This window comes from Thalassophryne amazonica, chromosome 3 (genome assembly GCF_902500255.1).
Source record: "Thalassophryne amazonica chromosome 3, fThaAma1.1, whole genome shotgun sequence".
Lineage (NCBI taxonomy): Eukaryota > Metazoa > Chordata > Actinopteri > Batrachoidiformes > Batrachoididae > Thalassophryne > Thalassophryne amazonica.
The window spans coordinates 143,015,409-143,132,797 of record NC_047105.1 but is presented as its reverse complement, the minus strand read 5'-3'; the positions used below and the strand labels follow the sequence as shown (position 1 = coordinate 143,132,797).

The window sequence follows — 117,389 nt, the reverse complement described above, 5'->3', positions numbered from 1 at the left end:
CCCTGTAACATCTGTAACAACTGAGCATGACACATGGTGCAAACTATTCCTTTTTGAAACCCTATTAACTCAACCAATAATTTGCACCACGTTTTACCAAAACTGGGGCAACTTTAACTTTTGACCCCTGTACAAACTGAAACTGACCTTTGTCACCATTCTTGCTGTTTTTACCCCATAACTCCAGAACATTCAGTTGTAGATAGTCCAAACTATACCTTTTTACAATCTTTGTGACCAGACACATAATGTGGTATAGCTTTCAATATGATTGGAGCATTTTTAGATTATGACCCCTATGCAATTCTTCATTGACCCCTACCTGGCTGCCATATTGGATTTTCAAGTGGCCAGCACTTTTTTCTCAAACACTGATTTATGAAGAACATTCATGTCAAATCTGATGCTTGCATCACCAAGTGAACAATTCTGGCAAATCAAATCAAATCAATTTTATTTATATAGCGCCAAATCACAACAAACAGTTGCCCCAAGGCGCTTTATATTGTAAGGCAAAGCCAAACCCCAACGGTCAAAACAACCCCCTGTGAGCAAGCACTTGGCGACAGTGGGAAGGAAAAACTCCCTTTTAACAGGAAGAAACCTCCAGCAGAACCAGGCTCAGGGAGGGGCAGTCTTCTGCTGGGACTGGTTGGGGCTGAGGGAGAGAACCAGGAAAAAGACATGCTGTGGAGGGGAGCAGAGATCAATCACTAATGATTAAATACAGAGTGGTGCATACAGAGCAAAAAGAGAAAGAAACACTCAGTGCATCATGGGAACCCCCCAGCAGTCTAAGTCTATAGCAGCATAACTAAGGGATGGTTCAGGGTCACCCGATCCAGCCCTAACTATAAGCTTTAGCAAAAAGGAATGTTTTAAGCCTAATCTTAAAAGTAGAGAGGGTGTCTGTCTCCCCGATCCGAATTGGGAGCTGGTTCCAGAGGAGGGCAAGAAATCATACTTATCTGCTTCACTATCCAACCATCTCCTTGTCTTATTTGTAAATCTAGGTTTAGCTTAGCTGTTGGGGATCACAAATACAACTCATTTGAGCATCTGATTCTCCACTCTGCCCACAATGCTACGTACGAGGTCTGTCCATAAAGTATCGTACCTTTTTTTATTTATTTTTTTAAACTATATGGATTTGATTCATGTGTTTTCACGTCAGACAAGCTTAAACCCTCGTGCGCATGCGTGAGTTTTTCCACGCCTGTCGGTGATGTCATTCGCCTGTGAGCACACCTTGTGGAAGGAGTGGTCCCGCCCCGTCGTTGGATTTTCATTGTCTGGAAATGGCGGAATGATTTGGGGTTTTTTTCCATCAGAATTTTTTCAGAAGCTGTTAGAGACTGGCACTTGGAAACCATTCGAAAAATTTATCTGGCTTTCGGTGAAAATTTTACGGGCTTCACAGAGAATAAGGACTATTACTACAGCTTTAAGGACGGCCCACAATGGTGCTCGGCGCGCCGCGCTCCGTGCCGCGACGACAGGCACGAACCACCGGATTATTTCTAAACGGATGGCTGTGTGGAGCTGGGACCGTCGTGTGCACTTTCTCTGGTTATCACCTGTTCGAGCGAGACAAAGAACGCCTCCGTTTCGGTGTGTCAGAGGACAAGTTCGGACATGCCCAGCTCTCCACAATTTCTCTTATAACTCACTCGACTGGTAAGCATTGAAAGCCGAGATAGGCATGTCGCAACTTGTCCTCTAACACGCCGAAATGGAGGCGTTCTTTGTCTCGCTCGAACAGCGAATCGGTCATGACGCACAAAGCCTCCGCGCTGCTTTCCACGACAAAATCTCTTGTTAAAAGTGAAATCTGCCGGAAAATGGTTGATGTTCAGCTCTTGTGATAACCAGAGAAAGTGCACACGACGGTCCCAGCTCCACACAGCGATCCGTTTAGAAATAATCCGGTGGTTCGTGCCTGTCGTCGCGGCTCGGAGCGCGGCGCCCTGAGCGCCATTGTGGGCCGTCCTTAAAGCTGTAGTAATAGTCCTTATTCTCTGTGAAGCCCGTAAAATTTTCACCGAAAGCCAGATACATTTTTCGAATGGTTTCCAGGTGCCAGTCTCTAACAGCTTCTGAAAAAATTCTGATGGAAAAAAACCCCAAATCCATCCATCCATCCATTTTCTTCCGCTTTATCCGGAGTCGGGTTGCGGGGGCAGCAGCTCAAGCAAAGCCGCCCAGACCTCCCGATCCACACACACCTCCTCCAGCTCCTCTGGGGGAACCCCAAGGCGTTCCCAAGCCAGCGAGAGATGTAGTCCCTCCAGCGTGTCCTGGGTCTTCCCCGGGGCCTCCTCCCAGTGGGACGTGCCCGGAACACCTCTCCAGCGAGGCGTCCAGGGAGCATCCGGAAAAGATGCCCGAGCCACCTCAACTGACTCCTTTCGACGTGGAGGAGCAGCGGCTCGACTCCAAGCTTCTCCCGAGTGACCGAGCTCCTCACCCTATCTCTAAGGGAGCACCCAGCCACCCTGCAGAGGAAACTCATCTCGGCCGCTTGTACTCGCGATCTCGTTCTTTCGGTCATGAGCCAAATCTCATGACCATAGGTGAGGATCAGAACGTAGATCGATCGGTAAATCGAGAGCTTTGCCCCCCTACTCAGCTCTCTCTTCACCACGACGGTCCGATACAGCGACCGCATCACTGCAGATGCTGCACTGATCCGTCTATCAATCTCATGCTCCATCCGTCCCTCACTGCTGTTTGCGGACGATGTGGTTCTGTTGGCTTCGTCAGATCAGGACCTTCAGCGTGCACTGGGGCGGTTTGCAGCCGAGTGTGAAACGTCCGGGATGAAAATCAGCACCTCCAAATCCGAGGCCATGGTTCTCGACCGGAAAAAAGTGCTTTGCCCTCTTCAGGTTGGTGGAGTGTCCTTGCCTCGAGTGGAGGAGTTTAAGTATCTCGGGGTCTTGTTCACGAGTGAGAAACCCCAAATCATTCCGCCATTTCCAGACAATGAAAATCCGACGACGGGGCGGGACCACTCCTTCCACAAGGCGTGCTCACAGGCGAATGACGTCACCGACAGGCGTGGAAAAACTCACGCATGCGCACGAGGGTTCAAGCTTGTCTGATGTGAAAACACATGAATCAAATCCATATAGTTAAAAAAAAAATAAAAAGGTACGATACTTTATGGACAGACCTCGTATTGCCAAGGTAAGAAGGTTCTCACACATGGTATTGCTGTCACAAATATTGACATCATGCCTCTTGCTTCGGTGGTCTCTGATCACTCACTTATTAGGTTTACAGTTTCGCTGCCGTGTTTAGTGGAACAACCTTATTTATCACTACGCCGATGCATCAACTCCTAAACTACGACTGAACTTGAAGTTAGACTGCCTGATATCTTAGCTTCACATCTGGAAAATGCCCAATCAGGAGACAATCTTGTGGATAGTTTAAACTCAGTGCTCAAAACTACACTCGACATTATTGCACCACCTTTGTTAAAACCACGCCCCCCCCAAAAACACAGTAACTTTGGTTCAATGACAACCTGCGTGACCTCAAGCATATGGCTAGAGGTCTAAAACGGAAATGGTGTAGTTCAAAATTAGAAGTATTCCACCTTGCGTGGCGTGATGCTATCTTAGACTATAAGCATGCATTATTGGCTATAAAGCAGACCTACTACTCTGATTTGATCAACAAAAACAAGCATAACTCAAAGTTCTTGTTCGACACGGTGGCAACACTTATTCATGGACAAACACCTGTAGCTCGCTGTCCTTTTACAGCACAAGATTTCTTGGATTACTGCGAGAAGAAAATAGATGACATTAGTTTAAACATATCCCAGCATGCCTTAACCCAGCCACTACACCCTGCTATTGAGTTGGGCACCATTACTGAGGTATTACCTAGATTTACAGAATTTGATAGTATCTCACTAGGCGTGCTGAAGAAACTCGTAACTAACAACCTGTTTATTTGATCCTATATCAACAAAACTGTTTAAGGACCTGTGGCCCACTCTTGGGCCGACTGTGCTGGAAATTATTCATCTTTCTTTAACTTCTGGATCTGTTCCTAAATGTTTAAAATCTGCAGTGATTAAACCATTACTTAAAAAACCTAATCTTGACCTTAGTGTATTGAAAAACTATAGGCCGATATCAAATCTATCATTTTGCTCTAAAATTCTGGAAAAAGTGGTGTCACGGCAGTTTGTGGACTATCTTACTGAGAATAATCTCTTTGAGCCACTGCAGTCTGCTTTTAGAAAATATCATTCCACAGAGACGGCTCTCACTAAAGTGGTGAATGACCTTCTGCTTACAATGGATTCAGACACCACTATGGCTCTGTTGCTGTTAGATCTCAGTGCTGAATTTGATACAGTGGATCATCATATTCTACTTGATATGCTGGAGAATCATTGTGGGATTACTGGGAGTGCCCTTGCATGCTTGACATCATACCTGACCAGTTGTTCTCACTGTATTTTGTACAATAACACTACCTCTAACCTTAGTGACAAGAAATTTGGGGTTCCACAGGGGTCCAGCTTAGCACCCCTTGGGCACATATTGCAGCGTTTTGGGATTACCTTTCACTGCTATACTGATGATACTCAGTTATACATGCCGATAAATGCTGGTAATCTCGTTCACATAAAATCCTTAGAAGATTGCCTTGCATCAGTGAGAAGCTGGATGTCTAGAAACTTCCTACTTTTAAAATCTGATAAGGCTAAAATGACGGTTCTTGGTCCAGTGAGACATCGGCATCAGTTTGACCAGTTAACACTCAACCTCGGCTCCTGTGTCATACATCACACTGACAAAGTGAGGAACCTTGGGGTAATTATTGAGCCTACGTTGTCCTTTGACCTCCACATTAGAGATATTACGAGGGCTGCTTTCTTCCACCTGCGAAATATAGCGAAGATTCGTCCCATGCTGTCTATGGCTGATGCTGAGACCCTGACTCATGTGTTTGTCTCTTCTAGATTGGACTACTGCAATATTCTATTTTCTGGTTTACCGCAGTCCAGCATTAGGGCTCTCCAATTGGTTCAAAATGCTGCAGGCAGACTTTTGACACGAAGCAGAAAATTCAACCACATTACACCCATTTTGGTGTCTCTTCACTGGCTTCCTGTCCCAGTGAGATCAGATTTTAAGGTTCTGCTACTAGCCTATAAAATTATTAATGGACTGGCACCTCCCTACCTAGCTGACCTAATTAAACCTTACGTACCGGCACGGGCTTTGCGTTTTCATGGTGCAGGACTACACTGTGTCCCTAGGGTGAATAAAAAGTCTGTGGGTCACAGAACCTTCTCTTATCGTGCCCCTGTTCTGTGGAATGATCTCCCTGCAACAATAAAACAGTCAGATTCTGTGGAGACTTTCATGTCCAGACTTAGAGGCACTTATTTTCCCTTTTGTATGGCTAGCACACTGGTATAGTATGTTTCTATGCTTTTTACTCTTAATTCATCTTATTAGAAAACGGAGCATGCCGCGGCCTAAATTTTATCTAAATTCTGCATCTTTTAGTGAAGCTTAGGGCAAGTGGCCGCGATCACCTTAGTATTTCTTGTTTATTGCTGACAAATTACACTGTTTGTCTTTCTGATGCTTGATTCTGCTTTTTATCTTTTCTGTTTGAGGTGCGGCGCCTTCCAGAAATGGGTGTGTATCTGGTGCAGAAACCATCCTGTGCACCGGAAACATTTCCTGTATGTTTGTTATGCAAATTGTTCTGTAATTTATGTTTGTATCATGGCCCAAGCAGAGGGTCACCCCTTTGAGTCTGATCTGCTTGAGGTTTCTTCCTCAGAGGGAGTTTTTCCCTTACCACTGCTGCTCTGGGGGTTGGTTAGACCTTACTTGTGTGAAGCTCCTTGAGGCAACTTTGTTGTGATTTGATGCACGCAGTATAAATGAAAATAAATTGAAATTTGATTGGTGCTTTGTATGTCACATGACATGGATTATTCATCCCATTTGTGTTGCACTGCATTTAGAGTGCAAATTTGGTTCCATATGTTTGGTACCACACACACACACACACGCATGAGTTTACACATGCACCCACACACAGACATGCGCGTGTGCGCAAACAAAACAAATCCACTGCATTGTCTGGAGGCTGTTGGCAGGAAGTTAAAATGAAAAGCTGGACTAATTTCTGACGCTGCACTGAGGATGTACGCAGTCTTTTTTTTTTGGTAGTACACACAAGCGGGTCGGTGCTTGTGTGCGCGCCTGGGACGACTCTACAGAGACAACGATGTGATTGAGCTAAATTCTTGTAACTGACACACACAAAATCAATCCACTCCGCTGAAAACCATCTGGATGCATGAAGAGCTGTTCCCATGAAGAGCTGATGTGATTTTTGGCTGCACTGATGAACTACATAAAGGCTTTTTTTTAATGGAAGTCTGAAGTCAGTGCACGGTATCACTGGACTACATGTCAAAATTTGGACTTTAGCAGCAGTGGAAGACCAAAATGTAAGTCCCTTTTCTGTTGTTTATAAATTAATATAATATCAAATGACAAGGATCTATTTTAGTCGTTATATAAAACACATAATGAATGTTTTCACATTCTTTCAATGGTACGAAACCATTCAACGAGGTGACCTGAATCACTTGGTGGAACCGGGACTGTCAGGAGCCTGTAAAAAACCATAAATTAATGGGACAAGTAAGATAATGGTTCTGGAGCTGACACCATTCTCTCCTCCTTCTTGTCCAATGTCAGCATGCCGGGAGGTTCCTGGTTTTTAGTGGCGCTCAGTTCAAAATCCAAATATTTATCTCTTCAAGAACTGTGCACCGGGAAAGGATACATTTCAAGCTGTTTAATTTTAGTCTTAAGTATTCATGAAAACACGGCATTATGTGTCACCTACACTTTAAATGTAGTAGTAATGTAGTAATTGTAGGTGAAAACACGAGTTCATCAGTGATGACATAAAAAAAACAAACAAAAAGTCGTGTAGGTTCAAAAAACAACATACTCTGAAATGAGTTCAGAAATAGGCTCATATACAAAAAAACGGCTTCACTGCAGTGACAGTAAGTATCAGCATAAGATTTTTGCACAGCACACGAAGAAGGTCACAGAATTTAATTTAAATGGATTACAGGACATGAATATACTTGTCTTATGTAAATTCAGTCAATGATGACAGCTAAAGTCAAACACGTTTGATTTACTTGAGCGTTCTATTCCCAAAGAAACCAACATCAGACACCATAATCCTAAAATAAAAGCAGCTATTTTTAAAGTGCTCACACCTTTGTTTTTGTATGTATTTATTTTGGATATTTGGCAGCTTTGAATTATTTTAAATAAAGCATGACTGATATATATCCGTTGGCCAATGTGAGCCCTTTACAACCACATCGGTACACGTTATGTTCGCAAATCTGAAAACTTACTTTACCAAAAACAGTGCAGATAAACACTTTGGTTGTTAGAAATGTCATTATATAGTTTGTTCAGCAGAGGGCACTCTGACAGCATTGCTTTGAATGCTGTCAAGCACGGCTGGGACCAGTGGTGTAGCCCCCCCCACCGCGTGCCGACACTCCTAAATACGAACAGAGATGCTAAAGCATTGTATTTTATACAATTTACAGCAAACAGACATTTAATGCCAAATAAATGCTTAATACTACAATAGCTGACTATAATCTATTTAAAAAGGTAGCACACACATTTATTCAAGTAAATAAGAGGGAAAATATCTGGTGGTTTGAAAGACTTAAACATGTACACATTACTTCACATGCTATTTTATGTGTCTAAAAATAAATGCCCAAGGTAATAATATTAATTAGTATAATGTTAATCAAGAAATCATCTCCCCTGAAACAACAAGTATATAAGTTAGGATTTTAATTTACAGAAGAACAAAGATTTCTAATTTCTAATCTTTTTTTTAATTTAAAACTATTTTAATTACAAGTTTTTTAAAATTTAATTTAGCTTTAAAATGTACAGTAATCAGAAATTAATCTTGAAGTAAAAAAAAAGTTTGCTGCCTCATTTCTTTTGGCTTTAAAGTAAAGTTGTAACAAAGATTAAAAAAGAATACTATGGCTTTACTTCATAATATTAGGCTCTCAAAATAGTGTTTCAGATGGTCAAAAATTAAAACATTTTCTGGGGGAGGATTTTAATTTCAATTCAATTTCATTTCATTTATATATATAGCCCTTGACTCAAGGCTCTTCATACAAGTAAAGTCTAACCTTACTAATCCCCAAAGCAGCAGAGGTAAGGAAAAACTCAGAGGAAGAAATCTCAAGCAGACCAGACTCAAAGGGGTGACCCTCTGCTTGGGCCATGTTACAGACATAAATTACAGAACAATTCACAAAACAAATATGCAAGAAATACTGTTGGTGCACAGACAGGAGGGTCGTCAGCACAAATACCACACCCATTTCTGGATGGAGCTGCACCTTAAACAGAGAGAAAAAACAGAATCAGGCATCAGAAAGACAAGAAATACAGTATAATTTGTCAGCATTAAACAACAAGAAAACAGAAGAAATACTAAGGTGATCGCCACTAGCCCTAAACTTCACTAAAAGACCCAGACTTTAGATAAAGTTGAGGCCGCGGCACGCTCCGTTTACTAATAAAATGAATTTAAAAGAGTAAAAAGCGCAAAACAAAACTATACCAGTATACTAGCCATACGAAAGGGAAAATAAGTGCATCTTCAGTCTGGACTTGAAAGTCTCCACAGAATCTGACTGTTTAATTGACACAGGGAGACCATTCCACAGAACAGGGGCACGATAAGAGAATGCTCTGTGACCCGCAGACTTCTTATTCACCCTTGGGACACAAAGTAGTCCTGAACTCTGAGAACGCAAAGCCCGGGCCGGTACGTAAGGTTTAATTAGGTCAGCTAGGTAGGGAGGTGCCAGTCCATGAACAATTTTATAGACTAGTAGCAGAACCTTAAAATCTGATCTCACTGGGACAGGGAACCAAAATGGGTGTAATGTTGTCCAACTTTCTGCTTCATGTCAAAAGCCTGGCTGCAACATTTTCAACCAATTGGAGAGCCCTGATGCTGGACTGGGGTAAACCAGAAAATAGAACATTGCAGTAGTCCAATCTAGAAAAGATAAACACATGGATCAGGGTCTCAGCATCAGCCATAGACAGGATGAGGCGAATCTTCGCTATATTTCGCAGGTGGAAGAAAACAGTCCTCATAATATTTCTAATGTGGAGGCCAAAGGACAATGTAGGATCAAAAATTACCCCAAGGTTACTGGACCAAGAACCATCAATTCAGTCTTATCAGAGTTTAAAAGTAGGAAGTTTCTAGACGCCCAACTTCTCACTGCTGCAAGGCAATCTTCTAAGGATTTTATGTGAACGAGATTACCAGCAGTTATTGGCATGTATAACTGAGTATCACCAGCATAGCAGTGAAAGGTAATCCCAAAACGCAGCAATATGTGCCCAAGGGGTGCTATATAAAGGGAGAAAAGCAGGGGCCCTAAGACAGACCCCTGTGGAACCCCAGATTTCATGTCACTAAGGTTAGAGGTAGTGTTACTGTACAAAACGCAGTGAGAACGACTGGTCAAGTATGACGTCAGCCATGCAAGGGCACTCCCAGTAATCCCCAAATGATTTTCCAGCCTATCAAGTAGAATATGATGATCCACTGTATCAAATGCAGCACTGAGATCTAACAACAGAACCATAGTGGTGTCAGAATCCACTGTAAGCAGAAGATCATTCACCACTTCAGTGAGAGCCGTCTCTGTGGAATGATATTTTCTAAAAGCAGACTGCAGTGGCTCAAAGAGATTATTCTCAGTAAGATAGTCCACAAGCTGCCATGACACCACTTTTTCCAGAATTTTAGAGCAAAATTATAGATTTGATATCGGCCGATAGTTTTTCAATACACTAGGGTCAAGATTAGGTTTCTTAAGTAATGGTTTAATCACTGCAGATTTGAAACATTTTGGAACAGATCCAGAAGTTAAAGAAAGATTGATAATTTCTAGCACAGTCGGCCTAAGAGTGGGCCACAGGTCCTTAAACAGTTTTGTTGGTATAGGATCAAATAAACAGGTTGTGCTTTTTGTTGACGTTACGAGTTTCGTCAGCATGCCTAGTGAGATACTATCAAATTCTGTAAATCTAGGTAATACCTCAGTGATGATGCCCACCTCAATAGCAGGGTGTAGTGGCTGGGTTAAGGCATGCTGTGATACAGTAGTGTTCAGAATAATAGTAGTGCTATGTGAATTCAGAGTTTGGGGGTCGTCTCAAAAATTGTCTGTGGCCCTTGGACTCAAAAAGAACAATTTTACTCTCAGTCCACAAAATATTCCTCCATTTCTCTTTAGGCCAGTTGATGTGTTCTTTGGCAAATTGTAACCTCTTCTGCATATCTTTTATTTAACAGAGGGACTTTGCGGGGGATTCTTGGAAATAAATTAGCTTCACACAGGCATCTTCTAACTGTCGCAGCACTTACAGGTAACTCCAGACTGTCTTTGATCATCCTGGAGCTGATCAATGGGTGAGCCTTTGCCATTCTGGTTATTCTTCTATCCATTATGATGGTTGTTTTCCATTTTCTTCTATGTGTCTCTGTTTTTTTTGGTCCATTTTAAAGCATTGGAGATCATTGTAGATGAACAGCCTATAATTTTTTGCACCTGCGTATAAGTTTTCCCCTCTCCAATCTACTGGTACCTTGTTTCCCATGTAACAATAAGAAATATACTCAAAACCTGGATGAATCATTTTAGTCACATAGCACTACTATTATTCTGAACACTACTGTATTTCTTATTGTTGCATAGGAAACAAGGTACCAGTAGATTCAGTAGATTCTCACAAATCCAACAAGACCAAGCATTCATGATATGCACACTCTTAAGGCTATGAAATTGGGCTATGAGTTAAAAAAAAAAAAGTAGAAAAGGGGGTGTTCACAATAATAGTAGTGTGGCATTCAGTCAGTGAGTTTGTCAATTTTGTTGAACAAACAGGTGTGAATCAGGTGTCCCCTATTTAAGGATGAAGCCAGCACCTGTTGAACATGCTTTTCTCTTTGAAAGCCTGAGGAAAATGGGACCTTCAAGACATTGTTCAGAAGAACAGCGTAGTTTGATTAAAAAGTTGACTGGAGAGGGGAAAACTTATACGCAGGTGCAAATAATTATAGGCTGTTCATCTACAATGATCTCCAATGCTTTAAAATGGGGGAAAAAAAAAAAAAAAAACGTGGAAGAAGTGTAGTTTTGAGCACTGAGTTTAAACTATCCACAAGACTATCTACTGATTGGGTATTTGCCAAATGTGAAGCTAAGACATCAGGCAGTCTAGCTTCGAGGTCAGTCTTAGCTGAGGATTTGATGCATCGCCGCAGTGATAAAGAAGGTTGTTGTTCCACTAAACACGGCAGCGAAACTGTAAACTTCGCACATCTGGGCGTTACCACATACCCAACATCAAACAGTCGGTATGGTGAATTATATCCATTAGATGTTGAATGTCTGCCACACAATCAACTTAAAGTCACCAATTCACCTAAGCAGCATGATTTTGGAAGCAGGAGGAAGTCGGAGCACCCGGAGCAAACCTATGCGAACACGGGGTGAACATGCAAACTCTAGCAGAAAGAACCAGTTGGGAAGCGAACCTGTGATCTTCTTGTTGTGAATCAGCAATGTGAACCACAAAGATACCACAACATCCCACTACGAAATACATTCAGCCAAAGCCAGCAGATGATGCGATGGCAGTGGAAATGCTGCTGTCACTTTAGGAAGTGCGACAGAGACAGAAGTTGCATCAAATGACATCCAGTGTAAAACTTGTGCCAAATCCCAATGTGGTTCTGTACTGGATGTGCTGTAAGAACATGGGAGCGGCTGAACGACAAACAACATGTCAAGACTGGGAGCATGTCCTGGTGCCACGCTTCACCACATCCACAACACCATGGGACCACCAGTTCATGGTTGACAACCACCCAGCAGACAACTGATCCATCCCCACATCTCTAAAGCAACCATCTCTCTGCTGCAACCAGGTGAAAAGTGGGGGTGTCCTTGGCCTTCTCAAGTCACTGCGATCCTCAACACTCAGGCACATATGTGCTGGACCATGACCAGAAACACAGACCACATACCCAAACAACGTAATCAAGACTCAACTTTGGTGGGAGTTTTATATTATATATATATATATATGGAGAGAGAGAGAGAGAGAGAGAGAGAGAGAGAGAGAGAGAGAGAGAGAGAGGGGAAAATAAGTATTTGAACACCCTGCAATTTTGCAAGTTTTCCCACTTAGAAATCATGGAGGGGTCTGAAATGTTCATCTTAGGTGCATGTCCACTGTGAGAGACAATCTAAAAAATAAAAAAAAAATCCGGAAATCACAATGTATGATTTTTTAAAATAATTTATTTGTATGTTACTGCTGCAAATAAGTATTTCAACACCTGTGAAAATCATTAACATTTGGTACAATAGCCTTTGTTTGCAATTACAGAGGTCAAACATTTCCTGTAGTTTTTCACCAGGTTTTCACACACTGCAGCAGGGATTTTGGTCCACTCCTCCATACAGATCTTCTCTACATCTTTCAGGTTTGGAGTTTCAGCTCCCTCCAAAGATTTTCTATTGAATTCAGGTCTGGAGACTGGCCAGGCCACTCCAGGACCTTGAAATGCTTCTTACGGAGCCCCTCCTTAGTTGCCCTGGCTGTGTGTTTGGGGTCATTGTCATGCTGGAAGACCCAGCCATGACCCATCTTCAATGCTCTTACTGAGGGAAGGAGGTTGTTTGCCATGACCCCATCCATCCTCCCTTCAATATGGTGCAGTTGTCCTGTCCCCTTTGCAGAAGAGCACCTCCAGAGTATGATGTTTCCACCCCCATGCTTCACAGTTGGGGTTGGTCTCATCCTCTAAACATGGTAAGTGGAGTTGATTCCAAAAAGCTCTATTTTGGTCTCATCTGACCACATGACCTTCTCCCATGCCTCTTCTGGATCATCCAGATGGTCACTGGTGAACTTCAAACGGGTCTGGACATGTGCTGGCTTGAGCAGGGGGACCTTGCTGCCCTGCAGGATTTTAAACCATGACAGCATCATTTTTTACGAATGTAATCTTTGTGACTGTGGTCCCAGCTCTCTTCAGATCATTGACCAGGTCCTCCTGTGTAGTTCTGAGCTTTCTCAGAATCATCCTTACCCCACAAAGTGAGATCTTGCATAGAATCCCAGACCGAGGGAGATTGACAGTCATCTTGTGTTTCTTCCACTTTCTAATAAATAATCATAACAGTTGTTGTCTTCTACCAAGCTGTTTGCCTGTTGTCCTGTAGTCCATCCCAGCCTTGTGCAGGTCTACAGTTTTGTCCCTGGTGTCCTTAGACAGCTCTTTGGTCTTGGCTATGGTGGACAGGTTGGAGTGTGATTAACTGTGTGAACAGGTGTCTTTTATATAGGTAACAAGTTCAAACAGGTGCAATTAATACAGGTAAAGAGTGCAGAATAAGAGGGCTTCTTAAAGAAAAATTAACAGGTCTGTGTGAGACAGAATTCTTGCTGGTTGGTAGGTGATCAAATACTTATTTGCAGCAGTAACATACAAATAAATGATTAAAAAAAAAATCATACATTGTGATTTCCAGATTTTTTTTAGATTATGTCTCTCACAGTGGACATGCACCTAAGATGAAAATTTCAGACCCCTCCATGATTTCTAAGTGGGAGAACTTGCAAAACTGCAGGCTGTTCAAATACTTATTTTCCTCACACACACACACACACACACACACACACACACACACACACACACACACACACACACACACACACACACACACACACACACACACACACACACACACACACACACACACAGTGGGGCCAAAAAGTATTTAGTCAGTCCCTGATTGTGTAAGTTCTCCTACTTTGAAAGATGACAGAGGTCTGTAATTTTCATCATAGGTACACTTCAAATATGCGAGACAAAATGAGAAGAAAAAAAAAAAATCCAGGAAATCAAATTGTAGGATTTTTAAAGAATTTATTTATAAATTATGGTAGAAAATAAGTATTTGGTCAATAACAAAAGTTCAACTCAATACTTTGTAATATAATCTTGGCAATGACAGAGGTTAAACGCTTCCTGTAAGTCTTCACCAGGTTTGCACACACTGTAGCTGGTATTTTGGTCCATTCCTCCATGCAGATCTCCTCTAGAGCAGTGATGTTTTGGGGCTGTCGCTGGGCAGCACGGACTTTCAACTCCCTCAACAAATTCTCTATGGGGTTGAGGTCTGGAGACTGGCTTGGCCACTCCAGAACCTTGAAATGCTTTTTACGGAGCCACTCCATTGCCGGAGCGGTGTGTTTGGGATCATTGTCATGCTGGAAGAACCAGCCACATTGCATCTTCAATGCTCTCACTGATGGAAGGTCTTGTCTTAAAATCTCACAATACATGGCCCCGTTCATTCTTCCCTTAACACAGATCAGTCGTCCCCTTTGCAGAAAAACAGCCCCAAAGCATGATGTTTCTACCCCCATGTTTCACAGTGGCGTTCTTGGAATGCAACTCAGCATTCTTCTTCCTCCAAACATGACGAGTCGAGTTTTTACCAAAAAGTTCTATTTTGGTTTCATCTGACCACATGATATTCTCCCAATCCTCTTCTGGATCATCCATATGCTCTCTGGCAAACTTCAGACGGGCCTGGACACGTACCGTCTTAAGCAGGGGTACACGCCTGGCACTGCAGGATTTGAGTCCCTCTCTGTGTAGTGTGTAGCCTTTGTTACTTTGCTCCCAGCTCTCTGCAGGTCATTCATCAGGTCCCTCCGTGTAGTTCTGGGATTTTTGTTCACCGTTCTCATGATCATTTTGACCCCACGGGGTGAGATCTTGCGTGGAGCCCCAGATCAAGGGAGATTGTCAATGGTTTTGTATGTCTTCCATTTTCTTACAATTGCTCCCACAGTTGATTTATTCACACCAACCTGCTTGACTATTGTAGATTCACTCTTCCCAGCCTGGTGCACATTTACAATGTTCTTCCTGGTGTCCTTTGACAGCTCGTTGGTCTTGTTCATGGTTGAGTTTGGTGTCTGACTGTTTGAGGCTGTGGACAGGTGTCTTTTATACAGATAAGTTCCAACAGATGCCATTAATACAGGTAACAGGTGAAGGACAGAAAAGCTTCTTAAAGAAGAAGGTACAGAAATCTTGCTTGTTTGTGGGTGACCAAATACTTATTTTCCACCATAATTTACAAATAAATTCTTTAAAAATCCTACAATGTGATTTACTGGATTTTGTTTCTCATTTTGTCTCTCAGTTGAAGTGTAACTATGTTGAAAATTACAGAACTCTCAAAAATCTCAGTTTCCCAGCATGTGATTTGAGAGTCAAAGGGCTCTCCAGTCATGGTTAGTGGTTGGGTGAAGACATTTATTGTCAAATAACTGTTTACTGTTTTTAAATCATGACAACAGAATCAACCAAAATGACCCTGATCAAAGGTTTACATCCCCCTGTTCTTGATACCCTGTGTTGCCCCCTTTAACATCAGCGACAGCTTGGAGTTTTTTGTGGTCATTGTGGATGAGGCTCTCTGATGGTGAAGCTGCCACTGAATATGTTTTGGACTTTATTTACATTAATTACAAAGATATACAAACAGTATGACACTTTATGGTACATGTGCGTGGAGTAGACAGTTCTCAAAAACTGAGTGCAAGAAGTAGAAGAGTGAGGAAAGCCACCAAGACACCCAGACAACCCAGAAGAAGTTATGTGGCTTATGTGGAAATTTTTTTTTGCATCACTCCTCTTGGCTTCATAGTGGAGTAGAGCTGAGACGGATCTTCTTTCACCAAAACGGATCAAATCTAGATCTGCATCTCAGATGTACCTTCTGGCAAATTGTAGCTCAACTTTCAGGACTATTAAGAAAATCCTCCTCTGTACCGCTTCATCATGCAGCTGTGTAACTGGTGATACGGCGTCAGTTATCAGTGCTGATGTTCATTATGATGACACACACAGTTTCTCCTGAATGCAGTGTGAACTCTGAACCTTGCACGTGCAGTGGTTCAGGTTCCATCTCCATGTTGTCTGTAAAATCTCACAACAAACTGGCTACTTTTGCCCCCACAATAAATACTTTACAAGCAATAAAATCTGCTGTAACTTTGGAAAATACTGCAGAGATAAAGTTATTTTATAACTAGACTTCAACCCAAAGTAAATATTGTCAATTTTGTGAAAAACCAGCAGGGTAACAGCTTTATGACATCAGATTCCAAGCTGCTTTTCTTTGTGAGAAAATGTAACTACAGTTTGCTGAGCTCCTTGACGCCTTCCACCCTGATGACGCCTTCCTGAGAACATGATGCTGCCAGAACTCCATCTCTTCTCCACAGACGTCCGTGAACCAGACCGCGACTGCCACCTGCACACACACCCACACACGTTCAGTTAACACCCTGTCACTCAAAGCTTTAACACAGACCAACTCCACACTGACTTCATAATGTCAAACTTAATTATTGTCAATTCTTCCCGAAAAATCTCAAAATGTTTTTTAAAAGAGAACTTTGTAACTTTGGTTAGTTTTTGGCTGTTTTTTTTTTTGATGACATTCTTCTCTACCGAGTTCCTCCAACAGCTCAGGATTATATGTCACAAAATGGTCATAAACCCTCTTTACCAGCTGCCTGCCCCACACCCACATCCCCTCCCCACTGTCCATGTGGAACAGACAGAAACCATCCACAACCGAGTTCAGCTCAGGGAGACAGCCCCGTTACAGACTGATGTGGAGACGCAGCGTCCTCCTCCCACGGTGAACTCCGCCTCCTCCCACCGCAGCAGTGCAGGTCTGTCACACTGATTTTCTTCTTCTTCGCTTAACTCAGCGTAGACGATACACTACAATGAGCAGCTCTACGAATACGCCAATGTGAAAGGGGCTTTTCACACCAGAGCTGCTTCCAGTTGCATATGTTGCGTATCTAATACGCAGGAATGTCTGTCAGTTACGGACAGCAGCGGGGAGAGCAGACTGCCTGGACACGTAAAAGGAGTTGATACATTGGAAAAAGTCAGAATACATTATTTCCAGGAGTTAATAGACTATTACTGATTTCTCTTCTGGTTTATCATTATTCTTGTGCCGCACTGCAGGTGTGCACTCTGATATCTCTTCTAGTTTACAACCCCAATTCCACTGAAGTTGGGACGTTGTGTAAAATGTAAATAAAAACAGAATACAACGATTTTCAAATCCTCTTCAACCTATATTCAATTGAATACACCACAAAGACAAGATATTTAATGTTCAAACTGATAAACTTTATTGTTTTTGTGTAAATATTTGCTCATTTTGAAATGGATGCCTGTAACATTTCAAAAAAGCTGGGACAGTGGTATGTTTACCACTGTGTTACATCACCTTTCCTTCTAACAACACTCAATAAGCGTTTGGGAACTGAGGACACTAATTGTTGGAGCTTTGTAGGTGGAATTCTTTCCCATTCTTGCTTGATGTACAACTTCAGTTGTTCAACAGTCCGGGGTCTCTGATGTTGTATTTTGCGATTCATAATGCGCCACATATTTTCAATGGGCGACAGGTCCGGACTGCAGGCAGGCCAGTCTAGTACCCGCACTCTTTTACTTCCTAAGCCACGCACCCATACCATCACAGATGCTGACTTTTGAAATTTGTGCTGGTAACAATCTGGATGGTCTTTGTCCTCATTTGTCTGGAGGACACGATGTCCATGATTTCCAAAAATAATTTGAAATGTGGACTCATCAGACCACAGCACACGTTTCCACTTTGTGCCTGTCCATTTCAAATGAGCTCGGGCCCAGAGAAGGCGGCGGTGTTTCTGGATGTTGTTGATGTATGGCTTTCACTTTGCATGGCAGAGTTTTAACTTGCACTTGTAGATGTAGTGACGAACTGTGTTAACTGACAATGGTTTTCTGAAGTGTTCCTGAGCCCATGCGGTAAGATCCTTTACACAATGATGTCAGGTTTTAATGCAGTGCCGCCTGAGGGACTGAAGGTCACGGGCATTCGATGTTGGTTTTCGTCCTTGCCGCTTACATGTAGAAAGTTCTCCAGATTCTTTGAAACTTCTGATTATATTATGGACTGTAGATGATGGAATCCCTAAATTCCTTGCAACTGAATGTTGAGGAACATTGTTCTTAAACTGTTGGACTATTTTTTCACACAGCTGTTCACAAAGTGGTGAGCCTCACCCCACCTTTGCTTGTGAATGGCTAAGTCTTTTGGGGATGCTCCTTTTATACCCAATCATGACACTCACCTGTTTCCAATTAACCTGTTCACCTGTGGAATGTTCCAAACAGGTGTTCTTTGAGCATTCATTAACTTTCCCAGTCTTTTGTTGTGCTGTCCCAGCTTTTTTGAAACATGTTGCAGGCATCCATTTCAAAATGAGAAAATATTTGCTTTTATTCTGAAGAACATTCCAGCAAGTGAGTTTAGCAGTAACAGCATTGTGCCGTGTTGGAGTTACAGTACGATGTCACAAGCTTGGTGCACTGATCTTTAGGCAGTTTGGTCCATTCCTCTTTGCAGCACAGCCATTTTCAGATCTCTCCAGAGATGTTCAGTTGGATTCAGGTCTGGGCTCTGGCTGGGTCACTCAAGGACATTCACAGAGTTGTCCTGAAGCCACTCCTTTGATATCTTGGCTGTGTGCTTAGGGCCATTGCCCTGCTGAAAGATGAACCATTGTCCCAGTCTGAGGTCAAGAGCGCTCTGGAGCAGGTTTTCATCCAGGATGTCTCTATACATTGCTGCATTCATCTTTACCTCAATCCTGACTAGTCTCCCAGTTCCTGCTCCTGAAAAACATCCCCACAGCATGATGCTGCCTCCACCATGCTTCACTGGTGCCTGGTTTCCTCCAAACATGACACCAAAGAGTTCAATCTTTGTCTCATCAGACCAGAGAATTTTGTTTCTCCTGGTCTGATAGTCCTTCAGGTGTCAAACTCCAGGTGGGCTGCCATGTGCCTTTTACTCAGGAGTGGCTTCTCTCTGGCCACTCTACCATACAGGCCTGATTGGTGGATTGCTGTAGAGATGGTGGTCCTTCTGGAAGGTTCTCCTCTCATTCACAGAGGAATGCTGGAGCTCTGACAGACTGACCATCAGGTTCTTGGTCACCTCCCCGACTAAGGTCCTTCTCCTCCGATCGCTCAGTTTAGAGGGGTGGCCAGCTCTGGGAGGAGTCCTGGTGGATCTGAACTTCTTCCATTTACAGATGATGGAGGCCACTGTGCTCATTGGGACCTTCAAAGCAGCAGAAATGTTTCTGTATCCTTCCCCAGATTTGCGCCTCGAGACAATCCTGTCTCAGAGGTCTACATCAATTCCTTTGACTTCATGCTTGGTTTGTGCTCTGACTGTCAACTGTGAGACCTTATATGTAGACAGGTGTGTGTCTTTCCAAATCATGTCCAATCAACTGAATTTACCCAGGTGGACTCCAATTAAACTGTAGAAACATCTCAAGGAGGATCAGTGGAAACAGGAGGCACCTGAGCTCAATTTTGAGCTTCATGGAAAAGGCTGTGAATACTTATGTACAAGTGATTTCTTTGTATTTTTACTTTTAATAAATCTGCAATAATAATAATAATAAAAAAAAAACACGAAATCAGGGTATTGTGTGTAGAATTTTGAGGGGAAAAAAATTTATCGACTCCTTTTTGGAATAAGGCTGTAACATAACAAAATGTGAAAAAAGTCCTGCATATGCAGACACATTTTTAAAATGTAAACACAGGAAGTGGAGTGTGACTAACCGACCTGCCCACGGACTCTCACACTCGTACAACATCCAGTCGTCGGAGCGGAACGTGCTGTGGAACCACATGGCGTGGTCCAATGAGGCCACAAACTGGGCTCTGTACTCAGGATATGGCAGCAGCGCCGTGGTCAGAAACGAGTAGTCCGATACGTAGGCAGCAACACAGCAATGCAACTTCATGTTTCCTTCACCTACAAGAAACACAACATACTGATTTTTGAAGTATTGGACGCAACACTGATTTACCACAACTCCACCACTCTGTGACAAACTCAGCAACCGGAGCATGAGGAAATCTGAGAGCATCTGGTTTTATTCTCTGATCTGTTTCCCCAAACTGTGTAGCTGAAGAACATGAGGACACACTGAAAATAAGAAAGTGCTGTAAATATTAGTGTTTATAATTGTGTAAATACACTTTTGAATGAATCCTGAAGTACCAGGAGAAATGTTTCCAGCAGAGTGTAAACTGTCAGTAATTTACACACCGCTGGAAACATTTCTCCTGGTAGTTAAAGTTCTTAACAACATGTACATGTTCTTGAATGGGGTCTTATTTGGGGGGAGGTTTTTTTTCTTAATCAGCAGCCATGCAATTTATAGGAATATACCCTATTTGGGGTGAATTTTTCCATTTCACAAGTAAAATGGTATAATGGTTTGCCTAAAAGTTTAAATTCTGCAAGGACAACCTGTGAACAGTGCTGAGATAAACCAAGCAAAACAACAAGAATTAAAAGATACCAGAAATACATTTTGGGTGATTTAACAGCTTTTCACCATTAAATAAAGTCTGTATTTTTGCCTACAATTTAAAAGATTCTGTGAGGAAAGAAAACTGATCACCTGGATGGCAACAACTACAGCTACTCCGGTCTTTGTGCCACGCAAAAATTTTACAAAGGTCAATCTCAAGAGGGCGGAGTCACAGTTACTTGCTGCTCAATGACCAGTCTGGTTATCCAACATCAGCCACATTCTGGCTCTGCGCGTACCCACTGAACGCAGGCGTGAATGTCAGCGGGGCTTCTCTGTGGTCTTCACTGATTTTTGCAAAGCATTTGCCTCCTGCAAAATTCTCAGGCTGTTCTCCAAAGCAGCCTCATCAGAGAACCAGACGGACCTCCGTGTTTGAGAGGGATACGCTCGGGCGTCTCCTCTGTTCCGTGCCTGCTCAGACTGGGTGCTGTGGATGTGATGAACCAAAGACCACCACATCACTGTGAACCCTCTCCGAGACTGAAAAGGCTGTGATTGGTCACTTTTCCAGTCTCACTCCTTCCCCTCCAGTCATATTTAGAAGTTTTTGCAGTGCGCACGCTGATTACATTTCTTTCATGGATCACATAGAGGAACGTTTGGCAGAGAAGTCCGCAAATATCACCAACTTTACAATAGGGCTGCCACAACTAGTTGACTAGTCACGACAACGTCGACTAATGAAACCGTAGACAACTAATTTAGTAGTCGACGAGTCGTTTATTTTATTTCTTTGTTTTTCTCTCAATTCATAATTTTACGCAGCGAGCCGTCCTACCGTCATTTGGACATTCAAATTTGGATAAGACGGCCGATTAAAAGAGTGGCCGTCTTGTTCAAAGCCGTTTCAAATGCGCAGTTTACCGGAGGAGGTGTGTGTGTGTGTGTGTGTCTGTCTCTGTGTGTGCGTGCTCGCGGAGTCAACTCGCTGCAGACTGCGAACGGAGGCACGAGACGTTACATGCTGCTGAGAACCATCAGTGCACGTGAGACAGCGAGCGCAGAGCAGAGAGAGAGCATTTTAACCACAGTGAGCATGTAAAAAAAAAAAAAAAAAAAAAAAAAAAAAACACATGGAACTGCCTTTACTTTTCTCTGCTCTTTCTCTACCGGTGTTATTCTGATGGCACCGTCCTGTTCACACCATGTGTGCGTCGTATACTGAATTTATGAGATCATGAGATGAAATAAACGGTCAAGTATCCTTAAAAAAATGAGAATATATAAATGAACTGAGGAAAAATTACACATACACAGGTTAAAAATAAAAAACCTGCTGTGGAGAAGCTGCAGTGATGTTCAGAGGCACAGATCACAAAAGGTAGGTGAGAACTCTGAACTTTAACAGCTGTTATTTTCCAAAGGTATGTATTTGTTCAATCTTAAGCTTAATGTAGTGTTCAAGCACAAAACGTGACTGATGAGGAGAAAAAATGACTTCATCACACTAAAATGAACTGGAGTCAGAATAAAAAATACAAGCTGGTGATTTTTGTTATTTTTCAAAGTGATAAGCTGCAGCTATATGTTTTAATTATTTCAAAGTGAGTTACCTCTTACTTTATTCTGATTTATTTATACAGAAAATATGGGGAGCCAAGTCAGCCTGCATTGTTCTGTTCAGTTTATATCAAAGTTTTCCTGCACATCTGTGTATTTTTTCCTTCTTTATAGGAGTTTAGCGTTTACATTTGCTCCACAAAGTTTTAAAACACAATAAAATGTTCACACTTTTCTTTATAGCAGTTCTATAATTTCATAAATGCAACAGAAACAACCACAAATCAGAAAAAGTTGGGACTATAAGTAAAATGAAGACAAAAATAAAAATGTTGCACTATTCCCAGTTTCTCCACTCACAGAAGTCAAAAGTTCTTCCAGAGTTGTGTCTTGGTGGCTTCCCTCACTTTTCTCCTTCCAACATGGACATTTAGTTTTTGAGAACTGCCTACCTGACACAGATTTACTATGAAGTACCACACTGTTTGTATTTCTGAATGATTGATGTAAATGAAGTCTAAGAAATAGTCACTGATTTGGAAATGTTCATGTTTTCATCCCAATGTTTCTCAGAAAATGCTGCAGGCCTTAATTTAGGAAATTATGTATGATCCGACTAGTTGCCTAATTGCAAAAATAACCACTGACTAGTCGACTATCAAAATAGTCGTTTGTGGCAGCCCTACTTTACAACAAAGTGTCTAAATCTACAAAGATGCTCAAATGACCCCCAAAATTCATGGAGGGAAATTACACGAACCGTACCATTGGTTTGGGAGCTGGTGATTGTATGAAGAAGTGACGCTCTTTGAGGGACAAACTGATCCAGATAAAGCCCCTGTTCTTGTGGTACATTGCATTAAGACGCCCACCAACATGACAGAACTTTAAAAGGGCCACACGCATGTTGACATCATTGCATGGCCACAGAGTTATGGAACTGTAGAAGCATAAATCAGGCTTTAGAATTTTAAGGTACCACTCCACAGTGGTCTTAGAAAAAGAGAGTGATTCGACTAAATGTAATCTTTGTAATGCACATAATGTCCGGCGCAGGTGTTCATTTTTTCTGATGATGATGTTTTGACCCAGCCATTAAATGAGGCAGGTCCTGATTCAAGGTCAGGCGTTTCATCAAGGAAATATGTAAGCCGAACTGGTGCTCGGGATTCTCCATAGAATGTTTGGTGCCTCCTCACTGCGACTAATCCGTTACATACATATAACAGATTTTGTCCATTTTATACATATAGCGGATTACGATTTTAACTGACAGAATTCACTGGGCCACCTGAATCTGTTATATGTGAGTTTTACTGTACTCACTTGCAAGTGTGCACCTGGTGCTTTGTTATGCATAAATTCTGCCGCATAAGCATGTTCACACATTAGCAACTTAAAAAAGATCATCTCCGTGCATGTATGCACGTACTCACGTGCAGAAGCGTGTGACAAGAAACAGAGTGTAACCGCCACCTGTCATGATGTGCATGTGATGCATTCAATGTTGTCTGTAAATTACATGGCAGGTGACTCCGCACTTCAGTTTACATTTTATATTTTACATCCCTTTCAACATGTATTTTCAATTTATTTGTGGGCTTTTTTTTGTTATTTTTTTAAGCAATAATAAATATACTCATCCAGTGAACTGATTTCATTTCAACATTCATTGATTTATCCACTAAAAGCAGAAGCATGACATTTTATACATCCCCCCCACTTAACAAGCTGGGACGTATCAGGCCATGGCTTAAGCCAGTGTTTTCAACCTTTTTTGAGTCGCGGCACCCTTTTTATATTTACAAAATCCTGCGGCACACCACCAACTAAAATAATATTATAATGCTATTACCTCTGGTTTTGCGCAAAACCCAATTATCGCAATAGAAAATCGATACAGAAAACATCGCATTTAGAAAATCCTCAAGCATTTTGCGCTCTGATCTCAAGTAGGGCTGTCACGATTAGAAATTTCTGGAGACGATTAATTGTCAGACAAATAATTGCGATTGACGAATATATTGTCTATTTTTTTTCTTTTTTTCCCCTTCTTTATATTCTACTATTGTAGTATAATTACATAACTCTGGAAGAACGTTTGGCTTCTGTGAGTGGAGAAACTGGGAATGGTGCAACATTTTTATTTTTATCTTCATTTTACATACAGTCCCAACTTTTTCTGATTTGTGGTTGTTTCTGTTGCATTTCTGAAATTGTTTCTCCTCATCAGTCACGTTTTGTGCTTAAACACTACATTAAGCTCAAGACTGAACAAATAAATACCTTTGGAAAATAACAGCTGTTAAAGTTCAGAGTTCTCACCTGCTTTTTGTGATCTGTGCGTCTGAACATTGTTTTTTTTTGTGTGTGTATCTCAGTTCATTCATATATTCTCATTTTTTTAAAATATGTTTTTAAAGATATTTGACCGTTTATTTCATCTCATGATCTCATAAATTCAGCATACGACGCGCACATGGTGTGAACAGGACGGTAACGGCAGAATCACACCTTTAGAGAAAGTTCAGAGAGAAGTAAAAGCTTCACGTTTTCGTTTTGTTAACATGTTCACTCCATTTAAAATCCTCTCTCTGCTCCGCGCTCGCTGCGCACTGAACGTGTCGCGCCTGCATTCAGGAATCTCCCACACCCACCCCCTCCCCTCCCTGACCCACCCCCTCCCCTCCCCTCCCTGACCCACCCCCTCCCCTCCCTCACCCCCTCCCCTCCCTCACAGTCTGCAGCCTGTTAACTCCGCGCGCACACACAGGCACAGACACACACACCGACAGCTCCGCATTTTAGACGGCTTTTGAAGGAGACGGCACTGTTTTAATCGGCCGTCAGCCTCCTTGTTATTGTCCCGCCTTAAGACGAGAGCGAGGCTGCAGAACAATGACGTCAGATTCTGAGTCGTTTTATGCTTTGTGGATAAAATAAATAATTCACGGTAATCGCGAATATGAAAAATAATCGCGAATATGAAAAATACCCACGGCACCCCTGACGATCGATCACGGCACCCTAGGGTGCCGGCCCCGGTTGAGAATCACTGGCTTAAGCATCACTGTGCCACTGAAGTTAAATGGACTTTACCGATATATCCTCGTGCTCGCACCCAGTACAGCTGCTTGGGCTCCATGGCGACACGCCTGTAACCATCGGGAGGGTTGACGGGCTTGAACTCAATGGGAACCTCGTTGGCCAGCAGCTTGTTCAGACCTCGTCGTGCTTTCTCTGCCAGGCCGGGCTGACTGCAGAACAAAGGCAAAGACACATCACCATGGACTCACTATCAGCACGTTACACACCAAAAGGTCAACTATGCTGCGCGTGCAGTTATTTCACACTGAACTCACACGCTGCTCGTGCAGCCCGACACGTCACTAAGCTCCATGTAATAAAATTAGAAATATTTATTTATCGGAGCCTCCACACGGGGAACCAAAAGATGTAATACAATACAAATCGGCTCACACTGGGGGACCATAAAGATGTAGCAAAATAAGTAGTTAAACTACCATATTGAATTAGATCGGATTAGGCCCCATCTGATGAGTCACCAAAATAATTAACAATTTAGGGTTTAATACTTATTTAATTAGGGGTGGTGGCCAAGTGGTTAATGCGCTTGGTTTCAGTTCAGAAGATTCCGGGTTCAAATCCCACCATTGCCACATTTCTCCATGTAATGTGGAGTTGTGTCAGGAAGGGCATCCGGCGTAAAACCTGTGCCAATTCAACATGCAGATCCACCTTGGATTTGCTATGGCGACCCCTAGTGCAAACAAAGCAGCAGCCGAAGGGACTTACTTTACTTATTATTTAATTATAACTCGGGGCACCACCTATTTATAGGATAGGTACTTTAATTTAGACATTCATTAATTTATCAGTCTCAAATTAATCAGTCTCAATTTAATTAAATCAGTCTGATCTGAAGTCTAAATTCTCAATACGATTGACCGCAGGTTTCCTTCTGAACACAAAATGAACCACAGCAGAACTATTTACAATTTATTTAGTTATATAGAAATGAACAGTTTACTGGCATTTTTGTGGAAAGTGATTAAATAAGTTCATTCATGGAAACAATTTTCTTACTCATGAGACGTGAAAGAAAGAGAGATGAAGCTTAAAGACTTTAAGTAAATAAATCTGATTAGAATTTAGAGATGAAATTTGATGCCAATTATTAAGAATATTAATAAACCAACATATGAATATGCTTAAAAGGAAAATTAATAATAAGGAGGCACCACTTTGTATCCATTAACAACAAACCCTTTTTCTGGAACCTTTAAATGGGTCACTTAGCTAGTCCGTTGAAAAGGTGGTTCGGGCGGCCTGTCCGTACGTCGTTGATGTAGGTTCTGCAGCGTGCTCACTTGGGTCAAGGGGTCAACTCAGCGGTCTCCCCAGGCGATACCAAAGGTTTGTGTCGGCTTTATGGACAGGATGGCTGATGGTTTGAAATCAGCACCATCGCCAGCATGCAGAAACCCAAGTGTTTGTTGAAAATGGTTTCTGGTAGCTTTTAAAAAGTTTGTTGGAGCCAGATTAAAAGTCTTTGTGAATTTAGAAAAAAAAAGGTAAAAACTTTAAAAGCGTGGACAAAACAGAATAGCTGACAGACAAGGAGAGTCGCTTTTCTGAAAATTCGCTATTAATTTGAAAAGTTCAGCTTGGAAGTTCTCTTAAAAATTCAAAAGACTTGATGCACCTTAAAGTGTCAGGTTAAAACCTTGTTAAAATGATCAAAAATGAACAAAGAATGAATGCCACATGGTAGCTTTAGCTTAGCAAAGGGGCGTTGGCCCAAGAATAACAATTAAGCGTTTAACAAAGAAGAGAGAGAATAAAAAGAAGCACTGCCGGCGGGGAAAAGAGGGAGAGGCAAGACACTGTTCTAACTTTTTAAAGGGGACTGACGTCACCAAACTCCACCCATTTAGGGTGTGTAACTTTACAGAAAGCTTCATGTGGTCACAGTGCAGACACAAATGATTCTATTATTTAAACACATTAACTATTTTGACATATTATCTGTTCAGAGACACTCGAATTGATACACATTATTAATAGTCAGAAACATCCTTTGGAGAAACCAGAATATTTCACCATCAACAATATTAATAATGCAGTCACACTTAAACACATATCAGTTACAATAACATGTTAATAAATGGAATGATTATATGCAAAGCATTTCGTTTGATTAATCAACACCACCACCATTAAAAGTCTTTATATATGTGAATCAAAGAATACTGCTGCAATTCTCTTATTTTAAACAAAAGGTCTGTTCCTTTGCTTAGACCTAAGTATAATAACTGGTTGTGAAGACTCAAAGATTTATGGCCACGTCTTGTTGTGGGGGAAATTTTGCAGTCTTGAGAGGTTCTGGCCTTTGTATGAGGCCATAAAGGTGGGTTCTTCGGGCCTGGGCAATTTCAGATTCTGAAGTGAAGCCATTACAATGTCATGTAATTCATGATGACCGAAAATTCACTGATTAAAAAAAGGGCTCTCCTTTGAAGAACTTTGAATTACAGTTTTGTTTTGCTGTGAATCCCAGTGTTGGCCCATGGGGGATATCTCCAAGCTTATCTGAAGATCTCCAGATGACTTAGGAATTTCTCAACTGAGAGGGAAAACACAGTCTTTTGTCTGCAGTTCCAAACTCAGGCTTTTGCTGAGACAGCATTAATGTATTTATTTAATTAGGGTGAATCGAGGCCATGGCGCTACATCCATAAGTATTTGGATAGTGAGGATTTTTGTAAATGTTGCCTCTGTCCACAACTACAAAGAACTGACATGAAACAGTCAAGATGTTCTCGTGGTGTCAATATCTGGCTTTAAGTCAAGAGCTTAAACAAAAATATCACAATAAGGAATTCAGGAATTACAGACATTATGCACAGTCCCACCAGCATCAGTAACTGGGCAAATGGATTGTTGTCAAAGGAAAAAGAAATAAAATCACTTTTACAACCAGTTTTCTTGGAACATGAAAATTCAGTGAGGTATATCTTCTATAATATATTCCAATTCTAAAGTAGAACTCTACTAGTGTATACTAAGGTATATCTAAATATCTAAAAACGAAGAGTAGAATAGAAGAGTAGAGGAGAGCCACTTAGGTGCCTGGTCTTGAGAACCAGGGATGGTAGGTTGAAAAGCTTATTTATCCCATGGGAACTCTCCCCACCCACCAAAGCAGCTCAAGAAATTGGACATCAGGTATATAAGTGAAATTTACACAAGGGTAATAAACAACATATACAAAAAATATAGTACTACATAATATATAGGAATTAGCTTCTAAATCCTAAATATTCATACAGGAGGAGATTTTATTATACGTATACCTAGTCTGTAGAATAGTAGTAAAATAAATTATAGCTAGTAGGCTAAACTATAAATATGGTCAATTTATTATAGAAACAGAATCTATGATGTAATATGTTTTAGGTATCTATCTAAAGTTCACCCTGCTAGCTTACTACAGGAAGACAAAATACATATTCTACAACCCCTGGCAAAAAATTATGGAATCACCGGCCTCGGAGGATGTTCATTCAGTTGTTTAATTTTGTAGAAAAAAAGCAGATCACAGACATGACACAAAACTAAAGTCATTTCAAATGGCAACTTTCTGGCTTTAAGAAACACTATAAGAAATCAAGAAAAAAAGATTGTGGCAGTCAGTAATGGTTACTTTTTTAGACCAAGCAGAGGATAAAAATATGGAATCACTCAATTCTGAGGAAAAAATTATGGAATCACCCTGTAAATTTTCATCCCCAAAACTAACACCTGCATCATATCAGATCTGCTCGTTAGTCTGCATCTAAAAAGGAGTGATCACACCTTGGAGAGCTGTTGCACCAAGTGGACTGACATGAATCATGGCTCCAACACGAGAGATGTCAATTGAAACAAAGGAGAGGATTATCAAACCCTTAAAAGAGGGTAAATCATTACGCAATGTTGCAAAAGATGTTGGTTGTTCACAGTCAGCTGTGTCTAAACTATGGACCAAATACAAACAACATGGGAAGGTTGTTAAAGGCAAACATACTGGTAGACCAAGGAAGACATCAAAGCGTCAAGACAGAAAACTTAAAGCAGTATGTCTCAAAAATCGAAAAATGCACAACAAAACAAATGAGGAACGAATGGGAGGAAACTGGAGTCAACGTCTGTGACCGAACTGTAAGAAACCGCCTAAAGGAAATGGGATTTACATACAGAAAAGCTAAACAAAAGCCATCATTAACACCTAAACAGAACAAAAACAAGGTTACAATGGGCTAAGGAAAAGCAATCGTGGACTGTGGATGACTGGATGAAAGTCATATTCAGTGATGAATCTCGAATCTGCATTGGGCAAGGTGATGATGCTGGAACTGTTGTTTGGTGCCGTTCCAATGAGATTTATAAAGATGACTGCCTGAAGAGAACATGTAAATTTCCACAGTCATTGATGATATGGGGCTGCATGTCAGGTAAAGGCACTGGGGAGATGGCTGTCATTACATCATCAATAAATGCACAAGTTTACGTTGATATTTTGGACAATTGAAAGGATGTTTGGGGATGATTAAATCATTTTTCAAGATGATAATGCATCTTGCCATAGAGCAAAAACTGTGAAAACATTCCTTGCAAAAAGACACATAGGGTCAATGTCATGGCATAGGGTCAATGTCAACGAGCAGATGTGATTTGATGCAGGTGTTAGTTTGGGGGATGAAAATTTACAGGGTGATTCCATAATTTAATCCTCAGAATTGAGTGATTCCATATTTTTTTCCCTCTGCTTGGTCTAAAAAAGTAACCGTTACTGACTGTCAATCTTTTTTTCTTGATTTCTTATAGTGTTTCTTAAAGCCAGAAAGTTGCCATTTGAAATGACTTTAGTTTTGTCATGTCTGTGATCTGCTTTTTTTCTACAAAATTAAACAACTGAATGAACATCATCCGAGGCCAGTGATTCCATAATTTTTACCAGGGGTTGTATATACACTAGCTAATGGAAACCCCAAAATAGGATACTATATATTGATATCTATGAAAGAACTCATAAACTGAAGAATATTAAAAATCTACATCATGTAAAATAGATAAGCATGAAAATAAGCTAACTATAGATAGATGAGCTACAGCTAAATTAGTCAGTAAGCCAACCGTACCTTGCTAGCCAACAAGGTAAACAAAGCCGGTAACTAGTGTATAAAGTACAATAGCGTAGTTTAATCCTAAAATAACAGTATTAACAAATACATATAAAAAACTAATGTAAACAAAAGTGTGTATTAATGATAGTTTCCCAAACACAACAGAACTGACTATATTGTTAGCTATGCTAAATGGTGCTACAGCTGGCTAGATAAGCTAATGTAGCCATTAGGTTAAACTAATTGTACCCCTACCATATTTTTTCATTAATATAAGAATATTAAAAAAAGAGAAAGTAAAGCGTGCTGAAATGTATATGGAGACGTGATATAAGTACTTGTCAGGGAACAGACACATGAACATTTTCTCAGACTTTCCATCAGCCATTCAGAAATACAAACAGTCTGGTACTGTGCAGTAAATCTGACTGGGAGTGACTATGCAAGAAGAAGACTAATGAGGGAAGCCACCAAGACACCCAGAAACTGTACACATTGCAACTTGCATCACAAGCACTATGTATGAACCGTAAACGGTGGCATTCCAGCAGGAGCTGGCCGATCAGTCAGGAGTGTGCCAGTCAACCTTGAGCCGAGCCATGTCAGCTGTTTGGGACAGAATCATCCAAATGTCATCCAGGTACATCACATTCCAACATTAAAACGCATTTTGCAGTGATAGCTAGTTTCCCTAATGTAATCGGAGGTACTGACTGCACACATATTGCTATAAAAAGGCGCCGTCACATGATGATTTGTTTCTGTTAATTTGCCCTATTGACGTTTCTAATCCTGCAAAATTTTGGCGAGTTCGCAGCACTGCGAGATCTCAGTAACATTGAGAACTGCATTGAGACGCTCTGATCGGGCGTCACTTTAACTGCTGCACACGGACAACACCATTAAAATCGCAACATAAAACCAGGGTTCTAGCTACGATAAAATTTTAGCGTAGTGGTAATGTCAAGGGAGCGAAGCGACCGAGGGGGGGGATGGTGCGGAAGGGGGGCAGCTTTTGGAAATTTAAGCTAAAAATTGGCCATTCTAGGGGTACCCAAAGGGGAAAAGCCAGGTACGACATCATCATATCCAGAAGGCTGGGGAAGTTTGTTGAGTGGGCAATCTCATTCTGGGTTAGCCAGTACATGGCCCTCAATGAGGCAGTTGGAGTCCGTGGACATTTTTAAGTCAAGACTTAAAACCTATTTTTATTCTCTTTCTATGAGTAGTTTTTATTTTATGTTTTATTCTTTTAGCTCTCAGCATGGTTGGGGCAGCCCCGTCTCACAGTTTTTCATGCCCCTTCACAAAATGACAAGTGACATTTCTGTGATACTTTTTTTTATTTTTTTTACTTGTTTTACTATGTCTAATCCTACCCCTTCTCCTAACCCTAATGCTAACGTAACTGTCTTCCTTCCCCTAACCACAACCCCCCATGTCACCCTGCATTTCGTGCCCCTATCTGGCACAGTGCACGATGGGTGGCTGCTTGGTGAGTAAATAGTTTATTCGTGTAATTGTTCTGAATGCAAACAGCGTGAGCCCAGTTGGGCACGTGCACATTCAAATATCATTCACTCATCACTCATCTTCAATCGCTTATGTAGGATCAGGTCGCGGGGGCAATACCTCCAGCAGGGGACCCCAGACTTCCCTTTTCTGAGCCACAGTGACCACCTCTGACTGGGGGATCCTGAGGCGTTCCCAGGCCAGTGTGGAGATATAATCTCTCCACCTACTCCTGGGTCTTCCCCGGGGTCTCCTCCCAGATGGATGTGCCTGGAACACCTCCCTAGGGAGGCGCCCAGGGGGCATCTTTACCAGATGTCCAAACCACCTCAGCTGGCTGCTTTCAATGCGAAAGAGCGGCGGCTCTACTCCAAGCTCCCCACAGATGACCGAACTTCTCACCTTATCTCTAAAGGAGACACCAGCCACCCCCCTGAAGAAGCCCATTTCGGCTGCTTGTACCCACAATCTAGTTATTTCAGTCATGACCCAACTCTCATGATCATAAGTGAGAGTAGGAATGAAGACTGACCAGTAGATCAAGAGCTTCAACTTTTGTCTCAGCTCCCTTTTCGTCACAACAGTATAGTAGAGCATTCAAATGTTTTTGTTGTTGTTTCTTGATGGTGAAACTAGAGCTTCTTAATAGGTCCCCGACTATTTCCCTGTGTTCAGTATTTGTCAGTAAACACGTGTACAGTTGTGATGTCACACTGTCAACTCTGACTGGAGCACCCCCCTTTTTTTTTTAAACTTCAGTGTGTGTGTGTGCGCTGCTTCTGTTTTATGTTTACTCCAGTTGACAGGGTACCAAATAACATATCCCTGCGTATCTCCACTTCATTAACTCCACTTCAACTGTAGCTCACACTCTGTTATATTCCTTTTCTTACCCCAGGTCATGTGGAATGATGGCGGGGGAATCCCAGGTCCCCCAGACTTACAATGGGGCCAAAAAGTATTTAGTCAGCCCCTGATTGTGCAAGTTCTCTGACTTAGAAAGATTAGGGAGGTCTGTAATTTTCATCATAGGTACACTTCAACTATGAGAGACAAAGTGAGAAAAAAAAATCCAGGAAATCACACTACAATTTTTAAAGAATTTATTTGTAAATTATGATGGAAAATAAGTATTTGGTCACCCACAAACAAGCAAGATTTCTGGCGCTCACAGACCTGTACCTTCTTTAAGAAGTTCTTCTGTCCTCCACCTGTTACCTGTATTAATGGCATCTGTTGGAACTTGTTATCTGTATAAAGGACACCTGTCCACAGCCTCAAACAGTCAGACTCCAAACTCAACCATGAACAAGACCAAAGAGCTGTCAAAGGACACCAGGAAGAAAATTGTAGATGTGCACCAGGCTGGGAAGAGTGAATCTACAATAGTCAAGCAGGTTGGTGTGAATAAATCGACTGTGGGAGCAACTGTAAGAAAATGGAAGACATACAAAACCACTGAACCTCGATCTGGGGCTCCACGCATGATGTCATCCCATGGGGTCAAAATGATCATGAGAACGGTGAACAAAAATCCCAGAACTACACAAAAGGACCTGATGAATGACCTGCAGAGAGCTGGGACCAAAGTAACAAAGGCTACACACTACGCAGAGAGGTACTCGAATCCTGCGGCGCCAGGTGTGTCCCCCTGCTTAAGACGGTACGTGTCCAGGCCCATCTGAAGTTTGCCAGAGAGCGTATGGATGATCCAGAAGAGGACTGGGAGAATATCAGGTGGTCAGATGAAAACAAAATAGAACATTTAGGTAAAAACTCAACTCGTCATGTTTGGAGGAAGAAGAATGCTGAGTTGCATTCCAAGAACAGCATATCTACTGTGAAGCATGGGGGTGGAAACATGCATTGGGGCTGTTTTTCTGCAAAGGGGACAGGACGACTGATCTGTGTTAAGGGAAGAATGAACGTGGCCATGTATAATGAGATTTTAAGCCAAAACCTCCTTCCATCAGTGAGAGCATTGAAGATGCAACGTGGCTGGGTCTTCCAGCATGACAATGGTCCCAAACACACTGCTCAGGCAACAAAGGAGTGGCTCTGTAAAAAGCATTTCAAGGCCCTGGAATGGCCGAGCCAGTCTCCAGACCTCAACCGGGAGTTGAAAGTCCATGTTGCCCAGTGACAGCCCCAAAACATCACTGCTCTAGAGGAGATCTGCATGGAGGAATGGACCAAAATACCAGCTACAGTGTGTGCAAACCTGGTGAAGACTTACAGGAAACATTTGACCTCTGTCATTGCCAAGATTATGTTACAAAGTATTGAGTTGAATTTTTTTTATTGACCAAATACTTATTTTCCACCATAATTTACAAATAAATTCTTTAAAAATCCTACAATGTGATTTCCTGGATTTTTTTTTTCATTTTGTCTCTCATAGTTGAAGTGTACCTATGATGAAAATTACAGACCTCTCTCATCTTTCTAACCAGGGGAACTTGCACAATCAGGGGCTGACAAAATCATTTTTTACCCCACTCTAAATAAATTTGCATATTTTAATGGGGCCATGGACAAAAAAGGTGGAAAATATATGCCACACCTACCATGATGTGGCGACCACCCCGAGACACACACACAGTGATATTACTTAAATACATTTAATATAACCATGCAAATAGTGTACATAAAATTGACTCTGTGTCAGCTATGAATAGTATCGGGACGGGTTCATCCAGCAGTCGGCAAGACCTCTTTTACAACATAATTTGGCAATTAGGGATGTGGCAAAGAAAGGGGTTGAGATAACCTTGATGTGGGTTCCAGCACATATAGGTATACAAACAAATAAGAAGGTGGATAGGCTGGCCAAAAAAAAAAAAAAAAAAAAAAAATCTGTGACAAAAGAAATCAGATATGAGTACCAATCTTTCCACATCAGAGGACAAGTGTATTGTCTGGAGGGAAATTAACTTACAATAGCAAAAATGCTGAGAGCAGGAAACTAAGAGTAGGCATTTACTTTCAATAGCTAGCTAGTTGTATAAGAAATGGGTGGAAAAGAAAGGATGAAGTCACTATTGCTAGTCAGAGAATTGGTCATACATTCTTGGACAGTTCTCTCTTCCTCCTAGGAAAGCATCAGAGTGGACTATGTTTGGAATGTCCACAACCAGAGACAGAGCAGCATGTCCTCACATAGTGCAATAAATATTCCAGAGAAAGGCAAGAGCTTATCTCAGAATTTAGAAGAATAGGCCAGAAAGAAGTGTCTGTAGAAAGTATTTTGGACATATGGTCAAGTGTTGGCTTTTGACATACTTGAAAGACACGGGACTCATCGAGAGGATTTAGTGCTGCTATAAGGGACTGATGCAGAAGGTGGCAGCAATGCAACAATAAGGAGATTGGCTACTGTTAAATGCCATAGAAGAAGAAAACTGCACACTTGATTTATTCACAGGGGCACGTTTTGAGGAAAGAGTGCACTTATTTCCAAAACGGGTCTTTCCATGTCTAGTCAACCAATGGACCATGCCTTTGCATCGCAGATTTTGTTCATATTCCCCATATGCCAAGCCACTGAATATGGGCAAAATTAACAAAATTGTGAGAAATTTCAAATATTCACTGCATCATGAAAAACATTTTTATTCATCTCAGATCCATGATTTTTTAATCCACGAATAGGTGGCTTTTTACTCCAAAATTTGCGTCTTTTAGAATGTTATACTTGAGAGATATTGCCTCTCAAAGTTGTAAAAAATGTGAAAATTAGCACAACTTTACAGGGGTGTTTGAATATACTAAAACCTTTCAAACTATCATTTTCTATAAGGTAATTTAGTGTATTTTGTAGATCCACAGGTTTGAACATCCTTATATTGTCCAAACGTAATGAAAACTACATTAAAGAAGGGTATGTGTAATAGATTTTGTATTATTCGCTGCTACTATTTTAAACTGATAGATGTCATTAAATCAGAGCAAATTTTACGGTTCAGGATAAAAAAAATGACATATGGACATTTGTAAATTGGCTTAAAATGAGAAGCCACAAATATGGACATTTGTAAATTGGCTTAAAATGAGAAGCCACCAATTTTCTTCCTTATCTTTCCTGTACACTCGTTTTGTGAATTGTTCTGTAATTTGTCTGTAGCATGGCCCAAGCACAGGGTCACCCCTTTGAGTCTGGTCTGCTTAAGGTTTCTTCCACAGAGGGAGTTCTTCCTTACCACTGCTGCTCAGGGGGGTTAGTAAGGCTAAACCTTACTTGTGTGAAGCACCTTGAGGCAACTCTGTTGTGATTTGGCATTATATAAATGAAAATAAATTGAAAAATTCTTCAAGATTTGTCTGAGCCTTTGTTCACAAAAATAGTCAGATCTCAAAAAGTATTTGTCCCAGGACAGAAATATTTGAGACCTGTTATCAGGACATGTGTAGGTCCATTTGTTTTGAATATGAACAAAATCGGAGCTGCAAACGCGTGGGCCACTGGTTGAGTTGGCACGGAATGACCCAACAAGAAACCATTAAAAAATGAATAAAAGTACTTAATTTACTCATATTTGGAGTCAGTCTGGACCAATCATCCAACCCACTGATTGTGCAGCTAAGGCTAAGATAACGTTAGCCGATAAAACTGGTGCATTCCATCCCGTTCCAACTCAACAACGATACCAATACGAAATTTTATATCTACAGCTCTTGGTGAAACTTAATTGTACCTGCATTAACCCTCTGGAGTCCAGGGTATAAATGGACGTTTTTGGCTACTTTTGGTTTTACCTATATAATTTAACTTTAAAAAGTGTTACTTTTGCCCCTTTATAATTTACCTTTAAAAAGTGTTTACTTTTGCCTTGTTTGGTGTAATTGTTTTTCAGCACAATCTCACCTGTGTGACTTTACAGTTTTCATTCATTCTGACATACTCTATTAACACTGTGAGCCTAAAAATCACACAAAAATAGAAAACCTGAGGACAAAAAAGTTTGCTTTTTGACTCTGAAAACCACAAACTTGTTTAACAAACCATTTTATAACTTAAAATGTAAATATAAATTGTAAATTTCAAAAACTTATGTACAAATACAGTCAAAAAGTTACATACAACTATTTACATAAATGCAGGAGGTGCTTCAGGCATTTTTTGTACAATTATTTACAAAACAGATGTCACAATAAGATTTAGAATGTAAATATAAATTGTACATTTCAAAAACATATAGTGCAGAAAATGCTAATTCTAATGCTAATGATATATATATATATAGATATATATAGATATATATATATATATAGATATATATATATATATATAGATATATATATAGATATATATATAGATATATATATATATATATATATAGATATATATATATATATATAGATATATATAGATATATATAGATATATATATATATATATATAGGCTCGGACTGGTAATCTGTGATTTTGGGCATTTGCCCGGTGGGCAACTACACGTTTAGACGTGCGTGGGCCAGCCGTCCCATATTTATAGAGATTATGGAAATATAGTGTTCTCGAACCGCGCGCTGCTGTCAACACGAGGAATATCCGTGATCGGTGAAGCTACAGCATTTAATCGGCGCAGCTGCAGAGCCACTTCCTGAATTTGTGTCAAAATAAAAGTTCTGTAGTGTTTCATACACGGCGCAGTCTTATTCTAGGTTTCAGTTTTGTTTCCGTTTGATCACACAACAGAGACTTACATCGAGCACAATGATTGACATGACCAACAGCCAATGACAATGGAGAAGCATACAGGGTGGCCAATCAGATTGCAGGAAGCGCAAGCAGCCGCTCCCGCCCCTGTGAATGGATTGAGTTCTCGGCGCCTGGACTTCTCTCCACTCTTCTACTGATACAAGGTTGGAATCGTTTCTTTTATCTTAATTAAATGTGCTTTACTTTTGTTAATCTTTAAATGCAACAGCTACGGACTTCAGCTCCTTAATTTGCTGCTGTGTGAATCCTAGCAGTGGTTACACGTTATCACTCACTCACTCACACTTTGGAGACACAAAAACTTTTTTCCACTTGTGTGCTTTTGCTTCTGTTTTGTCAGACCCGGCGCCAGAAAAAAAAAAAAAAAAAAAAAAAAAAAAAAAAAAAAAATCACAGGGGGCGGGGTCGCCCGCCCCCCGCCCCCTAAAAAGTGCACACCGGAGGAGACGTGCGCTCCTGGAAAGCTCGTGTATTTACGCTGCACCGTTGTAAGAGACTGACTAAGAGTGAAGAGTGATGACTATTTTTTTTAATTATTTGAACGTATAGACGCTCAGTCAAGTGATCTCCTGCATTCCACAGAGCCGGTGTTCTGTCGAGATGAGGTGCGCCAACTTTCGACGCTCTGAGCTGTGATGTACCTTTGTGTTGTCCAATACAAACGACGCGTCGGGCCAAAACACGGAAGACTCGTGGCAGAAACCACTGATCTCTACAAAACATTAACGTGTGACAGGACTGCTCATTTATAGAGCAGTTTTCTGAAGAAAAATCATTGGAAATGTTTTTTGTTGTTACCTCAAAATTTCTGATTACTGTTAAAAAAAAAAAAAGTTTAGAACACTTGTAATTAAAATAGGTAAATAAATCAATAAATGGTTCTTTTAGAAACCTTTCATCTGTATTAAAACCACCTGTTATTTCAGATTAGATAATTTCTTGTTTAACATAAGGAACCTCAGACATTTATTTTTAGACATAAAATAACATGGAAACTTGTATATTTTTTGAAGTCTGGTAGATTATTTATATCTTATTTCAACCAGAAAAACAAACACTAAATAAATACAAATGTTTTGTTATAAACGCAAAAGGAAATAATTTAACAATGACTGCAAAGTAGGATTTCTGTGACATAAACCTCATGATGTTTTATTATATATAGTCATTTAAACTTGTAATTTCGTCAAAATATGTAATTGCCTTTAATGTTATCAGGACGCCCCTCGTGGCGCCGGGTCCGCGTTTTGTACTATGATCAAGGTGAAATGACAGTGAAAGTGTGTGTTTAGGTGTGTGTTCATGGTGTTTAGGTGTATAGTATTTGTTCATTGGGGGTTCGGTATGGACGGGTGGGTGTGCGTGTTTGGGGGTGGATTCATCGGGCCAATAGTGGGCTGGTCCAGAGGAAAAATGCCAGGGCCGAAATTTGTCCCCAGTCCGACCCTGTGTGTGTGTTTGTATATATATATATATATATATATATATATATACACACATTCTATTTCTACCTCACTTCTTGTCTTGCACTGTTACAAGTGTTTTTATTATTGCTTGTCCTTGCACACACTGTTTGATGAACATTTTCCTCTACTTGCACCCACCTTGTGTGTTTTTTTTTTTTTAAGAGCTGACGTAACATGTGAATTTCTCCTCTGTGAGATCAATAAAGTTTATCTTATCACAGGCCTGATACTTCCACTGTGTGTCACTCTTGTTGCCCACCTGAAGGCACCGTTGGCACCTCAATCTACCTTTTGTGGCTTTTGGTGAGGTTCTGTGCCTGTCACAATTGGCACAGGAATGTGGTTCTGGCTCCTGTTCTGTGGGACACCTGTTTTGTCTGTGCCACACAGTTGACACACCAGCTCCACCATAAAGTCCTTGCTTGACACTGCTGATCAAACAATGCAAGATGAATGCAGTTGTGGTTGCAATGTCAAGGAAGTGCAGCAGCACTGTCCTGTACCAGCGTGCAGTTTTCCAATGGGTGGAGTACTACTGGATGAGCTGGTCAGATTGGTCGACTCCACCCATGTTTTTTTTATTTTTTTTTGTGAGAGCATTTGCCCTCCCTCTGGGGCATCCTCGTCTGTTCTCCCTGTATGTGCTACATGGTCCAAACTTCATGTTAGCCAGGTCCATCAACAGTTTGGGACGCAAATAAAAATTGTCTATGTAAAAGTGGTACCCAGTACCAAGCGAGGATGGCTGGATGAGGTTCATGAACACATCGCACGACAGCCCGTGCTCACAGTCTTGCCAGTGTAAATGAAAACTTGAGTGTGTAGCCATTACTTGAAACAGCCAACAAACAAAAAAGTTTCATGCCCCATTTTGTTGTCTTGTCCTTCAAATATTGAGTCATTCCAGTTTTTGGCTTCGTCGCCACCATCCTTTCATCCACTGCCAGCTCCCTCCTCGGGTGGTAATAAGCCTGGAAGGCACTGAGGATGTCATCATAAACAGACCTGACTCAAAACAGTTTGTCATGACTTGCTGTTCCCTTTTATCTATCATTTTCTACATCCTCATCTGGATCACTCAGGTGGATGTTCCAGAATATCGATCTAAATCTGTCTCTTGTCATTGCTTTAGGTGGAAAGGGCACAGACAAAATCTGATTTAATTTCCAGTAGTCCTGGAGACTTGGCAGTGACACCAACGACATACAGTTTGTAAAGGTTTGGGCACCCCTGATGATTTCCATGATTTTCCTTTATAAATCATTGGTTGTTTGGATCAGCAATTTCAGTTAAATATATCATATACCAGACAAACACACTGATATTTGAGAAGTTAAATGAAGTTTACAGGATTTACAGAAAGTGTGCAACAATTCTTTAAACAAAATTAGGCAGGTGCATAAATTTGGGCACCCCAACAGAAAAAAAAAAAAAAAAAAAATATCAATATTTAGCAGATCCTCTTTTACAGAAATAACAGCCTCTAAACGCTTCCTATAGCTTCCAATAAGAGTCTGGATTTTGGTTAAAGGTATTTTGGACCATTCTTCTTTACAAAACATCTCAGGTTTGTTGGTTTCTGAGCATGGACAGCCCGCTTAAAATCACACCACAGATTTTCAGTAATATTCAGGTCTGGGGACTGAGATGGCCATTCCAGAACATTGTACTTGTGTTTAGGGTCATTGTCTTGGTGAAAGATCCAGCCCCGGTACAACTTCAACTTTGTCACTGAATCATGAACATTGTTCTCAAGAATCTGCTGATATTGACTGGAATCCATGTGACCCTCAACTTTAACAAGATTCCCAGCACCTGCACTGGCCACACAGCATGATGGAACCACCTCCTAATTTTATTGTAGGCAGCAAGTGTTTTTCTTGGAATGCTGTTCTTTTTCAGCCATGCATATTGCCCCTTGTTATGGCCAAATATCTCAATTTTAGTTTCATCAGTCCACAGCACCTTATTCCAAAATGAAGCTGGCTTGTCCAAATATGCTTTAGCATACCTCAAGCGACTCTGTGGCGTGTACGCAAAAAAGGCTTCCTCTGATTTACAACATCATACAGCATCACTTCAGCTTATTTGAGATTTTTCTTGACCTGCCACTTCGGGCCTTAACTAGTACTGTGCCTGTGGTCTTCCATTTCCTCACTATGTTCCTCACAGTGGAAACTGACAGCTGAAATCTGAGATAGCTTTTTGTATCCTTCCCCTAAACCATGATGTTGAACAATCGTTGTTTTCAGGTCATTTGAGAGTTGTTTAGAGGCTCCCATGTTGCCACTCAGAAGAGATGCAAAGAGGGGAAACATTTGCAAATGGCCACCTTAAATGCCCTTTCTCATGATTGGATTCACCTGCGTAAGGAGGTCAAGGGTCAATGAGCTTACCAAACCAATTTTGTGTTCCAACAATTAGTGCTAAATGTATTCAAGTCAATAAAATGACAAGGGTGCCCAAATTGATGCACTTGCACAATTTTGTTTAAATAATTATTGCACACTTTCTGTAAATCCTGTAAACTTAATTTAACTTCTCAAATATCAGTGTGTTTGTCTGCTATATGATATATTTAACTGAAACTTCTGATCCAGACAACCAATGATTTATAAAGAAAAATCATGAAAATTATCAGGGGTGCCCAAACGTTTGCATACAACTGTATATACCATAAGTCCAAAAAAATTGCACAGTTCTTCCATTACAATGTCTGTCCAGTTGTATTTTTCCCTAATGCCTTGTTTTTTACAGCAATTTTATTGGTGTTGGTGCAAATTGTTCTAATTGTGTCAGTTGCAAAAAGCAAAAGAAAAAGGTGTTCTGGACTTTGGGTGGAAAGTGTATCAACCTGGACTCCTGGAGTTCTCCGAGGCTGAAATGTGCTTACTGCTGGAGCGGTGTCTGCATCCTCCGTGTTCCAGCAGTAAGTGCTGGGGAGAGTCTCTGCTGCATGTCTGAGCAAAGATCTGGAAACAGAAGTGCACGCTCCGACCCTCTGTTCAGATCTCCGTGCGCACGTTGGTGGATCCACCTGCTTTGGTTGCTCCTCCAGAACAGAAGAGGGATCATCTCTTTCATCATCAGAATCCTCACTGTCTGGTTTAGACTCTGACGACGGGCCGCGTGCACCGTCTTCCTCTAGTTCAAAAAAGAACTGAAGCACTTGCTCCACATTCATAAAACACGTCATTTAAAAAAAAACAACAAAAAAAACACACCATAATAACCACACATGCTAAATACGCCACCACAGACTAAATACACACTCCAAACACGCCTAATATCTCTCAAATCTCTCTCATATACCAAAACTCTAATTGCTCTCTACTTTTCTCTTCTCGCCAAATCACCCACAAAATTCCTTCCCTCAGCAACCAATTTATGTGGCTTGGGGTTCACTGTTATTGGCTTATGTAGTTTATTTTCCACCAGTAATAAAGAGAAATTTGTGTTTTGTTTTTTACTTGTGTTGCTACGGGCAGAGGGAGGACAAGGCAGAGAAACACAATCAGAACCACGTGAGGTCGGTGGGCTGTGATCAAACACATGTGGGGTTAGTGACTTCTGATTAGTGGAAAATTCACGAGCTAACGAATGAGGAAGAAGGAGTCATATTTCTTCCCACCACTGTCACTGCTGCAGTAGAGAAGGAAATGATCCTTTTTGCTGTGTGTACATAAACGCACAGCAAAAATGACAATATTCATGAAAACGCATGGCACAAAAAAAATAATCAGAAGTCAAGTTATACTAGGGCTATTAACAAAATTTAAAAAGTGCTATAAAGGTTGAAGTCTCCACGTTCAACAAGCATTTAAAGTGAGCCTCAGAGTGCAGTGGATTGTGTGTTACATCCGCTTAATAAGCGAAGTGCGCAACGCATCTGCACATGCGTGGGTCAAACAGGGGCAAAAATCCCAACTACCAAACTCACAACGCTCCCATTGAATTTCATATACAGTAGCATTAGCGGACTGTAAAAGTTAAGGCTTACAGGGATCGTTTCAAAGGCTTTAAGCCTTAAGCGACGCATACAAAAATGACAGGTGCCCATTGCGCTGTTTTCAAATGCTCAAACGGAATTTATAGGCTTGAAAGCTGGCTGAAAGCACAATTGCAAAGGTTTGCCGAGTCCACACAAAGACGGAAAGAAGAAATGTGGTCGTAAACCTCCGTTCATTCTACACAATTTAGCTACAGAACATAAAGATCCAGACGAACGTAAAAGATGGACTAAAATTGTAAGTTTTTTGCACACATTTATTTTGTCAATATCCTGAAACCGTGCCGCCGTTTTCGTGCATCGGCTTATGACTGTAGTGTCGCGCCATGAATGACGTGACGCGTAATATTGTAAAATTGACATGTTCTATAAACAGACTGCATGCATGCACATATCAATGTATATCTGTCAACTTATCAAAACTTGACACCAAAGAGGTTATATGTGAGACTCACCGTCAATGTAGTCATTATGAAGCCGACGGAGTAGCGATTTCTCATCCCTGCTTAGCAAATATTCTGCAATATCCACAGTTTAAGACTCTGGACTTCATCTAACCATCAGTCAGTTGCCTTTAAGGGGTCAGAAATTTGTTTGTCTCCAACTAGCAACAAGGGCTGGTCATTTTCGACAGCAGCTCTCTCTTCCTCCTTTCTCAGCACTTCTGTAACAATGCAGCACACGCAAGCACAGCCAGCTCTTCTTTCCGCTTCTGTCCACTGCCATACGTAGTCCTGGTTGTAACAGGCAATCCGCGGAACTTACAAAAACGTTTTAAATCGTCAACTTTCCAGCAGTTAAAATGATCCAAATCACAGCACTCCTTGCTGCTTTCTGCCGCCATAGCTTGTGGGTTGGTAGTCAAAACATTTTGCCTACCCATAATGCAACGCGCGGCCTGAGATGTGCGCTTCGCTTATTAGGTCATGTGACTTGACGCGGTGGCGCGTCATTCAACTCCATTAATGGTAAATGTCCATTACGTGGAGATATTGCTCCATTTCAAAACCTTGTGTACAGGCTGCTGTGGGACACAACAGGCAGATATAGTAGTAGACAAGTCAGACTTATTTAGCCTCGTTCCCACCGAATAATGAAGGCTGAAGGAGGAGCCACGCATGGGTGTGGGGTGATTATTTGAAGAATGACCCACGTTTTCATCTTAACACGTATCCACTATGAAGGTGCCACTATGTGCCTCTGTACCCCGCATGTGCCGCATAGCAGCCTCTAGTGAGCCACGACTGACCTGTCATTACAGCCTCGAATGGCTCGCATCAGCCACACTAAGCCACGTAGTGCCACAATAGCGCCATGATGGCGCACGTTTAGGCATGAGTTTGGTCCAAACCTCCAGCCCTCCCACACCTGGCCCCTTCAAAGTGTGGGTTTTCAATTCACAGATTCACAGCAGCATTTAAAGATGTCCCTTTTTTTTTTAACGCAGTCCAAAAATAGACACTCCATCACAGTTCCGCAGTTGTGCGCTGTGCGCCAGGGTGCAGTCCACCTGTAATGCACCAGACCAGCTAAACCTGAACCATGGGTTCCTGGAGAGCAGCCTCTGTGCTCCTCGCTGGCTCCGCAGCGCTCTGGCTTTTTTTTTTTGCGGCTTTAAACACACAAAACTTTATGTTTGTCCGTTTATTTCTGCAAAAGCGCTCTTAGGCGTGCGCGCGCTGCTGTTGTCCTTTCATGGACAGCCGCCTCTCTGATCTTTCTGGCTTCCATTCCATCCGTGGCTTGCTGGCTTTATTTTTCCCTGGCTTTAAGCACAATAATTTTTACAAAGTGATTCCACTTTTGACTTTGTGTTCGTCTGTTTATTTCTGCAAAAGCGCTGTTTTGCGTGCGGTGCTGTTCTGCATTTAGAATGAGGTGGCCGTTTTATTATATACACCTGTGGATCATTTTCAATATATATATTTATTTCTTCCGCAGCTTACAAGTCACCATGATACAACTTTTAACTTTGTGTTATATCTTCAAAATCTGTCTTTTGCGCGCTCTCCACCTGTGTTGCCGCACAGCTCCTGCTCTTAGCTGCTCCACTGGAGTTATTATCTTCCATGGCTTTAAACATTGTCACGTGCCCATGGCTCAGAGGACAGTGACAAGGAGGAGACACGAACGAGAGGATTAGAAAAATAGACGTATTTATTTACAATAGTTTAAGTCAATGAATTAAAAGGTGCAAAGATGTGCAGCTGTGCAAAAAGGCGCTCTGCTACCGGTCGGCGCAGCGAGACGTCCTAGAAAGAGAGGGAGAGAACAAAATGAATTAGTTGGGCCCACTTAAATAAGAGACAGGGACACCGGGCCCAGGTGCCCCTGATTATGGGCCCACCCCGCTACAGAACAGCGGGGACGTCACACCCTCCCCCTTCAAAAGGGAAGTCCACTTAAGGACTTTCCAAACCAATTGCAAACAGCACAATTTTCTTTTTTTTTTTTTCTTTTTTTTTAAGTAGTACTACATTATATTTTTGTTGCACCAAAATTACATTTGGGTGCAACAGCTATACATTTTTTTTCCTTTACAAACTACTTTCAAATCTGATAGGACTAAGTTTTTTCTTCTATTTTCCATTATCAAACAAGAGAAGTTCTACCATTTGCAAAGAACCAAATTACACTTAGCTATATAAGGCTAAAGATGACACCAATTGGTAAAGTCACAAGCTTAGCACACATGTCCTCTGCTGCACCTCCAGAGTTCCGGCGCCTGAAACTGGAGAGAGGCAGAAGAGAGACAGGCACAAAAATTAAAGCAACTTTGCTTTTTCCTTTTTTAAACTGGCGCACGTGACAAAGCATCAGCCAACAAGTTATCAGAACCTTTAATATGACGACTGTCTAAACTGAACGCCTGTAGAAACAGCACTTTCAACGTTTTTTTCACACCTAAGTGACCAAGGTCATCATGGGCAACTCTGAGCACATCATCACGAAACATCTCAGGAACAACAATCTGAAAAATGGGCTCACCAACGAAGTCACCATGACATGGGACCCACTTGCGCACCAACAGACCCTCCTGCATGAAGTACCCATGAGCAGCACTCTGTACCTTGTCACCTGGAAGAACATTTTCAAACAAAACTGAAAGAGTTGGATCAGACTTTTGATGCTGACTCCATTCCTTCACAGAGACAGATGTGGGGAGCTCGGGCAACAAGACTGAGCTCTCAAGCACATCCGACTCAGACGCACGGAATTGAGCATGCGTCACGACACAAGCTGGAAACACCTCTGGACACTGCTCTTCAAACGGAGACAATGCGCATGGCTCAGGGGTCACCACGGCAAAGGAGACCTCGGCCACACCGCAGTACCAACCAAATCATTGCCTAAAATCAATGAAACCCCAGGAAGCGGCAGAGCGGGGCGCACGCCTACAATCACCAGACCATTAATAAACCCACATTCTAACATAATTGTGTGCCTCAGCACGGAGACCACACCCAGCTCCATCCCATGCATAAGGACAGAGTCACCCGTTTCTGTAGCAGAGGAGAATGGAAGCACAGAAGCCACTATAAATAAATGTTTAGCCCCTGTGTCACACAGCATCTTAATATAAACACGCTGCTCGCTCCCCACAATGGACACATACGCATCATGGATAAAAGGAGCAAAAGCTTTATCGAACTTTTTCCTGGACTTATTGTTTGAAGCTAACAGAGCAGGAGCTGAAGGTACATACATTTTACGCCTGCTTTTAGACTTAAGCACAGGAGACCAGTGGCCCGTTGCCTGACAGTAATTACACCTGCTGGAGTGCCCTCTGAATGAAGCAGAGCGACCCTGCGCAAAGGTCTGCGAGTAGGAGCGACTTTCACTGACTATAGGTTTGGTCCTAGATGGAAAAATTTCACCCACAGCCCCCTTGTGAGTCAGGACAAAATCATCTGCCAGCTCCGCTGCCTTCAGAGCGGTACTGGGTGTCTGTTCAGTAACATAAGTAGCTACATGCTGAGGAATCTTAAACTGCTCCAAGATCATCAACTCTGACAAACCCTCAAAAGTGTCAATATTCAAAGCAGAACACCAACAATTAAATTGACAGGTTAAATCTCTAATGAATTCCACGTGAGTTTGACGTTCATTTTTCTCAAAATTCCTGAATTTCTGGCGATAAGTTTCTGGGACTAATTCGTAGGATTTTAGAACCGCAGCCTTTATTTTTGCATAATCCAGACACTCTGCAGCACTCAACGCAGAATAAGCCTCCTGGGCATGACCAGTACACACGGACTGCAACAACAAAGCTCTATCACAATCCGCCCAATTTTTAACATCTGCAATGCGTTCAAACAGAATGAAAAAAGTATCTGGATCTTTTTCATTAAACTTTGGCATTAGGTGCAGACTAGCACCCACGTCAAACACGTTAGGAACAGGCCTACAAACAGCAGAGGAAAATGGTTCTTCACTCACCTCACCTATAACCTTACCATCCCGAATCAAATTCAATTTATAGTGTTCCAATTCCAATCTCATTTTTTCAGTCTCTTGTGTGACACGTTCCAATTGAACCTCTTTTTCAGCTTCAGTTCTCAGTCTCATTTGTTCCAACTGAAGTTCAGCATCTTTTCTGCTTTTCTCTTGTTCAATTTGCAGCAACATTAATTCCTTACACTGCTCAAAACTCAGTCCATCAAACAAAACAGACAGCTCGGGTTTAGAATTGACATAAAAACCTGACTGTTGCTCTCCCCCTCTCAGGACGCCTTTATTAAAGAGCGCAGCAGTGATTATATCTCTAACATCATCTTTGCGTGTATTATTTCCCACTATAATGCCATAGTGTTTAGCTATCTGAAATAAATGTTTCTTTTGACAATTTTCCAAAAAACTTTCAGAAGGAGTGGAGAAAAAATGCGAAACAGAAGCCACGGTTACAAAAAATGAATGCAAACTGCCAATCTCACATAACCAAGGCTGAGGGACAGCACGTCCCTCGGAGTCCCCCGCCCTGAACTACTTAACCCAAATCTACCTGCTTAACCTGGTCTTCTTGCGGTCTCATATGGTGGGTATTTATGCGCTAAAACCCGATGGGTCTGAGCAGCGACCAGCAAGCTGACAACCCCCAGAACACCACGGACGCGCTCCCAAGCCGAAGCTTGTAGCCACGTTCACCATTGCCTTCACAAAATAAAAGCAGGCAAATCTCCTTATGAGAAAAGCCACTAAAGCCTAACGAAGGACTCTGAAACACCATGCAGCACGAGACAGCACTTACCTTCACCTCGGATCAAAAACAAAAAAAAAACACAATTTGGCTTCAAACCTCTCGCGTGTACCCACAAACAAACAAACAAACAAACGCACAATCAGCAGGTGCGCACCGGATTCTAATCATGTAATCAGCGCGCGGCAAAGCCCCAACACAAAAAACAGGCCTAAAAACAAACTTTAACCAAATAAATTTACAAAAACTAAACACGCTGACTACAAAATTTAAATTTAAAGGACGAGCCCCCATTCTTGTCACGTGCCCGTGGCTCAGAGGACAGTGACAAGGAGGAGACACAAACGAGAGGATTAGAAAAATAGAAGTATTTATTTACAATAGTTTAAGTCAATAAATTAAAAGGTGCAAAGATGTGCAGCTGTGCAAAAAGGTGCTCTGTTACCGGTCGGCGCAGCGAGACGTCCTAGAAAGACAGAGGGAGAGAACAAAATGAATTAGTTGGGCCCACTTAAATAAGAGACGGACACCGGGCCCAGGTGCCCCTGATTATGGGCCCACCCCGCTACAGAACGGCGGGGACGTCACAACACACATCCACTTTCACGCAGTCACCCAAATTTTAACTTTGTGTTCGTCCAATATTGACTGAAATTTCACTCTTTTGTGAGCTGGCGTTCTGCGTAAATGCTTGTTTTAAGCGTGATGAGGAGTCACTACTGCCTCAGTGCGCACACACAGCGGAGCTCATGTGATACATTAATTCCAGAAGTGATTACAGGTATTTTCGGCATCCAAGGTTTGACAGAAAATGATTAATCCGCTACAAAATAATTATTTTATATAGAGTCCAGCGCACAGAGCAGGTGGAATTTGGTGCGCAAAGAGGAGAGCCGCTCCAAAAATAGCCTCTCAGGTCCTGCCTCAGTGCGCACACACAGTGATCCATTAACAAGATATTAAATCAACATACTTTTACATACAACAGACATCAACATACAGACATACTTTTATAGCAAGGAACTGTTTTATCAAGCTATAAAAAACAATAAAAATAATTACCTTAAGCTGTTCAAAATACATCCCACATGGAGCAGGAAAGAGAGGAAAAAAAGTGTCCAGATGAAACAGTCCTCTGTGATGCCAGAAGTGATTAGAAGTGTTTTCAACATCCAAGGTTTGGCAGAAAATGATTAATCCACTACAAAATATATAGAGTCCAGCGCACAGAGCAGGTGCAATTGTGTGCGCAAGAGGAGGAGCTGTTCCAAAAATATCCTCTCAGGTCCTGCGAAGGTGCCAGGCGCACGAATAACGGACTTTTTGCAGACTCATAAGCACCACGCAAATGCCTCTAAGCCGTCGCAGTAACTCGAACACAAACTGCGCCACGCTGTTGTTGCTAAATTTTGAACATCTTGAAATTAGCACCACGGTCAGAGAGGAGCCTCGTTAACTGAAGATAATGCCTCTAAGAGCCACTCTGAGCCACTATAATGCCACGACAGCTCACGAAACAAACAAAAAAAAAAAACAGGGTGAGTGGCTCCTTCTTCACTCCTTCACTCGGTGGGACCGAGGCTTTAGTGTACATCACCACCATAGACCATAACATATTATTCTGTCTGTGTACAGATTTTTAATGCCACCACTTGTAGAACATAGTTCTCATGAAGTGACAGCGAACTGAATTATGTGAATTACTGTTTTTGAAAGGAAGAGTTCTGCTTTATGAAGATCTGAGCACCGCAGTTATTCTTCACCTCCACTATGTTGACGTGACACAGAAATCACACAACTGTTGACAGGATAAGAAACCGTCAGACATTCATGAGAAAACATTTCTGCTTCTGAAAAGGTCTTTGTACCTGAGGAAGAACTGAGCGAGCTCCTCCACAGTAAGGAGATTTTCTGGTGGCGGGACCACAGGCATGGTGAACTGGTGCTGCACGGGGCTCGGCTGCTGCTTGTGGAACGAGGCTTGGCAGGTTAGGATGGACTGACCGTGCTGGATGGCCTTCACAGAACGCACGGAGAAACTCTGACCATCTCTTGTACGCTCAACCTGGTACAGCACTGGAACCTTGGGGTCCCCTTGGGGAAAACAAACCATTAAAACAGAAGGCATAACTGTTATACTGTTCAAGTCAAGACAAGAAAGGCCACTTTATCAAAATGTCACATTACTGACAGGCATAATATTAAAAAGCATTATTTTCAATGAGACGCGTTGCTTTTTAGATGCACCAGAAGCGGCACGTCAAAAGCCGAGCTAAAGCGATGCGTCTGACGGGAGTGCGCATTGCCGCTTGTCGGCAGGCTGACACGGTCAAAGTTCAACCCAATCCAACTTTCGACGCCCTGTGCTGTGACGTAGCTTCGCGCTGTCCAATAGGAACGACACGTTGGTCCAAAACACGGAGGACTAATGGCAGAAACCACTGATCTGTGCAAAAATAGAAACGTGTCACAGGACTGCTCATTTTTCTGAGGAAAACTCCTTGGAAATGTTTTTTTTGTTGTTGTTGTTTGTTACCTCAAAATTTCTGTTAAAAAAAGTTTAGAACACTTGTAATTAAAATAGCTAAATAAATCAATAAATGGTTCTTTAGAAACCTTTTATCTGTAAATTAAAACCACCTGTTATTTCAGATTAGATAATTTCTTGTTTAACATAAGGAACCTCTGACATTTATTTTTAGACAAATAAAATAACATGGAAATTTGTACATTTTTTTTTTTTTTTTTAGTCTGGTAGATTATTTATATCTCATTTCAACCAGAAAAACACACACTGTAAATAAATACAAATGATTATTATAAATGCAACAGGAAATAATTTAACAATGACTGCAGTGTGATTGTAAAGTAGGATTTCTGTGACATAAACCTCATGATGAATTTTTTTAATGGTCATTTCAACTTGTAATTTGTCAAAATATGCAACTGCCTTTAATGTTGTTATCAGGACAGAGTCATTTCTAAAATATGAATTTGAGCGCAATAAGTGGAGACCTTCTACCTGTGCAAATCTCTTTTGACTTTGATTCGTGGGCATGACTCCCTCTGTGACTGGCTTCTCAACTTCCTGACTGGCAGACCACAGTCTGTCAGGATCGGGAGAAGGACGTCAGCCACCATCACTACCAACATGGGGACCCCACAGGGCTGTGTCCTGAGCCCCATCCTCTACACCCTGTTCACCCACGATTGTGTCGCTTCCCACCCCAACAACACCATCATCATCAAGTTTGCCGATGACACCGCCGTGACAGGACGCATCACTGGCGGAGACGAGGCGGCCTACACGAGGGAGGTGGACAGTCTGGTGACGTGATGTGGAGACAACAACCTCACCGTCAACACAGACAAGACCAAGGAGATGATAATGGACATGAGGAAGGAGAGGAGGCCTCACCAGCCGCTGTTCATCCGAGGTCTTGAGGTGGAGAGGGTGAGGAACTTCAAGTACCTGGGGGTCTACATCAGCGATGACCTCACCTGGATATTCAACACCACACAGGTGGTGAAGAAGGCTCAGCAGCGGCTGTAATTCCTGAGGAGGCTGAGGAAATTTGGGATGGCAGCCAACATCCTCAGCAACTTCTACAGCTGCATCACCAAGTCAGTCCTGACCAGCTGCATCACTGTGTGGTACGGCAGCTCTACTGTGTGGGACCGCAAAAGCCTGCAGAGAGTGATAAGGACTGCGTCTAAGATCACAAGGACCCCACAACCCTCTCTGCAGAGCATCTACCACCGCAGAATCCACAGGAGAGCTGTCTCCATCATCAAAGACCCCACTCACCCCCAACATGGACTATTCACACTCCTCCCCTCAGGCCGTAGGTTCAGGACTGAGATGCAGAACCACCAGGTTCAAGAACTCCTTCTTTCCCACAGCCATTAGACTGTTAAACAGCTGAACACCCCCCTCCCCCCTTAAGGACAGAGCCCCTCATCACTGGTCACTTTATCTTCTATTGGACACTTTACTATATTACGGACACTTTATTCTATTACACTACAATACCTGTTAACTTGAATCCATTGGCTCAATTGCACTAAATCATTTACTGCTGAATGTTGCACAAAACAGTGAATGTTGCACACTGATGTACTATCATGTACATATCATGTAGGCCATTACACAAGCATATTTTATATTTCCCTTCTTACAGTGTATATTTCTTTTTATTACATTATTACATTTTATTAATGCTTATTTTATGTTATTTCATCCCCCCCACTTTTATATATATATATATGGGCAGTGGTGGGCACAGATAACCAAAAAATTAACTTCGATAACAGATAATCAGATAACTGAAAAGATATCTTTGATAAAGATAAAATGATAAACCACCCAAAAATGTATCAGAAGTTACAGATAACCGATAAATTCCAGTATTGTCTCTGGTACATTTGCAACTACTAACAAACTGAATTTGAGTTTTAACACCACGATCGCTTCTGGTAGCATCAAAAGCAACAACAGACCCAAACAACGAGCCTGCACTTCTGTCTTTGAACATCTTGCCCTCTGCTGGAAGCTCTTGTTTACTACATGACTTCCAGCACAGACGCAAGCTGAGAGCAGCCCCAAAGCCCAGCTCTCTACCCAATCACAATGCACCGGTCATGCTGAGGTCTTGGAAAATAAAGCAATGCTGTGTTATGGATTGGTGTATAAATAAAATGAATACTGATAGAATAACTCCATTAATGTAAATTCTGTCATTTGTGCAAAGTTAAAATATAACATATCTTTTAATGTTGAATAATGCACTAATTCTGAAGTTTTGTAACAAACAGACAGATCGCAAAGGATTTTGGGTAAAATGTGTCTGCTAAACACTGATTGGTTCAGTCATTCATTATGTAAACCAACACGATAATATGACATGTGTCATGTGTTGGTGTTTACAGATAAATGTGCTTTTGTAAAATATTCCATTTTTTTTATTTGTAAAAACAGGCATTTTTTACAGAGCCCTGGAAGTGTCATCGCAAAATGTTTTGCATGTGGAGAGAATGTGCACACGTTTTATTATATTGTGCACACATTTTATTATATATATGCTTATTTAGCAGGAGTAGTGGAAAAACTACAGAGGGTCGAGCATTTTCTACATAAGAAAAAAATGTCCTATTTTGGGAAAATGTTTGCTAGTTTTGAGAATTCTAACCAAGCAAATTTTTCTTACCCCATTGGCAGATTTTTTTTTTTTGCTTAATACAAAACAATTTGGCAAGATTGAGGATTATTTGACTTATTTTTAGAGGGGCAGTTTTTGCAGTGATCCCAGTTTACTTTAAACCTGTTAACACCCTGAGACAGAAATTAGTTCACCCTAAGGACAGGATCCCTAGTTACAAACAGAGCAATGTAGTGTATTCTATGAGATGTCAGAAAAACTGTAGTGAAAGCTACATAGGTGAGACTAAGCAGCCGTTGCACAAAAGGCTATACCAACACCGCAGAGAGGGCGCCGGTGGACCTCAGTCTGCAGTTTATCTCCACCTTAAAGACACTAACCACACGTTTGAGGACAAGGAAGTTAAAATCTTAAAAGTTAAAAAAGTTAAAAAGTTAAAATATGCCGCGCTCACACCGGACCCCACGCAACGGCACGAATTTGTGTCCCTCGCCTGCCGATGGATGCGCCACCATTGTCCTGTGTGTCGCTCTGCTTTTGCTGCGAAAATTCATCCCAATGCGTCATCAAACAGGAGGAGCTTCCATTCCGCTTGCCGTCAAGTCAACATGGCAGACCCTGATCACACGGAGCGAGTTGCTTTTCTCTATTTGTTGTGGAAAGCTGACAAACATCGCCAGCGGCACCGTCCTTGGGTTCACAACATCCTCATGAGACGTTCCCAATTTGGGGAGTTTCATTATTTGCTGCAGGACCTGCATCTGGATGACGGCCACTTTCAGCGGTACTTTCACCTCTCCAGGACCCAGTTTGAGGACCTCCTGTCCCGTTCACGTGCGTACATGTGAACAATTATAAAAAAAAAAAAAACTGGCTGCTGCTGCAGTTCCTCGCGCTCCCCTCATACTCTGTCATAATTGTGTTATAAACCAGTCAGCATTTGTTTTATTATACATCTGTGTAATTAACCCCTTAAGGCCTGAATTTATATAGCTGTATATAAAAAAAATGTTTTGTGTGTGTTTTTGCCTTTAAGTAGATGGTAAATAATGTTGAGATTATTAATTTCACTTTTGCACAAAAAATAAATAGTAATTTTGGTAATGACTTTGTGTTATAATGTTATTATAATAATAATAATGGTATGTTTCAAATTTGCGACAACAGGCATACTTAACAGGCGTTAAGAGGTTAATAAAATTATCTTCACAGACGGTTCATTCGCGTGCACACGTGAAAAAAAAAAAAAAAAAAAACTGGCTGCTGCTGCTGCTCGCTCTCCCCTCAAACTCTGTTGTAAATGTGAAATAAAGGACATAAGTCCTGCTCACAGGCCGGCTGCCAGAGACAGGACATGTCCACATCAAGTATAAACTCCAGACATCTTCATGTCACTACATATCCAGTCCCCGATTGTCATTACAGCGCGACAAGACAAAAACGTTCAGATTTGCACGTGATATCGCGCCAATCGCTCAAAATCGCTTTATTCGCGTCGATCACATCACATTGCATGGCTTGAACTTTTGTGGCGTCACAACGCATCCTTCAATAGAGATTACATGGCAACCTGTTGCCGCCGCCGTCGCTCGCATGGCGTCTGGTGTGAACGCGGCATTAGCCAGAGAAAAGAGATGGTTTGAGAGGGGAGTGAAGGAAGCATTATATGTGAAACAGTTGAAACCCAGCCTTAACTGGGGAGGGGGTCTGAGACACGTTTTGTCCCAAGTTTACAATGGGGTACTCAGGTCAAAGCAGTTTCAGTCTTTTGTTCCTGTAATGAGTCATTCACACCATCAGGAGAGGCATCAGTCCCATTGTTAAGAGGGACAGCTGCCCTGTCATTAGGAAGGTGCTAACTAGAGCACAATAGGTGCTAATTAGAGCAATTGTTAGTCACTAGCCAGTAGTAGTCTGCCTCTCGGTAGGAGGGGTCTGGTTAGGTTTAATACTCCAGCTTTGCTGGCTGTTATTCTTCTCTACAAGAGTCAAGACAGAAGTCAGACTACCAGAGCAAGAAATTCAGCTGAGGAAGCTTCTGCAAATAGAAGCGAAACGTCCTCGCGTCAAGCAACCCATTCCAGTTGAAGATTCTAGCTTCTCTATGTAACTAATTTAATAAGCAACATCGTTTATTTTTTAACCTTTGTGTTTCTCTCAAAGGTGCTGCTGTACCTTCCGCTGCCTTTCTGTCCTTGACGCACATGCAAAGTAGTGGTTTGGAAACATTTGAGGCACTCTGAATGTGCACTTTATGTTATTGTTTTGTGCAAAAATCAGCCTTAGTGAGAAAAATACACACAAACACATACATGTCAACCTATGCAGATTGTCCGTAAATTATACGGATTTTTCCGAGTTTCGGTGTCATACAGACGTACAAATAAAGTCTTACGGATATTCATGGTTTGGTCTGCAGCGGCTCTGTAATCAACCATTTCTGCAGCACGACTCCACTTTGATGCGTGAACCACTGAAGCAATGCTTCGATCCACTACCTCATTGGTTCTTTGATTCGCTGCTCTTCAGAAACGGCAAGTCCGCTTCTTAACTCCTCTCAAAGCCATTAAAATATCGTGAGTCACTTTTGTGTGGATTAAAGTCACTAACTGGGACTCTTGTCTTGTTGTAGTCAAGAAGTGACAATCGTCCTCCGTTCTGTTGTCTGGTCGGAATGAATAAAAACGAACTGCCGCTTTAAATAAAATGACACCTCTTTAAAACGTATTACAGACAGGAAACTACAATAGACTAAAACGCTTTTTTTCTTCCCAAACTGAGACGTCCTGCGTTCTTTATGAATTAAACATGCTGACGTGAAGCTCAGCGAGCTCAGATACAACCCCTGGCAAAAATTATGGAATCACCGGCCTCGGAGGATGTTCATTCAGTTGTTTAATTTTGTAGAAAAAAAGCAGATCACAGACATGACACAAAACTAAAGTCATTTCAAATGGCAACTTTCTGGCTTTAAGAAACACTATAAGATATCAGGAAAAAAAAAATTGTGGCAGTCAGTAACGGTTACTTTTTTAGACCAAGCAGAGGGAAAAAAATATGGAATCACTCAATTCTGAGGAAAAAAATATGGAATCATGAAAAACAAAAGAACGCTCCAACACATCACTAGTATTTTGTTGCACCACCTCTGGCTTTTATAACAGCTTGCAGTCTCTGAGGCATGGACTTAATGAGTGATAAACAGTACTCTTCATCAATCTGGCTCCAACTTTCTCTGATTGCTGTTGCCAGATCAGCTTTGCAGGTTGGAGCCTTGTCATGGACCATTTTCTTCAACTTCCACCAAAGATTTTCAATTGGATTAAGATCCGGACTATTTGCAGGCCATGACATTGACCCTATGTGTCTTTTTGCAAGGAATGTTTTCACAGTTTTACCTCTATGGCAAGATGCATTATCATCTTGAAAAATGATTTCATCATCCCCAAACATCGTTTCAATTGATGGGATAAGAAAAGTAAACTTGTGCATTTACTGATGATGTAAGTGCCTTTACCTGACATGCAGCCCCATATCACCAATGACTGTGGAAATTTACACGTTCTCTTCAGGCAGTCATCTTTATAAATCTCATTGGAATGGCACCAAACAAAAGTTCCAGCATCATCACCTTGCCCAATGCAGATTCGAGATTCATCACTGAATATGACTTTCATCCAGTCATCCACAGTCCACGATTGCTTTTCCTTGGCCCATTGTAACCTTGTTTTTTTCTGTTTAGGTGTTAATGATGGCTTTCATTTAGCTTTTCTGTATGAAAATCCCATTTCCTTTAGGCGGTTTCTTACAGTTCGGTCACAGACGCTGACTCCAGTTTTCTCCCATTCGTTCATTTGTTTTGTTGTGCATTTTCGATTTTTGAGACATATTGCTTTAAGTTTTCTGTCTTGACGCTTTGATGTCTTCCTTGGTCTACCAGTATGTTTGCCTTTAACAACCTTCCCATGTTGTTTGTATTTGGTCCAGAGTTTAGACACAGCTGACTGTGAATAACCAACATCTTTTGCAACATTGTGTGATGAATTACCCTCTTTTAAGAGTTTGATAATCCTCTCCTTTGTTTCAATTGACATCTCTCGTGTTGGAGCCATGATTCATGTTAGTCCACTTGGTGCAACAGCTCTCCAAGGTGTGATCACTCCTTTTTAGATGCAGACTAACAAGCAGATCTGATTTGATGCAGGTGTTAGTTTTGGGGATGAAAATTTACAGGGTGATTCCATAATTTATTCCTCAGAATTGAGTGATTCCATATTTTTTCCCTCTGCTTGGTCTAAAAAAGTAACCGTTACTGACTGCCACAATTTTTTTTTTCCTGATTTCTTATAGTGTTTCTTAAAGCCAGAAAGTTGCCATTTGAAATGACTTTACTTTTGTGTCATGTCTGTGATCTGCTTTTTTTCTACAAAATTAAACAACTGAATGAACATCCTCCGAGGCCGGTGATTCCATAATTTTTGCCAGGGGTTGTATATGGAAAGACATTCATGCCAATAATGTCTGAAAGGAAATGCTTTTGACAAAAACTACAGATTTTGTTTATTCCTATTTATGTCCAGAGATCAAGGATCCACCATGAAGAGTTTATTATGTCCAAAGTTTAAGGATCCAGTGACCATTTTCATATTTATTTACTTTATTCAATTTATTTTCCATGGTTTTATTAATGTATTTCCCTTAGTGACAGACAGTTCTTGTTTCTGTAAAAAAATAACTAAAGTTGACACATTCAGTTCAATAAAATTCAGCTTGACACATGAATACTTTATCTCTATTGTTCGAAATTCAACTGTGGACAAAATACTAATGATCCTGACTTTAATGTCATTGCAGCAACTCACAATTTGTGGACAAAAACCCAGTTATGTGATACCGCTATGTGGTTGTGTGTACTGTAATAAAACTGATTTTGGTGCGATTTGGAGGTTATAAGGATTTTGTGTTGATTTTATGGATTTTCTCACTTGGTTATACAGGTGGACCCTCAGAGGGGTAACAAAAGCCAAAACTTCCCCCCCCCGTCACAGGCCGAACGGTCTGCCCTGCCACCACTAGAGTGCCTTTATTAGAGAGTGGCAACATAAGGAGTCGAAAAAAATTTGGTCACGTGACTCGTGGCACCATCTTGGGGAAAAAATAGCGTCCACTGTTAATGTGTCTGCATATAAATCCAGCTATATTATTTATTTATTGACTGAAAATGCAGGTTGCTGTGCAATTGGATGCACAAATAGACACAGCAAGGGCTTCAAGATGTATAGATTCCCTTCAGATCCGAACAGAAGAAACATTTGGGAAAATAAAGTCAGCTGCGTGGGATGGAAGCGACTTCATCATCAAAGCTTTGAGAGGTAAATTTATTGTTCAGTCCCATGTACAGTAAAACTCACCTAAACTGTCATCGTATAAACCAGATATTTGCAGACACCAGACAAAAAACTCCCAAAGTTTTTGTAGTTTTCCATGTAATAAACACCGTATAACAGATTTTGTACAGCGTTTCGTTTTTTCAAACGGTGTTCAGCTTGACGTGCACCTGTTAAACACAAACGGCTGTGATTTGACACTTTTCTGCTTTTAATCCTTCATCTGCCATCATATTATAACAGTTTTTACAGTGCGCACGCTGATAAATGGATCAGAAAAGTCTGCATCACATTTACAGCACAAAGTCGGTAAAAGAGGAAAATGTTCAGTTTACCTTTGATTTGGAGGTGATGACTGTAGAAAGAAAAGCTTGTTGAAGGTCAGATTAGTCCAGAATAAAGCAGAATCCAGAGGCGGAGAACTTTAAAACTGTCACGCACGTCATTGTATGACACAGAGTTACAGCTGTGCAGCTGCATAAATCCGGCTTTAAATTAATTAAATAAATCAACATAAATTGTAAGTTTATGTAAATTTGACAGCTTATCTATTTTTAATATTTATTTTTGATAGCACCTGTACCTGGATGTGTTGCTGTATGTGGTTAAATGATTAAAAAAAAAATGTTGAAAACATGAAAGGTTCGAACCAAAAAGTCGCCGTGTTCTGACTTGACGCCACTCTCCAATCAAGGTGCTCCAGCCTTCACTGCGCATGCGTCATTTCGGAGCTCAGCAGCTCATCTGAGACACCCAAAGCGATCAAATGGTTTAATGTGATTATTAACCATCAGATGATAAAGTAAAACCTCTTAAATCATTCTAAAGTCAGTTTTAAGCATAATGGACTGCATTTATATAGCGCTTTTCCATCTGCATCAGACGTTCAAAGCGCTTTACAATAATGCCTCACATTCACCCCGATGTCAGGGTGCTGCCATACAAGGTGCTCACTACACACCGGGAGCAATAGGGGATTAAAGACCTTGCCCAAGGGCCCTTAGTGATTTTCCAGTCAGGCGGGGATTTGAACCCAGGATCTTCTGGTCTCAAGCCCAACACCTTAACCACTAGACCATCACCTCCCCCATGTGACACTTTGGAATGACCAACGCACAGTGAATGCATCACCTAGCAGCTTGTGTAGCCGGAGTGCTCTGATCGCTTCCTTCGTCTTTTATTATGAAATAATGCTAAATTTATGTGAAAATGATTGTTGTACAAAAGCTTCAGATATCTGTCATTGAGACAGATGACTGGAGGCACTTTGAAGCAGAAACGAAGTGATAATCCCTGAACCACCACTAATGACGCATGCGCAGTGAAGGCAGGGCAGACAGATTTTTAGGGAGGGACGTTCGGTTGGCAACACCCCCCTTCAGCTTGTTGAATAATTCCAAATTTTTGTGCTGTCAGAGTTCACACATTTAGTAATTCAATTTCAATTTATTTTAATTTATATAGTGCCAAATCACAACAGAGTTGCCTCAAGGCGCTTCACACAGGTAAGGTCTAACCTTACTAACCCCCAGAGCAACAGTGGTAAGGAAAAACTCCCTCTGAGGAAGAAACCTCAAGCAGACCAGACTCAAAGGGGTGACCCTCTGCTTGGGCCATGCTACAAACATAAATTACAGAAATAATTCACAGAACAATTCATGGACGAATATTAATATATAATTTGCCAGCATTAATCAACAAGAAAAACAGAAGAAATACTAAGGTGATGACAAAAGTGGAGCTAAAGCACGCCCTCTGCTGGACAAATTATGCAAAGACAACATTCACACCGCAGCTGACCTTCTGTCTCTCAGTTTCTTTTTAACTGCCATTTATCAGACATTATGTAATTGGTGATACCAGTTTATCTGCAGGTAGCTCATACCAGCTGATTATATCAGCTTGTCGATTTATTGGTCGGGGTCTGGTTCCAATCTTGGGTTTATACTTCAGCTGTGGAGTTACACTTCTGTTCATATTCACTGTTGTTTAAGTTGTGATGAAGAACATCAGGACACAGTTTCCAAAGGTCATCAGCGACATTACCTGCTCGTACAAAGTAGCAGTGGAGAGAGTGGGCGTAGAGGTTTTCACTGACTGATTTGGCGGCAGCCACAAGCGCCTGGCCCACGATTTGACCCCCGAACAAACGGCGAGAGCGCGGCACCCAGTGGTGTGTCCCCCTGAAGAAACACAGCAAGAATTATTCCAACACTGTGAATGTTGTCACCTCATGATGATGATCTATGTTCAGTTCATGAAGTACACCAGTCAGTTCCTGGGGCAGTCCCAGGCTGATGACCCCAGTCCAGTGACTGATGCATGACTTTGATGGCATCCAGAGGAACCAAACTACTGATGAACGGATGGAATCAGACTAGTGAGCCTCCTTATCCACAAACCCTGTTGCCCTACTGTGCACCACGTGGATCTGGGACTGGAAGTCCAGAGAGACTCAAGGACAAAACTGATTTTCTGAACTTCCCTCTGCAAATATCTCAAAGGCAGCATCATTTTCTTACATCGGCTATAATCAGAGCCTTGTAGGAGGAATATTACACAACATACACCTGATCATAATCAGAATGCCTTTTATTGTCATTATACATTGGTACAACGAGATTAGGGCCATCCAGTTGCAGTGCAATAAAATAGAATAAAAATAGTGCAAAAAAAATAGTGCAAGAATATATATCAAAAACAAGATATAAAGAAAAATTCAACAATGTAGGAAAAAAATATATATACAATTGACACTAATGTAAGGTGCGGCTTTGGAACTAAATATATTGCACAGAAATGTATACTGCCATGGGTGATTGGGTTATTGCACATGGTTAAGATTGCACGAGGAGGATGTTAGAGTTCATGCTAGTGTTCAATGTGGTTATGGCTTTGGGGAAGAAACTGTTTTTTAGTCTGTTTGTTTTTGTCCTTGTGAGCCTGTAGCACCTCCCTGAGGGCATCAGGTTAAACAGGGCAGAGCAAGGGTGAAAGCAGTCTTTGGAGATTGCTTTGGCTCTACTGAAGCGGCGGGAGGTGTAAATGACCAACAGGGAGGGGAGAGGGTGGCCGATGATCTTCTGTGCTGCCTTTACAACCCTCTGCATTCTCTCCCTGTCAGCAGCGGTGGAGCTGCCAAACCATAATGTGATGCAGTATGTCAGCAGGCTCTCAATGGATGAGCGGTAGAAGGCCAGCAGCAGGTCGGGGTTGAGGTTGTACTTCCTGAGGACTCTCAGGAAGTGTAGCCGCTGCTGAGCCTTCTTGAGGATAGAGGAGGTGTTGACGGACCAGGAGATGCAGTCTGAGATGAGAACGCCGAGATACCTGAAGGTGTGGACCCTTTCCACACGCTCGCCATTGATGAGAAGGGAGCAGGGTCGGTGCAGTGTTTCCTGAAGTCAATGATGATGTCTCTTGTCTTCCTAGTGTTCAGAGCGAGGTTGTTCTCTGAGCACCAGGCTGCCAGCTGCTGGATCTCCTCTCTGTAGGCAGCCTCATCACCTCTGGAGATGAGACCAACCACTGTGGTATCGCCTGCAAACTTGACGATAAGGTTGTTCTTGTGGGGCGGTCTGCAGTCGTAGGTGTAGAGGCAGCAGAGGAGGGGGCTCAGCACGCAGCCCTGTGGAGACCCGATGCTCAGCGTGCAGGTGGGGGAGAGGTGGGGGCCGAGTCTCACAGTCTGGGGACGGTTGGAAAGAAAGTCTTTAATCCAGGCGCATGTGAGAGGGTGGAAGCCGAGAGTGTCCAGTTTTGTGGTGAGTCTGTCTGGGATTATTGTGTTAAAGGCAGAACTATAATCCACAAAGAGCATTCGGACATAGCTCTGCGGCTGCTCCAGGTGGTTTAGAGCAGAGTGGAGAGCTACGGCGATGACGTCCTCTGTGGATCTGTTTGCCCTGTATGCAAACTGGTGAGGGTCAAGGTCTGGGGGGAGGTGGTCCTTGATGTACTGAAGAACCAGTCTCTCAAAGCACTTCATGATTACCGGAGTGAGGGCCACCTGGCGGTAATCATTCAGGCTGGTGATGGGAGACTTCTTCGGCACCGGGATTATGGTGGAAGTTTTCAGGCAGGATGGGATGACTGCTTGGTCCAGGGAGAGGTTGAAGATCCTGGTGAAGGTGGGGGCGAGCTGGTTGGCACATGCTGAGCACCTTGCCAGGTACTCCATCTGGGCCAGCAGCTTTCCTGGGGTTCACTGCGAGGAGCACTCGCCTGACATCATGCTCTTTTACAGTGAGTGGGGTGGTGCGGGGAACAGGTGGGGGCGGGAGTAGGGCAGGAGCAGTTGAGTGCAGCTGGGAAGATCCGAACCGAGCAAAGAAGCTGTTTAGCTCCACTGCCAGTGGTGCACTCAGGTCCGCTGTTGGAGCATCACAACCCTGGAAGTTTGTGATGTCATGTATTCCCTGCCACACCCTCTGTGCGTTGTTGCTAGACAGATGGGACTCCCGTTGTTGCACCAGTTATCATGCACATAAATACAGAGCCCCCCACCTCTCCTCTTCACGGAGTCCTTTGTCCTGTCTCAGTGTAGCAGCGTGCGGCCAGCTAGCTGCACGCTAGTGTCGGGTATGTCCGGGTGTAGCCAGGTTTTGGTGATAATAAGCATACAGCAGTCATGAACATAGCGATTTCCAGCGAGTTGTAAATCCAGGTCGTCCGTTTTATGCACCAGGGATCTGGCATTGGAGAGAAACGGTCGGGAGGGGTGGCTTGTGTGGTTGTTTGCGTAGCCTTAGCATAACACCAGACCTGCAACCTCGCTTCTGCTTCCTCTCCCTCCTCCGTCTTCGTCGCCTCCCAGATCCGATAACAATCCACAGAGAGCCCGGCGGTCTCGCTATGTCCTGCATGTGGTGAAAATCGCTCGAAACAGATATCTGATGTAAATGTCCAATATCCAACAGCGACTGGTGGGTGTACTGCGAGCTCACAGCGCAGATAGTGCCCAAAAATAAATAAAACTGTAGAAAAATAAAAAGAAACGAGCACTGAACAGAGAGCCGAAAAGCCGCCGCACCACCTAGGCACGCCGCCATCTTAAACGTATATGTGGTTACATTTATGAATTCTTACATTTATGAATTTAATTTATGAAATCTGGTTACATTTATGAATTCTACAGAAAACTCAAATCACAAACTTCAAAGCTATCCACATGCCCCATCAAAGCAGCCATCATAGCACTACTATTATTCTGAACACTACTGTAAGTTCCATTGAAAGAATGTAAAATCATTCATTATTTGTTTTATATAACGGCTAAAATAGATCCTTGTCATTTGATGTTTTATTAATTTATAAACAGAAAAGGGACTTACATTTTGGTGTTCCACTGCTGCTAAAGTCCAAATTGTGACGTGTAGTCCAATGATGCTGTGCACTGACTTCAGACTTCCATTAAAAGAAAAGAAAAGAAAAAAAAAAAGACTGTGTAGTTCCTCAGTCCAGCCAAAAATCACTTCAGCTTTTCATATGAACAGCTGTTCATGCATCCAGATGGCTTACAGCAGAGTGGATTGTGTGTGTGTGTGTGTGTGTGTGTGTGTGTGTGTGTGTGTAGGGCCGTGAAATGAAAATTGTGAAATCCGAGGAAAATTCGCAGGGGGTCTGGGGGGCACAGCCCCCCTGGAGCCCCAGAAACCAAATTAAATTTTCCATTTACTTATACTTTTTCAGCATCTCCTGGAAGAACAAATCTCAAAATTAGTGCTTATTTAAATGATCCTCGATTCAACCTTTCATTTGAACCATCAATGATCATGTTGAAATAACAGAATATGATGTGAAAGTAGGACCTGGTATGATTTTCCTTTTAACTGTAAACCAAATTATGCATTAACTCAGAACATTTAAATGACATGAAATTCATGAAGACTGAAAAGACTGTAAAAGCATTTCAAAAACCACAGCTAAAGATTGTAGAATATTTTGAAAATCATGGTAAAATATCAATAACATACCTTATAGTAAAAAAGCCACATATTCTTGTGCAAATTCCTGTAAATCCACTCAAAGCCACAATAATGTAGACTTTTTTCCCCATGAAAAAAGTCTACATTAACAAAAACTAATTTACATTGTTGTAAATTCATGTTGCCTAAATTCATTCAAAGCCACAATGTCTTTTTTCTCAATGAAAAAAGTCGAGATTAATGAAAGAAAAAAGGCACAATCTTTTCTGAAATCCTGTTTGAACAGCACAATGTTTATTTTCCAGAGAGAGAAAAATATTTTTACCAGTTCGCTTTTCCCGTTTATCTTTCAGGTGTGTTCATGAAGTCAGCAACAATTCCACGGATTCTTGTCCTTATCACACTTTTTCAAACCCTCTTTCTCGCCATCTTCTCTCTGTCTGATGTCGCTCCATGACACAGACATGCTGCAAAATTCTTCTTTGAAAAACTTGAAAGTTCTAAAAGTGTGCGATGTCCACATGCTACGTTTAGCTAAGCTACGCACAGGAGCCACACAGTGTCACGGCAGCAACCAACCAGTCCCGCTTTATGACAACTGTCGTAACAGCCAGGCTTTGAGTGCCTTTTATTCTCCTCGAAACTCTGCGGATCTGAGGAAACTGATATGTATCTGTAACACACAGTTCAGTGTCCGGACTTATAAAACTTGCATGATGTCGTAAAAAAAAAAAGAACGCTTTGCGATAAGCATTTTAAAAACTCAGTAACGATCATGATTAAAGAGTACAACACTAACACCCCACCCCCCCACCCCATCTGCGGAGTTTTCACAGCCCTGGTGTGTTACAAGAATTAGCAACATCAGTTAGCTCATTCAAATCATGTCTCGGTAGAGTTGGTTTGCCCGGCGCGGACGAGGACGTGCGTGCGTGTGCAGACTGCAATGGTACCAAACGTATGTGTTGGGAAAGTGTCAGTACACGGACCCACAACAGGGGGCGCAAATGAACGGACAATGGAGAAAGTCAAATAACAAGGCTTTACTGTTGTGAACGTGCACAACGAATACAACCAATCATGGAAATAGACAACAGTCAATTCACAAAAGTGTCGTGTGGGCAGGCTCGAAGATAGGAGACGCCTCTCCAAGGTAAGACCGGAACCACACGGCTTCCTCCGCCACAGGACCCCGGGAATACTGGAGCCGCCAAGTCCCGAACTCCCAGGTGGCCACTGCCTCCGCGTGTCGGACCTGGTACTGCTGACGAGGAACAAAGAACAGTTAGATGGGGGCGCGTTTGCACCCAAGACTCCGAACAGCAGGGAAGTTACCTCCACCTCTCGTTGGAACAGTAATCCACAATTTAAGCACTAATCCAAAAGGATACACTCCGTCAGCTTTGATACGTTACCTTTCAGGTAGAAACGATATCTCGGCAATGAGGTGGAGATGCTGTCCTGCTGATATACCCCACTGATGATTGCTGTCAGCTGTCTCAGGTGATGGGTGACAGCAGTCACCTTGGCTGCTCCTGTGAGGCGGCGGCGCCCTCTGGTGCCTGGAGCCCGCACTCCAGGCAGGGCGCCCACTGGTGGTGGTGGGCCAGCAGTACCTCCTCTTCAGCGGCCCACACAACAGTATGGAACCAAATTTGCACTCTAAATGAAACCAAACTGCACTCCAAATGCAATGCCACACAAATGGGATGAATTAATCCATGTCATGTGACATACAAAGCACCAATCAAATGACAAGGATCCACTCAGCCATTATATAATCAGAGCTAACATCTGGGATTTCTCCAGAAGTTTGGTTTAGGAGTACGTGTCAAAGTCTTCAGCAACTGTGTTGTGATTTGGAGCTATAAAAATTGAAATTCAGCAGAATCTGAGAGGGGACCTGGGAAAACTGTGTGATTTGTTTTGCAAAGACCCATTTCTCAAGATGTCTCAAGACAGGACACTCATCAACCACCACTGGGCCGCTTTGGGGTGGACATTTGACAGGTGACACATTCTGCTGATTCCACTTCCACCATCAAATCTTTGAAAAACACCACAGTGCACAATCCCAGATCCACGACAGATAGACACGTAACCGCTATCAATCACAATCAGGATCCCTAAAGATAAAAAAGGAGCCCACAGGGAAGAGCATGATGAACACGAAGATGTTCAGGCAGGTCCTATAGAAAAGTAGAGAAAAGTCTACTTTCTCAAAAGCCTGGTTAGATTTCTTGCTGTTTAAGATGCTGCACAACAGCCACTGATTTGTCATCTTCAGGTCTGTGGAGAGGTTTGGGATGAAGAATGAACCATCTTCAAGGACCTAAATAAGTCCACCGGAATCACCTATTTGGTTGTCATATATACGCATTTCTTTTTCCTTACATTTTTTTATTTTATTTTGGCAACAACAATTAAGCAGTGAGGCTGAGAACAGAAAGGTTTATTACAGTACACAACCGACTGGATATAGACCACGGAACCTGGAGCACAAAAACACAGACTACATACACAACCTGGAGCACAAAAACACAGACTACTGAACCTGGAGCACAGAAACACAGACGACTGAACCTGGAGTGCAGAAACGTAGACAACTGAACATGGAGAGCAGAAACAAGCAGCGCAGAAACACAGATGACAGAACATGGAGCACAGAAACATGGAGAGCAGAAACATGGAGCGCAAAAACACAGACTACGTACCAACCTAGAGCATAAAAACACAGACGACTGAACCTGGAGCGGAGAGCAGAAACACAGACAAGTGAGCCTGGACAGCAGAAACACAGACTACGTACCGAACCTGAAGCATAAAAACAAAGACTACTGAACCTGGAGCGGAGAAACATGGACTGCAGAAACCCAGACTACTGAACCTGGAGCGGAGAAACACAGACTACTGAACCTGGAGCGGAGAAACACAGACTACTGAACATGGAGCGGAGAAACACAGACTACTGAACATGGAGCACAGAAACACAGACTACCGAACCTGGAGCGGAGAAACACAGACTACGTACCGAACCTGGAGAGCAGAAACACAGACTACTGAACATGGAGCACAGAAACACAGACTACCGAACATGGAGCACAGTAACGCACATTACGTACCGAACCTGGAGTGCAGAAACCCAGACTACTGAACCTTGAGTGCAGAAACATGGAGCGCAGAAACCTAGACTACTTAACCTGGAGTGCAGAAACCCAGACTACGTACCAACCTAGAGCATAAAAACACAGACGACTGAACCTGGAGCAGAGAAACACCGACGACTGAACCTGGAGCAAAGAAACACTGACGACTGAACCTGGAGCGCAGAAACATGGAGAACAGAAACACAGACTACTGAACCTGGAGCCCAGAAACACAGACTATGTACCGAACCTAGAGCACAAAAACACAGACTACTGAACCTGGAGTGCAGAAACATGGAGCACAGAAAAACCGACGACTGAACACGGACAGCAGAAACACAGACTATGTACCGAACCTGGAGCATAAAAACACAGACTACTGAACCTGGAGCGCAGAAACATGGAGTGCAGAAACCCAGACTACTGTACAGAAACATGGAGCGCAGTTGTAGTACATCTTACCAATAAATATCTGTTGATGGGTCACTGTATAGCTACTGTACATAATTAGCCACAGTCCTTCAAAACATGAAAACGCTTGCTATCCACCAGGAGAACATCATGGAAGCTTGCATCCAACTTCATAATATGCGACAGGACAGGGATGAACCTGTTAGAGCATTCGTTGCCCACTTGAAAGGACAGGCTAGTGTATGCAATTTCTCAATTACATGCCCCAAACCTGGCTGTGCACAGGATGTGGACTATAGTGATGATATGATATGCGATGCACTGATACGTGGAATCTGTGATGATGAAATCAGTCTAGGCATCCTTGTCCAATCTAATCAGAAATTGACATTAGAGGACACTATTCAAGCGATCGAGACCAAGGAAAGTTGCAAGCGCTCGGCCAGGTGCCTCTTCCTTGGCACTGACACAGTTACTGCAGCAGCCACCAGCTCCTACAGGCATCAGGAGAGATCACGTTTACAGACCAGGAGTAGCAGTACTCCCCATCTCAACCAGGGCAACCCCTCGTGTGACTATTGTGGCAGGCAAGGTCATTCTGGCAATAGGAAGGAACGCATGAAGGCATGCCCCGCCTATACCAGCCTCCCATGTGTGCCAAGTGCGGCCTACTGCACCACCATGAGAGTGTCTGTCGCCGCTCACAGCGGCAGAAGACATCTGAATCCACCCCAGCCCCAGGCGGTGCCACAGCAGTGTTTGAAACCCTGTGCTCCATTGAGGCCCTCTCCTCATGCAATGCTGCCCGCCAGCCCCCCGATGACCCCACGGTGGCCCAAACTATCTAACTGGAACATCATGTGTTTAATGACCTGTGTGAGGCATGGGAAAGGCATACATCAGACCCCCAGCCCTTCATAGAGGTCTCTAAGCAGGCAGTCCCTTTGTACACTAGTGATATTGGCCTTGTGCCCACATTCCTTAGCCCCTGCAAGCCTGTCACTGTCCCCATTATAGCTGACACAGGGTGCCAGTCCTGCCTCGCTGGTGAGTCAGTCCTGTTGAAGCTTGGGTTACAGTCCCGACATCTGATCCCCGCTACAATAAAGATGTCTGCGGCCAACAGCCTATCCATCAACATACTGGGAGCTATACCTCTCCACATATCAGGCACCTCCCCAGCCGGTGATCCATGCACTACTCATCAGCTTGTTTATATCACACCATCAACTGACAGATTCTTCCTATCCAAACAGGCCTGTGTTGCACTCAGAATCATCCCCTCCAGTTTCCTAACTGTTGGTGCGGCATACTCGCTCACTACTCATACCGAGCCCACTTCACGTGATTCTACTGTACTGCTCAACGAAAAACTCCTGTGTGATTGCCCTCAACGACAGGCTCCATCGCCATGCCCTATATCTCTTCCATTCCCCGCCACTGAGGAGAATCGCGATAGACTGGGGAAGTGGCTGCTGGACGACTATGCATCAAGCACATTCAATATCTGTCAACATCAGCCCCTCCCCATGATGTCAGGTCCCCACATGCACCTCATTATAGATCCGGATGCTACACCAGTGGCCAATCAACCCCCATCCCGGTCCCAATACATTGCCAGGAAGAGGTCAAGGCAGGCCTTGATCAAGATGTCCGTCTCGCAGTCATCGAACCTGTACCGGTGGGAATGCCTGTAACATGGTGTCATCGGATGGTTGTGTGCCCAAAGAAATCAGGCAAACCACGATGCACAGTCAACTTCCAGGCACTTATCGCCACGCTACCAGAGAAACACACCACACCCAGTCGCCATTCCACCAGGCTTGCGGCATTCCACCAAACACTAGGAAAACAGTGCTCAATACCTGGAATGGGTATCATAGTATCCCGCTGCATGAAGATGACAGGCACTTGACAATGTTTATAACACCCTGGGGTCGATATCAATACCGTGTCACCCCCCAAGGCTACACTGCCTCAGGTGATGCATACAGTAGGGACTTTGATGAATTTGTTACCAACATCCCTCATAAGGTGAAGATCGTTGATGACACTCTGATGTGGGCGGATGATATCCATGGCAACTTCTTCCAGGCTGTTGACTGGCTTGACACGTGTGGACGTAGTGGCATCATTCTTAACCCCTCCAAGTTCGTATTTGCCAAAGAGTCTATCGAGTTTGCGAGCTTCCAAATTGACCCTACAACAGTGCGACCCTGCCATAAATCTATTGAGGCCATTCAGAACTTCCCAGTCCTGAAAAGCATTACAGACATGCGTAGCTGGTTCGGGTTGGTCAATCAGGTGTCATACACCTTTGCATCTGCAGAGAGAATGCAGCCATTCCGCCAGTTCCTGAAACCGGGAATCAGGTGTGATTGAACCGATAACATGAACACGCTGTTCGAGGAAACCAAGGCCTTCATCATCGAGATCAAAAAGGGTGTAGCAATCTAAGCCCACATGCCTGGCCACAGACTGGAGCAAGGACGGCTTAGGGTTTTGGCTCTTCCAGAAGCATTGCACATGCCCCTCATCATGGCCATTCTGCTGCCCAGATGGATTACCCTAGTCGGTAGTAGATTTACTTCGGGTGCAGAGTCTAAGTATGTGCCTATTGAAGGGGAAGCATTAGCCGTCGTGGATGCCCTGGACAAGGACCACCACTCTGTCATCGGTTGCCCCGAACACATCATAGCTGTCGATCACAAACCCCTCCTTAAAGTACTAGGCGACAGGCAATTGGATGACATCCCAAATCCCCGCCTACGAAACCTGAAGGAGAAGACTCTGCGCTACCGCATTCGCGTTGTTCACATGCCTGGAGCCCAGCATGCTGCTACAGATGCCCTGTCCAGAAACCCGGTTGGCAAACCATCACACTTGGAGCTACCTGATGACTTGTCTGCTTTGTGCATCACACCAACCCTACCCCCCAATGTCCTGGCCCGACTACATTGTACCGACACGACAATCACTGAGGTATGGTCATATGTCTCCACTGATAACACAGTGATCAAATCAGTTTCATGGGATGACGTCCGTCTCGAGTGATCCAACCACAGTGGAAATGCTGAACTTTATCAAGGATGGCTTCCCAGAGCTTAAGGCATGCCTCCCCCCAGCACTCAGACCATACCATCAATACAGGGAATATCTGAGCAGTTTTGACGGTGTCGCCCTTTACCGTGACCGAGTCATCATCCCGCTGTCCCTGCGTAATAAAGTGCTTGAAGCCCTCCACTCAGCCCATCAAGGCATCACCCAGATGTGCTCCAGGGCAGAGTCGTCCTTCTTCTGGCCAGGTATGACCCCTGCTATCACAGAGCTATGAGAACGATGCACTGCCTGCAACCGCATGGCTCCCTCTCAGCCCAGTGCCCCTCCCACGCTCCCCTTACTGCATGCGTACCTGTTCCAATGTGTTGCGGCTGATTACTTCTCATACCAAGGCAGACACTTCCTCGTCGAGGTCGATCGCGACAGCAACTGGCCAATTGCATCGGGCTTGATCACGGCCCTTCATTGCACGTTTGTCACCTATGGAATTGCGGAGGACTTGTTGTCTGATGGCGGACCAGAATTCACGGCACTCTCAACAGAATGTAGGCGCGTCGGACACCACCTCTCTTCTGTGGCATTGCTTCACAGCAACTGTCGGGCGGAGGTGGGTGTCAAAACTGTCAAACGCATGATAACTGACAATATAGTTGATGGGTCATTGAACACTGACAAATTTCAAAGAGCCATGTTGCAATATCGTAATACACCGGACCGAGACACTCCTCTCTCCCCAGCCATGTGCCTTTTCGGGAGGCCCATAAGGGATTTCATTCCCATCCATCCAGGCAATACCAACCCCACCCGACATGGCGTTTGACGCTTGTAGCCAGAGAGGAAGCACTGCACAATCGCCACATGCGTGATGCCGAACGCCTCTCTCAACACACCTGCACATTACCCCCCTTAAAGGTCGGTGACCCTGTCCGCATCCAAAACCAAATCGGCCCTCACCCAACCAAGTGGGACAAGATTGGTATTGTCATCGAAGTGCGACAGTTCAATCAGTATGTGATTCGGATTGACGGATCGGGCCGTGTCACCCTGCATAATCGTTAGTTCCTTCGGCGATACACCCCAGTTATCCAGAGGGATCACTTGATGATGGCCCCTGGTTTGCCACTGATGGTCCGGCCTGACAAGACCCACGGAGCCCCGCCCGAGGTGATGCCACACGGGCCACCTGCATCTCCGATACCGGCAATCCCAGCACCTGCCGATGCTCCTCGTGCAGGCACAGTGGAGCCTACAATCCCAGACTGCTCACCAAGAATATCCACACCGCAGTCACGAGGCCCTTCTCCGCCACGAACTGATTGCGTCCCATCCACTGGACGCATGCCCCGAGCCCTCAGAGCTCTCCAGGACTTCAACTCACCAGGACTCAAGGAGGATGTACTCCCAACCACTGCTGCTAGGCGTCATACCCGCCATGACCTGCCCCCTCCCCCTTAGCTTATATAGAGACCGCTGTAATGCCTGGGAAGAGGGTAGTCTATCCATGTGACCCTTCATTATCCATTGTCCTTTTTCATTTAAATTTGAGACACTTATTTTATGACTACCGGTGATTGTGCTTCGAATATCAGTCTTTGTCGTAATGTTCCAAAGACTTGGGGGGGCATATAGGATTATAGTTGTAGTACATGTTACTATGAATATTTGTTGATGGGTCACTGTATAGCTATTGTACATAATTACACGTCACTCTGTGTTGTAACACCCACATTTGTCTCTTGCAGAATAAACGTGTGAGCATTGCTCACTGGCAAATTGAGTAAAGAGTTTGGCACTCATTTATACTGGACCTGGAGCGCAGAAACATGGAGCGGAGAAACCCAGAGTAGTGAACGGGGAGCGGAGAAACCCAGACCAGTGAACGCGGAGCGCAGAAACCCCGACGACTGAACGCGGAGCGCAGAAACCCCGACGACTGAACGCGGAGCGCAGAAACCCCGACGACTGAACGCGGAGCGCAGAAACCCCGACGACTGAACATGGAGCGCAGAAACCCAGACAAGTGAGCCTGGAGCGCAGAAACACAGACTATGTACCGCACCTGGAGCATAAAAACACAGACTACTGAACCTGGAGCACAGAAACACAGATTAGTGAGCCTGGATATGGAGGATATGTACCCAGATTAAAATAAAGCAATTTCTCCAGGGATAGGGTGATAATTGAAAAAAGCTACTGAGGAAAAACAGGAAATCTGGGCCCCTGGCACCTTATGTACCCCTAATGTTGGGATTTTTCCCAAAAAGAAAGGTTGTGGAAGGAGAGGATATGTCCCAACATTAAAATAAAGCAATTTCCCAATGATAGGATGATAATTAAAAAAGCTATTGAGGAAAAATAGGAAATATTGACCCCTGGCACCTTATTAACCCCTCATGTTGGGATTTCTCCCGAAAAACCTCTCCAGATTAACAGCAATTTCACCAGGGAAAGCATGATAATTGAAAAAGCTATTGAAGAAAAACAGGAAATTTGGACCTCTGACACCATATTTACCCATAACTTTGGGGTCTTTATATGTAAATATTAGCCTTTTCATATGTAAATATTAGCATTTTAGCTCAATAGCTTCCAGGTCATGTGATCATGTGATCAACTGACTTAAAAGCAGTGTGAAATCATAGTATTCCACTGGCTGCATGAGACAGGTGTACACCCCTTGTTTTTGCATTTTAAATCTATTCATATTTTTTCTTAATTTTTATATGTAAATATTAGCATTTTAGGTCAGTAGCTTTAAACAGAATACTTCTGGTTTGAATATCCCACATTTTTATTTTGAAAACAGGAAGTCAGTGCACGCCACAGCCGTCTTCTATCTGCTTGTGTTTACTGTAAAGTCTGTAATATGGGTGCACTTGAACTGTTGGAGTGGCTTGCTCAGAGTCGCTCTGTACTCGGACTGAAGAGGTTTAACCAGAGCGAATGTCTGTCGAATATCCAACTTAAAACTAACTTCACTGTGGTGCCCACAGAAACACAGTCTTACTTATTTGTCACAACATAATCTTGGGAGTCCAACATGAGGAATACTGGACAGAAGCTTCAAAGTGAATCACTGTTTTAAATCAAATGGCACCTCTTTCCAAACGCTGTAATGCTTCTGATAAAAACTACAGACTTTGTGTTGTGTGGGCCGCTGAAGAGGAGGTACTGCTGGCCCACTACCACCAGAGGGCGCCCTGCTTGGAGTGCGGGCTCCAAGCACGAGAGGGCGCCAGACCCAGAGGAAGTGACAGCTGTCACTCATTACTCCAGCTGTCACTCATCTACACCACCATATAAGCCAGACTGCAACTCCACCTCCCCGCCGAGAAATCGACTACCAGTACCAAGGTAATTTCTCTGCTGACTGACACATTGTGTAACCAACTGAACTTCTATTGCAGCCGTTTTCCTGAAGTGTTGCCTTGTCTGGAGGATTGGCGTTTGGTGTGACAGTGACGGCTTCACCTCGCACCCCCTCCCAGATAAGTGGTTGATCAGGAGCTGCACGAGTGTGTGTGATTTGGAGGTGGAGGTGCTCCCTCCTAACGGTGTCTGGACTGTAAATTACTGAGTGTGCGGACTCACACTCATACATCATCTTTCTGTTTTCTGCCAGCAGTACCAGGGTCGACAGCCGAAGACAGAGGCCACCTGGGGATTCGGGACTTGGCGGCTCCGGTGTTCTTCAGACCGTTGGTGGTGGAGGCCGTGTGGGACGCGGCTTCTCTCTCGTCGGGCGTCTTCTATCTTCGAGCCTGCCCACACGTCACCTGGTGTTTATTGACTGTGAAAATTACGACACTTTTCGTTGTGTATTATCACAACATTAAATTATTACCTTTTGGCTTACTCATTGTCCATTCATTTGCGCCCCCTGTTGTGGGTCCGTGCTACGACACCTTCCCAACAGGATTTCTCGGCCATCGTCATGGACTCCGAGGGGCGTCAACTCCAGCTTGAACGGCCAATGGAAGAGCCAGGAGCGCAGGCGTCAGCGGGAGGCGGGTTGAGTGAGCTGCAGCAGATCTTAACCGCCTTCAAGGCCTGGTTAGAATTAGTGACCGAGCAGAGTGTCCTCCTTAATCGGAGGGTGGAGGCTCTCACCGCCAGGGTGGAAGCGCGCGATCAGGGCGCTGCTGCAGCCACTCCTCTGGCTGGTCCTGGGCCTGTATCAGACGTTCCACTGGTCGTTCAACGAACCCCCCCACCGTCCCCTGAAGCATACATAAGCCCTCCGGAACCGTACGGGGGCTGTGTCGAGACGTGCGCGGACTTCCTCATGCAGTGTTCGCTCGTCTTTTCACAGCGCCCCGTCATGTACGCATCAGACGCTAGCCGGGTGGCTTATGTTATTAATTTGCTTCGAGGAGAGGCACGCGCATGGGCTACGGCGCTTTGGGAGCAGAATTCACGGCTCCTAACGTCTTATACTGGGTTTGTACGGGAATTCAAACAAGTGTTTGATCATCCCAACAGAGGCGAGACCGCTTCGAACGTGCTGCTGTCGATGAGACAGGGGCGTCGTAGCGCAGCCGAGTATGCAGTCGGCTTCCGCATCGCGGCAGCGAGGTCCGGCTGGAATAACGTTGCGCTCCGCGCCGCCTTTGTAAATGGACTGTCCCCGGTCCTTAAGGAGCACCTACTGGCCAAGGAGGAACCGCGGGAATTGGACGGGCTGATCAATTTGGTTATACGTTTAGACAACCGTTTAAATGAGCATCGTCGGGAGCAGGCCGGGAGGCATGACCGGGCACGAGTCGTCCCTCCCCCTTCCGGTTCCGATAAGATGACGTCGTCCCCACGCTTCACTGCCAGAGAGCTCCGTGTGGCTACAGCTCCCCCTGCTGAGGAGGCTAGGGACACGAGCAGGGCCAAATTAAAATCAAACATCAGACAAAGGAGGCTGGCCCGCGGGGAGTGTTTCGTCTGCGGCTCTTGCGAGCACATGCAGAGGGACTGCCCTAAAACGGTCAAACTACAACGCCCGTCCTTAGAAACTGGGCTAAGGGTGGGTCATAACACGCACGCGGGAAAACCCCGCAAATCTGCACGAATCCCAGTAACAATCCTTTGTGGGGATTTAACCCTTCATGCCCCAGCACTGATAGACACGGGGTCTGAAGGGAATCTGCTGGACAGCAGATGGGTAAAGGAAGTAGGGCTCCCTCTGGTGGCTCTGCCGGCACCATTGCAGGTGCGAGCACTAGATGGCACCCTGCTTCCATTAATCACACATCAGACACAACCAGTGACTTTGGTTGTGTCTGGGAATCACAGGGAGGAGATAGTGTTCCATGTAACACCTTCTACCTCCCGCGTGATTTTGGGCTTTCCATGGATGGTGAAGCACAATCCCCGGATAGATTGGCCGTCTGGGGTTGTGACGCAGTGGAGCGAAACCTGCCACCGGGAGTGCTTAGGATCCTCGGTTCCTCCCGGCACTACGGCTAATGAGGAGGTCAAAGTCCCCCCCAATCTATCGGCGGTGCCAAAGGAGTACCACGATCTTGCTGACGTTTTCAGCAAAGATCTGGCACTCACTCTTCCCCCGCACCGACCGTATGATTGTGCCATCGATTTGGTCCCGGGCGCTGAGTACCCGTCCAGTAGGTTGTACAACCTCTCACGTCCGGAACGCGAATCAATGGAGACCTACATCCGGGACTCCTTAGCTGCCGGGCTGATCCGAAACTCCACCTCCCCGATGGGTGCTGGTTTCTTTTTTGTGGGCAAGAAAGACGGCGGACTCCGTCCATGCATTGATTACAGAGGGCTGAACGAGATCACGGTTCGCAACCGATACCCGTTACCTCTGTTGGATTCAGTGTTCACGCCCCTGCATGGAGCCCAAATTTTCACTAAATTGGATCTTAGAAACGCGTACCACCTGGTTCGGATCCGGAAGGGAGACGAATGGAAGACGGCATTCAACACCCCGTTAGGTCATTTTGAGTACCTGGTCATGCCGTTCGGCCTCACTAACGCCCCCGCGACGTTCCAAGCATTGGTAAACGACGTCTTGCGGGACTTCCTGCATCGGTTCGTCTTCGTATATCTGGACGATATACTCATCTTTTCCCCGGACCCTGAGACCCATGTCCAGCATGTACGTCAGGTCCTACAGCGGTTGTTGGAGAACCGGCTGTTTGTGAAGGGCGAGAAGTGTGAGTTCCACCGCACTTCTTTGTCCTTCCTGGGGTTCATCATCTCCTCCAACTCCGTCGCCCCTGATCCGGCTAAGGTTGCGGCGGTGAGAGATTGGCCCCAACCAACAAGCTGCAGGAAACTACAGCAGTTCCTTGGCTTTGCAAATTTCTACAGGAGGTTCATTAAAGGTTACAGTCAGGTAGTTAGCCCCCTGACTGCCCTGACCTCCACCAAGGTCCCCTTCGCCTGGTCGGATCGGTGTGAAGCCGCGTTCCAGGAGTTGAAACGCCGGTTCTCGACTGCACCAGTTCTGGTGCAGCCAGATCCTGATCGCCAGTACATAGTAGAAGTGGACGCCTCTGACTCAGGGATAGGAGCCGTGCTGTCCCAGAGCGTGGAGGCTGATAAAGTCCTCCATCCTTGTGCCTTTTATTCCCGCAGGTTGACCCCAGCTGAACGGAACTATGACGTCGGCAATCGGGAACTTCTTGCGGTGAAGGAGGCTCTTGAAGAGTGGAGACACCTGCTGGAGGGGGCATCGTTGCCCTTCACGGTTTTCACAGACCATCGGAACCTGGAGTACATCCGGACCGCCAAGCGGCTGAACCCCAGGCAAGCCCGCTGGTCTCTGTTCTTCGGGCGCTTTGACTTCCAGATCACGTATCGCCCCGGGACCAAGAACCAAAAACCAGATGCATTGTCCCGGGTGCACGAAGAAGAAGCCAAAGCGGGGCTGTCGAACCCCACCGAGACCATCATCCCCGAGTCCACTGTCGTGGCCACCCTCACCTGGGACGTGGAGAAGACCGTCCGGGAGGCCCTGACAAGGAGCCCGGACCCGGGGACTGGCCCCAAGAACAGACTGTACGTCCCACCAGAGGCAAGAGCTGCCGTATTGGACTTCTGTCACGGGTCCAAGCTCTCCTGTCATCCCGGAGTGCGTAGGACCGTGGCAGTAGTCCAGCAGCGCTTCTGGTGGGCGTCCCTGGAAACCGACGTCCGGGACTACGTCCAGGCCTGTACCATCTGCGCCAGGGGCAAGGCAGACCATCGGAGGACGACGGGACTCCTCCAACCCCTGCCAGTGCCTCATCGCCCCTGGTCTCACATCGGCCTGGACTTCATCACGGGCCTCCCGCCGTCCCAGGGCAACACCATTATTCTCACGATAGTGGACCGGTTCTCCAAGGCGGCCCACTTCGTGGCCCTCCCGAAGCTCCCGACGGCCCAGGAGACGGCAGACCTCCTGGTCCACCACGTCATGCGGCTGCATGGGATACCATCGGACATCGTTTCAGATCGTGGTCCCCAGTTCTCTTCGCAGGTGTGGAAGAGTTTCTGTAAGGAGCTGGGGGCCACCGTGAGTCTCTCGTCCGGGTACCACCCCCAGACCAACGGCCAGGCAGAGCGGGCTAACCAAGAGTTGGAACAGGCCCTTCGCTGCGTCACCTCCGCGCACCCGGCGGCCTGGAGTCACCATCTGGCCTGGATCGAGTATGCCCATAACAGCCAAGTCTCGTCTGCTACCGGCCTCTCCCCTTTTGAGGCATGTAAGGGGTTCCAGCCCCCATTGTTCCCGCTGGTGGAGGGAGAGGTCGGTGTGCCCTCGGTCCAGGCCCACCTCAGGAGGTGCCGCCGGGTGTGGCGGACCGCCCGCTCTGCCCTGTTAAAGGCCCGGACGAGGGCCAAAACCCATGCGGACCGCCGACGTTCCCCGACCCCCACATACCAGCCCGGGCAGGAGGTGTGGCTGTCAACAAAGGACATCCCCCTCTGTGTGGACTCACCCAAGTTAAAGGACAGATACATCGGACCATTCCCCATCCTCAAGATCATCAACCCGGCCGCAGTGAAGCTCCGACTCCCAGCTTCACTGCGGGTCCACCCTGTTTTCCACGTGTCCCGTATGAAGCCACACCACACCTCGCCCCTCTGTGCACCTGGACCTACGCCGCCTCCTGCCCGGCTCATCGACGGGGAGCCTGCTTGGACGGTCCGCAGGCTCCTGGACGTCGTAAGGGCCGGGGGTTCCAATATCTGGTGGAGTGGGAGGGGTATGGACCTGAAGAACGCTCCTGGGTGAAGAGGAGCTTCATCCTGGACCCGGCCCTCCTGGCCGATTTCTACAGACGACACTTGGACAAGCCTGGTCGGGCGCCAGGAGGCGCCCGTTGAGGGGGGGGTCCTGTTGTGTGGGCCGCTGAAGAGGAGGTACTGCTGGCCCACTACCACCAGAGGGCGCCCTGCTTGGAGTGCGGGCTCCAAGCACGAGAGGGCGCCAGACCCAGAGGAAGTGACAGCTGTCACTCATTACTCCAGCTGTCACTCATCTACACCACCATATAAGCCGGACTGCAACTCCACCTCCCCGCCGAGAAATCGACTACCAGTACCAAGGTAATTTCTCTGCTGACTGACACATTGTGTAACCAACTGAACTTCTATTGCAGCCGTTTTCCTGAAGTGTTGCCTTGTCTGGAGGATTGGCGTTTGGTGTGACAGTGACGGCTTCACCTCGCACCCCCTCCCAGATAAGTGGTTGATCAGGAGCTGCACGAGTGTGTGTGATTTGGAGGTGGAGGTGCTCCCTCCTAACGGTGTCTGGACTGTAAATTACTGAGTGTGCGGACTCACACTCATACATCATCTTTCTGTTTTCTGCCAGCAGTACCAGGGTCGACAGCCGAAGACAGAGGCCACCTGGGGACTCGGGACTTGGCGGCTCCGGTGTTCTTCAGACCGTTGGTGGTGGAGGCCGTGTGGGACGCGGCTTCTCTCTCGTCGGGCGTCTTCTATCTTCGAGCCTGCCCACACGTCACCTGGTGTTTATTGACTGTGAAAATTACGACACTTTTCGTTGTGTATTATCACAACATTAAATTGTTACCTTTTGGCTTACTCATTGTCCGTTCATTTGCACCCCCTGTTGTGGGTCCGTGCTACGACACCTTCCCAACACTTTGTTTATTTCTATTTATGTCCAGAGATCAAGAATCCAGTGACAAATTTCATATTTATCTATAAAATGTTGTTGACATAGAAAACCTGTAAAGACTACTTTTAGTACACAGAAAATTCACGAGACGTGTTCATAAGGAATCAGATCGATAAGCGGAATCGATACTGATAAAATCTCATCAATACTCATCCCTAGACCGAAACGACATGGTGAGATGCTGAAGAGCTTCGCTCGTTCATGTCCACGACTTATACATATTAACTGTTGAGTTAGTACCTGTAGAGGTCCTGTTAGTTACTTAGTTAGTACTTGTAGAAGTCCTGTTAGTTAGTTAGTTACTGAGTTAGTTAGTTAGTACCTGTAGAGGTCGTTAGTTTCTGAGTTAGACAGTTAGTACCGAGCAGCGCAAGGCGGCGGAGCTGCCGAGCGAAGCGAGGATGTTGACAGACAGGCGTAACGTCAAAGTCTTAGTCCATCCGACTCACTTTCCGCCATGACCGCAAACAGGAAGCACGCTTTCGTCATCAAAACAGGAAGTTAAAACAGGAAGTACACAAGAAGCATGATGGGAGAAACCGAGGTGCATGATGGGAGAACGCCATTACCTGGTTACCGCTGTCATTGCGGCGATCGTCTCATTGGACACGAGTGAAAGGCTGGCGTAGGAATACACAGAGCGAGCCGCATTACGGCTTCCATCAACAAAGTAGTTCTGAAAAATCAATTAATATATTCCGTTTGTGTACTAATTAAAAGGCAGGAAACGCATAGAAACGGCATTAACTGGTTATTGCTTTCGCTGCATTTGTTTTGTGCTCGTCATACCAGACACCAGCGAAAGGCTGGTGTAGGAATACATTGAGTGAGCCGCATTACTGCCTTAATTTACATCAACAAAGTGAAGCGTCGCTCTCTGCTCTGAGTTGAAAGAAAAAAAAAAACACCATCAGAATCTTTCATTAAATAATCCAGTTACTTTTATGTCGCGTAGATGCTGATTCATTCAGTTTATGTATGGTTTATGTATGATAAAGGCTTCGTGTTTCCAAAACGCTCCGTTTGAGCGTTAGAGCGGGGGGGGGGGCTTTACTCATTTTTACAATGAAAAGTTAGTAGTTTTCATTGGAACTGTTGAGAAACTACAAACTGTTTACAAGCCTCAGTGTAACAGGAAAGTGGGGGAAAGTTTTTGTAATTGCAATTTAATATGTTGTCAGTAATGCTTTGTTGAAAAGATGGATATACGAGGTATGTTAGAAAAGTATCCTACCTTATTATTTTTTTAAAAAAACCATGTGGATTTGAATCGTGTGATTGCGTCAGACAAGCTTGAACCCTTGTGCGCATGCGTGAGTTTTTTCATGCCTGTCATTGCGTCATTCGCCTGTGAGCAGGCTTTGAGTGAGGTGTGGTCTACCCCTTTCATCTATTTTTTATTGCGAATAAATGTCTGAACGATTTGGAGCTTTGCTGCATCAATTTTTTTCCAGAAACTGTGAGAGACCTCCAGGTGGACACCGTTCGAAAAATTAATATGGCTTTCAGGGACGATTTTATGGGGATTAAACAGATTACGGGGTGTTACTGCAGCTTTAAGGACGGCCCACAACTTCTAAGAGCGCGGCGCGCTCCCAGCCCCCATCGACAGGCTGACACCCCGCTGGAACAACCAGATCATTTCCAGCGTGAAAGCTTTGTTGATCCGGGACCTCGTCTGACTTTCACAAAAAGGCAGAAGATGTGGACATCAGCACTTTTTCTGGCACATTCCACCGTTACAGGAGTTTTTTTTTCATGGAAAGAAAAGTGGAGGGACGCGCCACGGCTCCGTTCATTACGCGGGACAAAACCATCTTGGTGTTGGTCTCTCAGGACAGCTTTCAGGTGGATTTCAAACGGATTCCAGTTGCTTTCCAGTCGTGTGAATATCCGATTGTGATTGTGCATGAGCTGGACATGCCAGAACATGTCCCGTGATTTTTTATTATTAAGTTATTTGACCGTTTATTTCATCTCATGATCTCATAAATTTAAATTAAACAGGTTATTTATTTCAGCAACAACACAGCAGCATAAAGACAACATATCAAACAAATAAAAAAAACAAGATCAAATTTAACACCGTGTGCCTGAAAAGGGGGTGGGAAGAAGCAAAGCTTATAAATTACCCACCCCTCATACCCCATCCCAAAAGTCCAAGTCCAACATATAATTACACTTATGCTCACACTCCTATATATACAAATAAACAAATTAAATACATACATCCACAAATGTATACATCTTTTTTTTTTTTTTTAATTATGATTTTCTTTATATCCAGAAATTATTAATTTCTTATAATGTTTCTTAAAACAGACTAAAGAACTACATAATCTAATTTCCACAGGACATTTGTTCCAAATCTTCACCCCTTTAACTGAAACACAAAAACCCTTGACATTAGTACGTACGGGAGGCTTCTTAAAAACCATACATCCTCGTAAACTGTATTCAGATTTCCTGATCTTGAACAGGCTCTGGACATAAAGTGGCAAGGCCTGGTTATTAGCTTTGTACAAAGTTTGTATGGTGATATAATCCACTAAATCTCTAAATTTCAGTAAATTTAAAGTCATAAACAGAGAATGCGTTGGCTCAAGATAAGGTTTATTACAGATGATTCTGATGGCATGTTTTTGTAAAAGAAATACATGATTGGTATTTGATTTGTAAGTGTTACCCCAGAGTTCGATACAATATGTCATATATGGTACAATTAAAGAATGATATAATCTGAGTAGCCCATCCTGGGACAATATGTCCTTGACCCTGTACATGATAGCGATAGATTTTGACATTTTAAATTTTATATAATTTATATGAGGTTTCCAGCTGAGTTTATTGTCAATTATAACACCTAGAAATTTGTTCTCAGTTACTATCTGTATTTCCATATTGTTAATGGTTACACTTTTACATTTAGGCACAAGTTTATTTCCAAAAATCATACATTTGGTTTTCCCAAGATGAAGTGACAATTTATTAGCATCAAACCAAGCCTTAAATTTATCCAGTTCGTTTACCACCGTGTCCAGAAGCTGTTCAAGATTATCACCACTGCAAAATACAGTTGTGTCATCTGCAAAAAGAACACACCTCAGTACCCGTGACACATAACATATATCATTTATATATAAAATAAATAACAAAGGACCTAACACTGAACCCTGGGGCACCCCACACGTAATTTCCCGAAGTTCGGAATCAATGTTATTGTATTGAACATACTGATACCGACCATGTAAATAACTATTTATCCAGTCATATGCTAATCCTCTGATTCCATATTTCTGTAATTTAGTTAGCAATATTTCATGATTGACAGTGTCAAACGCTTTCTGTAAATCAAAAAAAATACCTACTGTATATTGCTTGTTATCGACTGCAGTCGCTATATTTTCCACGAAATCCATCAATGCATGTGAAGTAGTCCTAGATTTTCTAAATCCATATTGTTCTTCACAGAGTATCTCATGCTTTAGTAAGTAATTATCCAGTCTTTTTACAAAATTTTTTCTAGTATTTTAGAAAATTGGGGTAAAAGTGAGATAGGTCTGTAATTTGAAAAAGTGTGTTTGTCACCAGTTTTAAACAAAGGTATTACTTTGGCTATCTTCATCTGTGAAGGGAATTTACCAAAACTTAATGATATATTACAAATATAAGTGAAAGGTTTTACTATACAATCAATGATTTTTTTCAACAAAGCCATATCCAAATTATTGAAGTCCTTTGATTTCTTACTTTTAGAATTCTGCACCAGATCAATTATTTCTTTTTCATTTGTTCCACCAACAAACATTGACACAGATTTATTAAATGTTATCTTATTTTCAAAAGATTTAACGCTCAATGAATCAATATTACTGGCAAGATTTTTACCTACATTGACAAAATATTCATTAAAATGGTCAGCAATGGTCTCATTATCTTCTATCACAGTATTATTGGAAAGAAAAAAAAGAAGGATAATCTCTACCATTTTTGTTCTTTTTTATTACTTCATTTAAAATATTCCATGTATTTTTTATATTATTCTTATTTTTAACAAGTAAGTCACTACAATATCTTTTCTTACTAAATCTCATAATATGAATTAATTTATTCTTATATATTTTATATTTACTTTCAGCTTCCTTTGATCTCGATTTTATAAATTGTTTATACAGTAAGTTCTTCTTTTTACATGCCCTCTGAAGACCCTTGGTTATCCATGGTTTATTGCTGTATCGGTTAGTATATATCTTGTTAACAAGAGGACAGTGTTTATCGTATAACTTAGAAATGATAGAAATAAAACCATCATAAGATTCATCAACATCATCAACATAAACATCATTCCAATTCTGGCATAATAAATCCACCCTTAAATTATCAACAGTTATTGGTGTGACATTTCTACTCAATCTATTACAATCCTTTTGAAACACTCGATCATGTGATGCAAAAACAGTAAATACTGGCAGGTGATCACTAATATCATTTACCAGCAATCCCGCACTGACATTACCAGATATGACATTAGTTAAAATATTGTCAATAAGGGTTGTTGAATTCACAGTTATTCTACTTGGATGAATGATGGTCGGAAATACTCCCAAACAATATAAAGAATTTATAAATGAAGTGGTTTGTGGATGATTGTGAGGATTTAGAAAATCGATATTAAAATCACCACAGATAAATAAATGTGAATTCTTATTTATTTTGTTGTACATTCCCATAATTACTTCTTCAAAAGTATCAATATTTGCTCCGGGAGCTCTGTATAAACAACTAACAACCGTATTTTTTGAATTTATGGATGTAATTTTAACCGTAACACATTCCATGATATTATCAACTGTGAATGACATATTGTGAACTAATTTACAGTTGTAATCAGACCTTACATATAATGCCACACCCCCGCCTCTTCTCTTCTGTCGATTTACCTGAAACAATTGATAACCTTCCAACTGTACAAGATCTTGATTGACATCAGTTAACCATGTTTCTGATATAGCGATCACTGAAAAACTTTTTCTAGATGTATCTAAACAATCATTTATCCTTGAAAAATTCCGAGAAAGACTTCTACTATTAAAATGTATTATTGAAAAATCTCCATCTTTAATTTTATAATCATTAAATTGTTCTTCTGTAAAATAATTACATTGTCGCTCGATATTGTCACTAAAAAAAGAATCTGGATCTGATTCAAGTTCAAAATGGCGAGAGGCAGGATGACTATAATTAAATGTTTCCAAACAGAGCTCCTTGGCAGAAATAAACTGATTATTAACCGTGTTCATTATATTATATACAGATTTTCCTCCATCATCACAATCAACCAGTACATTTCTTTATGTATTACTTCACAACTTACATCAGTTAAATTTACTAAGATCATGTTCATCTTTAATCCATAAGGTTTTAGCTTCTTCAGGTGTTCCATTTAATTTAATATAAACTTTACAGTTAAATGTCCATGTAGCCTGTATCTTGTTTTGTTTTCTTAAAAATCGTGCCTGTCTTGCTAAATCTGAATTTTTCTTGGTCAAGTATTCATTTATATATACATTCGTTCCTTTTAAATTCTTTGCTTGTTTTAGAATTGCAATCTTCTGTTTCCTGTTTGTAAGCCTCAATAATATGACTTTAGGTTGATTTTGACCTCTCCGCGGTAAAAGGTGACTACTATCGATATCATTAGGGTTTATTAGAATTCCTTTGTCCTTCAAAAGTGAAATCACCTGTTCCTCTACAGAGAGGTTGTCCATTTCAGAGGGCTCCCTTCCTGAAGCCACTGCTCTTGCATAACTTTGAGGCTTAATGTCCAAACCTGTAATGAGAAGGTCATTTGACCTAGTCTGTTGTTCAAGTTCTGCAATTCGATTTTCCATAAGTTTTAATGATTTGTCTTTCTCTTCATTTGCCTTTTGTAATTCAACAACTTGTTTTGTTAATTCCAATATTTTTTGTTGTTGTTGTGAAATAATTTTCAGTTGATCAGCCACTTCTTTAATGGGCTTCATTTGTGCTGACATCTCATTTAACATTTTTCTAATGTCCTCAAGTTCTTCCTCCATAAACACAGTACCCTTTTTTGGAGCCATAGCTGACGGGTCCTGAAGGCGAACCTACGACGCCGACAGCAGGAGGTCCAACAGGCAGCAGCCGCAGATTTAGTAGGCCTCAAAACAGGCCGACGCGGTATAAGCACCCCTCGAGGCAAGCCGACAAACGACCACTGCAAATCTCCCAGCAGCAGCAGCAGCGGTCTCAATGGATCTGATGGCAGCTGACAAATGCAGACGATGGTATCCAGCAGCAGCAACACGATGGATCCAACCGCCCCTGAGATGGTTGACGCATGCTAACAGCAGCGTCTCAGGCAAGCGTCGACCGCAACCCACCAGCCGTACTGCAGCCGCAGATCTTACAGGCCACAAAGGCGAGCTACTGGACTTCGACAGCGGTGTTCCAATCATTACAATAGCCGCAGGACTTACTTCGAGTTTTTCGCTGGTGGTCACAATACCGTTCTAACAGCAGAGCTAACGTTGAACATGGGCAAGAAGCCCTGTGAGCGTGAGCAGGAAGCCCGTGACGTGAGCAGGAAGCCCGTGACGTGAGCCATACAAATTCAGCATACGATGCGCACATGGTGTGAACAGGACGGTAACGGCAGAATCACACCTTTAGAGAAAGTTCAGTGAGAAGTAAAAGCTTCATGTTTTGGTTTTGTTTTGTTAGCATGTTCACTCGGGTTAAAATCCTCTCTGCTCCGCGCTCGCTGCGCACTGATGGTTCTCAGACTGTAACGTGTCACGCCTGCATTCAGGAATCTCCCTCACAGTCTGCAGCCTGATGACTCCGCGCGTGCGCACGCACACACACACACACACCGACAGCTCCGCATTTTAGACAGCTTTTGAAGAAGACGGCCACTGTTTTAATCGGCCGTCTTATCCAAACGGCAGGACGGATCATTCTTCAGCCTCCAATGTTATTGTCCCGCCTTAAGACGAGAGCGAGGCTGCAGCACAATGACGTCAGATTCTGAGTTGTTTTATGCTTTGTGGATAAAATAAATAATTCACGGTAATCGCGAATATGAAAAATAATCGCGATTGACGAATACTGCAATAATTGTGACAGCCCTATCTGTCTTTCTCTCTCCTGTCTCTGTCTGTCTGTCTCTCTGTGATATCATGTTTTCCGATTGTCCCCTGCGTGGAGAGTGGCGGGAAAAACCGAAGACGTTTTCTTGCGAACGTCCAGTTTGGAAATGAACGGCACATTCCACTGTTACAGGAGTTTTTGTCATGGAAAGAGGAGCGGAGGCTTCGTGCATCGCAGCGGTGCCGCATGGCGCAAAGCAACGCCGTGATGAAGCCTCACAGGACATGTTCTGGCATGTCCAGGCACATCCACAATTTCTCGGATAATCACTTGATGGAAAAACCACCGACAGCTGTCTGAACGCCATCTCAAAGCCGTCCTGTGAGACCAAAACGGAGGTGGCTTTGTCTCGCTCCAGTAGCGAATCCATCGTGATGCGCGAAGCCTCCGCTCGGCTTTCCATGACAAAATCTCTTGTTAAAAGTGAAATCTGCCGGAAAATGGTTGATATCCAGCTCTTGTGATAACCAGAGAAATGGCACACGATGGTCACGGATCCAGACAGCCATCTGTTTAAAAATGAAATGGTCGTTCAGCCTGTCGATGGCGGCTTCGGAGCGCGGCGCACCCCACAGCCGCTGGGGGCCGTCCTTAAAGTGACAGTAACACTCCTTATTCTCTACCAAGCCCGTAACATTTTCACCGAAAGCCAGATAAATTTTTCTAATGGTTTCCAGCTTCCAGTCTCTAACAGTTTCTGAAAAAATTCTGATGGAAAAAAGCACAAATCATTCCGCCATTTCCTGACAATGAAACAACGATGAGGGGGTGGACCACTCCTCACTCAAAGCCTGCTCACAGGCGAATGACGCAACCGACAGGCGTGGAAAAACTCACGCATGTGCACGAGGATTCAAGCTTGTCTGATGCAATCACATGTGATGCAAATCCATATAGTTTCTGAAAAAAAAATAATAAGGTCGGATACTTTTCTAATAGACCTCGTATATATATATATATATATATATATATATATATATATATATATATATATATATATATACATACATATATACACACACACACACACACACTAGTTCGTGCGTACTCCATTGTACTCGCACATACAGTAGTGTTCAGAATAATAGTAGTGCTATGTGACTAAAAAGATTAATCCAGGTTTTGAGTATATTTCTTATTGTTAGATGGGAAACAAGGTACCAGTAGATTCAGTAGATTCTCACAAATCCAACAAGACCAAGCATTCATGATATGCACACTCTTAAGGCTGTAAAATTGGGCTATTAGTAAAAAAAGTAGAAAAGGGGGTGTTCACAATAAGAGTAGTGTGGCATTCAGTCAGTGAGTTTGGTGTGAATCAGGTGTCCCCTATTTAAGGATGAAGCCAGCACCTATTGAACATGCTTTTCTCTTTGAAAGCCTGAGGAAAATGGGACGTTTAAGACAATGTTCAGAAGAACAGCGTAGTTTGATTAAAAAACCTATACAAAACTTATGCTGTGACAGTTAGAAGACGCCTGTGTGAAGCTAATTTATTTGCAAGAATCCCCCGCAAAGTCCCTCTGTTAAATAAAAGACGTGCAGAAGAGGTTACAATTTGCCAAAGAATCAAATCAAATCAATTTTATTTATATAGCGCCAAATCACAACAAACAGTTGCCCCAAGGCGCTTTATATTGTAAGGCAAAAGCCATACAATAATTACAGAAAAACCCCAACAGTCAAAACAATCCCCTATGAGCAAGCACTTGGCGACAGTGGGAAGGAAAAACTCCCTTTTAACAGGAAGAAACCTCCAGCAGAACCAGGCTCAGGGAGGGGCAGTCTTCTGCTGGGACTGGTTGGAGCTGAGGGAGAGAACCAGGAAAAAGACATGCTATGGAAGAGAGCAGAGATCAATCACCAACGATTAAAAGCAGAGTGGTGCATACAGAGCAAAAAGAGGTGAATAAAAAGAAACACTGGGTGCAATCATGGGAACCCCCCAGCAGTCTAAGTCTATAGCAGCATAACTAAGGGATGGATCAGGGTCACCTGATCCAGCTCTAACTATAAGCTTTTTCAAAAAGGAAAGTTTTAAGCTTAATCTTAAAAGTAGAGAGGGTGTCTGTCTCCCTAATCCGAATTGGGAGCTGGTTCCACAGGAGAGGAGACTGAAAGCTGAAGGCTCTGCCTCCCATTCTACTCTTACAAACCCTAGGAACTACAAGTAAGCCTGCAGTCTGAGAGCGAAGCGCTCTATTGGGGTGATATGGTACTAAGATAAGATGGGACCTGATTATTCAAAACCTTATAAGTAAGAAGAAGAATTTTAAATTCTATTCTGGAATTAACAGGGAGCCAATGAAGAGAGGCCAATATGGGTGAGATATGCTCTCTCCTTCTAGTCCCCGTTAGTACTCTAGCTGCAGCATTTTGAATTAACTGAAGGCTTTTCAGGGAACTTTTAGGACAACCTGATAATAATGAATTACAATAGTCCAGCCTAGAAGAAATAAATGCATGAATTAGCTTTTCAGCATCACTCTGAGACAAGACCTTTCTAATTTTAGAGATATTGCGCAAATGCAAAAAAAGCAGTCCTACATATTTGCTTAATATGAGCATTGAAGGACATATCCTGATCAAAAATGACTCCAAGATTTCTCACAGTATTACTGGAGGTCAGGGTAATGCCATCCATAGTAAGGATCTGGTTAGACACCATGTTTCTAAGATTTGTGGGGCCAAGTACAATAACTTCAGTTTTATCTGAATTTAAAAGTAGGAAATTAGAGGTCATCCATGTCTTTATGTCTGAAAGACATTTTGCAGTTTAACTAATTGGTGTGTCCTCTGGCTTCATGGATAGATAAAGTTGGGTATCATCTGCGTAACAATGGAAATTTAAGCAATGCTTTCTAATAACACTGCCTAAGGGAAGCATGTATAAAGTGAATAAAATTGGTCCTAGCACAGAACCTTGTGGAACTCCATAATTAACCTTAGTCTGTGAAGAAGACTCCCCATTTACATGAACAAATTGTAATCTATTAGATAAATATGATTCAAACCACCGCAGTGCAGTGCCTTTAATACCTATGGCATGCTCTAATCTCTGTAATAAAATTTTATGGTCAACAGTATCAAAAGCTGCACTGAGGTCTAACAGGACAAGCACAGAGATGAGTCCACTGTCTGAGGCCATAAGAAGATCATTTGTAACCTTCACTAATGCTGTTTCTGTACTATGAGGAATTCTGAAACCTGACTGAAACTCTTCAAATAGACCATTCCTCTGCAGATGATCAGTTAGCTGTTTTACAACTAGCCTTTCAAGAATTTTTGAGAGAAAAGAAAGGTTAGAGATTGGCCTATAATTAGCTAAGATACACTCAACAAAAATATAAACGCAACACTTTTGGTTTTGCTCCCATGTTGTATGAGAAGAACTCAAAGATCTAAAACCTTTTCCACATACACAATATCACCATTTCCCTCAAATATAGTTCACAAACCAGTCTAAATCTGTGACAGTGAGCACTTCTCCTTTGCTGAGATAATCCATCCCACCTCACAGGTGTGCCATATCAAGATGCTGATTAGACACCATGATTAGTGCACAGGTGTGCCTTAGACTGCCCACAATAAAAGGCCACTCTGAAAGGTGCAGTTTTATCACACAGCACAATGCCACAGATGTCGCAAGATTTGAGGGAGCGTGCAATTGGTATGCTGACACCAGGAATGTCAACCAGAGCTGTTGCTCGTGTATTGAATGTTCATTTCTCTACCATAAGCCGTCTCCAAAGGCGTTTCAGAGAATTTGGCAGTACATCCAACCAGCCTCACAACCGCAGACCACGTGTAACCACACCAGCCCAGGACCTCCACATCCAGCATGTTCACCTCCAAGATCGTCTGAGACCAGCCACTCGGACAGCTGCTGAAACAATCGGTTTGCATAACCAAAGAATTTCTGCACAAACTGTCAGAAACCGTCTCAGGGAAGCTCATCTGCATGCTCGTCGTCCTCATCGCGGTCTCGACCTGACTCCAGTTCGTCGTCGTAACCGACTTGAGTGGGTAAATGCTCACATTCGCTGGCGTATGGCACATTGGAGAGGTGTTCTCTTCACGGATAAATCCCGGTTCACACTGTTCAGGGCAGATGGCAGACAGCGTGTGTGGCGTCGTGTGGGTGAGTGGTTTTCTGATGTCAATGTTGTGGATTGAGTGGCCCATGGTGGCGGTGGGGTTATGCTATGGGCAGGCGTCTGATATGGACGAAGAACACAGGTGCATTTTATTGATGGCATTTTGAATGCACAGAGATACCGTGACAAGATCCTGAGGCCCATTGTTGTGCCATACATCCAAGAACATCACCTCATGTTGCAGCAGGATAATGCACGGCATGTTGCAAGGATCTGTACACAATTCTTGGAAGCTGAAAATGTCCCAGTTCTTGCATGGCCGGCATACTCACCGGACATGTCACCCATTGAGCATGTTTGGGATGCTCTGGACCGGCGTATACGACAGCGTGTACTAGTTCCTGCCAATATCCAGCAACTTCGCACAGCCATTGAAGAGGAGTGGACCAACATTCCACAGGCCACAATTGACAACCTGATCAACTCTATGCGAAGGAGATGTGTTGCACTGCATGAGGCAAATGGTGGTCACACCAGATACTGACTGGTATCCCCCCCAATAAAACAAAATTGCACCTTTCAGAGTGGCCTTTTATTGTGGACAGTCTAAGGCACAGCTGTGCACTAATCATGGTGTCTAATCAGCATCTTGATATGGCACACCTGTGAGGTGGGATGGATTATCTCAGCAAAGGAGAAGTGCTCACTATCACAGATTTAGACTGGTTTATGAACAATATTTGAGGGAAATGGTGATATTGTGTATGTGGAAAACGTTTTAGATCTTTGAGTTCATCTCATACAAAATGGGAGCAAAACCAAAAGTGTTGCGTTTATATTTTTGTTGAGTGTAGCTGGGTCAAGTGATGGCTTTTTAAGTAATAGTTTAATTACTGCCACCTTAAAAGCCTGTGGTACATAGCCAACTAATAAAGATAGATTGATAATATTTAAAGGAGACCTGCATTGAAAAAAATGCAGTCAGATTTTTTGAACAAAAAATGACTTACATTTACACATGAGATCCTTCTGAATGTAGTAAAGTAAATCTGCAAGCCCAGATCTGTCATTCAACAGAGAAATCTTCATTTGAAAATGACAAATTTACAGCTAACATTTAGCCCTCCGCAAATTGTCCCTCTCATCATGCTGCCGAGACGTCACGGACAAGACCCTCTCCCAGCATGCACTGCGCCAATTGTAATTTGTGGATTTACGTCAGTTTGCATCTGCACCTTTTTCTTGTCTTATACGGAAGGATCTACTTTTTTTAAAACTTCATATTGTCTTGCGGCACGTTTGAGTACACATTTCTTTTATTTGTGCTTGAAAAGTATTTTGGGGGACTTTTTCATACGCCCATCTTTCACCTCTGGTACCATCGCGGGATATGGAGGCGAGACCCGCAAAGAATCCCAGTCATTAAAAATATATAAACCTCTCTCAGCGTCCATGGAGCTCTGGGGCTCCGATTGCCGAGACGTGCGGTGCTGCGGATTTTGCCGCAAGAAGTCTGTCCTTGCAGCAACAGGTGTACCGGCCTCTTCGCATTAAAACAGTGAGCGTAGCGGAGGCAGAGAGCAGGAGATGTCGATGCTGTTGCTGATCTGAGCACACAGATCTGTATCTCACATTCATTGCAGCTTACTTTTGGATGTTGAAACCAGGACGTGTATAAGTAACATTACTAACAGATAAAATCAATTTCAATGTGGGATCGGACTGAAGGCGGGAGCGCGTCGTCTTGTCCCTGACATCATGGAAATGATACGGCTGTACAAACTGTTTTCACAGAGGGCTAAATTTTAGCTGCAAATTTGTCTTTTTAAATGAAGATTTCTCCGCTGAATTACAAATCTGAGCTTACAGATTTACTTTACTGCATTCACAAGGGTCTTATAAATACATATCAGCTATTTCTTTCTGAAATCTGACCACATTTATTTCAATGTAGGTCTACTTTAAGATCGAAGCATTAACTAATGGTAGGGCTTCTTTGAGCAGCCTGGTAGGAATGGGGTCTAATAGACATGTTGATGGTTTGGAGGAAGTAACTAATGAAAATAACTCAGACAGAACAATCGCAGAGAAAGAGTCTAGCCAAATACCAGCATTACTGAAGGCAGCCGAACATAAAGATATGTCTTTGGGATGGTTATGAATAATTTTTTCTCTAATAGTTAAAATTTTATTTGCAAAGAAAGTCATGAAGTCATTACTAGTTAAAGTTAAAGGAATACTCGGCTCAATAGAGCTCTGACTCTTTGTCAGCCTGGCTACAGTGCTGAAAAGAAACCTGGGGTTGTTCTTATTTTCTTAAATTAGTGATGAATAGTAAGATGTCCTAGCTTTACGGAGGGCTTTTTTTTTTATAGAGCAATAGACTCTTTTTCCAGGCTAAATGAAGATCTTCTAAATTAGTGAGACGCCATTTCCTCTCCAGCTTACGGGTTATCTGCTGTAAGCTGCAAGTTTGTGGGTTATACCACGGAGTCAGGCACTTCTGATTTAAGGCTCTCTTTTTCAGAGGAGCTACAGCATCCAAAGTTGTGCCAATGAGGATGTAAAGCTATTGACGAGATAATCTATCTCATTCACAGAGTTTAGGTAGCTACTCTGCACTGTGTTGGTATATGGCATTGAAGAACATAACAAAGAAGGAATCATATCCTTAAACCTAGCTACAGCGCTTTCAGAAAGACTTCTACTGTAATCAATCAATCAATCAATCAATTTTTTTTATATAGCGCCAAATCACAACAAACAGTTGCCCCAAGGCGCTTTATATTGTAAGGCAAGGCCATACAATAATTATGTAAAACCCCAACGGTCAAAACGACCCCCTGTGAGCAAGCACTTGGCTACAGTGGGAAGGAAAAACTCCCTTTTAACAGGAAGAAACCTCCAGCAGAACCAGGCTCAGGGAGGGGCAGTCTTCTGCTGGGACTGGTTGGGGCTGAGGGAGAGAACCAGGAAAAAGACATGCTGTGGAGGGGAGCAGAGATCGATCACTAATGATTAAATGCAGAGTGGTGCATACAGAGCAAAAAGAAAAAGAAACAGTGCATCATGGGAACCCCCCAGCAGTCTACGTCTATAGCAGCATAACTAAGGGATGGTTCAGGGTCACCTGATCCAGCCCTAACTATAAGCTTTAGCAAAAAGGAAAGTTTTAAGCCTAATCTTAAAAGTAGAGAGGGTGTCTGTCTCCCTGATCTGAATTGGGAGCTGGTTCCACAGGAGAGGAGCCTGAAAGCTGAAGGCTCTGCCTCCCATTCTACTCTTACAAACCCTAGGAACTACAAGTAAGCCTGCAGTCTGAGAGCGAAGCGCTCTATTGGGGTAATATGGTACTACGAGGTCCCTAAGATAAGATGGGACCTGATTATTCAAAACCTTATAAGTAAGAAGAAGAATTTTAAATTCTATTCTAGAATTAACAGGAAGCCAATGAAGAGAGGCCAATATGGGTGAGATATGCTCTCTCCTTCTAGTCCCCGTCAGTACTCTAGCTGCAGCATTTTGAATTAACTGAAGGCTTTTTAGGGAACTTTTAGGACAACCTGATAATAATGAATTACAATAGTCCAGCCTAGAGGAAATAAATGCATGAATTAGTTTTTCAGCATCACTCTGAGACAAGACCTTTCTGATTTTAGAGATATTGCGTAAATGCAAAAAAGCAGTCCTACATATTTGTTTAATATGCACTTTGAATGACATATCCTGATCAAAAATGACTCCAAGATTTCTCACAGTATTACTAGAGGTCAGGGTAATGCCATCCAGAGTAAGGATCTGGTTAGACACCATGTTTCTAAGATTTGTGGGGCCAAGTACAATAACTTCAGTTTTATCTGAGTTTAAAAGCAGGAAATTAGAGGTCATCCATGTCTTTATGTCTGTAAGACAATCCTGCAGTTTAGCTAATTGGTGTGTGTCCTCTGGCTTCATGGATAGATAAAGCTGGGTATCATCTGCGTAACAATGAAAATTTAAGCAATACCGTCTAATAATACTGCCTAAGGGAAGCATGTATAAAGTGAATAAAATTGGTCCTAGCACAGAACCTTGTGGAACTCCATAATTAACTTTAGTCTGTGAAGAAGATTCCCCATTTACATGAACAAATTGTAATCTATTAGACAAATATGATTCAAACCACCGCAGCGCAGTGCCTTTAATACCTATGGCATGCTCTAATCTCTGTAATAAAATTTTATGGTCAACAGTATCAAAGCAGCACTGAGATCTAACAGAACAAGCACAGAGATGAGTCCACTGTCCGAGGCCATAAGAAGATCATTTGTAACCTTCACTAATGCTGTTTCTGTACTATGATGAATTCTAAAACCTGACTGAAACTCTTCAAATAGACCATTCCTCTGCAGATGATCAGTTAGCTGTTTTACAACTACCCTTTCAAGAATTTTTGAGAGAAAAGGAAGGTTGGAGATTGGCCTATAATTAGCTAATGAAACTTAATATGAAACTTAATGAAACTTATGCCCCACTGCTGGGTAGTCCATTAAAGTAAATGTTATTAAGAAATGATCAGACAGAAGGGGGTTTTCAGGGAATACTGTTAATTCTTCAATTTCTATGCCATATGTCAGAACAAGATCTAAAGTGCGGTTAAAATGGTGGGTGGGCTCATTTACACTTTGAGCGAAGCCAATTGAGTCTAATAATAGATTAAATGCAGAGTTGAGGCTGTCATTCTCAGCATCTATGTGGATGTTAAAATCACCCACTATAATTATCTTATCTGAGCTAAGCACTAAGTCAGACAAAAGGTCTGAAAATTCACAGAGAAACTCACAGTAACAACCAGGTGGACGATAGATAATAACAAATAAAACTGGTTTTTGGGACTTCCAATTTGGATGGACAAGACTAAGAGTCAAGCTTTCAAATGAATTAAAGCTCTGTCTGGGTCTTTGATTAATTAATAAGCTGGAATGGAAGATTGCTGCTCATCCTCCGCCTCGGCCCGTGCTACGAGCATTCTGGCAGTTAGTGTGACTCGGGGGTGTTGACTCATTTAAACTAACATATTCATCCTGCTGTAACCAGGTTTCTGTAAGGCAGAATAAATCAATATGTTGATCAATTATTATATCATTTACTAACAGGGACTTAGAAGAGAGAGACCTAATGTTTAATAGACCACAGTTAACTGTTTTAGTCTGTGGTGCAGTTGAAGGTGCTATATTATTTTTTCTTTTTGAATTTTTATGCTTAAATAGATTTTTACTGGTTATTGGTGGTCTACATATCAACTGGCCTAAAAAGAAATGGAGGAATATGAGATATGAGATGAGAGTAAAATTGTTCTTTTTTGGTCCAAGAGCCGCAAACTCTGAATTCAAGCCACAGTTCACAGTGAAGACAGTGAAGCATGGTGGTGCAAGCACCATGATATGGGCATGTTTCTCCTTCTATGGTGTTGGGCCTGTATATCGCATACCAGGTATCATGGATCAGTTTGGATATGTCAAAATACTTGAAGAGGTCATGTTGCCTTATGCTGAAGAGGACATGCTTTTGAAATGGGTGTTTCAACAAGACAATGACCCCAAGCACACTAGTAAACAAGCAAAATCTTGGTTTCAAACCAACAAAATTAATGCCTCACAGATGTGAAGAAATCATGAAAAACTGTGGTTATACAACTAAATACTAGTTTAGTGATTCACAGGATTGCTGAAAAAGCAGTTTGAACATAAATGGTAAAATGGTAAATGGACTGCATTTTTATAGCGCTTTTCCATCTGCATCAGATGCTCTAAGCGCTTTACAATTATGCCTCACATTCACCCCGATGTCAGGGTGCTGCCATACAAGGCGCTCACTACACACCAGGAGCAATAGGGGATTAAAGGCCTTGCCCAAGGGCCCTTAGTGTTTTTCCAGTCAGGCGGGGATTTGAACCCATGATCTTCTGGACTCAAGCCCAACACCTTAACCACTAGACCATAAAACATAATAGTTTTGAGTTTGTAGCATCAACAGCAGATGCTACTATTATTGTGAACACCCCCTTTTCTACTTTTTTTTTTACTAATAGCCCAATTTCATAGCCTTAAGAGTGTGCATATCATGAATGCTTGGTCTTGTTGGATTTGTGAGAATCTACTGAATCTACTGGTACCTTGTTTCCCATGTAACAATAAGAAATATACTCAAAACCTGGATTAATCTTTTTAGTCACATAGCACTACTATTATTCTGAACACTACTGTATGTGCATTTCATGCCAGTGTTGGAGCAGCGTCACTGAAAAAATGCCGCTGCAGTTGGTCCGTTGCGCTGTTTCTGAGGGTGTGAAAATGATCATTTCTCTACACTGTGGACCAGGTGGTTCTGATTTGGAAGCAGGTCCACAATTTATTCATCAACCTCTGTCAAAGCTATTTAAAGATGTCAGTCATGATGACCTGGACTCTTGTCTGTTGCGGGCAAGAAAAAAAAGAAAAGTCCACCATTTAATTCACACAGTGGCGTTTTTGTTTATTTTTGTTGTTGCTGTTTGTTTTGTTTTGGGGTTTTTTTGCGTTCGTTCCTCATAACTGGCCTTTTCCGTGGGAGAGAGCGCAAAGGTTCTGTGGTGTTGACTGACTTTCCAGCCATGCAGCAAGTGCTGGTGGAAAAGAATGACTGAACCGCCAGTCAGTCTGCGTGGCCGTGGGAGAAGTTCTCCTGCAGTGTGCCGCACGGCCAGCACTGTAGGGGAGACTGGGACCATTTGCCCCGGGAAAATTTTTAAATTTAGAACTCCCTGAAACACTGTTGCCTGCATTTTGAGGGCCACATTTTGTGAAGTAAAGCCATAGTTTTTTTTTAATCTCTGTTACAGCCTTACTTTAACGCCCCCCCCCCCCCCCCCCCAAAAAAAAAACAAGGCATCAGGCCAAAACATGGAAATGTACCTGTGTCAGGGCCAATGAACCAGGTACCTCTGGCGCCCTCTTTTGGCTGCCATTCAGCCTGTTTGTAAAATAAAAATACTACTCTATCATTCTGGGAGGGGTCCGTGCCATCAGTCTTATAGCCATCATTATTAACTACCAATACTTCATTAATTTACTGTCAAATAATTAATTTACTGTCGATACCCAACTCTAATTGTCAGTGCCACATAAGTCAGGAGAATAAATATCTTGTATTGTGTAAACATCACTTTTTAAGTGAAATCATCAACCACTGAAGAAAATTATTAAAATAATATTGTCCAGTTGAATTTTTTTACAGTATTTCAATGAAACAACTTCAATATTTTTCCATAGAGAAAAACGCTGCTCGGTCAAAGGCTTTGCCTTCATTATATTACCTGTAGAGGTCCAGTTAGTTAGTTCGTTAGTTATTAAGTTAGTTAGTACCTGTAGAGGTCCAGTTAGTTAGTTAGTTAGTTACTGAGTTAGTTAGTACCTGTAGAGGTCCAGTTAGTTAGTTAGCTAGTTACTGAGTTAGTTAGTACCTGTAGAAGTCCAGTTAGTTAGTTACTGAGTTAGTACCTGTAGAAGTCAAGTTAGTTAGTTACTGAGTTAGGTAGTACATGTAGAGGTCGTTAGTTACTGAGTTAGTACCTGTAGAGGTCCAGTTAGTTAGTTACTGAGTTAGGTAGTACCTGTAGAGGTCGTTAGTTACTGAGTTAGTACCTGTAGAGGTCGTTAGTTACTGAGTTAGGTAGTACCTGTAGAGGTCGTTAGTTACTGAGTTAGTACCTGTAGAGGTCGTTAGTTAGTTACTGAGTGAGTACCTGTAGAGGTCGTTAGTTAGTTACTGAGTTAGTTAGTACATGTAGAGGTCGTTAGTTACTGAGTTAGTACCTGTAGAGGTCCAGTTAGTTAGTTACTGAGTTAGGTAGTACCTGTAGAGGTCGTTAGTTACTGAGTTAGTACCTGTAGAGGTCGTTAGTTACTGAGTTAGGTAGTACATGTAGAGGTCGTTAGTTACTGAGTTAGTACCTGTAGAGGTCCAGTTAGTTAGTTACTGAGTTAGGTAGTACCTGTAGAGGTCGTTAGTTACTGAGTTAGTACCTGTAGAGGTCGTTAGTTAGTTACTGAGTGAGTACCTGTAGAGGTCGTTAGTTAGTTACTGAGTTAGTTAGTACCTGTAGAGGTCCAGTTAGTTAGTTAGTTATTACCTGTAGAAGTCCTGTTAGTTATTACCTGTAGAGGTCCTGTTAGTTAGTTAGTTAGTACATGTAGAGGTCGTTAGTTAGTTACTGAGTTAGGTAGTACATGTAGAGGTCGTTAGTTACTGAGTTAGTACCTGTAGAGGTCCAGTTAGTTAGTTACTGAGTTAGGTAGTACCTGTAGAGGTCGTTAGTTACTGAGTTAGTACCTGTAGAGGTCCAGTTAGTTAGTTACTGAGTGAGTACCTGTAGAGGTCCAGTTAGTTAGTTACTGAGTTAGGTAGTACATGTAGAGGTCGTTAGTTACTGAGTTAGTACCTGTAGAGGTCCAGTTAGTTAGTTACTGAGTTAGGTAGTACCTGTAGAGGTCGTTAGTTACTGAGTTAGTACCTGTAGAGGTCGTTAGTTAGTTACTGAGTGAGTACCTGTAGAGGTCCAGTTAGTTAGTTACTGAGTTAGGTAGTACATGTAGAGGTCGTTAGTTACTGAGTTAGTACCTGTAGAGGTCCAGTTAGTTAGTTACTGAGTTAGGTAGTACCTGTAGAGGTCGTTAGTTACTGAGTGAGTACCTGTAGAGGTCGTTAGTTAGTTACTGAGTTAGTTAGTACCTGTAGAGGTCCAGTTAGTTAGTTAGTTATTACCTGTAGAAGTCCTGTTAGTTATTACCTGTAGAGGTCCTGTTAGTTAGTTAGTTAGTACCTGTAGAGGTCCAGTTAGTTAGTTAGTTATTACCTGTAGAAGTCCTGTTAGTTATTACCTGTAGAGGTCCTGTTAGTTAGTTAGTTAGTACCTGTAGAGGTCCAGTTAGTTACTGAGTTAGTACCTGTAGAGGTCCAGTTAGTTAGTTACTGAGTGAGTACCTGTAGAGGTCCAGTTAGTTAGTTACTGAGTTAGGTAGTACATGTAGAGGTCGTTAGTTGTTAGTTATTACCTGTAGAGGTCCTGTTAGTTAGTTAGTTAGTACCTGTAGAGGTCCTGTTAGTTACTGAGTTAGTACCTGTAGAGGTCCAGTTAGTTAGTTACTGAGTGAGTACCTGTAGAGGTCCAGTTAGTTAGTTAGTTAGTACCTGTAGAGGTCCTGTTAGTTAGTTAGTTAGTACCTGTAGAGGTCCTGTTAGTTACTGAGTTAGTACCTGTAGAGGTCCAGTTAGTTAGTTACTGAGTGAGTACCTGTAGATGTCCAGTTAGTTAGTTACTGAGTTAGGTAGTACATGTAGAGGTCGTTAGTTACTGAGTTAGTACCTGTAGAGGTCCAGTTAGTTAGTTACTGAGTTAGGTAGTACCTGTAGAGGTCGTTAGTTACTGAGTTAGTACCTGTAGAGGTCGTTAGTTAGTTACTGAGTGAGTACCTGTAGAGGTCCAGTTAGTTAGTTACTGAGTTAGGTAGTACATGTAGAGGTCGTTAGTTACTGAGTTAGTACCTGTAGAGGTCCAGTTAGTTAGTTACTGAGTTAGGTAGTACCTGTAGAGGTCGTTAGTTACTGAGTGAGTACCTGTAGAGGTCGTTAGTTAGTTACTGAGTTAGTTAGTACCTGTAGAGGTCCAGTTAGTTAGTTAGTTATTACCTGTAGAAGTCCTGTTAGTTATTACCTGTAGAGGTCCTGTTAGTTAGTTAGTTAGTACCTGTAGAGGTCCAGTTAGTTAGTTAGTTATTACCTGTAGAAGTCCTGTTAGTTATTACCTGTAGAGGTCCTGTTAGTTAGTTAGTTAGTACCTGTAGAGGTCCAGTTAGTTAGTTAGTTATTACCTGTAGAAGTCCTGTTAGTTATTACCTGTAGAGGTCCTGTTAGTTAGTTAGTTAGTACCTGTAGAGGTCCAGTTAGTTAGTTAGTTATTACCTGTAGAAGTCCTGTTAGTTATTACCTGTAGAGGTCCTGTTAGTTAGTTAGTTATTACCTGTAGAGGTCCAGTTAGTTAGTTAGTTATTACCTGTAGAAGTCCTGTTAGTTATTACCTGTAGAGGTCCTGTTAGTTAGTTAGTTATTACCTGTAGAAGTCCTGTTAGTTAGTTAGTTATTACCTGTAGAGGTCCAGTTAGTTAGTTAGTTATTACCTGTAGAAGTCCTGTTAGTTATTACCTGTAGAGGTCCTGTTAGTTAGTTAGTTATTACCTGTAGAGGTCCAGTTAGTTAGTTAGTTATTACCTGTAGAAGTCCTGTTAGTTATTACCTGTAGAGGTCCTGTTAGTTAGTTAGTTATTACCTGTAGAAGTCCTGTTAGTTATTACTTGTAGAGGTCCTGTTAGTTAAGTTAGTTAGTACCTGTAGAGGTCGGAGTCCAGCTGCTCCAGGTTCAGGACGCTGGTCACCAGGACGCTCCTCAGGTCACGGGTCGCTCCGTCAGACCCGGAACTCCGCCTGCCGCCGTGCTCCGAGGGTGTCGGTGACACGGGTCTCTCTGAAGGACCGGGTTCTGTTCCTGAGCCGGTACCTCCATCCCGGTGTTCTGACGGTTCTGGAGACGCGGAACTCTCTGAGGAACCGCTAACTCCGCCCTTATTTTCAGCCATGTTTTTTTCTGTTGCTTCTTCTTGGTGTTTTATGACCGTTGGCAAACAAAGTTTAGACACATTACCGCCACCTACTGCTGTGGAGTGTGAATGCAGCCTCTGAGCTCAAGATGTTCATCTCAGGAAGCACGAAGACTGAGCTGGGCTGAGTTAGAAGACAGCAGGAGATATTTGATATAAGCACAGCAACCACACTCAAAAATGAAGGTTTTTTTTTAAATAATAATAATAATAAATTGCGTGCCATAAACACAACCATGAGTTGTTGGGTTTTTTGTTTGTTTTTGACTTTTTTTATTGTTGCTGATGTTCTGAGGACTGGACTATCACCAGATATCCCTGACTGGATGCTTCCTGACCCTTGTAGAAGGTGCTGTTTCAGCTTCCTGTCAGAAGAGAACATCTTTGCTGTCTTTTCTTACATTTCTGCACGACTTGTACATCCAAACCAGTACAAACTATTTTAATCCTGAATGACGGCTGTTTGGGTCGGATCGACACCTCCACCGAACTCACCTTTTTTTTTTTGATTATCTGACCTCATCAAAAGTGTTTCATTCAGTGAAATATTGTGAAAATGTTGGCTGTTGTTCTGTATGTATGACACTGTGAACATTTCAAAGGCCACACAGACGCTAAAAAACAAAATGGTAAGTGCTTTACAATGGTGCCTCACATTGCCCCCCCCCCCCCCCACACACACACACACACCAACACACTGATGTCATAAGCCTTCAGGTCCTTCAGTGCCCATACTTATCCATGGATTCTGAAGCATTAAGCAGATCACGCTTTGCAACTCCTCTCAGATGGCACTGTGTCAAGGCTCAGTAGGACTTGGGGCCTGCATAAAACTCAGGGCCTATATAGACCTAGGGACTGGTATAGGTTGTGCTCATGGCCTATATAGGACTCCCGGGCTGTATAGGACTCACAAACTGTATGGGACTGAAGCGTTTTATACGAGGACACAGACAGGTAGCATGACCTGGAATTGAACCTATAGGTCTACATTATGGTTATCCAAAGGTACCTGTGTCTGTAAATCACTGGGGGACTGTATAGGCCTGTATACTTGTACATGTCCTATAGAAGCCCTTGGACTTAGGGCTTGATTAGGACTTGGGTCCTCTAAACAATTTGGTCTCTCTAATAATATATCAGGTGGCCCCACACAGAGTCACAACCTCAGGGCTCAGAAAGCATTTGAACCATATGCAGTAATATTTTTCTGTAAGATTAGTGATCAGGTACACTAATTAAAAAATGACCACAAAAACCCTGCATTTGTAGTGAGATGTGCAGCAAAGATGCCCAGAATTATTTTTAACTTAAAATATGTTTAGCTATTTATAAAAAGTCCTCTTTTGTGATACAATGGCTACATCCAAATACACATACTAGTTTATTACTGTGACATTTGTCATACGAATGGAGACCCCACCGCAGAGAACCGGGCAGGTTAAGGTAAACATCTGTCTTTACATGGATCGTGAAGTGGAGCAGGGTTCGATACATAGGTGGTCAGTTCAAAAACAGTGGTATCTGTGAGAAAATGTGCAGGCGGGTTACCTGTTGTGAAAGTGTAGGTACACGGACCCACAACAGGGGGCGTAATGAACGGACAATGGAGAAAGGTGAATAACAAGTTTTACTGTTGTGAAACGAGCACAACTAATACAACAATCAATAATTTGGGGTTTAGGTCGAAATCCGCTGGTGTCGTGTGGGCAGGCTCGAAGGTAGGAGACGTCCGTCCCAGTCGAACCGGAACCACCCAGATCTCCTCTGCACCGAACCCTGGGAGTACTGGAACCGCCAAGTCCCGAATTCCCAGGTGGCCACTGCCTCCGCTCGTCGGATCCGGTACTGCTGGCGGGAGAGAGCAACAAAACACACAGGTGTGGATGCGACAGCACCCAGTAAACGGAGAGGGGAGAAGCCGCCTCCACCTCTTGTCACTATACAGCAGGAAGGTGAGTACTTATCCAAGTAATTAGCTTTCAGTAGTCAGCTGTCCTGAAAAGGTTTAACAAGTCTTATCTGGTTATGCAGAATATGCGTGCAGAGAACGTTACCTCAATCTTAAGGCGATATCTCGGCACTGAGGTGGAGACGCCGTCCTGATGATATACCTCCGTGCTGAGTGGAGTCAGCTGTGTCCATTAATGGGTGACAGCTGTCACCCTGACTGCTCTCGTAAGGCGGCAGCGCCCTCTGGTGCCTGGAGCCCGCACTCCAGACAGGGCGCCCTCTGGTGGTGGTGGGCCAGCAGTACCTCCTCTTCAGCGGCCCACACAACAGGACCCCCCCCTCAACGGGCGCCTCCTGGCGCACGACCGGGCTTGTCCGGATGGCGACGGTAGAAGTCGGCCAGGAGGGCCGGGTCCAGGATGAAGCCCTTCTTCACCCAGGAGCGTTCTTCGGGGCCGTACCCCTCCCAGTCCACCAGGTACTGAAAACCCGGCCCATTCGACGGACGTCGAGGAGCCGGCGCACGGTCCAAGCCGGTTCCCCGTCGATGATCCGGGCAGGAGGTGGTGCCGGACCCGGGGTGCAGAGGGTGAGGTGTGATGGGGTTTTATCCGGGAGACATGAAACACTGGATGAATCCGCAGCGAGGCCGGAAGCTGGAGCCTCACTGCGGCGGGATTGATGACTTTGAGGACTTTGAAGGGACCGATGTATCGTTCTTGGAGTTTGGGGGAGTCCACTTGAAGGGAATGTCCTTGGTGGACAACCACACTTCCTGCCCAGGACGATACTTGGGGGCCGGGGCCCGCCGCCGGTCTGCATGTTTCTTCGCCCTCGTCCGGGCCTTCAACAAAGCAGAGCGGGCGGCACGCCACACCCGACGGCACTTCCGTAGGTGGGCCTGGACCGAGGGCACACCGACCTCTCCCTCGACCACCGGAAACAAGGGGGGCTGATACCTCAAGCACACCTCAAACGGGGAGAGGCCGGTGGCTGATGACACTTGGCTGTTGTGGGCGTACTCGATCCAGGCCAGGTGGGTACTCCAGGCCGTCGGGTGAGCAGCTGTCACACAGCGTAGTGTCTGCTCCAATTCTTGGTTGGCCCGCTCTGCTTGCCCGTTGGTCTGGGGGTGATACCCGGACGAAAGGCTGACCGTGGCCCCCAGTTCCCGGCAGAAGCTCCTCCAAACGTGTGAGGTGAACTGGGGGACCGCAATCGGAGACGATGTCTGATGGTATTCCATGCAGACAGACGACGTGGTGGACCAGGAGGTCCGCTGTCTCCTGGACCGTTGGGAGCTTCGGGAGGGCCACAAAGTGGGCCGCCTTGGAGAAACGGTCCCACTATCGTGAAGACGACGGTGTTTCCCTGGGACGGCGGGAGACCCGTGACAAAGTCCAGGCCGATGTGGGACCAGGGGCGATGAGGCACGGGCAGTGGCTGTAGCAGCCTGAGGTCTTTCTGTGGTCGGCCTTGCCCCTGGCGCAGGTGGTACAGGCCTGGACGTAGTCCCGGACGTCGGCCTCCAGGGATGCCCACCAGAAGCGTTGCCGGACGACTGTCACGGTCCTTCGCACCCCAGGGTGACAGGAGAGCTTAGAACCGTGACAGAAGTCCAGGACTGCAGCCCTAGCTTCTGGTGGGACGTATAGTCTGTTCTTTGGTCCGTTTCTGGGGTCCGGGTCACGGGTCAGGGCCTCCCGGACGGTCTTCTCCACGTCCCCAGGTGAGGGCGCCATGATAGCGGACTCCGGGATGATGGATCCGGGGGATCCGACGGTTCCGTTTTGACTTCATCTTCGTGCACCCGGGACAATGCATCCGATCTTTGATTCTTGGTCCCGGGACGGTAGGTAATCCGGAAGTCAAACGGCCAAAGAACAGTGACCAGCGGGCTTGCCTGGGGTTCAGCCGCTTGGCGGTCCTGATGTACTCCAGGTTCCGATGGTCAGTGAAAACCGTGAATGGGCACGGCTGTTCCCTCCAACAGATGTCTCCACTCTTCGAGGGCCTCTTTCACAGCAAGGAGTTCCCGATTGCCGACGTCATAGTTCCGTTCAGCGGGGATCAACCTGCGGGAAAAATAGGCACACGGGTGAAGGACCTTATCGGTCTTCCCGCTCTGGGAGAGCACCGCTCCTATCCCTGAGTCCGAGGCATCCACTTCAACCACTAACTGGCGGCTAGGATCGGGCTGCACCAGAACTGGTGCAGACGAAAAGCGCCGTTTCAACTCCTTGAACGCGGCTTCGCACCGATCCGACCAGGTGAAGGGGACTTTTGGAGAGGTCAGGGCTGTCAGGGGGCTAACTACCTGACTGTAGCCCTTAATGAACCTCCTGTAGAAATTAGCAAAGCCGAGGAACTGTTGCAGCTTCCTACGGCTTGTGGGTTGGGCCAATGTCTCACCGCCGCAACCTTGGCCGGATCAGGGGCGACGGAGTTGGAGGAGATGATAAACCCCAGGAGGGACAAAGAAGTGCGGTGGAATTCACACTTCTCGCCCTTCACAAACAGGCGGTTCTCCAGCAACCGCTGCAGGACCTGACGGACATGCCGGACATGAGTCCTCAGGATCCGGAGAAAAGATGAGGATATCGTCTAGATATACGAAGACGAACCGGTGCAGGAAGTCCCGCAAGACATCGTTTACCAACGCTTGGAAAGTCGCGGGAGCATTCAGTGAGACCGAACGGCATGACCAGGTACTCAAAATGACCTAACGGGGTGTTAAATGCCGTCTTCCATTCGTCTCCCTTCCGGATCTGAACCAAATGATACGCATTCCTAAGATCAAGCTTGGTGAAGATTTTGGCTCCATGCAAGGGGGTGAACACTGAATCCAACAAGGGCACGGGTATCGATTGCGAACCGTGATTTCGTTCAACCCCCTATAATCAATGCATGGACGAAGCCCGCCATCCTTTTTTTACCCACAAAAAAAGAAACCAGCACCCATCGGAGAGGTGGAATTCCGGATCAACCCGGCAGCTAATGAGTCCCGGATGTAGGTCTCCATTGACTCACGCTCCGGCCGTGAGAGGTGTACAGCCTACTGGACGGGAACTCACTGCCTGGAACCAAATCAATGGCACAATCATACGGGCGGTGGGGAGGAAGCGTGAGAGCCAGATCCTTGCTGAACACGTCAGCGAGGTCATGGTACTCCGCCGGCACCGCCTTCAGATTGGGCGGCGACTCGGACCTCCTCCTTAGCTTGGGAGCCGGGAGGAACCGAGGAACCTAGACACTCCCGATGGCAAGGTTTTCGCTCCACTGATACCACTACCCCGGACGGCCAATCGATCCGGGGATTGTGCTTTAGCAGTCCAGGGAAAACCCAAAACCACACGGGAGGTGGCCTGAGTCACAAAGCAACTCGATCACCTCCCGGTGGTTACCTGACACCACCAGGTTACAGGTGGTGTCTTATGCGTGATTGGTGGGAGTAGGGAGCCATCTAGTGCCCGAACCTGCACAGGGCGAGGTAAGAGCCACCAGAGGGAGCCCTATCTCCCTGGCCCATCTACTGTCTAGCAAGATTCCCTTCAGAGCCCGTGTCCACCAGTGCTGGGGCCTTCAGGGTGAATCCTCAAACAGGATCGTGCCTGGGAGTCGTGTAGCAATGTGGGTGTGTCCCACGTGAATGTTTCGGCCCACCCCTGGCCCAGTCTCTAGGGGCGGGCGTTGGAGTTTACCGCTCGGGGCAGTCGCTTGCGAGATGCTCACTCGAGCCACAAACATAACAAGCTCCGTAGGCCCGCCTCCTTTGTGCTCCAGGTGCCCTAAATGTTGCCCTGCTCGTGTCCATAGCTTCGTCAGCAGGGGAGCCGTAGGCGCACGGAGCGCCAGGAACAGAGGAGCGTGGGGAGGGCGGAGCTCGGTCGGAACCGGAAGGGAGAGGGACGACGCGTGCCTGGCCACGCCCCTTCGCATCGTTCCCGACGGCGTTCCTCTAGCCGGTTGTCGAGTCGTATGACTAGATCGATGAGCCCATCTAAATCCCGCGGTTCGTCCTTCGCCACCAGGTGCTCTTTTAGGACCAGTGACAGTCCATTATCAAAGGCGGCGCGGAGGGCAGTGCTATTCCAGCCGGATCTCGCCGCCGCGATGCGGAAGGCGACTGCATAGGCAGCTGCCGCTCCGACGCCCCTGTCTTATTGACCGTAGCGCGGTTGAAGCCGGTCTCTCCTCTGTTGGGATGATCGAACACCGTTCTGAGCTCCCGCACAAACCCATCGTAAGTATGAAGGAGCCGTGAGTTCTGCTCCCAGAGCGCTGTAGCCCAAGCACGTGCCTCCCGCGAAGGCAGGTTTATTACATAAGCTACTTTGCTAGCGTCAGTCGCGTACATCACGGGACGCTGTGCGAAGACGAGCGAACACTGCATCAAAAAATCCGCGCACGTCTCCACACAGCCTCCGTACGGTTCTGGAGGGCTTATGTAAGCTTCTGGGGACGGAGGAAGGGACCGTTGAACGACCAGTGGAACGTCGCTAATCACGCGCAGGGGTCCTCGGGAGGGAGAGCCGCAGCGGCGCCCGGAGGGCGCGCTTCCACTTGTGCGGGCGAGAGCCTCCACCCTGCGGTTTAGGGAGAACGTGCTGCTCGGTCATTAATCGATCCGAGTGGTGAAAGCGGTGAGGATCCGCTGCAACTCACCGATTACCCCTCCCGAAGATGCCGTCGCGCCCTGTTCTTCCATTGGCCGTTCAACAGCCGGTTGACGCCCCTCGGGATCCATGACGCTGGCCGAGATATCCTGTTGTGAAAGTGTAGGTACACGGACCCACAACAGGGGGCGTAATGAACGGACAATGGAGAAAGGTGAATAACAAGTTTTACTGTTGTGAAACGAGCACAACTAATACAACAATCAATATTTGGGGTTAGGCGAAATCCGCTGGTGTCGTGTGGGCAGGCTCGAAGGTAGGAGACGTCCGTCCCAGTCGAACCGGAACCCCCAGATCTCCTCTTGCCACCGAACCCTGGGAGTACTGGAACCGCCAAGTCCCGAATTCCCAGGTGGCCACTGCCTCCGCTCGTCGGATCCGGTACTGCTGGCGGGAGAGAGCAACAAACACACAGGTGTGGATGCGACAGCACCCAGTAAACGGAGAGGGAAGAGCCGCTCCACCCTTGTCACTATACAGCAGGAAGGTGAGTACTTATCCAAGTAATTAGCTTTCAGTAGTCAGCTGTCCTGAAAAGGTTTAACAAGTCTTATCTGGTTATGCAGAATATGCGTGCAGAGAACGTTACCTCACTCTTAAGGCGATATCTCGGCACTGAGGTGGAGACGCCGTCCTGATGATATACCTCCGTGCTGAGTGGAGTCAGCTGTGTCCATTAATGGTGACAGCTGTCACCCTGACTGCTCTCGTAAGGCGGCAGCGCCCTCTGGTGCCTGGAGCCCGCACTCCAGACAGGGCGCCCTCTGGTGGTGGGGGCCAGCAGTACCTCCTCTTAGCGGCCCACACAACATTACCGAGCAAATCAAGCAGAGGGTCAAAAGCACAGGGGTGTCCAATAAATGGCAGGCCAGGGCTCAGAGTCCCACCAGGAGACAGTAACAGTCAGAAACTAGAAAAATAAAACACGAGAGATAATTAACTACAAGGAAATGACAGTCAGAAGAAGGCATGGAAGCTAAATGCACAGGCGAGGAGCCGAGCAGGACACACCTGGGTGTTAAATATACAGAAAACAGACTCACCAGGAGGAAGCAACAAAAAAAAACAAGACAGAGGAAACAATGTCAAAATAAAACAGGCAAAACCACAGAGCACCACCAAAGACACTCTGAACGCTGAAGAAGGAATATGACAACACTAAAGAACACAAAATGGTGTGTGGGCCGCCTGAAGAGGAGGTACTGCTGGCCCACCACCAGAGGGCGCCCTGCCTGAAGTGCGGGCTTCAGGCACGAGAGGGGCGCTGCCGCCACGGACACAGCCGGGGGGTGACAGCTGTCACTCATTATCTCTGACAGTTTTTGTAACTCTTCTACCTCCGCGTGATTTTTGGCTTCCCATGGATGTTAAACACAATCCCCGGATTGATTGGCCGTCGTGGGTTGTGGCTCAGTGGAGGCAAACCTGCCACCGGAATGTTTAGGATCCTCGGTTTCCTCCCGGTGGTTAAACGCTAAGGAGGAGGTTAAAGTCCCTCCCAATCTGACGCGGTGGCCGGTTGAGTACCACAATCTTGCTGACGTCTCAGACAGGATCTGGCGCTCACCCTTCCCCCGCACCGTCCGTACCGATTCGTGCCCTTGATTTGGTCCCGGGCATTGGTTCCCGTCCAGCAGGCTGTACAATCTCTCATGTCCCGCAGCGCGAATCAATGGAGACCTACACTCCGGGACTCATTAGCTGCCGGGATGATCCGGAATTCCACCTCCCCAATGGGTGCAGGTTTCTTTTTTGTGGGCAAGAAAGATGGAGAACCGGCTGTTGGGAAGGGCGAGAAGTGTGAGTTCCACTGCACCTCTTTGTCCTTCCTGGGGTTCATCATCTCCTCCAACTCCGTCGCCCCTGATCCGGCTAAGGTTGCGGCGGTGAGAGATTGGCCCCAACCAACAAGCCGTAGGAAGCTGCAACAGTTCCTCGGCTTTGTGAATTTCTACAGGAGGTTCATTAAGGGCTACAGTCAGGTAGTTAGCCCCCTGACAGCCCTGACCTCTCCAAAAGTCCCCTTCACCTGGTCAGATCGGTGCGAAGCCGCGTTCAAGGAGTTTGAAACGCCGGTTCTCGTCTGCACCATTCTGGTGCAGCCCAACCCTAGCCGCCAGTTTGTGGTTGAAGTGGATGCCTCAGACTCAGGAATAGGAGCCGTGCTATCCCAGAGCGGAGAGACCGATAAGGTTCTTCACCCGTGTACCTACTTTTCTCGCAGGTTGACCCCAGCTGAACGGAACTATGACGTCGGCAATCGAGAACTCCTTGCGGGTGAAAGAGGCTCTTGAGGAGTGGAGACACCTGTTGGAGGGAGCGGCTGTGCCGTTCACGGTTTTCACTGACCATCGGAACCTGGAGTATATCAGGACCGCCAAGCGGCTGAACCCCAGGCAAGCCCGCTGGTCACTGTTCTTCGGCCGTTTTGACTTTCTGAATCACCCTACCGCCCCGGGACCAAGAACCAGAGATCGGATGCCTTGTCCCGGGTGCATGAAGATGAAGGTCAAGACTGAGCTGTCGGATCCACCGGAGCCCATCATTCCAGAGTCCACTGTCGTGGCCACCCTCATCTGGGACGTGGAGAAGGACCATCTGGGAGGCCCTGGCACGGAGCCCGGACCCCGGAACTGGGCCGAAGAACAAACTCTACGTCCCACCAGAGGCCAGGGCTGCTGTTTTGGATTTCTGTCACGGTTCTAAGCTCTCCTGTCATCTGGGGGTGCGAAGAACCATGGCGGTGGTCTGGCAGCACTTCTGGTGGGCGTCCCTGGAGGCCGACGTCCGGGAATACATCCAGGCCTGCACCACCTGTGCCAGGGGCAAGGCAGACCACCAGAAGGCACAGGGACTTCTTCAGCCACTTCTGTGCCTCATCGCCCCTGGTCCCACATCGGTCTGGGATTTTGTCACGGGCCCTCCCGCCGTCCCAGGGCAACACCACCATCCTCACGATAGTGGAACCGATTCTCCAAGGCGGCCCACTTTGTGGCCCTCCCGAAGCTCCCCGCGGCCCAGGAGACTGCAGGCCTTCTGGTCCACCATGTCGTCCGTCTGCATGGGATACCCACCAACATCGTCTCTGATCGTGGTCCCCCAGTTTTCCTCACACGTCTGGAGGAGCTTCTGCCGGGAACTGGGGGCCACCGTGAGCCTCTCGTCCGGGTATCACCCGCAGACCAATGGACAGGCGGAACGGGCCAATCAGGAATTGGAAGCAAGCCCTGCGCTGTGTGATGTCCGCACACCCGACGGCCTGGAGTGAACATCTGGCCTGGATTGAGTATGTGCCTAACAGCCAGGTGTCCTCTGCCACCGGCCTCTCCCCATTTGAGGTGTGTTTGGGGTATCAGCCCCCATTGTTTTCCTGTGGTGGAGGGAGAGGTCGGTGTGCCCTCGGTCCAGGCCCACCTGCGGAGGTGCCGTCGGGTTGTGGCGCTCTGCCCGTTCTGCCTTGTTTGAAGGCCCGGACGAGGGCGAAGACCCATGCAGACCGCCGGTGGTCCCCGGCCCCTGCTTACCGGCCCAGGCAGGAGGTGTGGCTATCCACAAAGGACATCCCCCTCCAGGTGGACTCCCCGAAGCTCAAGGACAGGTACATCGGACCTTACAAAATCCTCAGTCCTGCCGCAGTGAAGCTCCGACTCCCAGCTTCACTGCGGATCCACACAGTTTTTCATGTGTCACGAATCAAACCTCACCACACCTCACCCCTCTGTGCTCCCGGACCGGCGCCGCCTCCTGCCAGGATCATCGACGGGGAGCCGGCTTGGACGGTGCGCCGGCTCCTGGACGTCCGTCGGATGGGCCGGGGGTTCCAGTATTTGGTGGACTGGGAGGGGTATGGACCCGAGGAATGCTCCTGGGTGAAGAGGAGCTTCATCCTGGATCCGGCCCTCCTGGCCGATTTCTACCGCCGCCACTCGGACAAGCCTGGTCGGGCGCCAGGAAGGCGCCCGTTGAGGGGGGGGGTCCTGTTGTGTGGGCCGCCTGAAGAGGAGGGTACTGCTGGCCCACCACCAGAGGGCGCCCTGCCTGAAGTGCGGGCTTCAGGCACGAGAGGCGCTGCCGCCCACGGACACAGCCGGAGGTGACAGCTGTCACTCATTATCTCTGACAGCTGTCACCCATCTACTCTACATCATCTCACTCCATAAAGACCGGACATCATCTCCACCTCGTTACCAGATATCATCTACCTGTGAAGGTAATATCCTCAGCCAGAAACTGTGTCCTAGTCTGAATTCATTTTGCAGCTGCTTTCCTGTGGAGTGCCTTATCAGTGAGGTTGGCGTAATCCGCGACGGCTTCGCTTCACACCCCAACCAGATAAGTGTTTGACAGGAGCTGCACGAGTGTGTATTAGAGGTGGAGGTGACTTTCCACCTTCTGACTGCTTTTGTTACTGGGTGTGCACACACCCACATCTCACTGTTTGTGCTCCTCGCCAGCAGTACCAGATCCGACAGGTGGGGACGGTGATCACCTGGGAATTTGGGACCTTGGCGGCTCCAGTATTCACCGGGTTCTGTGGCGGTGGAAATCGTGTGGTTCCGGCTCTTCTCAGGACAGACGTCTTCTATCCTCGAGCCTGCCCACACGTCACTTTTGTGGATTGACTGCTATCAGATTCTGAGATTGTCTGTATAGTCGTTGTGCACATTCACAACATTAAATTTGTTACCTTTTGGCTCATCTATTGACCGTTCATTTGCGCCCCCTGTTGTGGGTCCGTGTCACTACACTTTCCCCAACACAAAGATATAAACACCGAACAGTTAGGAACCAAAGCCTGTCAATATAATGACAAAAGCAGCCTCATGAAAAATAATAAAAAGCAAGACAAATCATGAAACCATGACAACTCGTGGCAACCACTCAGTGGTGAGGAAGGTGGTTTCTTGATTGATTCTTGGATGGGATGGTGGATGTGGAGATGACTGATCAGACCCAGGGGCGTCCAACTGGGGGGGTAAAGGGTACTATGTACCCAGGGCCCAGAGCATGGGGGTGCCACAAAAAACTGGCATTGAATACATTTTTGTGTTGCATGTTATTAATGTCCATACAATTCATGTTGTAAAAGAATATAATTAGAATGAATGTATAAATGTTGCAAAACATAATTCTGCTCTAACAATAATATTGAAAGATCTCTGAGGGCCCTTCCACCCCTGCACAGTTGTACAATGGTTTAGTCCAGGCGCACAGGCAGCATGCTGCCACACACACACACACACACACACACACACAACACACACACACACACACACACACACACACACACACACACACACACACACACCACCACACACACCCCATGTTTGGTAGTGCTGAAGCAAATAATGATTTAATCAATTATTAAAATAGTTGTCAACTATTTAGTCATTGATTAGTTGTTAAATAACTTAAATAACGGTGCAGGGCAAATGTTTCCATATAAATCAACCGTTTCTGCAGCGCAGCTTTGCTTTGAACCTTGATCTAAGCAGTGCTTTGATCTGTTGCTTTGTTGATCCACTGTTTTATTTCGCTTTATCTAATTTTTCCCCACTAAAACCCTAAGAGCATATGTCTGTGAGTAATATTACCTTTTTATGTTAATCTGACCTGTTATGGTCTTCTGAAACAGTTGATAGATGTATTTTATAACTTAAAAACAGGACTGATGCTAACACGTTAGCATGTCTATGGTGTTTTCAATGTTAAAGTTAGCATTAAGCTGTTGCAGCTGTCAGCACATTTGTTTTCTGTATAATAATTCATGGCTCAGAGTTTGTTCTCGTAAAAGAGTCAAATGTATTACAAATTGTAATATTTTTTAATTTATTTTTTTATTTATATATAGTAAGACCAGCAACAACAATAATAGTAATAATCAGTAATGCTACAATACAATTTTAGAGAAGAAACAAAGAACCTGATTAAAGACAACAGAAAAGATAAATCCAACTAACATGAACATAAATAAATAAATATAGAAATAAGTGTTTCCCGGTGAACACCTAGTGACTCTTAAACCTCCACTTCATCCCTGTTTTATTAAGTTTAATGACAATTTGTTTCAGTCAAACCACATCTAAGCTGTGTTTTTACACAAGAAAAAATAAATGCATTAAACTGCACAATTTGTGTCTTTTTTCATGAAATATCGTATTAAATATAACATATTACACTTTCATCAGGCCTTTAAAATACTTTTGTGGACTCTTGCTGTAATATGTTGTCAGTGGTTGAGATAGTTGCTGTCGGCATCTAAAATGCCCATCATCGGGTGAAACCTGATAGAAATCTCTTTGTGGTGTGTCGGTGATGTATGTACGGCAAAATAAACAAAACACTACTACAGGTATGTTTTTGACAAGAATATAATATAACTTTGTTACAAGGTCAAACGTTGATGTTGCGTGATAAAGGCCTTTTAATAATATCTCACTTAAAGAAATAATGACAAAACTCACATGTAAGTAAAAACAAAAACAAAATGATTAATCGAAAAAATAATCGACCGATGAACTGATTAGTAAAATAATGGTTAGTTGCAGCCCTAGTGTTTAGGCTGAATAAAATATGTCTTTCCTAAAAAAAAATCAAAGTCCGGATTTCAAAAAAGAAGAGAAAAAAGGACAGGGAACGAAAACTAAATGAGGGAAAGCAGCTGCTAACCAAATTCTTTGAAAAGAGAGGTGAGCTTGAAAGCTAGCTATATTGAGTTGGGGGGTCTGAGGGACCAAACTGCAGCATTTTCGAGACAAATGGTGCAATTTGATGCATTCCTGTGCATTTTAACAGACGGGAATGCACCAAATTGCACCATTTTTCTAGAAATGCTGCAGTTTGGTCCCTCAGACCCCCCAAATCAATACTGTTCCCCAACTTTAAAAAGGGTTCTGATTCCCAGGTGTGATCTAAGGTACGAGGTCTGTTAGAAAAGTATCGACCCTTTTTATTTTTTGCAAAAACCTGATGGATTTGAATCACATGTGCTTGCATGAGTCAACCTTGAACCTTCATGCGCATGCGTGAATTTTTTTCACGGCTGTCGATTGTGTCATTTCCCCGGTAGAGAGAAAACTGAACCCACCTTTCGTCAAAAAAGTGACAGCTGCCAATCAAAATCGGCCACGTCACTAAGCCCCGCCCCCTCTATGACGTCATAGCCAATCAGAATCGATGACGTCACTATGTCCCGCCCCTAAGCCCCTCCCTAGTCCCGCCTCCACGCCCGCCCCTTATGACGTCACAGCCAATCGTAATCGATGACGTCATTATGCCCCGCCCCTAAGCCCCGCCCCTGATCCCGCCTCCGAGCCCCCGCCCCTTATGACGTCACATCCAATCAGAGTCGATGACGTCAGTATGCCCCGCCCCTAAGCCCCGCCCCCAGCTCCTCCCCTAGTTCCGCCCCTGGCTCCTCCCCTAGCCCCACCCCCAAGCTCCTCCCCTAACCCCGGCCAAGCACCGCCTCCAAGCCATACCTCCCCTCCCACCCAGGGTCTAATATTTTAATGTCATTTTATTTCATGAATTAAAGAACGATTAAAAATACCTAGATCTTTTTAATGTATTAAAGAATTAACTAATTCTGAAATAATTAAACATAAATCACTGTCTATTATTTAATGACCCTTTAATATCTTTAATTCTTAAATTATTACGTTTCCTTTTCTGTTTTTTAATTCGTAATTAAAGAAGGGGAACAAATACCCGTCTCTCTCGGCTGTAAGTCTTTGCAGCAAGACGGTCAAATACCCACGCATAGAGCCGCTCGCGGAACATGACCCCACGGCTGTAAAACCTGTTGCAGACGCTGTGTCTGTGTGAGTGCGTGTGTGTGTGCGTGTGTGTGTGTGTGTGTGTGTGTGTGTGTGTGTGTGTGTGTGTGTGTGTGGTGTGTGTGTGTGTGTGGCGGGACACCCGCTGAGCGGAGATGCTGCCCCGAGGTGATGAACCGAAGAACAATAAACAATGCTCCTTATCACTCACGCCAGATGATGTTTTCTTTTAAGATATTAGCCGATCGATCATGGGGCGCGGGACACCCGCTGAGCGGAGATGCTGCCCCGAGCCCGAACAATAAACAATGCTCCTTATCACTTACGTCCCTGGGAACGAGTCAGCGAGCATTTCCACTACGACCGGTGAAGAGTGAAGATGCCTGGACCCCCAGCTATGGGTATAAATAGAATAAATTTGCGGAAAAAATCCTGGAAACCATGTTGTTTAATTAAGTTTTCTTGTCTTCGAGCAGAGTGCGAAAACCGCATCAGCTTTCAGGGTAAGTGATTTAAGGTAATCTGTTTTGATAGAAATGAGTGT

The 117,389-nt window shown here is 44.1% G+C and overlaps 1 protein-coding gene across 1 annotated transcript; it reads right to left on the bottom strand.

Annotated features, from left to right (window-relative positions):
• Window positions 1-15,807: 15,807 nt before the first annotated feature.
• acot8 (acyl-CoA thioesterase 8) lies at window positions 15,808-102,417 on the bottom strand. Its single transcript, XM_034167632.1, has 6 exons — window positions 102,170-102,417; window positions 60,853-60,989; window positions 50,129-50,354; window positions 25,269-25,426; window positions 19,910-20,101; window positions 15,808-16,504 (listed from the first exon to the last, which is right to left on the bottom strand). The coding sequence occupies exons 1-6, from the start codon at window positions 102,415-102,417 to the stop codon at window positions 16,386-16,388; spliced, it is 1,080 nt and encodes a 359-aa protein (XP_034023523.1). The 3' UTR covers window positions 15,808-16,385.
• Between the last annotated feature and the right edge of the window lie 14,972 nt (window positions 102,418-117,389).

Bases quoted from the DNA above. Each gene is read 5' to 3' on its own strand.
- acot8 (XM_034167632.1), bottom strand. From the start codon at position 102,417: ATGGCTGAAAATAAGGGCGGAGTTAGCGGTTCCTCAGAGAGTTCCGCG. The intron at 60,990-102,169 runs GTACTAACTAAC...GTGTTTCTTCAG, and splicing joins CTGGACTCCGACCTCTACAG to GGGGACACACCACTGGGTGC. The intron at 25,427-50,128 runs GTACAAAGACCT...TTTGTTCTGCAG, and splicing joins CTCGCTCAGTTCTTCCTCAG to TCAGCCCGGCCTGGCAGAGA.